Source organism: Cryptomeria japonica, chromosome 4 (assembly GCF_030272615.1).
Source record: "Cryptomeria japonica chromosome 4, Sugi_1.0, whole genome shotgun sequence".
Taxonomy (NCBI): Eukaryota; Viridiplantae; Streptophyta; class Pinopsida; order Cupressales; family Cupressaceae; genus Cryptomeria; species Cryptomeria japonica.
In genome coordinates, this window is record NC_081408.1 from 429,751,221 (window position 1) to 429,895,399 (window position 144,179).

General features: G+C 36.4%; 1 pseudogene; it reads right to left on the reverse strand.

Moving 5' to 3' along the window:
• Positions 1 to 12,170: 12,170 nt before the first annotated feature.
• Positions 12,171 to 101,769, reverse strand: LOC131030382 (glutathione S-transferase T1-like; annotated as a pseudogene).
• Positions 101,770 to 144,179: the final 42,410 nt, after the last annotated feature.

Here is a 144,179-nt window from a genome sequence, read left to right on the forward strand (position 1 = left end):
AACCTATTCTGGGTGAACCACGTTAAATCTCTGTGTTATCTGTGTCCTGTTTTATTTCTTTATCTTTTGTATTTAAATCTGCATATAATTGTTAGTTCATATTTTCTTCGGATTTGCTTGAAACCCTAACATGTAGGTGTATAATTTTTTCTTTTATCAACTCTCCAAAAATTAGGAAAATATTTTTTGAATTGAAGCCTCGAGAGTGAAATTTATAAAAACCCCAATTTTGTAATAACTAATTTAATTATGCTCTCATTTCCTTCAAACTTATATTGTAGTATCCTCAATGCGACCTTGAAAAAACCCTTTAAAATAAAGAAAATGTTTTAAAATCATAGAGATATGTGTTTCCCAAAATGACCTCTAAAATTGAAAAAAAAATGACTTGCCTTCATAGTCCCAAAATCATGCTCTGATACCATTTGTAATGAAACAAATGCACAATGGCATAATGTAATGGTAAATATTTTGAAGATACTTGATAATATGTCATTTTGCAGGGGCAAACTCCTAATCTACTTCAAGGGGGATATCTCTTCTAGTGCTTAATGAGAACACAATACTCAATATGATGATTCCACTAGCTCATATATATACCTAATTATCCATTAGTTGTCACCTAAACCAACTTAAATACTTAACTATAACCCCTATAATGACCTAAAATCTATATATGATTGTAATAATGGTTATATAAGCTATTTAAGAGTTAAGGTAGTCAAAAGTTGAGTACTCATAACCTGATACACACTATAGGGTTAGGGCATAGAAAATGCAATGACTAAGACAAGATGTTTTCACATACAATAATAAACCATACCATGAGCAAGAACTAGTTATGACAAGGAAAATAATTAGAGATCTAGTAAACAAGATGACCTAGAGAAATTAAACTAAATAGTCCCCACATAATGTGCACATATATCTCCCAATATTTTATCCATCTCTATACAATCACTTCCCACTATGCTAGCAAAACAACCAAACACCATAAAAATTTGACACAAGCATATATACATGACCATGCAACACAAATGTAATGACCAAGACAAGATACATCACATATAGAACAATCAATGATACCACAAGTAAAAAAATAGATATTACAAGGATGATAGTAAAGATAAATTAAACATGATAACACACTCGAAAGGGAAACACAATAGTCATCACAAAAGTATGTGAAGCCATCTCTCACAATGTTGATATCCTCCTTTAAATAACCCCTCACCACTAAGCTATCAAACAATCAAACATAAAAAAAAAATGATGCAAGCAAACATATGACCATGGAGCACAAATGCAATGACCAAGACAAGATGCATCACATACAAAACAATAAGTTATAAGACAAGTATGAACTACTTGTTACAAGGATGATAATAAAAAATAAAATAAACATGATATTACACTAGAAAGCAAACCAAACAAATCACCATGTAGCTATGGGTCACTTTTGTCTCTTATTGTTGTTATCAACCTTTGAACAACCACTTCTCACCAACCTATCAATTTAATCAAATATCACGACACTAATATTTATATGACCGTGCAATACAAACATAATGACCAAGACAAGTTGAATCACACAAAAAACAATTGTAACATAAGAAAGAGTTAGTTATGACAAGGATGATAATCAATGATAGAAATATGATAACACATTGGAAAGGGAAACGAAACAATCATCATAGACATATGTGCACATTCCTCCTCAATGTTGATTGTATCTTTAACAAACCCATTTCTACCAAGCTATAAAAAATATAAAAATATAAAAAATTAATGCAAGTATTTAAAGTCATGCAACACCAATGCAATGGCCAAGACAAGATGTATCCCATAAACAACAATTAGCTATATCATAGGCAAAAAACTAATTATGCCAAGGATAACAATGAAAAATAGAGTAAACACGATCAAACCCTATAAAGGGAAACAAAACAATCATCATGCAAGTATGTGCACATCTCTCCACCCATGTTGGCATTCACCTCTAAAGAATCCCTTCCCACCAAACCATCAAAACAATCAAACATCATAAAAATGACAATGCAATGACCAAGAAAAGATGCATCACATAAGCAACAATTTTGACAAAGATGCTAATCAAATATAGAGTAAACTTGATAACACTAGAAATGAAAACAAAGTAGGCATCATATAGGTGTGTGCACATCCCTCTCCAAATGTTAATATTATTCTACGAGCAACCCTCTCCTTGATAATGCCCTCACTTGGTTGCATGTGTTGGATACAAAGGCACACAGAGATGAATCATTACATAATTATGATCTTATCAATAAACATTATAATTATGTTAATTATATAACATTTGAATTGTTATCCATGTAATACATGTCAATATAAATAAAATAATTTATTTATTCATTTTTAAATGTTTGAAACAATATATGAAATGAGGGATATCACAAACCACAATGTAACAAACACAAGTGAATAGAGTAAGATAAAATAAGTATTGAGTATTGTAGTAATGTTAAAAAATGTACATGAATGAATGTTGACTCCCATTCCAAACGAAAAGGGTCTTATTAGATGGTAGCCAAGCTTTTTTTTTTTTGAGACAAATCAAGACCTCTATACTATATCGCAACGTACTATGCATACCCACATCCACTAGGGGCTACATGATTAAACAATTTCTTAATTAGAAGCACATAATTCAAGGGTCACATACACTATTTTGAGATATTATCCATGTGTTACTTACAAGGAATTCCTATATGAGACCAATTTTAATTTCATTTAGACCAACCAGCACAAGAAAATGTCCAATATGTAGTTTCAAACAATAAAGTTACAGATTTTCGTAATCAAATATTATGACATGTAAGTGTACATTTAAATATCAAGATGTTCACATTATTTCATAATTATATAAAATGATTTGATCATCAATTGCTATGTAGGGTTGGGAACATTTTCTTCTATGTAAATTTGAATTTTTGTTATATAAGTTCACAAAATCATAATGTGAGTCATTATGAAAGAGTATTAGGTGGGCAACATCATATTCTAGCATGCTTGTTTAAGGATGAAAATGATGTCTAGAAAAATTATTTTAAATGCATTTTTGTTTAAATATATCTTGTATGCAATATCCTTAATTTTGCATAGTTCTTTTAAATTTTATAAATTTTGATTAATTTGTATTAAGAAATGATTTTGTATTTACTAATTTGCATTTAATCATATAGATTATAATTAAATGACAAATTATTAAATCAAAATTGTACAATTAATAAAACTTTGATGAGGTTAAGTAAATACAATTTGTCTTATGTTATTTTTTTATAATTGTTATATAATAATCTTGTGCATCCACCATAAATCCTAACTTGTTTTATTTATTCATGAATTATATGGAGAATGTGCTTCCTTATGAGAAAGTGCAACAATCTTTAGCTACAACATTTTTGTGTTACCCTGATTTAGGAATGTAGTTGATTAAGTTTTTGATTAATTTAAAAACAAGTTTTTAAGGGACCCAAAACCCTGTACAAAGTAGGTTCAATACTGAGGACCTGAAACCCATATCTAAAAATATTCAGGATTATCCACTAAATGAAGCTGAACAAAGACGAGGCGACACAAAGCCAAGAAAGGGGATCAAAGAAGACGGACCGCTCCTGAAAGAAAAAATGTCTAACAAATAAGAACATATGCATGGAAAGTCTACAAGTAGTTCAAACAATAGGTACCCCCAACCTGGAGCAACCAACCAACATTAGGATTTCCCTTTGGATCCCTTCTTTTGGAATCTAAGGGTCATATCAAAAGAAGGCGACAACCTTTTAGAATATTTTATTTTAACCCAAATCCAACCTTCTTAAACCTTAGAAACTTCAACTTGCCAAACCAACGAATCCAACACATGGAAACCAAAATCCAAGGAGAGACCGACAGACCTCAAAAAGCCAGTAGGACCAGGCACATCCCTGGAAGATGAGACAGACAATGAGACATCTCCAGTAGAAGCATTAGAAGCAGAAGAAGGAAAAGGGGTAACACCTGCAGACGTACCCACAAGAATCCTATCACATCCATCAACAGTGGTAGATCCATCAGACAAATCAGAACCACCAGTTGGCTCAGAAGGAATCGAAGCAGGAACACCATTTGAAACATCAGCTGAAGGGACAACACTATCAATAGGAACCATGGGGAAGATCTAGGAGAATCTACCACAAGAACTTTAGAGTCATTAATGGGAAGATCTTGCTCAACCATATGAGAAGAGCTCTTGAATACTGTATAATGTTGAGAAGAGGCACCTTTCCACCATGAAGAGGGCTTCTTCACTTTAACTTTCTCTAAATCACATTTAGCTGTGACATGCCCAGTCTTGAAGCATCTTCTGCATCTGAAGGGGATCCCTTCATAATCCAAAGATTGAATCTAGAAACCCTTGGGGGTCAAAAGTTTGATCTCTGCTGGCAGCCCCTTAGAAGCATCAATATGTACCAAAATATGTGTGTAGGTGGAATGAAGGATATCAGAGGAATCCACATCCACCATAAGAAAATTTCCTAAAGCCTCACCCACTTCGTCAAAGAGTTGATCCACCCAAAAATGAAGCGGGAGGTTGGGGAGTCTAACCCAAATCAACATTTTATAGAAGGATTTAGATGAGGGGTTGAAATCCTCATGCTAGGGTTTTACCATCAATGGGAACCGATTCTCCCAAGTAAAAAAATGTTCACAAAGAATAATATTTCTATCCACTAGTTTTTCAAACTTAACAATAAAAAACCCTTTAGCCAAAGGGAAAATCTCAACCGAATCCATAATGAGGGGTTCCCAATGCTTAGAGACCCAGTCATGGAGTCCCAGAAGACTAGGCCCAAAACCTCTAAACTAACATATAACCACAAGAGAAGAAAGATAAAAGGCAATCTGATCAATCACATTAACCGTCTCATCTTCTAGATTAATACCAATAGACTGACAAACAAGAAAAGGTGTAGAGTCAGCATAAGAAGAACCCTTACCCCCTCCAAAAGCTAGGCGATCCACATAAGAACCCTTAGACGCCTCGAAAGTGGAGTGAGCCACTCCCCTGATCCCCAAAGCAGAACCACCATCCACAACTAAGGCGTCCAGCCACGTCACATCAAGAGTCCGTTCGCGAACCACAGGAGCATCAACCACAGAAGGACCATTGCCAAATGAGTGAGCAGAGGCATCTAGATGACCAGGGGAGCAACGACCAGGGGAGCAACGACCAGAGGCAAACAGGCAGGAGTTCTGAGCGAGAGCCATTTCAAACAAAAAATATGTAGTTGATTAAGTTTATTAATGATACTAATATTGGATTAAAGATGAAAGGTATTCATGGGAATCTTGTTCTTATTTTAAAAAAATATATATATATTTGTGAGGGATTCATGTTTTGGCTTTGTTTTGTTAAATAATTCTCACACACCCTTCTAAGAATGACTTTACTTTGTCATTTGTTCTTTATTTAGTGAATTTTGTCTTCTAGGAGAGTAGTTTATTCTTTCAATCAGATTATTTATTGCACCTAATTATAATATTAAGAATTATTTTAAAATGCCTTTTTGAATGCTAGTAAAACCTTGATTCATTTGTGAGAATGCTTTCAAATTGAAACCATATTATTCATCACAATATTTCTATCTCTTCTAATTCTTCTCAAATTTTATTTTAAATTTTAACCACATCAATCATATTATTCATCATACGACATCTAGCTTCTAATTCTTCTCAAATTTTATATTTGAATTTTAACCACATCAACTATATTATTCATCACACTACATCTAAATCTTCCAATTCTTCTCAAAATTTATATTTGAATATTAACTACATCAACTATATTATTCATCACACTATATCCAAATCTTCTAATTCTTCTCAAATTTTATATTTAAATTTTAACCATAATATTATAGAATAGACTTGTTTGCCACATACGGTTAAATGATTAAATGCAAAAAGTAAATGCACAGAGCATAATGGAAATATTTTAAAGAGCCAGTTTTTGTATTAATTCAACAGTCAATGTACATCAAGTGCTTATAACATTACACCCAGATACGACTATCATGATGCCACTATGAAGGGAAGGTATGCAATATATAATACCCGAAGGGGTGCGACCAACCATCGCATCCAACTGCCCTTCGGGACGATTAACTAACTACTGTAACTCATTATTACCGACGACAACATAAACATAATATGACAACATAACATAATGATTATTCCCAACAAAATCATCCCCCCCAAGAAAAGAAGTCATATTCGGATGACTTAATACAAAATAGAGATGACATTAAACAGAACCAAGGTAGAGAACTGCAGGAACTGCTGATGCCAGTCGAGCTCAGAACTTATACACTTGCTGCGTCCTCACCTAAAAACCTTGTTCTACTACCATCCGATGCTCAAGTGCGGATGTCACCATTATTGCTTCCGCAAGGAGTTTTTAATTTATTTATTGATATCACAGTCCTCTTGTGCCTAAACCAAACTTGTCTGCAAAACACGCTTTTTAGTCTCAACCTCCACCAATTGCTACTCAAATGATACTGTCTCCCTAGCCAATTTGTCCTCGATAGCCACCCGTGCTACCCTCTCGGCATCCAAGACCCGTGTACGCTGAGCTGAGTCTCCTGCTACTACTACCTCCAACTTGGTGGTTAGCTCCTCCCGAGCTCTTGTGCATCCACCAAGGCAACCTCATGTCTAGCTGAGACATACTCCGAGTTCCTCAAAGCGTACCATTCATGCCTGGAAGTGGCCACAACCTTCTGGCACAAAGGCTAGGAGATGCCTCAAATCCTCCATCACACTCCCCAAAGGCTGATAACTAAATTGAATAACTCTCTGGTGCGGTATGACTTTGCGTTCTTGCAATGCCTTCCCTCAAACTCTATTTGTTCACAACCTCCAAATCCGTCTCCCTCTAATTTTTCCAATGTCTTGGCTCCAAACTCCATCGAATGATTTTAAATCTGGTTGTCATTTTTTTTTTCACGTGCCATCACCACTATTTATCCCTGCCGTGCCGTGGTATTTTCCCTTTCACCCTTTTTTAAACCATCGCCGTCGTGCTCCTTCAGGCCTATGGATTGTAATGTCTCGAGCCCATACAGAGGTTACATGCCGAACGATGGAGTGAACCCGTATGGTGGCTGAGCCGTACGACGACTAGGGGTCACCTGAAAGCTTGGTGTCGTACAGTGGCTGGGAAGGTCGTACGGTGGATGAATACCTATCAGGTTCTGCCCTAGACCAATGACCTCCATCGCCGATGGTGCACCGCACAAGGCCTCACCGCACAGTGGTGCACTGTACGGGGTCCCATCGCATGGGACCTCACCGCACAGAGCCTCATCATATGGTGTCCCACCACAGGATGGTCAACCGTGGTGGTTCCACTGCACGGTGGACTCCCGTGGTGGTTCCACCATATGGTGGCCCCCCGATGGTGGTTCCATCGTACAATGGGCCTCGACGGTGGTTCCGCCGTGGCCACCAATTTTATTTTTTTTTTGTACTTTTCAAATTTTTTTATTTTTATTTTTTCAATTTCCTAATCTAATTGTCTAGAGAGTCTTCGGCTTGGGTCCCGTGTCTCTGGGATCATCCTTCATCTTTCTTAGTTTGCCTCACTTGAGAGTCTCCCGCTTTGGTCCTGTGCCTCTCAAGTCGCCTACCTAGCCTCTCGAGTCCCCTTCCATCCTCTCGAGTCCCCCTCTGGACTCTCGGGTGTCCTTTCGGCCTCTCGGGTCCCTGCGTGCTTCTCATGGTAGGGTTTCAATTTGGACCTGTTGATGGCAAGTCTATTTTCAATGGCCATCCGAAGACCTGGAACCATAAATTCTATAAGAACCACAGTCTCCTTCCCGTACAGAAGAAGAAGAAGAATAAATATTTTGAAGGCTACGACCTTCCACACAGGGTTCCAATCGTTGCCGACACAAATGATCTTGGGATTATCTATGTCACTAAGGTTTGGGGCATCTCCCTTCCAATATTCTTTGTATTCCGGTAGGTACACCTCCTTTGTTACTTGCTCTAGTTCCTCTACTTTGAGCCTGCAGCTCTGGAACATTTTGTAATCCTCCATCTGCCAGTGGAAGAGCCCGTTCAATGACTCCATCTCATCCTCAGAGCACTCTCCTAGTTTTAGAATCCCTTCATCGTTGGGCTCCTTGCAGCCTCGTCCTTCATCCCTTAGGTCATCTTCTCCTTCACCCTCTGATTTCGAAGATGATGCCAATTCCTCACTAACCAACTGCATCTCGAGGTCTATGATAAACTTCCTTCCTCCATTCTCCATAGACAAAGTGTTCTTCTTCTAGTTGTAGGTGGCCTTGGTTGCCACCAGCCACCCTCTCCCTAAGATCACATCATACCCTTTTTTCTTTAGTGGGATTATCATGAAGTCCAGTATGAAGGGTTGTGTCCCGATGGTAACTTGCTGGCCCATTAGTGTCTCGAAGAGTTTGATTCCATGATGATCTACTCCCAGCAGATTGAATGTAGATGGCCACAACGTCGACTTCCCTAGCTTCCGCCAGGGTTCTTCTGGAAGAAAAGTCACTCCTGGTCCACCATCGACGATGGTATCAGTTAGAATGGTGCCAAGGATACCCATCTCCACAATGGTCAGGTTCCTTCGAGTGTTAACTACCAGCAGCATGGGGTCTATTGCAGACCCCCCAGGAACATCTGTGTGGTGGTTGGTATTGGTGTGTGGTTGGGAGAGATTATTCAGCAACGCTGTTCATAATTGAGGCATCGTCTGGAGGAGGTTGTGTACCTTCACAGGCACCTCTAGTTTTAAAATTTGATTTAGTATAGCCTCCTCCACCTCTGGTCGGCTGGAAGTACCTGTCATACCCTTTGCCTTCGCCCTTTCTCATATCTCTTCCTCAATTTCTTCTCATGCTTCCCGTACCCTTCTCTTCTCCGTCTCTGGGTCCAGGAACGTTGCTTGTCTGACTTGGGCGTGGGTTACAACCAACACTTCCTCTTCTTTGGTTTCCTCGATATTGAGCAAGTTGATGCCAGATTTCGGGCAGGTGGCATCTTCGTGGTCTCCCGGTCCGCACCATTTGCACAAATATTGTGTGGCCTCTCCCTACAGACAGTCTCGAGTGAAGTGCCCCCACTGGCTGCATGCTCTGCATTGTATCATTGATTAGCCTTTGGAGTCGTATTGGATCTGGCTCCTTGTATTGTTATTGTTGTTTCATCCTCCCCATTGGTTATCTCGGTAGCCTCTCGATGTTGCATTGTTGTTCGCCTGGGAGGTGCCGGTACTGCCCGATGTAGTTGGTTGTTCCTGCGTAAGAAATACTTGTTGGTCTCGTGTTTTCATGTTTTAGGGGCATTCCCTGGTGGGATGCCCCATCAACTGGCATACATCACAATAGGCTTTCTTTGGGCAGGAGCCTTTCGTGTGGTCGTCTGTCTTACATTCCATGCACCAAAGCTCCCCTTCGTCGGTCTTGCTTGAACCTCCCTTCATAACCTTCAACTCTTTCATCATCCTCAACAAGTCCTTGTGTAGGGCTTGCACCTTTTTGCCGGACTCATCGTCACTGCTGCTTCCCTCGGAAGAGTCATCATCCTCAGACAAGCTATCCTTCTTCTTTTTCTTCTTGGATGTCTTGGTCTCACTCTCGAGATCCTTCTCTCTATTATATGCATCTTCGTACGAGGTTGGTGGAACAATTTTCATCTTCTTCCGGATGGAGTGTTTCAGTCCCTCCACGAACCATCTCTTTTTCAACCCATCTGTTGATTGACTCTCCATTTTCCCCAATAGTTTCTTGAGCTGCCGACTATAGGCTCATACAGTCTCGTTCTTGTTTTGCTTTGTGCCATAGATTTTGGCTACTATTTCATTGTCATCTCTAAGGAGGTGAAACTCTATCTCAAACTCCTTCTTCAGGTTGGGCCATGTGCCGACTTTGGTCTTATCCGTATCAGAGTACCAGTCAATGGCCACTCCCCTTAAGGTTGCTGGAAATTGTGTTACCCATTCGTCCTAGTCGGTAACACCGTTTGCTGACCATATGGTTTCGCAAGTGTAGCAATGACGGACGGGATCTTCCTTCCTGTCGCCGTTGAACTTCGGTAGCTTTTGCTTACTTTTCATCCCACCGCTGAGTCTCACTCCTCTGGTGCCTTGTGTGCTTGTACCTAGTGATCCTCTGCCTCTGCCTCCACCTCCTACACCTAACCCTCCACTCGTGGGTCCTCCGGAGATGGTTGTTGACCCCGAACCGAACAAATTGCCTCCCGTACGGTACCCTTGTGCTCCCTCAACACTGTCGGCCGTACCATCACCTTCGTTCGTCTGCCTCCGGTTGTCCTCCGAAATGGACAAGTTCTTTAGTAGGTCTTTGGAAGCATCGATCAGGTTTAGACTTCGTCTTGTTTGTTCCACCAACTCTTCGCGACTTCTTACCCTACGGTGGTATTCCGGTGAACTGTAGAGTTCTCCTTCGGCACCCTCCGTGACTCCTAGGTTCCCTTCGGGCAACCCTACGACAGTGTAGAGAGTGTAATTCTCTGTGTCTATCTCTGCCTCGGCAACCTCCGTGACACCTCCTGTGTTCCCTTTGAGCAACCCCTCAGCCAGTCATCCCTCGGTAAGCTGCCTTAGCCTATGCCTTCGTTCTATTTGTTGTTTGAGATTCAACGCTCTTTGTCCCACTTCCCATTCATCACTTCGTATCTTTTTACTTTTGTCCTTATTTAGTATATTGGGCATAAATCACTTCCGTACATAGCAAGCACATGCCATGTACACACAAAAAAAACTTTTATTATTTTCCCTTTCAGCCATAATTTATGTCAACATTGTGCCGGGATTATTACAAGGTTCAATTTCCCCTTCACCTCTTGCCATCATGCTCTGCGTCCCAATGATGATTGTTTTCTTCATACTATCGGAGGACCTGTTGGCGTCGCTCCTCATGGGCAATCTCCTCCAGGCAGGTTCGCTGTGCTAGTGATGCCTGTGCAAGCAACTGGGGGAGGTGGTTTATCAACCGATTCACTACGGGGCTAACTTCCAGTGCTGTCCACATAGTACTTGTTGGGACTTCAGCCTCCGTGGTCTCTCTTTGGATGTAGGTCTCGATGGCCGCTTGAAGCAGGATTGAGAATTCCCTCGTTGCAGTGTCCTCCCCATCGTAGAGTTCCATTTGTGCGTCGTCGGCCTCTCGGTTAATCTCACCGATGGTTAGGCCCATCGTGTCCATGTGCCATCCGCTCCTTCCTTTCCCGAGTATGTCTAGGCAACGACACCAAATATTTGCCACATACGGTTAAATGATAAAATGTAAAAAGTAAATGCATAGAACATAATGGAAATATTTTAAAGAGTCAATTTCTGTATTAATTCAATAGTCCATGTACATCAAGTGCTTATAACATTACACCTAGATACGACTATCATGATGCCACTATGAAGGGAAGGTATGCAATATATAATACCCGAAGGGGTGCAACCAACCGTCGCATCCAACTGCCCTTCGGGATGATTAACTAACTGTCGTAACTCATTATTACCGACGACAACATAAACATAATATGACAACATAACATAATGATTATTCCCGACAACAAGACTTACAATGTAGATTATGTGCTTTAATCTAAAGAATAAACAATCCCATTTACCAAAACATTGACTTCATCGATCATCCCACCTTGCTTATTAAATGACAAATTTTATGGTCCACTACCACGGTTATATAGCACAATCATATAATTGTACAGAAGATAAGTTTTATATTTCAAGTTGGGAATGAACGAGTTTTAATGATATCCACGAGATTATAAATCTATGTGAAGTAATGAAAGCATGTCTGGCTTTTATTTGTAACTGAAGAAGTTGAGAAATACAACTTTAGAGATCCCAAGAACACCTGCAAGCAAAATACCCATCACAAGAGAAGAATGGAGGCATAAAGGCAATAATAGCTCTGAAGAAAAAAAAAATTCAGAGAGGGAAGGAATAAAAAAGTACAATACAATCCTTATAAAAGGAGATTAGCAACCCTAAAGGGATAATGTGTATTTAATAATTAAATAAATAATAATTAGCTAATACATGATAACTCTAACAGTAACAATATAATGCATTTGTCCCACTATAATTTTGATGACAATGCTTTCCTTGATGCTTCAAGTGCAAGTGTCATGGATGCATGGGCTTCTTCAAAGTAAGGCTTTGTTTCTTTCTTCACATTTTCAATCCATTTTCTGACCTTCTCATGAGGACCTAGAAGCATATCGATATCATTCCTATCCAAAAGCTATAAAAACAAAAAACAAGTTAGTTAAAAATAATCCAATAACTTAATACTAGTTTTGTTATATAATGTTAAATGCCTGTTTTGAAACAATAAAACAAGAGGCAAACATTAATTGGTATACGAATCTGAGCCTGAAGCACAAAATAGTGAGAAATGTATCCGGTAGAAAACATGAAGTTTAAAATCATCCTATTTTATCAATGATTTTTTTGGCATGTTACTTTTTCGTATTGATGCAGGTATAAGATGCCTGCTAATTAAAACCCACAATCATAAAAATGCAACAAAAAATATACACTCAAAACTCACATTAATAAGAAGCAAGGTAACCAAATTTTCACTCTATAATTGCCCTTGTAGGGGAAGTCTGTATTGTTAGCAACAACAATGAAGAAAACTAAGGGCGGAGGGTGAATCAATTTTCATCGAATCTACAATCTTTACCACAAATTCAGATTTGATAAATTGCATCAATAACAAAGATAAGAAAATTGAAAGCACAACACACAACACCAAGATTTTGACGTAGAAAACCCGGTTAAGGGAAAAACCATGGTGGGAACCTACCCACAGTAAGATGATACTCTGCAGTAGTATGTGAAAATATTACAATGGGGAATGCAAATCCATTCAAGCACACTGCCTAGAGCTCACTTCTCAAATACAATGACTTAGAAGGCTACAACCTTCTGGGAAGTCTCATTGACATACAACAAGATTCATACTACAATCCAGAAGAAATGAACTGAAAGAATAAGATCTCCAAATGCTTGATTACAGCTCCGGTTAAGCACAAATGTTTGCTCTGCAACACCAATCTTTTCTCAATTAGAATGTCAAAGGATGAATCACTTGTTCATACATACACCACTCTATGATAATGCAGACACAACCTCAATACCCAGATTACATGAATATATCACCTATATATATATATAATTCATAAACCTTGACAACAAAGTTAGCTAAACCCTCAACTCACAATTACAAAATTACATCACCCGATACAAATATCGACCATCGAACCAATATAATGATTTACATGACATAACATGGACCTAATTCAAATTCCCAAACACTCAACTCCACTGGAAATCACGCCAAGATCAAGAGCAACATACTACACCAAAATACAGCATAACATAAAAATCATCACCGGTTCACGAAAACCACCAATAACTTGCACAACAATCAATGCGGATCAACAAAACAAAGAGGACACAATTAGGAAACACCAACAAGCATGTTAGAATCATCAGTAACAACTACACCAACACCACTTATCAAATCTTCATCGATCGACATCTGAGAACTCAAGAACACAACCAATCAACAACTGTCACGAAGAAAGATAACTTGTGGAGCACCAAATCGCGAACCATATGAAATGAAGATACACAAGACCATCCCAAACAATATCCCAAAAAACTCAACTCAACATCTGATCACACCGGAATATACCGGATGAAATACTGAACTCTACAAAGCGCCAACACAACAAAACAAAACTGCAAAACCAGATCATAAGATCTTCCCAATCTGCAATCACTAGAGAAAATCATAGGAATATGTTGACATCAATGATAAAAACATATCCTAGCAGCAACAATGTCCAACAATCTCCCCCTTTGGTATTGATGGCAACATATGAATGTGAAAAACAATCAATGCAAAGAAAGAAGATATCTCCAACAAACTCCCCCTAAGATCAAGACTAATAAAGCAGTTTTTCACATGATCTCTCTCCCCCTTTGATGGCAATGCCAAAGATACTCAAAACAAAAAACCAAACTCTCTCTCCCCAAAACAAAACATGAATCTCAAGAATCTCTCCCCCTAAAACACAAACTACTCCATCAGAGGAGCAACACCAACTCATCAATCCAGACAAAAGAATATGATTGTGAAGTCCACCGAATTGATGCAACTCAATGCATCTAGTTCTCATTAGGAGGGGTAGATACCCTTAACTTGTCTCTCAAATAGACAAATGTCTCTGTAGGCAAACGCTTAGTGAAAATATTAGCTATTTGTTCCTTTGTAGATATATACTCCAGCTTCACTTTCTCTTCATTGACTTGTTCTCTCAAGTAATGATATTTGATTGACACATGTTTAGTCTTTGAATGTTGCACACCAGATTCTTTGACATGTTAATAGCACTTGAATTATCATAGTATATGACAGTAGGCTCATCATAGATAACTCTGATATCTTTCAACATTTGCTTCATCCAAACTACCTGAGTGCAATTACTAGCAACAACAATGTACTCAACTTCAACAATAGATAAGGATACTGAATCTTGTTTCTTACTAGCACATGAAACCAGTTTCTTACCCAAAAAGAATGCTCCATTGGTAGTGCTCTTCTGGTCATCTACATCACCAACCCAATCGGCATCAGTGTAAGCACATAACATGGAATCATCATTTTTTAGATACCATAAACCATAGTACATAGTTCCCTTCAAGTATCTAAATTTTCTCTTCAAAGTAGTGACATGACTCTCTTTCAAATCAACTTGATATCTAGTAGCCATGCACACAACATACATAATGTCCGGTCTAGTCTGAGTAAGATATAGCAATCCACCAACCATAGATCTGTACAAACTTTGATTAGCTTTTAGAGATTCATCATTCTTAGACAATTTACAACCAGTCACCATAGGAGTACCAACAGGTTTGGAGTCATCTAACCCAAAATTATTTATTAATTCATTCACATATTTAGTTTGAGATATACAAATACCTTTTTCAATATGTGAAATCTGCAAACCTAAGAAAAATTTCATCTCTCCAATTATAGACATCTCAAATTCTTTCTGCATATCACTGACAAACTTCATGCTCAAATCATCATCTGATACCATCAACAAAGACTTCAACAATTAAGATGTTATCATTCTCAATCTTAAAGTACAAATTACTGTCAGCAACACCTTTATTAAATCCCAAATTCAACAAATATTTATCTAATCTAGCATACCAGGCTCTAGGGGCTTGTTTCAATCCATAAAGAGCTTTCTTCAGTTTGCATACCATGTCACCATTATGTGATAATGAATATCCATCAGGTTTCTCAATGTAGACTTCATCCTTAAGACCACCATTCAAAAAGGCAGATTTGACATTCATCTGGTACACCTTGAAATCTTTATAAGCAACATATGCAAGAAACAGTCTAACAACTTCAAGTCTAGCCACCGGAGCAAAAGTCTCCTCATAATCAATTCCTTCTTTCTGTGAATATCCTTTGCAAACTAGTCTAGCTTTGTTTCTAACAACTTCACCGACTTCATTCAAATTGTTCCCGAATACCCATTTGGTACTAATTACATTCTTATCCTTAGGTCTAGGCACAAGCTCCCATATGTTGTTCTTTTCAATCTAATCTAATTCTTCTTCCATAGCTCTCATCCAATTTTTATCTTTGCAAGCCTCAACAACATCTTTCGGTTTAACTTTAGAAATCAAACATACTTCTTCAACAACTAACCTTCTTCTAGACATCACACCTTTATTTTTATCACCAATAATCTGATTTTCTGAATAATTCAATCTTACATACCTTGGGGTCTTCTGATTGTTCTGATTTTCAGGTTCCTGTACCTCTTCACCAATAGCAACAACATATGGCTTAACTGTCTCTATCGGACCAGTTTGCTTCAGTTCTTCAATCTGAATAGGAGCTAGAACTTGTTGTCCATCATCATATCCACATGCTTTGATCTCTTTCCCAAGGTTCTCATCCACCTTCACATTTTCACTTTCCACTATCTTTCTCAGTCTTTTATTGTAGCATAGGTAGGATTTTCTCTTTGTTGAATATCCCAAGAAAATTCCTTCATCACTTTTAGCATCAAACTTTCCTATATCTTCATCTCTCTTTATATAACATTTTCTACCAAATACTCTGAAATATCTCACAGTAGGAACATGACCAAACCATAGCTCATAAGGGATCTTACCGGTATCACCTTTAATATGAACTTTGTTGAATGTGTAAATAGAAGTGCAAATAGCTTCTCTCCAGTAGATCCTTGAAACATTCCCTTCAATCAACATAGTCCTTGCAACATCCAAGACAAATATGTTCTTTCTTTCAACAACTCCATTTTGTTGAGGGGTTCTAGGAGTAGATAATTGTCTTCTAATCCCATGCTTCTCACATAATGAATTAAACTCACTGGAATAGAATTATCCCCCTTTGTCAGATCTTAGACACTTCACCTTCAATCCAGACTCAGTCTCAACCTTTGCTTTGAATATCTTGAATTTGTCCAATGCTTTTGATTTCTCCTTCAAAAAGACAACCCACATCATCCTAGAATAATCATCAATTAGCAACATAAAATATCTGTCACCTTACACACTTCTAATATTTGTAGGTCCACATAGGTCAGTATGCACAAGATCTAGCAATCCATCCGATGTATATTGCTTTCTCTTGAAATAAATTCTTATTTTCTTACCCAACTGACATTCTTTACATATCGGATTAGCAGGCTTAACAATCTTAGGCAGATCTCTAACAACTTGAATAGAACCGATCTTAATCATTGAATACAATTTAACATGACACATTCTCCTATGCCACAACCAACTTTCATCAATATGAGAAATCAAACAACTTTTCTCACTGGCATTCAAATGAAAAATGTTACCTTTACTTTTAGTTCCAAATGCAATCTCTATATCAGAGGCATTTAAGATCTTGCATTTTCCTTTCTTGAATTGTAGATCATAACCTTTATCAACCATCTATCCAACACTCAAAAGATTATGCTTCAAACCTTCAACATACAAAACATCATCAGTATTATGCTTACCATCAAAGGAAATAGAACCTCTACCATGGATCACACAGGCTTTGTCATCTCCAAACGTCACTACTCCACCATCATACCTTTGCATACTCACAAATTTTCTTTTATCACCGGTCATATGATGTGAACAACCGTTGTCAATCACCCATTCATCTTTTTCTTTAACTTTAGCAGCAAAGCTTTCTCCTCAATAACGCAGTTAGTGGAATCAACAGGTACCAGTCCATCTTCTTTAATGGTAAAAAACACAACTTCATCTCCTTCTGATTCTTAATTTGTGACACCTTCATCAACAACATAATAGCAATTCTTCTGATTCTTATACCTTCGATTAGACTTGTAAGGCTTATCATACTTCTTATGCTTCTCATATCTATCATTTCTGATGGTGCAAAAAGATCTCAATATTAGAACTAAAAATGAACTTTTGAGTGAAAATGTGCATAACCTTTACAATGTTTCAAAAACTAAAATAAAAAATGACTAAAGTGGCAAAAGGGGTTGCTTTATTACTTTGGTCAAAATGTTAGCTTTAAAATATAAAGCAAAGTGCACCAAGACCCCAAAATGAGTGCCCCGCTTAGTTAATATCAAAACATGAAAAAATGAATGGAGATTCAAAAGAGGGTGTTTTTTCATAAGTGACTATGTGAACATGAAAATATAACAAAAAGTGCACCAAGACCCAAAAGGGTATTGGGAGAGAGAAAGTCACTTAAAATGAATATGGAATTAGGCTAAAAAGCATGAGACCTCCAATACATGCTCAATCTCTTAATAGAAGAAAAAAACATAGGGACAAATTTTTAGAGGTCAAAAGTATGCATGTGAGGGGAGAGTTGACAAAATTTAAACTGAAATAGTGCATGTAAAGGTCAAAAAATGTTCTTTAATTACTTAAGCCACTTGAAAAACATCAAAAGTTGCTCTCATGATTCAAAAGAACACACCTAGGGAGAAAATAGACAAGTTTCAAACAAGAAAATCTATCCAATGGGCCTAAAATGTGTGCTTGGTATGAGGAAGTCCAACTTACAACTTAAAAACATAAAAATGGGTATACCAAAGCTTGGTGATTTTGCATGGAATATATGAAGTCTCACCTTAAAAACATGAAAGTATGCTATTGAAGATAGTTTCCAAGCATTTTGTTGATTGTTAGTAGTAGATTCCTTATTTTTTTATTTTAGTTTTTATAGGATGAACATTTGTTCATGGCGAGATTTCATAAGACCAAGTCCACAGATTTTGCGAAAGGTGGGAGGGAGGATTTGAAAAGTAAATACAAGAAGGCGTCATTTTCTTCTCTTTACTCAAGGCACTTCAAGATCATTTTGCAATTGCTATGACAAGGATCTATTGTTAGGGATCAGTATGTGAAAGACTTAAGATTACAAATTATCAAGGTTTCCAAGTTTATAGAGAGAACAAACAATGAAAGAGGTAAAATTAAAATCACCAAGATTGTCTAGTGACTAGTCAATTTTGATTTTCTTTAGAGGATTTGCTATGTTCAACACTAGGAAGTTGCATCAAAATCACTAGGAGCCAACCATTAGATCGGTTTTTATTTGTTATCTTTAGGGGACATCTATTCTTGGACGATCTTCGAGAAGCTCTACTCAAAAGTGTTTTATTTCAAAAATATACATTTTATATGTTGTATTTGGAGATGATATTATATTTAAGACTTGCTTTGTGTATGAGAAAACTACTCTTAACATAGGAACTATAGTTGTTTTTAATTTATTTATCATGCCATATCATTGTAAGTACTTACTAGCATACCTATATTTAGACAAATATATGTAAATTATGTCGAGAGATATCTTTGATTGTAACCTAAATGCTATTTAAATTTCGTTGTTGTTAAACACTTAACCTATTGTTAGTAACAACATACATGAATCAAGCCACCAAAACATAAAATTTTAAAAAATAATACATACTCTAATTTATGAGAATTTTTCAAAATAACTGATTATGGCCACCATATGTATTGGCATGCTAAACAATGGTAGATAATATCCATATTTCATGTCTTGGATAAGAAGTTGTGGGTCAAACTCTACCAATTCAATTATTCAAATTATTCTTCCTTCGGTATTATATAATGATACTTTCTCTCCCACAACTAATATGCATCCATTGTTATTAACTTCTATCCTATAAATTTTTGTAGGTAAATCAATGTGTAAAGGAGACCATATATTTCTTTCTTCTCCTTCTTTATCCACTTTATCTAACTTCCACATTTGATGATACTATTTGTCAACCAACACTATGTAACCATCACATCCAACTAATTCCTAGGATTTAGTAAACACTTCCTATGAATCATAACATCATAATGTTTTTCATTAACTTTTGTTTGTACTTTTGTGTAGGGGAAACCTACAGTTGAAGGGTAATTTGCAGTATGATCTGTTGGGGATGGATTTATCATCCAAGTCTTTTTAGCATAATCAAATTCAATAATCTCACCATTGTTTGTATATAAATTTTCAACCAATAAAGTCATCCTTTAGAGTGAAAACCTCTTCCCAAAGGAAAATAGGAATGTTCAATAAACAATTGATTCCACTGAATGTATTTTGAGTCATAAATCTCAACCATACTTCGACTATTTGTGTGCTAGTGGTACTATCCAAGAAAGATAATAAGTTGATTGATGGAAGAGATAAAAGTTGTTGCTATGAAATCAGTACATAAAGTGGTTGTGATAATTTGTCTTAGATGAGGAACTTTTGTCCAAGTTTGAGTACTTTCATTATAAATTTATTATATATGTAGAAATTCAAAGAACCATCTCTTACCCATTTTGAGCAACAACGAATATCATTGTAAACCACCTCTATTCACTTACAATAGTTTGGAAATTCTAGTGAAGGAAACCTATAAAAATATGCATCACCTTCAATGATTGTATCCCCTTAGACCCATATGGAGAGAAGTGCAATTAAAAAATACATCTCGAAGAAGAATGATCTGGAAAGATGGTTTTCAAAGAATCAAGTGAAGAAAGCATCTCTTTCCACCTCTTACAGACCAACCTCATTCTTGAAAAAGGTCTGCTAGACAATTTTTCTATACTCATCAACACCAATTGTTTTGGCAACTCTTGCCACACCTCTTTTGTTCTTTTCTTCCCCATCAAGTCTGCACCATATCAACATACTAGATTCTTGAGAAAAACTTTTTTACAACATTTTAATGTTACCAAAAGAAGTGGATACATCATAATACCTGCAAGGATTGGGTTCATTTAAAATTTAAATGAAAGTAAATTTAAAATATTTATATAACAAATACATATAAATCTAATAAAAATATTCATCAAGGATTAGTTTCTCTCATCAAATTTAGATAATATATAGTTGTAAATTTGAAATAAATTAGTTAAAATTAGTGCATCCAATTTCATGATATGAACATACATTCAACAAGGGACATAATGCATCAAGTTCTTGCCAATAATGTTGATAGAAGGGAGGGAGAGAGGGGGGGGGGGCGGGGGGGGGGGGGGGGGGGTGGGTGGGGGTTGATGTAAAGAAATAGAGATGGGGGAAAGGATCTACTAGTGGACATAGGACCAATAACCATCATCTTTTTATCAACCTCATCCCCCATTAGTAGACATAGTAGGAGCCAAAAAAATGGTAATGGAAGGTCCATTAATAAATATCACATGTACCAATAGTGGTGCATTTTTTAGCTTTTTTTTTTACCATAATTAGCTCACTACTGGGACATTTGTGCACCACTTTTGGGGCATTTGTCCACTACTACTGGGGCATTTGTCCACTAATACTGGCTATTTTGAGTTATCTACTATTGGCACAAAGGTGACCATGTATTGGACCACGCTTTGAAATGTGTACTTTTTGACCTTTGTGCATAGAACAAATTCCACAACATGCATCATTACTATGCATAAGCCAAAACAATAGCTTTAAGCAGTTAAGTCGCAGACGGAGAGAATAAAAAAAAATCATTAAAATTAGATGAATTGTTTAGGAGCTTAAGATGTGCGAAGTTAGCTATGGCGACTACTGGCTCCTTTCCCCTAAAAAGAGGGAGATAATGAGAGTGGAAGGTGGAGAGATAGAAAGGTAAAGATATAGGAGGTGATATATAGAGTAGAGATAAGTGGATATATACATACATAGAGAGAGAGAGAGAGAGAGAGAGAGAGAGAGAGAGAGAGAGAGAGAGAGAGAGAGAGAGAGAGAGAGAGAGAGAGAGAGAGAGAAAGAGAGAGAGAGAGAGAGAGAGAGAGAGGAATGGAGTGAATGAGACATAGAAAGAGAAGGATAGGAGAGATTTGAAAAAAAATATAGAGGGGGAAGAGTTAGAAATAAAGATAGACATAAAGAGATAGAGATAGGGAGGTAGAAACAAAGAGTTTGTGTGTGCGTATTATTAGTTATAAAATGATTTGAAATATATTTATTAGTTGTAGATGACATTCTAGATATTTGCATGAAATGAGCTACAAAGCTATAAACAAATATTAAAAAAGAGCTAAAGAGATACCTATATTTAATTAAAGAATATGAATAGATAATACAAATAGTATTTAATATTTTAAATAGTATTATATGTTAAAACTATAATATATTTTTATTTAAAAATGTATATTATTAAGCATGATATATAATAATAAATATAAATCTTATTTATATAAAACACAAATAAATAATAAAGATATCATATATCTAGCATAAATAAAATATAATATTAAATTAAAATAAATTTAATAGTTAAAATTATATCAAAATAGTATATAATACTAAATTTTATTTATATAGATTATTATATAATATGTAATAATAAAATATACCATTTTTAAATTATATATAATTTAAAAAATAAAGAATATTTTATCTCCTTTTTAATCATCATTTACAATTAAATATTTCAATCTTAAATCACTTAAATAATTTAAATTCTATTTAATCAGATTTATTATTCAAACAAGTGCCACGTAGTGGGAGTACTTGCCTTTATAGTATTGTAATAAAAAATATTTTTTGTATCTCTTAATTATTATAATTATAATTATTGTTATTTTAAAATTATATTATTTTAAATATATTTTTGTAATATTTACTATAACTCTCACTTCAATAAATAATATTAATAATTATAATATATGCATTATCGTGAAAATATACACTTTTTTTAAGAATATAATCCTAATTTAATTATAAAAAATATATAATTATAATAATAAAAAAAAATCTTAAACTTAGTTATTAGTTTAAGATTATATAATATTTAATTATATTTATGAAATATTAATGATAATTGATCTTAATAAAATAACTATTAATAATTAATAATGCTTTGGACCCAGAGCTATGAACCGGTGAGGCCACAACGGGGACCTCATCCCCACACTTCACTTGTTCAAATCCGCGAGCACAATGGCCGCTTCACCAACGAAGTGTTTATACCGCGACACTAGACAAAAAAATGTTATAAAATTATATTGTATTTATTAAAAAAATTAAATTTAAAATTAAATTTTCAAAAAGTACTGATAAAAAATAGAATGATTTAAAAAAATATATGCAAAATTATAATTATAAAAGTTACATACTTGCGTTTATTTTTTTAATAGAAATATATGTTGTGTAATGTAAGGAGATAGTTTAATTGTTTATTTAAATTTTTATTTTATTTTATTTAAATGGTGTTAATCAAATTCCTATATAATAGTTAATCATTTTTATTACAAAAAGTTATTTAAAATAGACATTTTTAAAATATAAAGAAATCTTTAAAAAAACCTATAAAATCTATCATTCTTATAAATTTACTCTTATGACTCTAATTTTTTTCATCCAATCAACATATTTAAACATTCATTAGGGAGAGGGTAACACTATAATGACACCTAAAAAAGCATTTGTAAGAAAAACAAAAAGCCATAAAAAATCAAGAAAACAAACGAAGTAGCTACATATCTATTTTTAATTCAATAAGAAATGAAAAAAAACAAAAAAACTACATAATAGTTGGTTATGCAGAGGCGTAACACTACAATGGCACCAAAAAAAGCATTTGCAAGAAAAACAAAAAGCCATAAAAAATCAAGAAAACAAACAAAGCAGTTCCCACCATAGTGGCACCCAAAAAAGCTAAAAATAAATAAATATGATGATGTGTTTAAATTATAGAAAAATGGAAGTTCTTTTTAGTATAAATTAACTTCTTTTTAGTATAGAAATTTATAGAAATTTGTCTATCAGGTCCCAAATTTTATTAAAAACATATCCTAATTGCCAATTATGGCTTTTTATTTCTTTGCGGGCATTCACAATGATCAATGAGTCTCCTCCAATATGGATGTTATGAGCTCCTATTCTTAATCCCAACTCTAAACCTATCAATACTGCGTTTGCTTCTGCCATGTTATTTGGTCCTGAAGGGAGATGAACTGATTTTAGCACCAAAATTATTCCATTTGATTCCCTAGGATTTCCTCTAGCCGCACTATCAAAATTTAGTTTTACATATCCTGCTTGCGGTTTGTACCATTTCATTTTTGTTCAGTCTATTCTTGGATTCAAGGGATTCAGAGAACTACCTGGGAAAGGTTTGCACATAAGCATTTATCACATCTGAAATTAACTTTTCTATTTTAGTGAGGTTGATTTCCAATGGTGAAGACACTTTCCTAAAGATCCTTAGATTCCTTTCCCACCATATGATCCATAATACCAGGGATGGAATTACTAGCCAAAGACAGGCAAAAAAATAAGTCTTATATAAAGTGGGCCAACTCTGGAAGAGATCCCATAATTTGTTTGGCAAGGGAAAGCATGTATTCAATTTGGACTGGAGAAATGTCCAGCAGCTATTCGCAAAGCTACATTGTAAGAATAAATGGTCTACATCTTCCAAAACCAACCCACATAGTACACAATTGAATAGATCCACAATATTTAATTTGGCAAGTCTATCACTGGTAAGAATACGCTTTTTAAGGGCAAGCCAGGCAAAGTTACGTGCCTTTGGTAGAGTTTTTTTCATTCCAACAAAACGCAAAAGCTCTACATGATGACAGCTGAGAATGTATGTTTGAAATCACCTTATATCCCTCTCTTACCGAGTAAGACCCATCACTTGCTGGTTCCCAAACAACTCTATCAGGTTTCCCTGAAAGAAGAATCGTTCTTTTCTATAATATGTCATAGAAGATCTGCAATTGGGATTTTGTCAGTGCTGATCCATTGTATCTTTTCCATCGCACTTTCCCTATGGTAGGATTTGTTGCCTGCACATAGTCAAGGAAACTCTCTCCCCATTCTACAGACAGTACTTCTTTGACTTCCTCTAATTTAGTCATAAAAGATTATATATAATACAAAGAAATAAATATTTTATAGATTTTAATAATTTTGTTATTATATTAATTTTTTTTTTTGTATTAAGCATCATATAAACAACAGTTACAAAATTCGAGAGTCTTGGTTGGATACCTTGCAGCCAACTAAAGAGTTAAAACATAAATTGCAGGAGCTATATCGGCGGGATCATGAGTCATGATATAAGATCATATACATTGGAGCTAAATTACAAAATTACACAAAATGAGAGACATATCAAAATGCATCATGGGGTATACAACTAACTAAACACAAATGAGGAATCAAGATCATTGTTGTCGCCCACGGGGAGGAGCCATGTAGTCCAACCTAGCTCTCCCTTGCACCAAACCAACACATTTCCTTCAACAAACTGATCTCTGAAGGGGTGGGAGGGTAGTCCTTCCAGCTCCAGCTCAATGAAGTCTTCTCTTTGTTGCCACGCCTCCATCTCTTGCATGAATCTCATCAGCCCCTGTTCAAAATGAGTCTTGTTGCTTCCCATGCGATCCCAAGTGAAACCATGTGAGAGCTCTCTAATGAAAACTAGGGTAGTTTCATTCTTTAGCCACCTATCAAATTTGTCTTCCTCCAATCTTAGTACCACTGTGACCTGTATAGCAACAAGGTAGCGGATGAGTCTCCTAAGAGACTCAGTGAGGTTCCTACTCTTTCCATTAAACACATCATCATTCCTAGATTTCCAAATGATAGAAACATACAAATTGGCTGATCGTCTAGCCAACTTGGGGTGTGATGCAGGGGAGATAGAGATTATTAATAGCCTGGATCCTTGTCAAGGATTTCTTCAAATAAATGAAATTTATATGCAAAAAAAGTCGATATAGAGGATAATCTGAGAATTAGAATTTGGATCGCAAGCATAGATTGAAACTAAACAGTAGCACATTCAAAGCATATATGCAAAACAAAAACTGGCTCAGCAAGGTTGGTAGATGTATGGGAAAAATTTGCAAAAAGAGAGAGAAGTGCCATATCTACAAAGAATGAGATTGTCAGCTGGGAGAAAGGACCCACTAGTTGAGCATCTACCAATTGTTGTGAGAGTTGTTGATACCTTTTGTTCCAAAAATTGAACAAATAAAACCTATTGTTTGAAACAAAAAATATTAATTTTTGTTAGGAAATGTACCAACAATTGTTAGGAAATGTACTAATAGTTGTTAAGAAATGTACTAATATTGTAAAAAGTAACCAATCAGGTGATGCCATATCAACTACACAATTATTGGGGTCTCTTTTGCACGCCTATTGGTCTCACTTTTTTTGGTCGCTGTTTTGGACACCTTGGCAAAAAGCATGCCGATGTGGCATCATATTTGATGATGTGGCCCTAAAACCTTAGTTATAAGCAGGGGACTTGCCAAGTAAGCTGCTGTAAAAAACTCAAAGTGATTTGAAAATTCCAAGTAAGACTTTAAAAAGCGCAAAGTTAGGATGCACAACTACTGAGTCCTTTCCCCTAATACTGTATGGTCTGGATACAAAAAGCATGGGGAGCAAAGTATGTATTCAAAGGCAAGCCTGAATGAATAAAAGAAAATTTGAATAGGGATTGGCGGTAATAAAGTATCCTCTTAACATGAAGAAGTCGAAAGGCGGTTAAATAATACTAGTAATAAGCAGGGTGCGGGTGTGGCAAGCTGATTGGATACGAGTGGACATGATCTGGAGTCATGGATTGGGAAAAATTGAAGCAGTAATGGACATGTTTTTGCTAACGTTTGTTTTTTTGCAGGTACAGGAGTGTATCATTAAAAATAAAAGGCACAATAAATGAGCATCTACTAATGAATCTTGAACCACGCTCGCACATGTGCAAGAGTGTTTGATATGTCAAGTTTTACTTGACATTTGGATGCTATCGCGGGAAGGATATGAATGTGGTCACATCAACCTACGGAGGCAAAGAAATGATTACAACAAATCCTTGTAATCCGGGAGGCAGCTCCTGCTATAATTGTTTGGCGGCGTCAGAAGGCGTGCTTAAGGTGGCAAGTGTGTGAAGATGGATTCGTCGATCATCCTTATCATTTCAATGATGAAGGTACTAGCAGAATGTTTAATCAGATGGCCACGACATTTATTATCAGTTCTCGAGGCTTCGATGCAAAGGAACAAATATATATCAGATAGTGCAGTCCGCTAATGCAGGGGTGTGTGATGTGAAGCGAAAGCTGGAGGAAAAATGGAAAAATATGTATGGAACTGCAGAGCATCTTTCGCTCCAAAACCTTGGGAGAAACTGTTTTCAATGTGCCTTGAAGATGAGCAGTTGCGGAGTGTTTTCAAAGACTGCTGTTGTGACACGACGATGAAATGTATCAAGACGGTGCTAGTAAAGGGAAAGGTCTTGTTGGAGGTCTGTTCAAGAAACAAGAGTGGGAACACCAAAGATTCAGAGAAATATATGAGGATTTTAAGTTTTCAATTCGGAAGAATTCGTCGGGGTTCCTGTATAATGCACTTGCCAAATATCATTTTGAAGTGGATGAGGAGTTGTCGACGAGAATAAGGAGAAAGTACGATGCAATTTCGTATCTGAGAGCTCATGAATGTTTGCAGAAGTGGTCAATGCGCGAGCGCCAGACAGGAAAAAGGCCACAAAATGTTCCAGATATAAATGTGGCAGCCATGGAAGATAAAGATGAGAACTCTGTGCAAGGCCCATGCAGAGTGGGAAAAGGAAATTATGTGCAAGGCCAGTGTGGTGAGGGTTGAATTATTGCTTATTTCAGTTGGGAAGCTTAGATTTTTCGGATTTGTATATAATTGTATAGTCAAAACAACTTGTGGGACGAGGTTAAATGATCATGTAGGTTTTTTGTTTTCGATAATGTATGAGAAATATAAGGAGTCTGTTTTGAATTAGAAATCTGCTCAGTTCAAAAGTATATAGGTTTGAAAGGAAATGGCGCTCCATTTGGTTTTGTTCATGGAGCAATTTTGTAAGGGATATATGAACTATACCAGTATCATATTTCTGGTTATGTATTGGCTATTTTTAAATATTAATATATTTATATGGCTCTAGCCATTTTGATAAAAAAAATAAAATTAATAATTAAAGAGAACAAGGATGTTTTTATATTTTAAATAGATTAAATAATTGTATATAATGTTTTTATATATAAAACACATTTTAATATATAATTCATTATATATTATATATTCTAAAGCTAACACAAAAACCAAAATAAACTCTAATATTAAATCATATTGAAACCTAACACTAACCCAAATAGAATGTTGATTACAAACCAAATTGAACCCTAACATTATAGAAAATTAAGCCCAAACCCTATACCAAATTGAACCCAAACCTCTTACAAAGTTGAACCCTAACCTTAACGCTAAACCAAAAGAAACTCTAACCCTAAATGATATGAACCCAAATCCTAAACCAAATCGAACCTTTTCCCTAAACCTAATTGATTTGTAACTCTAACCCTCGAAAAAATTAAGCCAAGTTGAACATTAACCCTATACCAAATTTAATGTTAACTATAAACCTAGTCAAACCTTAAATTGAAGTGAGCCCTAACCTTAGAGAAAATTCAAACCAAACCTACCACCAAATTGAACCCTAGCTCCACCAAATAAACTAAATTCAATCCTGACACTACAATAATTTTAGATCATTAAAAATTGAACAAAATCTAAATCATAAACCAAATCAAACTCTAACCTTAACACTAAACCAAAAGAAAAGTTCTAAATCTAAACCCGATGGAATATTAAACCAAATTGAACCCTAACCCTATAGTAAATTCAAACCAAGCCTACCACCAAATTGAACCCTAACCCTAACAATAAACTAAATTAAACCCTAAGACTTTAATATTATTTTGTTATTAGAAACTAAATTGAACCAAAATGAATCCTAATCCAAACCCTAAGTCGAATCAAACAATAAACCCAACACTAAACTAAATTTAGTATTAACCCTAACCCTAACCTTAATGCTAATTAAATCAATTCAAATTGAACTCTATTACAACAATTAAACTCTGAACTAAGTGAACATTAACCCTAAACCAAATTAAACTCTAAGCATAACACTAAACGAAAATAAACCCTAACTTTAAACCATAATAAACAAAAAAAAACATTAATTATAAATGTAATTGAATGATAAACCAAATTGAATTGTAACCCTAACATCAACTTAAGCCACAACAACAAACCCAATTGAAGCCCAAACTTAAATAAAATGAACACAAAATTTAAACAAAATCAAACTCTAACTATAAACCATATTGATTTGTAACCTTTACCTTTAATACAATTGAACCCTAACCCTAATCATTATTGAATTATAAACCAAATTAAACCCCAAACATAAATCTAAACTAGAATCTATTGTAAACTTGACACTAAACCAAATTAAACCCTAACCTTAAACTAAATTGAACGATAACTTGAACTCTAAACCAAATTGAACCCTAAAACTACAGTAACAAAATTAACTATAAACCTAATTAAATCATAAAGCAAATTGAATTATAACCCTAACACTGAACCAAATTGAACCCTAACACTAAACAAAGGTGAACCCTAACCCTAAACCATATTAAATCTAAATCATAAACCAAATGAAATCATAACACTAACACTAAACTAATTTGGACCTTAACTCTAAATGCAATTGAATCCTAACACTAAACCAAATTAAACCTTAATTGTAAATGAAATGGAACCCTAAGCCTAACACTAACCCTCAATACAATTGAACCCTAAACCTAATCTATACTAAATCTAAATCACAAACCATATAAAACCCTAAATACAATTGAACCTTAATACTAAACCTCTAAATAAAAAACCAAATAAAACCTACAGGGGTTTCACTGGCTAGGCAAGAAAAACTACAATATCTGACAAAAATAGGGGGGCTTTTAATTCGGGAAGAGGGGTGGCAAAAAAAGAGTTTGTGAAGCCCCTATGATAAAGCCATAAAGCTAACCTTAAACCAAACTAACCCTAAATATAATTGAATGGTAACCCTAAACTAAAATCAATCTAAACCATCAATCAAATGAAACCATAAAGCTAAACTTAAACCAAAATAACCTTAGATACAATTGAAACCTAACTCTAAACCAAACTAACCCTAAATATATTTGAACCCTAACCCTAAACCAAACTAAATTTAAATCATAACCAAATGAAACCATGATCCTAAAACTAAACCAAATTAAACCCTAATACTAAATACAATTGAAACCTAACATTAACCATAGCACTAAACCAAATTGAATACTAACCATAATTGAAATGGAACCCTTAGCCTAACTGTAAAAAATATTGCACCCCTAACACTTGACCAAATTAAAACCTAAAGCTAAAACTAATCACTAAACCAAATTGAACCCTAATCCTAAATACAATTTAATCCTAACACTTACTCTAACACTAAACCAAATTTAACCCTAACCCTACACAAAATTTAAACTTAATCTTACCTCAAATTGAGCCCAAACTCTAAATCAAGTCAAACCCTAACCCTAAATCAATTAGAACCTTAACCCTATACTAACTTAAACTTAACCAATTTGAGGCTTAACCCTAAAATAATTTGAACCTCAATCCTATACTAACTCAAACTCCATCCAAATTGAGGCTCAACCCTAACCAAATTGAAAAGTAGCCCTAAAACCTTGGATAGAATTGAACCCTAACACTAAACCAAATTGAACACTAACTATAAACATCATAGAGAACACAACATCAAAACTATTATGAAACCAACTCAAATTCTAATTGTAAACCTAATTAAACCCTAAGCTTTCAAAAATCTACTACCATGTTCAATGAATTTTCGTAGAGAACACACCATCAAAACTATTAAGAAACCAACTCAAATTCTAATTGTAAACCTAATTAAACCCTAAGCTTTCAAAAATCTACTACCATGTTCAATGAATTTTCGTAGAGAACACAACATCAAAACTATTATGAAACCAACTCAAATTCTAATTGTAAACCTAATTAAACCCTAAGCTTTCAAAAATCTACTACCATGTTCAATGAATTTTCGTAGAGAACACAACATCAAAACTATTATGAAACCAACTCAAATTCTAATTGTAAACCTAATTAAACCCTAAGCTTTCAAAAATCTACTACCATGTTCAATGAATTTTTATAGTGTTTGACATTATCATTTGTCTTGATGTGTGTGTATATTAAAAATCTTAATATTGAATAATGTAATAATAAATTAATCCTTTAATATTATAAACCTTAACACTACTTGAACACTAAATTTCAAAAGTATAATAATTTGATAATAATAATAAATTATGCATATTATACTATAAACCTTAAAACCACTTCAATAAAAATTCCAAAAATATACTACCATGGTTGATGAATTTTTAGAGTCACTACCATTACCATCTATCTTGATGAATATAAAAAATTATACAAAATTAAATCAAGTCCTAACATTAAATCAAATTGACCTCTAACCCTAAACGTCAAACTAATTGAACCCTAAAACTTATTAAATTACTATGAGGTGAAATAAATTAATGCTATCATAAATAGTGATCATGGTATAAACTCAATAATACTATAATACTAATATTAAGAAAAATAATATAAATTATATAATAATTATTTGAAGAGATATAAGAATGATAATTTCTTTATAACATTATAATGGTAGCTTAATGATATGATACCATAGTAATGCTAATAATATTCTTATAATATTAATATTAATAATAATAAAATACCCTAATTAATATGTTTATATTAATAAGTTAATCCTATAATATTATAGTAATGCTAATAATATTAATAATAATATCTTAATTAGCATGTGTATATTAACTTAAGATTAAAATGTATTAGCATATATATCTTTAATTTTAAGATATATAGATTACGCCTATATATCTTAAAATTAAAGATATATGTGCTCGTAATATCTATATCTATCTTGTAAAAGATGTTTTAACCTTAAATTTGGTTTATATGTATTCTTTATTATTTTTAAATCAAATTAAAGCAGAAAACAAGATCTTCAAATAATATTATTTGGATGTCACATAAGCCTTTACTAAAAAAGGGAAAATAAAAGATTTGAAATGTTCTTTGCAACAAATAATTAATAGAAAAGATAAATATATTATTTTACACAAAGAAAGTTGAATTTGTTTTTTTGGTAAAATTGAATTTTTTGCTTACTATAACTAATAAGAAAAATAGAAAAATGAAAATTTTAAAATTATTTAAAATAAGAATTAAACAAAGACTATAGAATTTGTTGAAATTTTTTAATTATATGCATTGATTGGACAAATTAATTAAAAAGTTGAATTGAATGGATCCAATAGTATCCTCATTAGAGGAACTAATAAATGTTAAAGTTGAATGAAAAAATTAAATGCCTATATATCATAAAATTAAGCCAAGTTGAACACTAACCCTATACCAAATTTAATGTAAATCTTAAAATGTAAGTGACTCATAGTAAAAATAATGTTTAAATCCATTTACAAAGATCAATTTATAACTGAAACAAAACCTTTAAATCAAGAAGATAAACAAGTTCCATTATCAATGGGCTCATGTTATGTTTGCAATTAATAGGGTGAGAGAGAGCAAGATATATAAATAGGGATATAAAGAGGGAGAGATAGAGGGATAAAAAGGAATATAAAGATAAAATGGAGATTGAGAGGAGAGAGATATGGAGAGATAAAAGAGAGATGAGAGAAGAATAAATAGAGATGGTAGAGAAAAATAAATAGAGGGAGAGAGGGAGAGAGAAAAATAAAGATAGAGATAGAAAATGATATGTAGAGAGAAGGAGAGATGTAGCCGTACAGAGAGATCTAGAGAGATAACTAAATAGATCTAAAAAGATAGATGAAAAAAGAAATATGGAAAGATAGATATAGAAGACTCTCTTTTGCAGACAATATTGGTCATCAATTGGCGGATTTTGAAGACTCTTTTGGAGAAAATTTGTGACCTCTTAAGTTCTTTTGGTGGTGGGTTTCTGGCCTTCTTGGCCTTATGTAGCTTGATTTTGGGTGACCCTATTGGACATGCTCTAGCAAGATGGCCATATTCAAGACAAATCCAGAATATGAACAAAATGTTTTCATAATCAAATGGTTGTGCATTCCATCTTGGACCCAAAATTATCCTATTTGGCAATGGTTAATCCAGATCTACACTAATTTCTAACACAAATATGAGAATAGCTGAGAACTCTTGGATTACAGTTCATCACAGAAGAAGTGATGCATACTTCAATTGTTAAGCGGTGAGCCAATTCTTTGCAAGACTAACTCTTGCCAATATTTGTTAAATAGCAGTGGGAGGAAAACCCATACTGAGATTTTGCTTAGACAACTAGAGACAACTTTCGATTCATCCAATGTGGACTTTATCTTAAGTGGATCCACCATTCTCAGTCACAAGCCAATTTGTTTTGTAGCAAAGAAATTTGGGCCGCATATTGATTGGTTTCTTTGCATCATATTGAAAGTAGCCTTTTAGATCAGAAAAGTTTAGCTTAGGTTGTTTGGAGGCAGTAAAATGTTTGAGCATGAATGAATTGGGATTTCTTCTTGTTTGAATAAAAAATTAGCAGACTTGTGACTAAAGATTCCACAAGGACTAGAAGTCAACTGTAAAAGGATTTGGTTTGAGAGCTCCAACAGAATGCATAATCTGATTTACACAAATGAGACTTTGCTGTTGTTATAGAAGACAAAAAAACACATTTCATGTGAAATATTATAACAGTTGCTTACTGACTACAAATTGGAGATTCATCTATCCAAACTGCAATACCAAACATTTGATTTTCAGCAAACAGTAGTTAATTGAAGACAAGTAAGCATACCTCTAGTTGCATCACTTCACAAGCAAGACTAAGATCTGCAATGGATGGCTCATAACTGCCAGTTAAAAATCTGTCATTTCCTGGAAGCCAAAATGTTTCAAGCATTGATAGGGATGATTTCAGGAAGATTTTCTGCTTCAGTTGCAACTTGTGGATTTAAGGGCAGTCCCAGTGCGGGAGCTAGTACGCGATTGAAAAAAGGGCCAGCTGCAAAAGAAAACCAAAATTATCAAGTTCCATTGCTAATCAGGGACCACCCCAGGCTGAAAAGAATGAATATAGCAGGACCTTGTGCCATCTGTCACTATCAACTAGATGATTTTTGTCACTGCAAATTTAATGCATAGGTTTGCTAGGAAATTGTTGTCATACCTAGATTTAATTTATAGATTCATCCATAATAGGAACCAAGAAAATGGCAACATCATCACTAAGGTATTCATAGAGACTAAATGAAAAGCACAGATAAGATAAGATAAGTAAAAGTTAATCTATCAGTCTATCACCTTTCTTTCTGAAGATTATTATTGCATCCAATTATGAAAGAAGTTTATAAAGTTAATGAATTTCCAGCTTCCCACAAGGACGCATAAGTTGTTGTCACTGACAAAATGAAAAATGTACAGAAATACCTATTTTATTAAAGATGAATGAAAATTAATTTATCAGTATAGCAATTTTCTTTCGGAAGAAGATTAATGCATCCAACTATGAATAAACTCTATTTATCAAATGATTTTTTTTAGCTTCACACAAGAATCTATATGCAAGCTTGAAAGTTACAAAATCTAGAAATACTCTCCAAAAAAAGAAAAGAGGAAGGAAGAAACACTATTACCATTCACACATGAAGAAGATAGGTCAATGGAATTCAAATGTAACAACTCGTTATAGCAAGGAGTTGCAAGTAGTGACCTACCTAGTTTACCACTAATTTTTTTGCAATTCTTTTACCAACACTCAGGTGAGATATTTTGTCAAATAGTTTGGCATAAGACTGAGAGTGTGGATTTTGGTTTACATTTTGGTTGAACATTTAAGATGATCATGCAGTTGCTTATTCATTTAGAGTGTAACTCATTCCAGAGAAAAATTTGATTTTCATTTACACATACAATGCCAAGAAATCAACCAATATAGAAAAAGGTGACTGAAATTTCATTACCAACTGCTGTTATTAAATGAGCAGGTAATTTCAACAGTAAGCAAGAGTCTCTGACCTTTACACAACCTTTTTAGTTTCAGCAAATAAGATGTAGTGTCCATCCTAGACTTACATTTTGATTCATGATTTGATAGACTTATCTAGACTTATGATGATATTTTGATAGTGATTATGGCTTTATTCCTATGCAATAGACATTTATGATGTTATATGGACATGTGCTATATTGATGACTTTTGATGATCTATGTGATGGATGATATGTTATGATTATTTGATGGATGGTATTTCTTGATGGACTTATATGTATTCAAGATTTTTATGTGATTTGTATAATTTCATGATATATGATGATACTAACCCTACTTCATGAGGATGATTTTATATGATGTGTTTGTATTGGGTGGCTGTCTTTGTGAAAGAGATGATGCCTTATCACTCACCGCGAGCATGATAAGGTGTTGCGATTCTCTTTCACTTGCCTATTACTATGATATTGTATATATGTTCTTTTGTGTTTATCGGTGGATGCAGGATTGCAGACTTGGTTTTCCCTCACCTACTATGGTCTAGTATGCTCACCTTGTCAGTCTTGTCGTGTGTAAGTGTTGTCCATTCTTGAGTCGGTATCTCGTTCTATCTATGCACGGTTGGTCATGTGCGTGTGTGTGATTTATTATTGATTGGATTAATTATCCTATGGTTGGACAATTGTTTATTTAATTAATTAATTAATGTTGAGTAATAGTTATTATTATTGAAGTTATTAATGTTTGATTTATTAATTAATTGGTTTTATTTTGGATTTAATTGATTTTTATTTATTTAATTGATTTATTGACTATTATTTTATTTAATTAATTTTATCCTTTTGATTTCATTTATTGTTGATTGATTTATTTAATTTATTTTAGATATAATTATAAAGTTGATTTTGATTATTAATAATTATAAAGGTATAAAGTCTATTTCTATTTCTACACTCCTAAAAAGTAATAATATTATTATATTGCTTTTACTATGCATGGGAGGTGTAAAAATAAAATTACGTTAATTTTACCTACCCTCCTAATTGATTGGGTGAATTTGGAATAATAGGTAAGAAATATAATAAAGTATTCTTACCTTGGAACTATAAACGGTAGGTAAGAAATATTGATTTTTGGATTATTTTGATTGGCTGGGATTTTTGCATAGTTTGTCGTGTATTTTCTATTTCTTTCAAATTTCTGGATGGTTGCCGAGTTACAAGTGGGCAGGATTTTGATTGAAATTTTTTGGATTTTGGCTTGGATTCTGGTTTGCATTTGGATTTTGGAAGCTTGGATTGTGGAACCTCTTCTTCAATTTTTTTATCCTTGGATTTGCGATCTCCGGGTTGGAGTTCTTCTTTCATTTTTAGTTTTTTTTTTGAATTCTTGTCTTCTCTGTGTCTTCCCATGAAATGATTTATTTGTGATTGTTGAATGGATGGGGAAAATAAATACATTATAGTTTAAATCCTTTAGAATCAAATGAATGAAAAGGGTGGAATTGCAGATTGCCTCCTCATGTTTGAGTGAGATTCTTGAGTTGATTTGTCTGTGTAGTGAATAGTGGATAAATGCATATATGTATATACATTTTCTATGTGTTTGTAGAATGTTCTTTTTGGTACTTAAATGTTTAGTTGGGTATTATACTTCTTGTGAACTCCTGGTTGTCATAGGGGTTGTTTTTATATGTTTTGAGTGTTTTTGTGACTATGTAAGAGCCCATGAAGCTCCATGTGACTATATATGACATGTTTCAATCTATTTTAATCATGTTTCAAGTGTGTTTGAGTGTATGGAGTTGCATTTGTTAAGTCTATTTGGCCTATGCAGAGTTAGAACAATCTCCCTCCCAAAATGTAGATTTAGCCATTAGGAATGTGCAATGAGTTGAAAACTCATTCATGTGAGTTGAAATTTGTGCATTATTCATTCCTATATTGTTTTTTATGTCCAACCAACCACCTATTCATTCCCTTGAGCTCATTTTTGTCTCCCCAGTCGATCTGGGCAGTTACCTTACCTTCAGGATCCTTCAAACTTTAGATATTGCACATTTTACCAGAAACACCACCAAAACTACCAGAAATGCCACCATACAAACCAGGAACACCACCATATCAACCAAGAATGCCACTATACATACCAAGAACGCCATAGTTTATACCCAGAGTGCTGACAAACTGACCAAGAGAGCTAACCTACAGACTGAGAAAGCCGACCGAAAAATCCAAAATGTTCACCAATGGACCATAATCGATGTGCAATCATCCCAGAATGCTATGGAATGTTTAAAAAATGATACCCTACATACCAGGGGCGCTAACCTGCATACCAGGAGAGCTGAACTCGTCCGGGAGGCCCATAAAGGTCAATTTTAGTGCTATAAAGTCCTGGTTTGGATTGTGTGATGTTCCCAGAGGCATGTAAATTATGTGTTCAGTAATTTTAACTGGTTCATGATGTTCTATGATATATCATGATGTCTTTTATGCTCCGATAAGTGGGATCATTCCCTACCGTTGAGGAGTTTCCTTATGAAAAAGTTTCTCCAGCATGAGGTTCTTGCCTTGTTGTTTGAGGATTGTTTCTAGGACTCCAATGGGATGTTTTGTACCTCGTTGTGACATATTTGCAATATTTTATGATGTGCTTATGTTTTCATGTTCTTGCATTGGTACTATGCCCATGAGGTGTTGGTGAAGGCCCTATACTTGTAATAGTTCATATGTATGCACTATGTGAAGTATGTTCTCAGTGATGTTATGTGTTTTGGAAAGTCTTTTGTGAGCATTATTTATGTGTTGTGATGTCATTTTATGTGTTACCATATGGTTTGGAATATGATTAGGGGGAGTGGGCTTCCTTGTGATGACCGGGGTCACGTGAGTTAGGTTGCTTGGCACCTAGACCACTAGGGCACAATGGGAGTTTTCCTTTTTGTAGTTCAGTGATAACATTTAATAATTGATTGGGCTTGGGTTTCACCTAATAAGATAGTTATATTTGGTTGGGCCATATGAGATGGCAATCTAATCTCCCTTATACTCACATAGGTTGAGATGGCTCCACATGTCTATTAAGGGATTGTTTTCACCCTTCTTTTGTGAGGGTATCTTGTGTGTCTATTATGAGTATGGATTGCTCTTCTTTGTGAGAATAGAATACATGTCTACTGTGGGTGCATATTTACCTTCTTTGTGAGACTAGCACATAGGAGCGTGACTAGTAAGGATGGCCATATTCCCTTCTATATGAGGATGGCATGTGATGGTACTCCATTCTTACATGTGACCATGTCCATATGCCATGATTTATTGTACGCCTCTGGAAGAGTTTATTGTTGATTTCATCCTTGTGTTGTCATGTGATTATTGTTATGTTGAGTTCATATGTGCTATGTTGAGTCCCATGGTTGTTAGGTGTTAACCTAGGTCTTGAGTGTGTGTTGGAACCCCATGTCATCTCCCAGCATGGGGGGTGGTTCCTATTTGGTTTCACATGGCTGGGTGGTTTGATGCCTTCTCCCATTGGGATATTATTCACTAGAGTTGTGTGCATGGATGTGGATTCTATTGTTCTTCATTATGTGAGAAGACTTGCAGCTGATTATATGTATTATATTACTCATATATTCATAATGGCATTGTATTAAGGAAAGGATCATGTACCTTGTAAAAGTAAATCTATGTAATGTGACATTGTAAGACTAGGAATTGTATGTAATAAAATGGCATTCTTGGAATATGACACGAGTTGTCTTATTGTATGTTTAAAGAAATTAATGTATGATTCTTAGATGGAAATATGTACCTTGATTAGATATCATGGATGTATGTTAAAGTAATCCTAATGACATGCATAAGATTCCTAGATCTAAGTTAGTCTTAATGGAAGTAATGATTGATTATGAAATTACTATCATGATGTTATGAAGGATATCTATTAGTTTTATGATGTTATAATGGACGTGTTATATGGAATTAGGAACACTTGTTATTGGTGCTTAAAATGAATCCAGTTTATAGGATGTTACTCTTAAGTAGTGATGTTGAGATACCCTAGGGGAAATATGATATGATATGTTATTTTGCTTGCGTAAATTATGTTATGCAACATAGTAATTAATATTATGATGTGATTATAATTGATACATTTAGTATATATTATATTTGATTTGCATTGAATGGGTGATATAGTTACATATGTTGTTTAAAGGCTGTGCATTTTAAGAAAAAAATTGTCTCCATTGTAGATAGATTAGGTATATTTCTCTAGGGTATTTTGGCAAGCATTACATGTGGTATCAGAGCCCATGTTCATACACTGGGTAATTTGGTTTCACATGAGCCCATTGTGCATATTTGCACGTAGCATGGGGTAGCCCAACGATTTATCCCTGCTTGTTATTTTATTTGCATTAGTTGCTTTTGCATTAGCTTATGGTCCTTTTTCATCTTGCTTAGACGAGATGCTTGCTAGAGGTAGAGGTTGTGGACATGGTCATGGTGGTCGCATGGGTACTCATAGGAACCCTCGTAGGAACCCTCGTCCCAAGGTATTCAAGGATTCACACCATGAGGAGTAGAAGCAACAGGAGCAACCTGGAGGTGATGTGATTCCGTAGTTGGTCACTGCATTGCAAAATCTTCTTGATCGATTAGGACTAGGTCAAGAAAGGAATCATCAAGAGGAGTCTCATCATTCTCATCATCATCATCGAGAGAGTATTCACATTCACCACTGAGGAGAGTGGAGATGGATCCAAATGCTAATGCAGCTAGCCGCATGAGAGATCTCTTGAGAGCTCATCCTCCTACCTTCGATGGTTCCAGCAGTGGCATGGAGGCAGAGACATGGTTGCTAGATTTGAACAGGTGTTTTTCTATGTACTCGTATAGAAGTAGCACCAAGGCGAGATGTGCAATCATGCATCTTCGTGATTTTGCATCGACATGGTGGTGGACCAAAGGAATGTAAGCTACGTATTGATATTGTGACTATTTCATGGGAGATATTTTTGGAGCATTTTCATGCTTTTTTTCTATTGGATCATTGGAGGTAGAGGAAGGCCGATGAGTTTCACGATTTGAGACAATAGGGTATGTCATGGAACAGTATGAGTGAAGGTTCTTTGAGCTTAAGTAGTATGTCAGGATAGATGATGATTAGTCGATGTTGATTCAACACTTTGTTAGAGGTTTCAGTGACCGCATCAGCGGTGAGGTTCGGATGCACGAGCCTAAGTCATTGGAGGTAGCTGTAGAGAAGGTACGGTTGGCAGAGGAGAACCTAACTTTAGCATCAGAACGTGCATCGAGTGTGCAGTCATTTAGTACTCCATTCCTAGTTGCGAGGAGTGCACTGCCGCAGTCATCGAGTGTCGCTAGGAGTCATCCCTCTTCTTTCCATAGTGATCCATGCTATCAAAAAAAGTATCCTGGGAATCAAAATTTTGCACGTGGTTCAAGATATGGGTAGGATAGAGATCATGGTAGGCAGCGTGATAGACGATCAACTCCTTCTTAGCTAGCTCGTAGTTTTCAACAGTCTAGTGCACCTCCGGAGACTCGGGGATTCACTAGAGGGAGTTGCTTCAAATGTGGGCAACTTGGTCATTATGCATCTCATTGCCCTCAGAGATCCACACAGATATTAGGACAGAGACCAAAAAATTTTGAGCCTACAGTAGGCGATGCAGGGAGATCTCATCATGTGTTTGTGGTGGTTGATAATCGTTAGGCTGAGCACCAGGCTACAGTTGTTGAGACTACAGGTGAGATAGGTGATATCTCTTGGTTTGTGCTTTTTGATTCAGGTGCTTTTGATTCTTTCATTTCTCCTTCAGTAGTAGAGCAATGCGGGCTTGTTGTGGTAAATCAAGGTGATAGGTGGCAAATTGAGCTTGCTATGGTGTCCAAGGTGGTAGTTGATTCTATGGTGCACGGTTGTGAGTTGGATTTGGGAGTTTGTACCACTTTAGTAATCTTCGTGTTCTTTCTTTGGGTTCCTATGGAGTTTTACTTGGTATGGATTGGCTTGAGTCTCATTAGGCTAGTATTGATTGTTGTGGCAAGAGAGTGCAGTGTTTGGATGATAGTGGGAAGAGTGGAGATAGTAGGTGTTCAGAGACCTATTTCCCTTCGCATAATTTACGCCATGCAGCTGGAGCATTATGCACGACGAGCATGTTAGTTATTTGTAGTTAGAGTGAATGAGTTGGATGAGGGAGGTAATCGTGATGATCTCCTTCATCAGCATCCCATTCTTTAGGAGTTTGCAGATGTCTTTCCTAGTGAGATTCCAGGTTTGCTGCCGAAGCGCGACATCAATTTTTGGATAGACTTGGTTCCAGGTGTAGAGCCCATATCGAAGGCTCCTTATCAGATGACCACTTAGGAGTTGAGTGAGTTGAGGTTGCATCTTGAGGATTTATTAGCTAAGGGATTCATTCACCCCAGTGTCTCACCATGGGGTGCACCAATATTGTTTGTGAAGAAGAAGGATTGATCTCTTAGGCTATGCATTGATTACATGCAGCTTAATAAGGTGATGGTGAGGAACCGATATCCCTTGCCCAGGATTGATGATTTGTTTGATCAGATTAACGATGCAAAGATCTTCTCCAAGATATACCTTAAGTTAGGGTATCACCAGCTGATGATTGATGAGGCGGATATTAATCGCACAACTTTTTGCACTAGATATGGTCACTATGAGTTTACAGCGGTGCCTTTTGGTCTCACTAATGGTCCATTAGTTTTTACAAGCTTGATGAATGGGGTTTTCAAGACATATCTCAATAGATTTGTGCTTGTATTATTGGATGACATATTGGTTTTCTCAAGGTCAGTAGAGGAGAATGAGCAACACATGAGACAAGTTTTACAGTGTTTGCGAGATAATTATTTATACACCAATGTGGCGAAGTATGAGTTATGCCAGTTGGAAATGGGATATCTCGGACATGTTATTTCAGGGGAGGGCATTGCAATGGATCTTTCTAAGATCCATGCTATTATGGATTGGCCAACACCCACTAATGTGGGAGAGGTCCATAGTTTCATGGGTCTAGCAAGATATTATCACAGATTTGTGCAGGTTTTTTTCGAGGATTGCTCATCCCATCACTTCCCTTCAGAGGAAAGGGGGGTATGTGCACAAAGATGGTGGTCAGAAAAGTGGACACCACCCAAAAAAAAAATGGAAAAACAAGCAGCACGTACGCGGTTATAAAATTTGAAATCATCGCGTACGCGCTCAGGTCCGTTGTTCCCGAGCCTAGAAAAGGTAGCGCGTACACGATGCTTATAGGAAAAGTAGTGCATATGTGCTAATTTTAGGAAAATGAGCCGTACGCGCTACTTATAGGAAAATGAGTGTGTACGCGCTAATAATCCCTAAAGGACCGCGTACGTGGTACCTGTCAAAAAAAGTTTTTAAAAACAAATATGGGTCTTATTTTCTCGTGACAGAAGCATTTTTACTACCTTTTTTCTTCATTTTATTTGCTCAACCGTGAATGGGGTGCTATATTTCTCCTCCAAATTGTGAATGGGGTGCCACATTTATCCTCCAGATACTATGAATGAAGGTTAGTTTTTGTTAATTTTTGTCTTTCTTTCCCATTTGTTCAATTTGTTTTATGTTTTGAATTTAATTTCATTAATTTTGATTAGGTTTTTTCTTTTTTTGTTTCAAAAACTAGATTATTTTAATCCACAACAAGAACAACAAAATGCACCTCCTAAAAACCCACAAGATACACCCCCAATTCCTCCTTTTGATCACACACCTGAAACATAGGGGCAATTAATTAATCAGTTAGGGCAAAATACGTCTAAAATCAATAGACTGATTGATAAATTGAAAACATCCAAACTTGAGCATCATAAATCCCTCGCCGCTAGCCTAGAAACATTAGCCTAGAAACTCTTTTTGGAAAAGGATAAAACAGGCTAGGGAAAGTTTCAAAAATCTAAGTTGGATGGTTATGGGGGATTTCAATACGACTTTAAAAGAGGAGGAAAAATTTGGAGGCAGCCCGCCTCAGTTGGAAAGTAGAATGGCTCTCATGGATTTCATTAATTCTCTAGCTCTTAATGATTTGGAGATACAGGGTTGTAATTTCACATGGATAAATAGAAGAAATGGTAATGACCTTATTCAAGTGCGCCTTGACCGAACTCTTATTTTTGATGATTGGTACAGTCAGTATTTCTGTTCTTTATCTACACATATTCAGGTTGGTTCCGATCACTTTCCAATTACTTTTAATGCTGATTTGATCAACAGAAGAAAAAACTATCCCTTTAGATTTGGAAAAATGTGGACTCTTCACCCTGATATTAAAAAGTATATTAAAAAATGGTGGAGTATCCAAGTTGAGGGAATGACAATGTTCAAAGTGGTTAAGAAGCTCAAAAGTGTGAAGGACAACATCCGAATCTGGAATAAGAACAACTTTGGGAATATATTTGAGGCTAAGAGTAAAATTCAAGAAAATCTAAAAGAGATACAGGATCAGATCCAGAAGGATGGTTTTAGTACTGTTTCTATTGCTGAGGAGAATGAGATTCTTAAGAAATACCATGATATTATAACTAAAGAGGAAATGTTCTGGAAGCAGAGATCGAGATGCAAATGGCTCAAAGGAAGGAGACAGGAATACAAGATTCTTCCATATGTCAACTATCAAACATAAAGCTGCCAACAGGATGAACAAATTAGTTGTGGACAGTGGGGAGTTGGTCAAGGAAGATGAAATAAGGAATGAAGCTAAGAGGTATTTCTTGGACCTCCTTTCAAGGGATCAAAGTCTGGATGCTGAAGCTTAGTCCTTTTTTCTTCAGAACATTCCTCGTCTCATTGATGCCCAAAATAATGTTTTTCTCACTTCCATTCCTTCCACCTTAGAAATTAAAAATGTTGTCTTCTCCTTTGATGGAAACAAAGCTCCTAGTCCTGACGGCTTCCCAATGCTCTTTTTTCAAGAATTCTGGGACATTATCGGGACTGATGTTGCTAATGGGGTTATGGAATTCTTTGGGGCTAGAAAACTCTTGAAGGAAATAAATGGTACTTTTATTGCTCTTATCCCCAAGATTCAAGGTGCTGATTCTCTGGACAAGTTCAGACCTATTAGCCTCTGCAATTCCTTTTACAAGATCATATCTAAGGTCCTGACCTCTAGACTCTTGTCTATTCTCCCGGCTTTTATTAAACACCAGCAGAATGGGTTTATTCCTGGAAGACAAATTCTCGATTCCATTATTACTATTCATGAGAATATTCACTCTCTTGTTAAAGAGAAGAAACAGAGTCTCATCCTTAAGCTAGATCTCTCCAAAGCCTATGATAGGGTGGACTGGTCTCTTCTACAGAGAGTCCTTACTGCTTTTGGGTTTGCCCCAAGAATTGTGGATCTTTTATCCCAACTTACCACTACTGCGTCCTTTGCTGTTCTTGTCAATGGTTCTCCTTCAACCTTTTTCAAAGCTTCGAGAGGTCTTAGGCAAGGAGATCCTATCTCCCCCATCCTATTCATTATTATGGGAAAATGCTTTGGACGGACCATGGGAAATTTGGTGCAGATAGGATCCTTTAAGGGTCTCCAACCTTCTTCTGCTGACCTTATTTGTTCACACCAGCAGTTTGTTGATGATACAATAATTATGGGGGATTCAAGCATCTCAGAAGCTAAAGTTATGAAGAATACCTTGTGTAAATATGCTTCTACAATGGGGCAGCTTATTAACTGGACCAAAAGTGATGTCTTTTTCATTAACACTCCAGAGAGAAGACAACAAAGGATTAGCAAAATTCTAGAGTGTAAGATTGCTGACCTTCCTGCTACCTACCTTGGTCTCCCCATGGGGATTGCCCCTCCTGACTCCTATTGGAGTTTGCTGGTTGATAAATTTCACAAAAAACTTGCAGGTTGGAAAGGGGCTCTCTTAAGTCAAGCTGGTAAGCTCCTTCTTCTTAAGGCTACTCTTCAAAGTATCCCCATTTATGCTCTTAGCTTATTCAGAATTCCAGTCAAGTATGCTGTAGCTATTGAGAAAATTCAAAGAAGATTCCTATGGTCTGGGGTGGAGGAAAAGCAAAGAATGTCCTTGGTGGCATGGGATCAGGTCTGCAAGCCAAAAAGCAAAGGTGGTTTGGGGCTTAGGAGGATTCGCACTTTAAATGAAGCTCTCTTGTCAAAACAAGTTTGGAGATGGTTTAACTCTAATTCTGAATGGTGCAAAATTTGGAGAAGTAAGTATTCTCTTCTGTCCTCTTCTCTATCTTCTTTTCTTAATTCGGATCTTAGTATAAATGGATCTCATATCTGGAACCATGTTTCTAAATGTAAAGAGGTGTTTGCTAAAGGTGTGACATGGAAACTTGGAAATGATAGAAAAGTGAGATTCTGGGAGGATCCCTGGCTTTTTGACAAACCCCTAATGGATTTCTATGAGTGGGCTTCCCATGCCCCCTCTTGTATTGGCTCTTTTGGTACCTCAGTGGCAGATTACTGGGATGGGAACAACTGGCAGAACATTGATAGTATTCATCCCAGTCTCTCCAAGCTCAAAACCCAACTGTCTGCTATCTAGCTGAATAAGGAAGAGGATTCCCTGATCTCGAGATATAACCCCAAAGGTACCTTTACTGTATCTTTGATGTATTGTATCCTCTCCCCCTCCCCTCCTATGAATCTTTTCTGGTCTAAAGCTTGGTTAAAAGGGCTAACTCCTAAAATCAATATGTTCTTCTGGACTATTCTCCAGAATAAGATCCTTACTGTTGACAACCTTAAATGCAGAGGTTTTGCCCTTCCAAATAGGTGTGTGCTGTGCTTTCAAGAGGAAGAGTCAGTGGACCATCTTGCCCTCCACTGTTCTTTCTCAACCTCTGTTTGGGAAAGCTTCCTCAAAAGCTTTAGTCTTGCTTGGGTGTTTCCTAGTAACATCAGAGATTTGTTCTCTTCCTGGCAAATTCATTGGACCAACTCCTTTCTGAGGTGTATGTGGCAGCTCTCTCCGCCTCACATTCTATGGGGTCTCTGGAAGGAAAGAAACAACCAAATTTTTAGGGATGTGTCCTTAAATCAAGACATTGTTTTTCAGAAAATTCAAAGGGCTATTCAGGAAAATATGGGAACTATGGAGGTCTCTTGTTACTCAAACAACTCTTTGGAGTCAAATATCTTAAGAGCCTGGAATATGAAGATCACTGATGGTCATAATATCAGCCATAATAAAAGGCTTGAAGTTAAATGGCAAACCCCTCCCCATGGATGGCTTAAAATCAATTTTGATGGAGCAGCCAAAGGAAATCCAGGTCCTTCAAGCTGTGGAGCTATTCTCAGAGACGACAGAGGCATTTGCAAAGGTATGGTTGTTGTCCCTATTGGCATTCAAACTAATCATATGGCAGAAGCTATGGCAGCCCTTCAAGGCGTTATTCTAGCCAAAAAATGGAACTGTACCCATCTCTGGATCGAAGGGGATTCCAACAATATAATTAAGTGTCTCAATGGGACCTCTCAGCCCTCTTGGTCGATCCACAATATAATTTTTTCTGCCATTGACATCATCAAAACCTTCAAAAAATGCCACATATCCCATATATATCGGGAGGCCAATTGTTCTGCTGATTGGGCTGCAAACATGGTAGTGAAGAATGATACAATAACCACATGGACAGGTGAGAGCGGTCTTCTCGGAGATGTAAGACAAATCATAATAAATGAAAGATATCGAAGTACCCCAAAGAATCTTGATTGACAAGGCAATTATGATATGTACTGAAGTAAGCACTTCGAGTTACTTCGATAATGAGGGAATTACTCATTATAACATCAAAATTAGCAGAATGTGCATTATAACTTGTCAAATCAATAATGCTATGGACGCTTTCTGGGCTTTTGTTTTAGCTTCGAAAAGCTTTCTGTTTCACCAGCTCTGTAACCTGAACTTGACTGTGAGAAACGACACCATGGGCGGAAATAGGAGAAGATATGAGCCAAGAAGTTGCAAGGAGTGGAAACAGAAAGAAGAGGTGTGGGAAATTTTGCAGAAGGGTGGTCTTTCGAGCTTCCTTGAGAGACTCCATGGCCGTGATGGAAAGATAACCAGCTTCTTCTACAAAAATTGGAAGAAGGGCAAGCTTAAAATGGGCGACCAATTGGTGGAAATTGACGAAGAGTTAATAGCTAAAGCTACGGGACTCAAAAGGGAGGGCTGCAATTTCTATAGAGACAGGAAGGTCAGTAGAGAAGCCATTGAAAGGTACCCGGTCACAGAGAAAGAGAAGAAAAGACTGGTAAAGTTGAGCAAAACCTATTACCCACCTAGGGCTTTTGCAAAGCCCTGGCGGGAAACTCTCTTTGTTTTAATGAGGTATATAACTCTAGATGGCAGGTTTACGAAAGTATATGGATATCACTTTGTCCTCTTAAGTCATTTTAGGCATAACAATAAGGTGAATTTCCCTTATTTCTTGCTCTATTCTATGAATGCATCCCTAAAAGCATATAAAAAAAATCCTCGGGGTGACACTGCAATGCACCAGGGACTTATGGTCCTCATTTATGATCATCTAAAGGCCAGTAAAATCAATCGAATGCAGCTCTCTGTGGATTCAGAAGAAGAAATGTCCGATTCTGATTTCTCGGAGGAGGAGGATTCAGATAATGATTCCTCAACTGAAAATGAGGAAAGCTCTGATGACTCAGAGTATGAGAGGAGCAAGAAGAGGAAATCAAGACCCTCTTCTTCTAAGAGTAAAAAACCCTTGATTAGTATTCCTTTGGAAGAAGAGGACTCTAATTTCCCTGAGGAGAAGAAGAACCCTAAGTGAGTGCTGAAGGAAAAAAGTAAAATCCAAGCCCAACCTAGGAAGAAGCAAAAGAAAACAGAGGAGACTGGCAAAGATTCGGAGGACACAGGCAAGGAACCGGAAGAGGACAAGAAAACAAGAACCCTGGAAGCTGAACAAAGCTTGGAGATAGAGATTATGGAGGAGACCCTCAGGGCCACAGACACTATTTCTGCCCTCCATATTGCTAAAGATGAACAGATAACCCCTGGTAAAGTTACTCCTTCTCCTGGTCCTCACCCCAAGGCCTTGAAGGGTTTTATGAAAACCATTGAATGGCTTATTGACGGGAATAAGAGTACTGTGGATGAATACAAAAAACTCTGCAACAGAGTCATGACCCTGGAGATCATTAACATTGGAGAGGGGAACACTATGGCCAATTATATTGAAGATTTGAAGAACACAATTGCCAAAGCGGAAGACATCAGAGATGCTTTTAATCCCCGGTTTGAGAAAATTGAAAAGGAGATACAGGATAGAAAAACCCTGGAGGAAACTAACGAAAAAACGCTCTCAGATACAGTTGCCAAAGTGGACAAGATAGAGGAGTGTCTCAAGAACATTGCGGAGTAGAGTCTCAGCATTCTGAAAATCTCAGCCAACAACACCCATACCCTCATCAACAAGCTCGATGAAGAAAAGGAAACCCTGGAAATTGACCTGGATGCAGAAGGAACCGGGGAAGCCCAAGGTCCCAGAACTCGCACCCGTGGAAAGAGGAGGGAAAAGAAAGTGAATAAGGACCTGGAGGAGCTAAAAGGAGTTGGGGTGACCTATGATGAGCTGGTGACTAAGGCAGAGGATCTGCTGAAGAAAATTACTATGTAGTGTCTCCTTGGGTTCTTTGCTATTTTTTGTTGTTTAGCTATTTTTTCTGTTCGCTGGTTTTTTGGACCAGTCGCTTTGTATGAGGACTCTGTTGTCTCAAATTTTTATTTTATCTATGTTGTAATGGTTTCAAGTCCGTAAAACCTGTTTTTCATTCAATCAGGACATTAGCTAGTGGTGCCATAGTTGTTTCCACACAAATTACCAAATGGGAAAACTTTAGGGATAGATGTCATCAATTCTATGCTAATGGGTTATCATAAGAGGGAGTGAAAAACACAAATATTAGTAAACAAGAAATATGTGCCCTTTTTGTTGATCATAAAACTGGTCAGTTGTTACCTCTTAATGCAAAGAGGTTTCCCATACATTGGTGTACCAATGTGCAGATGAAGAATCTTTTTTGGCAGAGATGGTGGATGGTCTTTGATGATCCACCTTGTAATAATTATGAGGTGCCATTTTATTTTTTGAGAAAAGTATACTGTGAGTTTGTGCTCAATGTGCGGCCAAACTATTTTGACATGAGAGAGTTCCATGGTGGAGGTGGTGGCTCTACCCAAGATAGACCTGGAGTAGGTGATTAGCCCTGGAGAGTCATCACCCCTAGCACCCAAACCCAAGGTGCATCAGGCTGTCCTAGTAGAGATGAAAGAGTCGATGGAGCTACAAACTCTTCAGGCAGCCACAACATTGACTGGTGCCATCATCCAGCATGGGACGTCGTTAGCACACCCTATTGTATTGGATGATGAGCCATTAGTTGCTCTAGGTGGCGACAGAGAGCCCATTCAGCATATGCGTGTCAGTTGCTTGGGGATAGATGATGCGCCTGGTGCAGATGAATCCACATCTCATCTGTGCATTATTTGCAGGAGTAGATGTTAGGCCCGCACGACTAAGGATTTCGTGCTGACAGATGAGTTGATGGACATGGTGTTTGCCCATCAGCGAAAGACACAAGTGTGTTGATTTGAATTCATAGCATTTTATTTATTAGTCACTTTAAATTTTTAATTACATAAATAAAATTTCATGTATACATCGATTTAAATTGAGACAAATAATATGCATTTCAGGATGCAGCAGTGGTATCCCATACTCCTCCCCCGGTTACTACAGCTGCAACTTCGATGCTTGAGGTATAAATTTTGTAACATGTTAAGATAGAATAGTACACTTTGAATTCAAAAAAATTACAAGATATACTAACTATCTTTAATGCTTGGTCCAATTTTTGGTTTGTAGGTGTTGACAGGGGACCAAATGTCCTAGATTGATGACATCACGCTCTCAGCGATCGATTTTGGCCTACAAGGCCATACAATATCATATTTTGTACAACCCTTTTTATGTATTGTTTTGATGGAATATGAAAGTCATTTCATTTTAGATTTTTAAAATTATGTTTAATATATTATGTGTACTAATATCTCATGTTAATTTTGTTTTTTTATGGTACCTCCTCCGCGTCTAGGCCTCGTCTTAAGAAAAAGAATTCCTCGAAGATGCCAAAACGTGGGAAGAAGGTAATTGAACACATTTTTAGTTGTACAATTGTTTGAAAATTTTGAAATCAAGTATTAGTTGGGGTTTGTAGATTGATTAGTGTTTTTTGTCTATTTTACATGTACAATAGTCATTGAGCTATGTGGATTTGTTGAATGCACCTAATTCGCCCGTGGATCAAGAGAGGGCAGAGGTATGCATCTCTACAATATTTTCTTGAATTCATGATTATATGCACGCATATATGTGAACTTGTGATATATTATAATCTTATAATTTTTTCATACAAGAAATATCCATAGTTGTTTCATCAATGGCGAGCCCTCCTCTGTGCACTAGAGAAGCATCTCAGGATCCGGTACACTTTTGTTTGATATATTACATTAATTGTTTTTAACCTACAATACTTATCATTATATTAATTGTATTTAATCTTTGATCATTTTTTGTATAGGTAATAGCGATAGTTTCTCCATCGATGGTGAGTCATCCTTAGTCTATTGGAGAAGCATCTTAGGCACAGGTACGTCATTGTTCTCTATATTATAGCTTTTAAGTGTTTTTGATATATTTATTTTAGTACATTGTATTAATTGTATATTTAATCTACAAAAGACCCCTTCACAGTACGACCATAACGTGGATCCTTTTAAGTATGTCTTCAAGAATACTCCTAAGAGTGACAAGGAGAGGAGAGTGAAGACATTAGCTCCTAGATCAACTGATGAGGTAATCTACATTTCAATTGCAAAGGAATTATAGTTAAATGCATAGTTATGTTGTTAATTGTGAATTATTTTCTACAAAAGAATTCTAACTTCGCTTTTGAATTATGGGTTTTCAGCCATCTACAGAGCCGCCTACTGCATTGAAGAGGCTTGATTTTGATGATCCACCACAAGTTTAGGATCATATACTGTTAGTTTTGGTCATAGAATGACCAATACATGTAGATATATTCTACATTTTTATTGTATATCGATTTGGACATGGCATATGCCACATTTTTGTAATACTTGTATTGACTTGGTAGACATGCCTTTTTTTGATATATATAAATGTTGATATTCGATCCAATAAATGTGTACTAAGTTTATTATTTTGTATTCGTTGTATTTCATGGCTGTCCTTTTATTAATTTAATTGATCATTTGCCTATGTAATCAACAATATGAATATAAACAACAAAAATATATGATATAAAACATTGCAATCATGGAATATGATTTGATAAAATTTCTAAAATGTTGAATTAACCCTACAAAAATCCTTGTATTCAGTTCATTATTGTGTATTCGTTGTATTTGGTGGCTGCCCTTTTATAAATTTAAATGAATATTTGCATATGTAATCAACAATATGAATATAAACAACAATGTGTTTGGTGCGAGAGCACCCTCACACTCGCAATGGTCAAATTTTGGTTGTCGTGTGCACAAACCGATGCCACGAGCATGTCCAGGTGGACAGTTTTATGCTAGGCATGCTCCTATCATGCATCCCAATGCGTCGGAATGTCAATAGTCATACCCTACCGACCCGATCTCTCAAGTGCCCTGAGTCCAAAAAATTGTCAAACTTTGATGGACTGTTTCTTCCAATCCAGGACACATATGATCGATCTATTTAAACTCGTGGGGTCGCATGAGGCTCCTCTACAATGGCCTATCTCATTTTTTGATGACTCAGAGCCATTTTCAATTGGTAGCATTTTTTTGCCTGCTGCAAAAACTGTCAGTTGCATGCAATGAAAAGTTGCAGGATTGGCTAGAATTGATTCGGTTCGTCATGTGCACAAACCAACGTCACGAGCACGTCTAGGTGGGCACGTTTATCCTAGGCATGCCCCTCTTGTGCATCCCAAAGCGCCGGAACGTCGAGAGTCATAACCTACCGGTGTGATCTCTCAAGTGCCCTGAGTCCAAAAAAATCTCAAACTTTGACGGACTATTTCTTCCAATCCAGAACACATAAGATTGATCTGTTTGAACCCGTTGGGTTGCGTGAGGCTCCTCTACAATGCCCTATCTCATTTTTTGATGACTCGAATCCATTTTCAATTGGTAGCATTTTTTCACCTGCTGTAAAAACCGTCAGTTGCATGCAATGCAAAGTTGCAAGATTGGCTAGAATTGATTCGGTTTGTCGTGTGCACAAACCAACATCACGAGTGCGTCTGGGTGGGCAATTTTACATTAGGCATTCCCCTCTTGTGCATCCCAAAGTGCTAAAACGTTGAGAGTCATACCCTACCGATGCGATCTCTCAAGTGCCCTGAGTCCAAAAAATTGTCAAACTTTGACGAACTCTTTCTTCCAATCCAGGACACATATGATCGATCTATTTCAACTTGTGGGGTCACGTGAGGCTCCTCTAAAATGGCCTATCTCAGTTTTTGATGACTCAGAGCCATTTTCAATTGGTAGGATTTTTTCGCTTGCTATAAAAACCGTCAGTTGCATGCAATGCAAAGTTGCAGGATTGGCTAGAATTGATTTTGTTCGTCGTGTGCACAAACTGACATCATGAGTGCATCTGGGTGGGCAAGTTTACGCTACGCATGCCCCTCTCGGGCATCCCAAAGCACCGAAACGTCATGAGTCATACCCTACCTACGCAATGTACAAGTTGCTTGACAACTTTTTTGACAATTTTTTGACAATAATGACAATTTTTGCTCAAATTGTATCTAGTCTCAATCTATGACCCCTATGACCCGATAATGACTCAAATAATTCTCCACGATTATACAAGAATCAAGAATTCTCATGATTGACCTTATCACATCACATATACTCAAAACATAGTCACAAAACATTGACACAAAAAATAGTCACAAAACATTGTCACATATTATTCAAAAATTTGCCTCTAAATATGGTCAAATCAACTCTTAGCTATTTGATTATACAAAAAAATGTCTTACAAATCATCTCATGGGATTTTATACAAAATTTGGCATTACAATATGTGCGATTCATCTCATCACCATTTTAATATACAAAATTTGGCATCTACATATGTACAAATCAACTCATTGCCATTTAAATATACAAAATTATGCCCCTAAACATGTAAAAATCAGCTCATGGGCATTTATATATACAAAAAACAAATATAGAAGAATTCGTCGATGATTTATACAAAATTCTCAAAACCATTCTACTCTGAACCGTAGAATCAATCAAGTGAGCCTTCGGGATTGACTCTAACCTGTATTGTGTCAAGTATTGCCTCGTGGTCAGATTCATGAACTTTCCATAAAATCTTGTAATGAGGTCTACCACGATACTTCATCAAATGAATATTTGTTGCAACAACAAGGTTAGAGAAATGAAGAATATGTATGTGTGTTTCAAAGTCCCCGAACAACCAAACATCAGAATTCTTGATAGGGTATCTCCTAAGCCATGTTCCTGTCATGACAACAAATCCCATTGGGTACTCAATACCCTCTCTGTCGATGATTGTGGTTGTCAATTTTCTTTTTGGCTCAACACAATGACACAAATAGTAATCTGTTCCTTCTTCATTGTTCTCTTCTGCAACAATTGTATACACATGACCTGCATTTTATAAAGTGTTAATTAATACCAAAAATAAAGTATGATGTACAACAAAATGAACCAAAAAGAATACTTGCAAAAAAATTAACTCAAAAAATCACCTGAATCCACTAGGTCAGATACATGGTCAAAATCCACTGATGTCTCCATCCGGCTCAATTATAGTGCTTTGGGAATTTGATATGTATCAATGGGAACCAATGGTCTACAAGACCATTTGTCAACCCACTCTTGTGATTCACATTCTTCCCATAAACAATACATGCATGAAGAGCAAAAACATACCATCTGTCTCATATAAATTACCAGTGAACTTGAATTTGAACTCATAAATGAGTGCATGTTACTCGATCCTGCAACTATACAATAATCTAGATAGTTTTCAATGTTAGATTTAGTGATCAACCAAAAATATCTATGAACCATTGACGTACCTGGATTACCTAGACCCATCGTAGACTTACACCATCGCACAATTGTTTCTGCATCTATCAACTCAGCACCACCTTCGTACTTCAATTCTTCTCTAGCTAGGGCTCTTCTTACACATGCTCTTGCACCATCGTGCTCTCCCTTACCATGTCCAGCCTCAGTGAAATTTCAAAAATGTTGTACACCACTTGTCATATGCATCCTTGTCAACCAATAAAACATCATTGCATTCTTGAATTGTGCGATGCAATTATTTGACCATATTAAGTGTCGGTTGTATCGTATGTTCCTTTCCCTTCAACTATCATAGAAAACTTCAAAGCATCCTTGTACAAACTTCGATGAATGAGTACGATCATCACTTATGTAGAAGTGATACTCTCTTACAACCTTTCTATCCTCCTCTGTGCTATCATCTACATGCATGAATGCTATGTGTACAAAAATAGAAACTTGTGTAGAATGATAATACATAGATTGCACTTTATTTTGAGGTTGTAGTGTATAATTTTTAGCAAAATCAATGATAGAGACAATGGTGCCAAGAGGAAATGTGTCCTTACATAACTTGAATTTCTCATCTAACCATCGAGCTCTATGTGTATGCATTATGTACTCATAAACTAGTTTCTCTTGAAATATTTTCATAAATTCAGCTACACATATATCATTTTTCACTAGCTCACATCTCTTCAAATTTTTTTCATCTTTAATTCCATATGTGTCTGTCTTGTATTTTTCGAAAGAAACTAGTTTCATACCAATTTCATGTGTGCTCTCCAAATGTACACATCTTGGTAAACACTGCAAACCACCACATATAGCACAAGAACCTTTTAAACAAGACATCTTATAATAAATGCAACCATCATGTCTATTACATAGCACACTTGAAACAAATTCTCTTACCGACTTAGGAGGTGCTTGTATATTGCATTCATGCAAAACATCGTTAGTGTGCGAAGTAGAACAAATATGACGAAAAATATCATAGTGCATGGAAAATTCAATATGCATCCTACAACAACACATGGTGCGTACATGATTAATCTTAATATAAAAAGGTTTTGTCATTTCAAAAAATCTTTGAGAAATTCTTATTTGAGGAAATTTTTGAAGGAACCTTTCATAAAATTTAGTTTGAGTCATATCCAAATAGTGTTTGGCATGTGACTCATGATTTGTAGACCCGATTCGCCTTCTAACATCTCTTTGGTTGGACGAAACTCTTGTGTTGTCATGCCAAATGTTTTTAATTAATGTTCTTAGTGCATCAACAACAACCTTGTCTTTGCGTGGTAGTCTACACGAGAATGCCCAAAGAGAATTATTGTTAGGTTCCTCTATTTTTTCCCACCTCTTTAATGCTTTACTTAATGTTGTTCTACTAACGTTTAATGACTTACTTGTTTTTCTTATCAAACGATCTTTTTTTTTTTCTTGCTCATTATGGTTGATGTAATGACACATCAAGTAGCATTAGAATATTTAGTACGTGATTTTGAAACAATAGCTTGATATGCATCAAAAAGATTTATCACAATAGTTCTTTCACTGTTACTTTCAGATGATCTTAGGCCTAGAATTTTCATCGTCTCTCTAAAATTCAAATTTTAATCATTTGAACAATTAATTGACATCTTGTGGTTTGATTTAAGTTTTCAAACTAGTTTTTCCATATTCTTTTAACCATTCTCCTACAAGTTCATTCATTCATTTTATCGAGCATTGGCTTCAATATATTCTCATCGATGTCAATTAGATACTTTGGTTTCCTACGAATCATTCTAGGAGGTGTTAACATCGGTGCATTATGTACATTCAATTCATCAAATAGAGAAGGTGTATGTTCATCATTTAATTGATTATTCAATGTGGTATCTTCTTCAATTGCATTAGGTTCATATGGTAAATCAAATGTCTCTTCTTCAATTGCATTAGGTGCATTATGTTCATTTGGTAAATCAAATTGAGATGTTGAGAATGACATACCTTCTTCTCCCATTGTTCTTATGTCACGTAATTCTTTCATATGTTGCCTTTGTCTTTCCTTTTCAGCCTCGCATTGTTCCATCATTCCTTGCTTGTTCTTTCCCATGGTTGATATCGGTTGTCTTAAATAGAATCATATTACATATATATGTAAACAAAAGTTCATAAACAAACAAATAACCATAAATATGCATCTTATCATTATTTTTTGAATCAAACTATTAAACAATCACAATAATATTGACAAAACTGATAAGAACAACAATTCAATCATTTGAAATCATGCAAAAACAAAAAATTCACTTACTTCTATGTATAAAACAGTGATAGAAGTGTAGACATAGTTGTGGTGGGGCCTTCAACGACCTCAAAAACTTCTTTTGAGGCCGTTGAGGCTCTTGGGCAACTAAAACTATGTCTAAGTACCCTGTACATGCTAAATTAATAACCGCGTGCACCTTGTTAGTCCATAAAATATTGGCAAGCCCAACGGTATTTTTTTCCATTCTATACTAATAAGTAACGCGTACGCGCTCCTAAACCTAAAAAAAGTTATGGCGGGTTAGCGAACTAATAGGCTCAGTACCCCGTATGTGCTTACAAGTAATAAGTATGACGTATGTGCTCCTACGCCTTAAAAATGTTATGGCAGGGCAGTGAACTAATAGGTTCAGTACCTCGTATGTGCTATTTGTAGTAGAAAAAATGTGAAGGAAAAGGGAGGGAGAGAGAGAGAGAGAGAGAGAGAGAGAGGGGGGGGAGAGTAGGGGGAGGGAGAGAGAAGGAGGGGCAGAAAGGAGGGAGGGAGAGGGAGAGAATAAGGAGGGGGGAGGGAGAGGAGAGAGAGAGAGAGAGAGAGAGAGAGAGAGAGAGAGAGAGAGAGAGAGAGAGAGAGAGAGAAGAAGGGAGAGGGAGAGAGGGAGGGGGAGGGAGGGAGAGAAGAAGGGGTATGGAGGAAGGGAGAAGGGGAGAAGGGGGAGAGAGAGGGAGAGGAAGAAGGAGGGGGAGGGAGAAGAAGAGAGATGGAGGGGGAAGGAGGGAAGGAGAGAGAGAGAGAGAGAGAGAGAGAGAGAGAGAGAGAGAGAGAGAGAGAGAGAGAGAGAGAGGAGGGGGGCGGAAGGGAGGGAGAGAAGAAGGAGGGGGAGGGAGAGGAAGAGAGAGAGAGAATGAGGGAGAGGGAGAGAGGGAGAGAGAGGGAGAGAGAAAGAGGGGGGAGGGAGGGAAGGAGGGAGAGGGAGAGAGGGAGAGAGAGAGAGGGAGAGAGAGAGAGGGAGGGGGAGGGAGGGAGAGAAGAAGGGGTATGGAGGAAGGGAGAAGGGGAGAGAGGGAGAGAGAGGTAGAGGGAGGGAGAGAGAGAGAGAGAGGGAGAGGAAGAGAGAGAGAGGGGGAAGGAGGGAGAGAGGGAGAGAATAAGGAGGGGGGAGGGAGAGGAAGAGAGAGACCATAATGGCACCATATTGAGTCCTAAGGGATCTAATGGTGTCCTAAGGGGTTGTTGGAGACCATATGACACTTTAGGACACCATATGACCCCTAACGACACCTTATGGTGTCCTAAGGGGTCATAGGACACCATAAGACACATAATGACACCATACGGTGTCGTAAGCGGTCATAGGACACTATATGAATCTTAGAACACAATATGACCCCTAACAACATCTAAGAGGTCATATGACACTATATGATCCCTTAGCACACCATAGGACCTATAATGACACCAAATAGTGTCCTAAGGGGTCATAGAATACCATATGACCCTTTAGAACACCATATGGTGTTGTTATGGGTCGTATGGTGTCTCGAGGGGTCATATGGAATCCTATGACCCCTTAGGACACCATATGGTGTTTTTATGGGTTGTATGGTGTCTTAAGGGATCATATGGTGTCCTAAGGGGTCACAAGACACCATATTACCTCTTAGGAAACAATATGACCTCTAATGACACCTAAGGGGTCATATGGTGGGTTAATAAAATGATATATTATTTAAAGTTATGAATAGAACATCATACAATAGAACATCAATAGTTTAGTTTTGATATAACTAAGTTAGACCATTGTCAGCATAAGAGAGACTCCAAGCGAACAAACAACAAGGCTTCACTAAAAAGAAAGTGTAAGAGCTTTACCTAACCCTAAGACTGCCTTTCTAAAACATAAGATGCTATTAAATTTGCAAGGTTATAGGACTGATCTCGATTGTGACTATAGGAATTACACACTTGATTTCTTTCATGGGTATGTACCCTTCCAATCCTTTTGACAAGTGATGATCATCATATACTACCACTGCCATGCTTACAAAAAACTTAATTTTTTTAGGTGACAGGTGTTGTGTAACAACATGGGAACTCTCGCATACCCACCATTATCATTCTCCAGGGCATCATCTATGTTACTCTCCCTCTTTCTCTTCCTACCGATTGTTTCCTTCTGAAAAATATATTGTAGGTACTCTGACTCATCATTTTTCTTTGTTGACACTATTTTCCACATCTTCTTTGCTCATTAAAAACACATTCGAGAAGAATATTGTTGTAAGTTTCCTTGTTTGTCACGGTAATGCACCTGTGGTTCAATTTCAGACCCTTCTTCTTCCTATTCAATATACACACACAAATCCACTAGTCAATTTTCTTAGGAGAGCATACATGATAAAAATCAAAGAGGAACTTGCAGACAAGAAATAAATTCACTTACTTCTATAGAAGTGCAGACATAGTTGCAGTGGGGTATGGAGGGAGGGAGGGAGAGAAGAAGAGAGAGAGGGATGGGTTATGGAGGAAGGGAGAAGGGGAGAGAGGAATGGGGTATGGAGGAAGAGAGAAGGAGAGAGAGAGAGAGAGAGAGAGAGAGAGAGAGAGAGAGAGAGAGAGAGAGAGAGAGAGAGACCTTGTACGTGCTTGAGAGGGGGAGACAATAAATTTATGTGTGTATATATATACTTAATATATTATATATTATTATATACATATATACATATATACATATATATATATATATTATATATTATATATTATATGTATATACACATTATATATACAATATCATATTATAGACACCCAAAATTTAAACAAACGTAGTGCGTACGCGCTATTTATAGTAAACATAGTGCGTATGCGTTGTTTATAGTAAACATAGCGCATACACGTTGTTTATAGTAAACGTAGCGCATATGCACTTATTACACCATAAGTACCCCATACGCGCTTTTGACTGTTTAGGCTTGGAAATAGGCCTGGATGACAAAGCTACGGTTTGGAAGTTTGATTTCCCTCCATTTCCCTAATTTTTGACATGTTTTATTTTATCAACTTGGTTTATCGACTTTGTCATCATTATGTTTACACTTCATCAAGTGGGTATTTCTAAAATTGCCACCATATTTTCACCCATCTTCTGAGCTTTCTAACCATATAATTTTTTAAAAATTTGAACAACAATAACATTATTATTGAATTTCTTTTACCAGTGTCTCCATAGTTCTCACAAACATAGGTGCGCCATTTTTTTAAACAACTTTTGATATACTTATCCAAATTTAAAAAAACTTTATATATTATTATAGTGCACTTTATTCTTTACAATTTAAAAAAAAAAATTGTATTTTCAATTTGTTTAGTGCAACTTATGCTTCACGCACGAATAGGTAACTAATTTTCAGTATGTGCTCGATTGGAAAAATCATAAAAACAAAAATACTCAACAAAAAATTACAAAAAAATACACATCTTCTAGTGCTCACTCTTAACTATCTTTATGCCAAAGGATTTGTCAAAATACTAAATCTAACTATGACTTTTTTGATGCGCACGTCAGACACTATGTTATGTTTTTCAGAAAAAAATCAGGGTCTGTTTTTCGTGCACGAAGGATTTTACCCCCTTAATCTTATCCAATTTTGAAAATTTTTAGTAGTTTGGAAACTAGATTCAGAGTACTACAATATTTGTTCTTTGATTATCTTCATATCTTGAGTGGATAACTTTCAAATTTTGTCTCCAAGTTCAGGTTCACCTGATTTCAGAAAAAAAATGTCCACTTATACCCCCCTTTTTTACCACCATCTTTGTGCACTTACCCAGGGAAGGAATTTGTATGGTCGAATCAGTGTGAGACAAATTTTAGGATCCTTAAGGATGTGGTGTGCATAGATGCATCCTTGGAGGGTCTTGGAGCTATCCTTATGCAAGATGATAGAGTGATAACATATGAGTCACACGAGCTTAAAGATCATGAGTTGAATTATCCTACTCACAATTTAGAGCTAGTGGCTATGGTTCATGCTTTGGTTTGTTGGAGGCACTTTCTCCTTGGGCATCGATTCGAGCTGCACAGTGATCACCCTAGCTTGCAGTACATTTTCACGCAGTTGAATTTGAATGCTAGGCAGCGGCGTTGGATGGAGTTCTTATGTGAGTATGATTTTGAGGTGAGATACATCTAGGGTAAGGAGAATGTGGTAGCAGATGCCTTGAGTTGCAGGAGGCACATGGTTTCAGTGGTGTCTCTCAGTGTTGATTTGAGGAGCAAGATTCTTAGTGCCCTTCCTTCAGACAGTTGGTATCATGAGGTCAGTGCAGATATTGCATCAGGGAGAGCTTTGGATGGCAGATATGCAGGTTATTCCTTGGAGTCCGATGGTCTTCTTTGACATTTGGGATGCATATATGGTCCACCTTCAGGTGGTCTTCGAGCCTTGATCTTATTTGACACCCAACATGCACCTTACTCGACACATCCAGGTGTCAAGAAGATGCACGTGGATTTGTGATAGTTGTATCATTGGGTAGGTATGAGGAGAGACATAGCTGATTATATGGCATGTTGCTTAGAGTGTCAGCGCATGAAGGAAAAGCACCAACATCCACTAGGTTTATTGCAGTCGAACCTGGTTCCATAGTGGACATGGGATATTATATCCATAGATTTCATTGTTGGTTTGCCTATGTCTTCGCGTTGGAATGAATCTATTATGGTCACTGTTGATAGGTTGACCAAGGTGGCACATTTCTTACTAATCAGATCATCCTATACAGAAATGTCAGTGTCTCGTATTTTCATGGAGCAGATTATGAGGTTGCATGGTATTCCTCGACAGATCATTTCAGATCATGATGCAGTGTTCACCTTAGCATTGTGGATGACTCTTCAACATGATTTGGGAGAACAACTGAACTTTAGTTCAACATATCATCCAGAGATAGATGGTCAGATAGATAGGGTGTATTAGGTGTTGGAGGATATGTTGAGGATGTACGTCATGGATCAACAGTCTAGATGGGAGGAGTATATTCATCTAGTGGAGTTTTCCTATAATAATGGGTATCATAGTTCGATTGGCATGTCTCCTTTCCAGGCATTATATGGTAGGCCTTGTTGTACACTCTTGAGTTGGGACAGATTGGAGGACAAAGTACTACTTGGTTCAGAGATGTTATAGGAAATGGAGCAACAAGTGATGCGTATCAAAGAGCATTTGGCAGCGACACAGGGTAGACAAAAGAAATATGCAGATGCTCATTGTGTGTGAATAGCCAATTTGTGGTTGGGGATAAGGTATTTTTGAGAGTGCGTATGTGAAAGAGTCCAATCTGTTATGGAAAAGGATCTAAGTTGGCACCTCGATTTGTAGGACCTTTTGAGATTTTGGAGCGGATTGGTCCTGTAGCATATTGCCTTGCCTTGCCGCCTAGCTTGTCTTGTATCCATGATGTATTTCATGTGTCTGCTTTGAGGCTTTATCATCTCGATATGTCGCATGTTTTGGATTGACATGCATTGCAGGTCAAGGACAAGCAACTTTCTCTGGAGCCCGTGCGCATTCTTTAGTGTGGAGGGCTGAGCCTCAGGGGTTGGTTCGTGGAGCAGGTAAGGGTCCAATGGGACCCAAGTGATGATTCTTCAGCAACATGGGAGGTTGCAATGCAGATGAGAGAGTTGTACCCCTATTTGTTCTCAGGCTTCCAGGAGTAAGCCTAGGCAAAGGGGGGGAGGATGTAGTGTCCCTCCTAGACTTACATTTTGATTCATGATTCAATAGACTTATCTAGACTTATGATGATATTTTGATGGTGATTATGACTTTATTCCTATGCAGTAGACATTTATAATGTTATATAGACATGTGCTATATTGATGACTTTTGATGATCTATGTGATGGATGATATGCTATGATTATTCGATGGATGGTATTTCTTGATGGACTTATATGTATTCAAGATTTTTATGTGATTTATATAATTTCATGATATATGATGATACTAACCCTACTTCATGAGGATGATTTTATAAAATGTGTTTGTATTGGGTGACTGTCTTCGTGAAAGTGGTGATACCTTATCACTCATCATGAGCATGATAAGGTGTTGTGACTCACTTTCACTTGCATGTTACTATGATATCGTATATATGTTCTTTTGTGTTTATCGATGGATGCAGGATTGCAGGTACCAGGCATCGACTCCACCTGTTCTCATATGTCTGAGCACATCCTAATCCCAATGGTAGTTGTTGGAGATGACTTGGCTTTTCTCACCTACTCATGGTCTAGTATGCTCACCTTGGTAGTCTTGTCGAGTGTAAGTGTTGTCCCGTCTTGAGTCGGTATCTCGTTCTATCTATGTGTGGTTGGTTATGTGTATGTATGATTTATTATTAATTGGATTAATTATCCTATGGTTGGATAATTGTTTATTTAATTAATTAATTAATGTTGAGTAATAGTTATTAAAGTTATAATTAATCAATCAATTAATGTATATTTGATTTATTATCATTGAATTTATTAATGTTTGATTTATTAATTAATTGGTTTTATTTTGGATTTAATTGATTTATTGACTATTATTTTATTTTATTAATTTTATCCTTTTGATTTCATTTATTGTTGATTGATTTATTTAATTTATTTTAGATATAATTATAAAGTTGGTTTTGATTATTAATAATTATAAATGTATAAAGCCTATTTCTATTTCTACACTCCTAAAAAGTAATAATATTATTGTATTGATCTTACTATGCATGGGAGGTGTAAAAATTAAATAAAGTTAATTTTACCTACCCTCCTAATTGATTGGGTGAATTTCGAATAATAGGTAAGAAATATAATAAAATATTCTTGCCTTGGAACTATACACGATAGGTAAGAAATATTGATTTTTGGATTATTTTGATTGACTGGGATTTTTGCATAGTTTGTTGTGCATTTTCTATTTATTTTAGTTTTCTGGATGGTTGTCAGCTTACCAGTGGGCAAGATTTTGACTGAAACTTTTGGGATTTTGGCTTGGATCCTAGTTTGCATTTGGATTTTGGAAGCTTGGATTGTGGAACCTCTTCTTCAATTTTTTTATCCTTGGATTTGTGATCTCCAGGTTGGACTTCTTCTTTCATTTTTAGTTTTTTTTTTGAAATTCTTGACACATGAAATGATTTATTTGTGATTGTAGAATGGATAGGGAAAAGAAACACATTAATGGTTTAAATCCTTTGGAATCAAATGAATGAAAATGAGGGAATTGCATATTGGCTCCTCATGTTTGAGTGAGATTCTTGAGTTGATTTGTTTGTGTAGTGAATAGTGGATAAATGCAAATATGTATATACATTTTCTGTGTGTTTGTAGAATGTTTGTTTTGGTATTTAAAAGTTTACTTGGGTATTATACTCCTTGTGAACTCCTGGTTGTCATAGGGGTTGTTTTTCTATGTTTTGAGTGTTTTTGTGACTATGTTAGAGCCCATGAAGCTCCTGTGACTGTCTATGACATGTTTCAATCTATTGTATTCATGTTTCAAGTGTTTTTGAGTGTATGGAGCTGCATTTGTTAAATCTATTTGGCCTATGCAGAGTTAGAACTATCTCCCATGCACTTAGACTCCCAAAATACAAATTTAGCCATTAGGACTGTGCAATGAGTTGCAAACTCATTTATGTGAGTTGCAATTTTTGCATTCCTTATTACTATATATTTTTTTTTTATGTCCAAACAACAACATATTCGTGCCCTTGAGGTCATTTTTGTCTCCTTGGTCGATCTGGGCAGTTACCTTACCTTTAGGATCCTTCAAACTTCAGATATTGCACACTTTACCAGAAACGCCACCAAAACTACCAGAAATGCCACCATACCAACCAAGAACGCTACCATATCAACCAGTAACACCACTATGCATACCAAGAATGTCCTAGTTCATTCTAAGAGTGCTGACAAATTGACTAAGAGAGCTAACCTACAGACTAAGAAAGTATACTTAGACACCCAAAACGTTGACTAATGGACCAAAAACATTGTGAAATCATCTCAGAATGCTATGAAATGTTCCAAAAATGCTACTGTACATACTAGGGGCGCTAACCTACATACTAAGAGAGCTGAACTGGTCCGAGAGGCCCATAAAGGTCAATTTTAGTGTTGTAAAGTCCTAGTTTGGATTGTGTGATGTTCCCATAGGCATGCGAAGTCCGTGTTAAGTAATTTTAAGTGGTTCATGATGTTACATGATGCCTCATGATGTATTTTGTGTTCCGGTAAGTGGGATCATGCCCTACCGTTGAGGAGTTGCCTTATGCAAAAGTTGCTCCAGCAAGAGGTTCTTGCCTTGTTGTTTGAGGATTGTTTCTAGGACTCCAGTGGGATGTTTTGTACCTCACTATGGAGGATTTGTAGTAGTTTTTGATGTGCTTATATTTCATGTTCTTTCATTAGTACTATTCCCATGAGGCATTGGTGAAGGCCCTATACTTGTAATGGTTCATATGTATGCACTATTTGCAGTATGTTCTCAGTGATGTTATGTGTTTTGGAAAGTCTTTTGTGAGCATTCTTTATGTGTTGTGATGTCATTTTATGTGTTACCCTATGGCTTGAAATAATATTATGGGGAATGGGCTTCCTTGTGATGATCGGGGTCACGTGAGTTAGGTTGCTTGGCACCTAGACCACCAGGGTATAATGAGAGTTTTCCTTTTTGTAATTTAGTGATAACATTTAGTAATTGATTGGGCTTGGGTTTCACCTAGTAAGATAATTCTATTTGGTTGGGCCATATGAGATGGAAAGCCAATCTCCCTTGTACTCACATAGGTTGAGATGGTTCCACATGTCTATTAAGGGATTGTTTTCACCCTTCTTTTGTGAGGGTAGCTTGTATGTCTATTAGGAGTATGAATTGCTCTTCTTTGTGAGGATAGCATACATGTCTACTATGGGTGCATATTTACCTTCTTTGTGAGGCTAGAACATAGGAGTGTGAATAGTAAGGATGGCCATATTCCCTTCTATATGAGGACAACATGTGATGACACTCCATTCCTACATGTGACCATTTCCATATGCCATGATTTATTGTATGCCTTTGGAAGAGTTTATTGTTGAGTTCAGCCTTGTGTTGTCATGTGATTACTGTTATGTTGAGCTCATATGTGCTATGTTGATTCCCATGGTCATTACATCTCAACCTAGGTCTTGAGTGTGTGTTGGAACCCCATTTCATCTCCTAGCATGGGAGGTGGTTCCTATTTGGTTCCACATGGTCGAGTGGTTTGATACCTTCTCCCATTGAAATATTCTTCATTGGAGTTGCATGCGTGGTTGTGGATTCTATTGTTCTTCATTATGTGAGAAGACTTGCAGTTGATTCTATGTATTGTATTAATCATGTATTCATAATGGCATTGTATTAAGGAAAGGATTGTGTACCTTGTAAAAGTAAATATATGTAATGTGACTTGGTAAGACTAGGAATTGTATGTAATAAAATGATATTCTTGGAATATGACATGAGCTGTCCTATTGTATGTTTAAAAAAATTAATGTATGATTCTTAGATGGAAATATGTACCTTGATTAGATATCATGGATGTATGTTAAAGTAATCCTAATGACATGAATAAGATTCCAGGACCTAAGTTAGTCTTAATGGAAGTAATGATTGATTATGAAATTAGTATCATGATGTTAGGAAGGATATGTGTTAGTTTTATGATGTTAGAATGGATGTGTTATATGGAATTAGGAGCACTTGTTATTGGTGCTTAAAATGAATCTAGTTTATAGGATGTTACTCTTAAGTAGTGACGTTGAGATACCCTAGGGGAAAGATGATATGATATGTTATTCCGCTTGTGTAAATTATGTTTTTGATTAAGGTAAAAACAGGTTTTGAAGGGGCCCCGAAACCCTTTACAAATGGAACTTAACATATATAGGAAAAAGAGACAAAAAGGAACAAACCAACAAAAAGCCAGCAAAAAACCATAGAGAACCAGCTAAAGCCCCACAAAGCCAACAAAACCAGCCAGACGCAAGAGAAGAAACTAATTGATTTTTTTCAAGGCATTAGCCAAGGTGTTGCTAATCCCATATAGTTCTTTGATATTTTCCCTAATATTAGGGATATCCTTAGCAGAAGCAGCCACAACTTTCTTGACACTTGCCCTAGTCCTCTTAGCAGCACCAGCTGGAGTAGCTTCACCACTGCCAATCTGGATAGTATATTCATCCATGTCAAGGTCCACCACCGGTTTAGGAGAACTGGAATTATCAAAGACCTTAGCAATATCCTCCAAGTTTTTAGTGACAGCTGATAGGATATTCGGGATAATGCCCAACAAATTTTTCATTGCCACACTCCCTTCTTCCAACGATTTAACCTTCTCCATATCCTGCTTCCATTTTATCTGATCCCTATCGTCATCCTTTCTCTTCTCATCCATCTGTTTCCCATTTTTTTCCAGGTTCTTCAAAAGTTCATAGGTCCATCTGTCTTAATCCAGTCTCGCCTCAGTGAGTTTTTAAAGGTTATCCAGGAATAACCCTTTACTCGCACTTTCCTTATCCTCACTTAAACTATCCTTAGTCATATCCTTCTCAGGATCCTTGTTCTCCTCCCTCTCAGAATTCACATCTTTTTCCTCATTATCCTTGTACTCCACATCCTCCATAGGGTGGTTGTTGTCCTTGCTAGGGCAATCACTATGGATAGGGCTTTCATTGTCGGACTCATTATCACCACCTTCTTCCTCAATACCCACCTCCTCATCTTTCCAACTATCTTCACCATCAGAATCATCCATATCCATTTCACTGCCTTCTTTTCCAATTTCCTCGGTTTTGATCTTTTCTTCATGGGTTTCCGTCCCAGAGGCACTCTTACTTTTTTTGTTAGAGGACGCCTTCTCCTTGCTGGAATCGCCTCCCTCCAGCTTTCTCTTCCCCTGAGAGGTGGACAACCTCTTGTTTTCTAGCATGGTGAGGGTTTAAAAGTGCTCATAAATGAGTAGCAAAAGCTCACAATGGAGAACCGGATTTGAGGGATTCTTATTGTGTTTATTGAGGGACCTTGAAAGGGACCTGAAAAGGTAGTAGGGTAGGGAGACCCTTTTGTCATGTTTGAAATGGTTTAAAAGAACAAAGTGGTAAGTGTGGGCCTTGGAAAATCGGCCCTCAATAGTGATATATTCCATTATGGCATTCAAAACCCAGCCCCAGATTTTCTTGATATTAGAAGCTTCATAGTAACCCCCTGTGGCTTTGCTAATTCTAGCCCTCTCTTTTTCCTTACGCGGGAACAAATTTACCGCATTATTGGAGACTTTAAGGTCTCTAAAAAAATCAAGCCTAGAATGGGGCATGCCAGTCATAGTAGCTATGAGTCTCGCGTCCAATTTGAACTTAACCCCACAGTGATAGTTCTGATACTAAATGTTAAGTACAGATGCCAAGCTGACAAGATAAGAGGGGGGGTGAATCATACAAACTTAATCTTCCATAAAATCAATAGATTCAACCTCGGTAGCATTAACAGATATAAGTAACCAAAACTGTAAAACATGCAAACTCATAAACAGAAAACATCACAACACATTTAACACTAGATTTAACGTGGAAACCCAAATAGGGAAAAACCACTATGGGATTTCGGACCCACTAAGAAATATACTCTTCTAGAGTATGCTCAGTTAAAAGCAAATCCAGTTAAAGATTACAAACACATTGCTAGATGTGACCCGGTTAAGGGATTTCCCTCAGATCTGTTAGGATCTTCACCTTGTTAGAGGTGACCTTGTTAAAGGGTTTCAGTCACTCAATCAGAATGTCACCTTGCTACAGGGTTTTACAAATAAGACTGTTAAGTCTACTCGGTTAAGAGATTTTCTATCACTTCACAAAATAACAGTAATAAAAATATATCTGCAACTTTGCATCTAAAATGCTAAAGCAGATTCTTATTTGCTCAATACAATCTAGTCATAGGACTTATCTTGTCCCTCTGCTAGGCTCTATACTCTGTTAATCAAACAGGTCTTCAAGCTTCTGTGCTTGGTAATCACTATGTAGCATCCTTGTGCTTACACTTGCCCACATACATTGTTTATCAACAGTTCCTTATTTATAAACAATTTGCTAACCGCTAAATCTCCTTGATAACATATCCCATGATCAATCATAGCCATCAAATCTTCAAACTTGACCAGGTTCAATGTATCCTTCGATCTGAAAATGTTTTACCTTGCCTTGGAATTTGCATACATTTCTTGGAACTTGTGCTAAGGTATTGCGGTTCAATCTGAGCTGTAGATTTTTCTGCCGATCTTCCATTGCCATAGATTCTGTAACAAACTTCATGCACGACATACCAATCATTTAATCAATTCCAGCTCATCAGCTTCCTTCATTAAATAACTCTCTTAATCATTTAATGCATTCTGTTACAGCTCGGTTGCAACTCGGTAAATACTAAACTTCACTCGGTAGACATTCCGCCTTCATTAACCAATAGCGATAACCTTAGGGTTTACCGACTAGGTTCTTTGCTCGGTAACATAGTATAGTATTAACCTTATAATCAACAACATATGTAGGATATCAAAACAATCTAAACATCATGATCTCATCATTGTCTAACTTGGTAATAGTTGCCCATTGAATAACTTATTTCTCCCCTTATTCATCACAATCTTTCTGTGTCTTTTACCGACATCTTTGTACTCATCAAATCATACTTCTTAAGATATGGCAACATCATACTGAATTAGAAAATCAATTTCTTGACATCAATGACAAAATAATAATATTAAGATAGTAAACATCCTTAATCAGTTATATCCATAATCATCAACAACCTTCTCAATATCCTTATTGAAATGCCAACAATCTCTCCTTGTCTGTTATAATTATTTTGTCATTGATGTCAAGAAATTGATTTTCTAATTCAGTATGATGTTGCCATATCTTGAGAAGAATAAGGTATTTAATGGGCAACTAGTACCGAGTCAGACAATGATGAGATCATGATGTTTTAGATTATTTTAACATCATACATATGTTGTAAAATGTAAAGGTTAATACTATACTATGTTATCAAGAAAAGAACCTAGTCAGTAAACCCTAAGGAGCCTAGTTGGTAAACCCTAAGGTTATCGCTATCGGTTAATGAAGACGGAATGTCTACCGAGTGAAGTTTAGTATTCACCGAGTTGTTACCGAGTTGTAACTGAGCTATAACAGAATGCATTAAATGTTTACATGCGATATTTAATGAAGGAAGCTGATGAGCTGGAACTGATCAATGATTGGTGAGCCATGAATGAAGTTTGTTAACGAATCTAAGGCAATGAAAAGTCGGTATGAAGATCTATAGCTCAGATTGAACCGCAATACCCTGGCACAAGTTCCAAGACTAATATGCAAGTTCCAAGGTGGGGTAAAACATTTTTAGATCGGAAGATGCATTGAACCTGGACAAGATTGAAGATTTGATGGCTATGACTGATCATGGGAAATGTGATCAAGGAGATTAAGCGGTTACCTAATTGTTTATAAATAGGAAACTCTTGATAGACAATGTATGTGGGCAAGTGTATGCATAGAGATGCTACATAGTGATTACCGAGCACAGAAGCTTGAAGACCTGTTAGAATAAAAGAGTATAGAAGCCCAATAGATAGACAAGATTAGTTCTATGTCTAGATTGTATTGAACAAATAGGAATCTTCTTTAGCATTTTAGATGTGAAATTGCAGATAGATTTTATTACTGTTATTTTGTGAAAGTGACATAAAATCTCTTAACCGAGTGGAATTAACACTCTTATTTGTAAAACCCTCTAGCAAGGTGACATTCTAATTGAATGTTTGAAATCCTTTAACAAGGTCACTTCTAACAAAGTGAATATCCTAACAGATCTGAGGGAAATCCCTTAACCGGGTCACATCTAGCAATGTGTTTGTAATCTTTAACAGGATTTGCTTTTAACCGAGCATACTCTAGAAGAGTATATTTCTTAGTGGGTCCGAAAACCCACAGTGGTTTTTCCCTATTTGGGTTTCCACGTTAAATCTAGTGTTATGAGGTTTATGATGTTCATATGCTTTTGAGTTTGCATGTTTGACAGTTTTGGTTATATTACTAATATACATGTTACCGAGGTTGAATTTGATGTTTTTAGGGATAATTAAGTTTGTATGATTCACCCCCCCCTCTCATCTTGTTGGCTATTGGATCTGTACTTATATTAAGTATCAAAACTATCAAATTTACAGTTGGTAGTCATAGGAGTACTTACTGGTTTTGAGTCCTCCATTCCAAATTTCTTCAAGATTTTCGTTATGTACTTGGATTGAGTAATGAAAATCTCATCTTTCATTTGCAGTATCTATAAACCTATAAAATACTTTATCTCACCGATTAATGACATCTCAAATTGTTTGCTCATTTCATTTCCAAAGTACTTGCATAAAGAGTCATTTCCACAAATGATAATATCATCAACAAATATGGCTGAGATCAGTATTCTATTTTCATCATTCTTCATGTACATATTGTTGTTTTCACTTGTTCTTATAAAACCAATCTTGATCAAATAAGAGTGCAATCTCTCATACCATGCTCTAGGTGCTTGTTTCAAACCATATAATGCTTTGTTCAATTTACATACCTGATCTTTATTCTTGTCTTCAACAAATCCTTCAGGTTGTTCAATATAAACTTCTTCTTCTAATATACCATTCAAAAATGCAGTTTTGACATCCATTTGATATACTTTGAAATTTTTGAAAGCAACATATGCCAACAATGTTCTTACTCCTTCAAGTCTTGCCACAGGTGCAAAAGTCTCACCATAATCAATTCCCTCTTCTTGAGCATATCCTTTGCAAACTAGTTTTGCTTTATTTGGAATGACCTCACCTTTTTCATTTAGCTTGTTTCTGAAAATCAACTTTGTACTGATCACATTTTTGTCCTTCGGTCTTGGGACCAGTGTCCATGTGTCATTCTTCTTGATTTTATCAATCTCTTCTGTCATGGCATTTATCCAATCTTCACTATTAAATGCCTCTTTCACTATCCGTGGTTTAAATTCAGATATCAGACATGTGTTCTATCTCAGTTTGTTTCTTGTCATCACTGGATCATCCTTATCTCCTATAATCTGACTTGATGCATGATTCCTTCTGACATACTTGGCTAACATAGGTTCGATAGGCTCTGTATGATCTTCTTCATCACTCGGTAACTGGACATTCTCTTCATTTCCTTCAGCAGTCTTCTCGGTAGGACTTATTGGTTGAACATATACAAATCCTTTATAATCTTCTAGTTCTTTAGAATTTCCTTCATCATTTCTTTCTACAAATTCATCAATTTTCACAGTTGCACTTTCTACTATTTTGTTAGAGGAATTGATCAGACATTTAAATGCTTTACTTCTAGAAGAATAACCAAGAAATGTTCCTTCTTCACTTTTCTGATCAAACTTTCCATTTCTATCATCTTTGTGTACATAGCATCTACTTCCAAAGATTTTGAAATAACTTACATTAGGTTTCTTGTCATACCAAATTTCATATGGTGTCTTCAAGGTTCCTTTCTTCAGTTGTACTCGGTTCAGGGTGTAAACTACTATGCTTATTGCTTCTCTCCAAAATGTTTGTGGCACTTTCATTTCAATCATCAGGGTTCTGGCACAATCCACAATAGACCTGTTTCTTCTCTCAACTGTCCCATTTTGTTGTGGAGTTCTCGGTGCAGAGACTTGTCTTTTTATACCATGATCATTGCAGAATAAGTTAAACTCATCAGAGGTAAACTCTCTTCCTCTATCTGATCTAAGACATTTTAGTTGTCTTCCTGTTTCATTTTCAACTCTTTCCTTGTACCATTTAAACATTTGAAAAGCTTCTAATTTTTCTTTTAAAAACATTACTGACATCATCCTTGAGTAATCATCCACAAATAATATGAAGTACCTATCACCATAATAACTTTGAACTTTCATAGGACCACAAAGATCAGTGTGCACAAGATCTAAAATTCCCTTAGAAGTGTAGGACTTACTTGTAAAGCTTTATCTTGTCATCTTACCCATCTGGCATCCTCGGCACATAGCATTCTCAGGTTTTTCCAAACTCAGTAGACCTCTTACTCGGTGCTTCTTACTTATTTTGATCAGATTATCAAAATTTACATGACAAAAACCTTTTATGCCATAACTAGGTATCATCTATCTTTGCATAAAGACAATTATTCCAAGTTGAGTCAAGGTGAAATGTGTTACCTTTTGTTTGAGTCCCGGTAGCAGCTAACTTTCCATGGTTGTCATGAACTTTGACAATTCCTTTCTGAAACTCTATTCAATATCCTGTATTGTTTAGTTGTGCTACACTCAACAAATTGTATTTCAAACCTTCAACCCAATAAACATCATTACATTTAACATTGTCAAGAATTGTTATGGATCCTTTACCTTTTACCGGACATGGTGCATCATTACCAAATCTTACATAACCTCCATCATAATCTTCTAACATAACAAACTTGTGTTTATCACCTGTCATGTGATGTGAGCATCCACTATCTATGATCCAAGAATCATTTTTATTTATGTGAGATATTAGGGCTTTTTCTTCATACCTTTCTTCATCTGATCCATCTTTGATAGCCACATAAACAACTTCCTCTGTATCAGTTTCATCTGATTTATCATCATTAGATTCCTCATCAGCTATTAGGCATGACTTTCTATCTCTTCTTCTGAAGTCTTGGTATCCTCTGTAATGATTATTTTTCTGTCTGTCATCTCGGTAATCTCTCTTTTCAGTAGAATTTTTGTCAAGACAGTTAGAAGCCATATGTCCTATCTTATCACAATTGAAACATTTCAAAGGCAACTTTCCTTTGTACTTACCTTTTCCTCTCGGTAGCCTTCTGGTTAATAGTGCTTCAAACTCTTCTTGCTTTCTGATTTCTTCATAAAGTTTGTGTACCTCCTCCATGTTTTTGCAAAATATTTCACTTGCTCCATTGTGATTCCCTTCAGAGTACTTATACTTTCTATCATTGTAATCATCAGATTCATCAAGTTGAAAAGAACTAAATGCAGACTCAATTTTATTTACCAAAGACCCACTATTATCAAAGTTAATTAACTCAAACGCATGTAGCTTACCAATAGTAGCATCCAAAGAAACTGGCATATTGGGTACAAACCTCAATTCATTGATTGTAGAGACTCGGATTGCATAAGCTGGTAGAAGGGATCTTAATAACTTACTTGTGACATCCTTCTCTTCAATGGTTCCTCCTGCTCCTTTGATTTGATTGACAATCTCCTTTAACCTTGTACTGTATTGGGTTATGTTCTCACCTTCATTCATTCTCATGGATTCAAGTTGTCCTCTTAGACTGTCCACTTTTTCTCTTTGAACATGTTCATCACCACCATACATAGATATGAGCTTGTCCCACATTGCCTTGGCATCATTGCAGCCTTCTAGATCATTAAACTCTGAGTCGGTCAATGCAGATGTTATTTCAATCATTGCTTGAATATGTTCTTGCTTTGCCTTTATCTCTTCCATTGTCAATGGATAGGTGCTCGGTGTACTGAAATCATTCTCCAGATAATATGTTGCATATTCTCCAACTCCTGAGAAGTGCAGCTTCATCCTTTTCTACCATTTAGAGAAGCTTGACTTGTTCAGTTTCGGTGCATCTCTCTTATACATCTTTGGATCTATTCCTCAAGTACCTTTAAACTTTTTTTTCTGGAGTCCAAAGCTCTGATACCAATTGATAGTTCTGATACTAAATGTTAAGTACAGATGCCAAGCTGACAAGATAAGAGGGGGGGTGAATCATACAAACTTAATCTTCCATAAAATCAATAGATTCAACCTCGGTAGCATTAACAGATATAAGTAACCAAAACTGTAAAACATGCAAACTCATAAACAGAAAACATCACAACACATTTAACACTAGATTTAATGTGGAAACCCAAATAGGGAAAAACCACTATGGGATTTCGGACCCACTAAGAAATATACTCTTCTAGAGTATGCTCGGTTAAAAGCAAATCCAGTTAAAGATTACAAACACATTGCTAGATGTGACCCGATTAAGGGATTTCCCTCAGATCTGTTAGGATCTTCACCTTATTAGAGGTGACCTTGTTAAAGGGTTTTAGTCACTCAATCAGAATGTCACCTTGCTACAGGGTTTTACAAATAAGACTGTTAAGTCTACTCGGTTAAGAGATTTTCTATCACTTCACAAAATAACAGTAATAAAAATATATCTGCAACTTTGCATCTAAAATGCTAAAGCAGATTCTTATTTGCTCAATACAATCTAGTCATAGGACTTATCTTGTCCCTCTGCTAGGCTCTATACTCTGTTAATCAAACAGGTCTTCAAGCTTCTGTGCTTGGTAATCACTATGTAGCATCCCTGTGCTTACACTTGCCCGCATACATTGTTTATCAACAGTTCCTTATTTATAAACAATTTGCTAACCGCTAAATCTCTTTGATCACATATCCCATGATCAATCATAGCAATCAAATCTTCAAACTTGACCAAGTTCAATGTATCCTTTGATCTGAAAATGTTTTACCTCGCCTTGGAACTTGTGCTAAGGTATTGCGGTTCAATCTAAGCTGTAGATCTTTCTGCCGATCTTCCATTGCCATAGATTCTTTAACAAACTTCATGCACCACATACCAATCATTTAATCAATTCCAGCTCATAAGCTTCCTTCATTAAATAATGCTCTTAATCATTTAATGCATTCTGTTACAACTCAGTTGCAACTCGGTAAATACTAAACTTCACTCAGTAGACATTCCGCCTTCATTAACTAATAGCGATAACCTTAGGGTTTACCGACTAGGTTCCTTAGGGTTTACTGACTAGGTTCTTTGCTTGGTAACATAGTATAGTATTAACCTTACAATCAACAACATATGTAGGATATCAAAACAATCTAAACATCATGATCTCATCATTGTCTAACTCAGTAATAGTTGCCCATTGAATAACTTATCTCTCCCCTTATTCATCACAATCTTTCTGTGTCTTTTACCGACATCTTTATACTCATCAAATCATACTTCTTAAGATATGGCAACATCATATTGAATTAGAAAATCAATTTCTTGACATCAATGACAAAGTAATAATATTAAGATAGTAAACATCCTTAATCAGTTATATCCATAATCATCAACAACCTTCTCAATATCCTTATTGAAATGCCAACAAACTCTCCTTGTTTGTTATAATGCCAACACATAGATTTTAAAGGACCCATTACACCAATTTTCAGAAATTTTGGAAACGGCAAAATTTACCCTACCTTTGTCATAATCCACGAGTTTCTCCATAAAGCTTGTGAGGGATCCTTTTTCCAGCTTCGCCCACACTTTCGGCATCACCTTCCATCTTGATGTATTATCTGGTTCCTCCCTCCTTAAATCTCCTCCCATATTCGAATTCAGATTCTCAGCTTTGTTCCTCTGCAAACTCAACACTTCTTTCCCGTAGTTACTCGGGATTTTGAAAAGGATGACCCACAAAGTGTGCGACGTAACATTAAAAATGGTTGGGGTTCTATTGCTTTGCCAGGTAATCATTCCCTTTCCATCAAAGCATAAATTATTCATATACCCTATCATGATTATGCGGTCCTTCCCTCCCCGTAAATCTGTCCTTTCTAAGGAGCTCTTTATTGTTCATATTAATATCTTCCCCATGCCAAATAATTTGAGAATCAGAATTAACTCCTAGGTTCACCAGACAGTCTGCCACCATATTTTTCTCTCTAAAGGCATGTTGAATAATTATTTCTTTAAAACTAGCGATGATGTCCCTAGCTTTTAGGATAATATTTTCAATTGACCATGATGGCTCCGACTCCCCCTTCAAAAACTTAATAATATTAAGTGAATCTCTCTCGAGCCATAATTTATCATGATTAATATTCTCAACTATAATTAGGGTATTCAGGGCAGCTGAGGCTTCGACAAAATGACTAGTTTGACTCCCCAAAGGACTAGCCACCGCCACTAAGCAACTTTCAGCAAAATTCCTGACAATGCCCCCATATCTAGCTTTACCTGGATTCCCCTTAGAGGCCCCATAAAAGTTAGCCTTAATCCACCCCTGAGGAGGAAAACACCAAACTAGACCTTCTCTTTCCTTCTCCTTACTAGTTGTAGTAGTAGAGAGGTTCCATCTGTCATTGAAATCTTCTTTAGCAGCTGGTCCATTAACAGTACCATAGATACATTCAAATATGCTCCTTTAAATTTTATCCACCACCACTTCAGGAATAGCACTTTTATCCCTAAAATTCCTATTGTTGCGCTCTTTCCATATATTCCAGATAACATTCGGGAAAGTAAGTTTCCAAGTCTCCACAATCTTTGGATTAGAACTAGGGCAGTGCCATTGCTGCCAAGATTCCCCTAGGGAATTCGGAAAAACCCAGCTCAAATTCCACCTGCTTAAGATGATTTTCCAAATTTCCTGACTAAAAGTACACTGATTAAGAATATGACAAGCAATCTCTTCTTCCCTTCAACAAAGAGAACACCTGTTAGGAAAAACAAAACCTCTCTTTTGAAGGTTGTCCAGAGTTAAAACCTTGTTTTGGATGAATATTCAAAAAAAGATATTAACCTTAGGAGCTAACTTCTTGTTCCAGACTTTAGCCCAAATAGGAATTTCTTTCACAGATTCATTATGGATAGCCACAACTAAGGACACGAAATATTTCCCATCTGGGGTTTCCCTCAATATCAATCTGTCATCTTTGTTGTCTCTAGGATCTTTAGCAAAGAGAGCAATCTAAAGGAACTTAAGCCCCAGACACTGCTGGCTAAAATCATTCCATTTCCCATTTCTCCAGTAGTCTCTGACCAGCTCTCCAAACTTGCTTTTGAACCGGTCTTTCCATTAATTAAGGATTGGAACTTCCTCCAGAGGTTTATCCAATATCCACCTATCTTCCCAAAATCTTATTCTCCTACCATCCCCAAGGTTCCAAATTCGACCAGCAGCAGCCCAACTTTTAGTTGATTGGACTGCATTCCATATAGTAGAACCTTCAACAATAAAAGAATCATCTAAAAATTCTTCCTCAGAAGCTTGCATATAAAGATATTTGTTTTTCCAGATTAAATTCCATTCTCTTTCCTCCCCTTTCATTCTCCAAATTTGTTTAGCTAATAAAGCCTTATTCATAGAACTAATATTCCTTAAACCCAACCCCCCTGAGGCCTTAGGAGAATAGATTTTATTCCAGGCAATAAGGGGAATTTTGTTTTTGACTTCCACCCCCGACCAAAGAAATTTTTTTTGGATTCTTTCAATTGCTTCTGCAAATTGAGAGCATAAACAGGCAAGTTTTGGAGAGTGGCTTTGAGTAGAGTAACTTTTCCCACTTGACTAAGGACTGCCCCTTTCCAACCAGCCAGTTTTGAGTTAAATCTATCTACCAACTTATTCCAGAAAAAATCCTCAGGCTTAATACACAGAGGAATCCCTAGATAAGAAGAGGGAAGCTCAGTAATTTTGCAGCCAAGAATTCTTTCAATCCTTAATTGCCTTTGAGCAGGGGTATTGATGAAGAACAAAGAACTCTTATCTCAATTAATTTTTTGACCAGAGGCAAATTCATAAATATTCAACACATTCTTCATATTTTTAGCTTTCGTAATGGTAGCTTCTCCCATAGTGATAGAATCATCAACAAACTATTCATGAGTACAAGTGAAATTGGATGAAGATGGTTTTAGACCTCTAAGATTGCCTTCTTCCACATTTTAAAAAATAAATCTACCCAGACTTTCAGCTAAAATAGTAAACAAGAGAGGGGATATGGTGTCCCCCTGTCTAAGACCTCTAGAGCTTTTGAAGAAACTTGATGGGGATCCATTGACAATAACAACTGAAGAGGAAGTTTCCATAAGTTGAGAGCAAAGCTGAATAACTTTTTCACCAAAACCAAATGCTCTCATAATCCTTAGGAGAAACTGCCAGTTCACTCTATCATAAGCTTTAGCTATATCTAACTTCAGAAAGAAACCTTGATTATTAGCCACTTTCAAGGAATGGATATTTTCATGAACAGATATAATGGAGTCCAGAATCTGTCTACCAGGGACAAAACCATTCTGTTGGACAGAGATATTTCTTGGAAGAATTTCTAGCAGCTTGGAAGTCAGAACCTTGGATAAAATCTTGTAAACAGAGTTACAGAGACTAATGGGTCTAAACTTATTGAGAAAATCAACTCCTAGGATCTTCAGGATTAGGACAATGAAGGTAGCATTCAGTTCTTTAAGAAGCCTTCTAGAGCCAAATAATTCTTTAACACCTTTGTAGATGTTAGTCTCCACAATATGCCAAAAACATTGGAAACCCGTCCGGTCCAAGAGATTTATCTCCTTGAAATGAAAACACCACCTTTTTGATTTCCCGATTAGAGGGAATATGGGATAAATAGTTATTGTCTTCCACAGTCAAGGTAGATGGAATATTGTTTTGATTACTGATATACAGGTTATCCACTTCTCCCAACAGGGTGCCAAGATACTCCAGAGCTTCCTTTCTAATATCATTATCCTCCATTAAAATCCCTTTATTACAGGATAATCTGGATATCTTGTTAGCCGCCCTATGCTTAAGAGCAGTTAGGTGAAAAAACTGGGTATTTTTATCACCTTCCTTCAAGAACAAGGCTCTAGATCTTTGTCTCCAGAACATCTCTTCATTAGAAATAATGGTGTGGTATTTAGACAATAGAACATTTTCCACTTCCCTCAGTTCATCAGACAACCCATTCTCTTGGATTCTATCCTGAACTTCTTTTATTTCAGTTTTAATTTGAATTTTACTCTTGAAGATGTCCCCAAAAATCTCTTTATTCTAGATTTTAATTTTAGCCTTTATAATATTGAGCTGTTTAGCTATTCTAAAGAGAGTCGTACCCTCAACCTCAGAATTCCACCAATTAGCAACACAAGCTTCCAAGGATGGATGGGATAACCACACTTTTTCAAATCTAAAAGGGAAGTTTCTCTTAGCCAAAAAAGAGTTGGCAGTAAAAGAGATAGGATAATGGTCTGACCCAATTTTGATAACAGAAGCAAGAGAGAAGCTATACTTGGCTAACCACTCAGGAGAAATTAAAGTTCTATCTAACTTCACTTGAATCAAGTCAGCTTCGGTTTTTCTATTAGTCCAAGTATAGTTAATCCCTTGAAGATCCACATCCATAAGAGCTTGATCATTAGTGAACTCCATAAGGTCTTGTTTCCCATCAAGCTGCAAGGGGAGACCTCCCATCTTCTCTTCCTCATGTGTAAATTGTGTTAAGATGTGTTATGCAACGTAGTAATTAAGATTATGATGTGACTATAACTGATTCATTTAGTAGATGTTATATTTGATTTGCATTGGATGGATGATATAGCTACATATGTTGTTTAAAGGATGTGCATTTTAAGGAAAAAATTGTCTCCATTGTAGATAGATTAGGTATATTTTTGTAGGGTATTTTGGTTGGCATTGCATAAGAACACAATAGCAGAGATGCATACAATGAGCCGGTTGATCATACACATGTAATAAGATCAAACCTCTAAATGGACTGCACTTAGAAAACCTCACTGTTGTAGCACCTTCTTCCAATATCCATGCCAACTCAAGGGCCTCATAAAATCAATAATTAGGATGATCTCTAGTAATTTTCTCAATTTTGTAATGAACACATGTACCCATTTGCAACTTCTTGGAGAAAGTTTGATTAATGGTTATCCAACAACAACCAAACATGATATGAGTTGATTCCTCTAGATGCCAATGATCTCCAAGCACCCCCAATATCTGCCCAGAATTGCATATTGAATCCCAAAAAGCAATTGTCACACTTCCTAGCAATGCTCAGATCAATCTTTATTGCATGGTCCCAGTTGTTGATGAAAATACAGTGCCCAAAAATAATTGCAAATAACTCTTGTCTTTAGTACCAAATCTGATTTGTCCTTTCTGAGTTTTGTATTATCAGTCTTTGGTCTTTTTATAATTTGTCTTTATTCCAGCTGCTCACTAAAAACCATGAATCACCATTTTTTATCTTTTTAATGAGTTCCAAAGGCTGCAATTTGTCTTTTTGCACTCTTATTTCCCTTTTTGCACAATGTCTCACCTTTTTAACAATGCCGTCTCACCTTTTTAACAATGCCACACCCGGTTTTGTCTTTTTCCCTATACCATATTTTTCGATGAAGGTTGTGACTGAATATTCCAAAGGGCCTTTCCTTTAATTAAAATCTTCATCCAATATTCCTTAAAGTGAGTCGGCCTAGCATACAAGTAGCTCACGACTATTTCTTTTTTTTAAACGCAAGGATAAGTTTGTCCTTATTCAACCTTGTCCCTAACGCCTAGCTTTTTTGACTCTTCTTACGCCATGTGAGCACAAGTCAGATTCACATATTTCTAAACACAGCCAATTCAATTCACTTCCAAAAATATGCCAATGTAATTCATTGCTTCAATACCGCTCGGAACAAATCCGGCAAGATAACTTAAAAAAAATCAGATATAAATCTTCTTAGAAAAAATATCAATGCGTAACAAGAAGATAAATGGGCACACACACTTATTAGAAAATATTTAATATTCCTCAATGAAGAACACAAACACACACCTCAAAACTTCCATAAAACAAAGTTGCAAACTTGATAACTCATAGATGTATCCAGAATGAGGGTTTTTGTTCTTACCCAACCTTTAGCACTTTGGCGATCCTTGTGTGGAACCGCTTTGATGAAGCATGAGGGTTTCCATTCTCATCTCCGGACCTTAGGGGTTTTTGTCCCGTCGACTTAATTGGCTTGAGAGAAATAACAAATCCTAAATCTTCTATCTTCTTTTGTATGTCTCCAAAAGAGACCCAGCTCCCTTTTATAACTTTTCTCGAAAATTTCAGGAATTAGAGAATTAAAATCACTTTTTAATCTAATTCATTCGTATTTCTCCAAGAAGTGACTTTATTTAAATATTTAATATCTTGCCTAATACACTTTTAAATAATTAATTAAAGTTGTCTTTTAATGTACTTTGTTTGACAACTTAAAATTAATTATTTTTACCAAAAACAGGGGACATCACATTGCAACTATAAAAGAAGTTTAGAACACAACTCCTAAGAAAGAGGGCAACTTGAGCAGTAGTATTAAAGCCCTCCTTCCCTATACCTATAAAAAAATAGTGTACAACAACAAAGAGAATCACACTATAAACATACATCCACATACACACATACCCACACACACATACACATGCACTCACATGCACACACACTCAAGTGAAAAATTCAATTTGGATATACCAATAAAGTGTCACTAAGTTAGGAGTAATTGTAGGTTTCCTTGGCTAAATGTACAGTAAAAACAACAACACGGTTGTAGTATAAATAGGAAATGTATGGACAAATTATTTATAAAAAAAATAGAGAGTTATATAGATATAAATAGTTGTAAGTTAAATTGTTGTTTCAATAATGATATGTCCTTTAGAAATCCTTTTCAACTTTGTCTTTTTCTTGGTTTCTTGGGAGCTGACTCTAAAAGAAGAAAGGAAAGTACAATTATGTTCAAGGGCCTTGCTAGTATAATCCTCCTCTTATTTAAAACCGTTGTCCTGATTCAATCAAGTGTTCCCTCTACCTGTATTTGTTTCCCAAGACAACTCCTTTTGGGAGATGAAGTAGTTATAGAAGTTTGAATGGGAGAAATATGACAAATGAATTAGAAGAGGGTTCTGAGGATGGGAAGGGGAGTTGTATGACATGAAAGGTGGTTTAGAATTTGATGCAAAAGGATTGTTCATAAGTAATGGAGGTGAAAGATGATGGGAAGGGATCCTAGTAAGAGACCCCAAAGGAGGGAAAGCAAGACAAGTGAGAATGAAAACTTGGGAAACAAAATAAGACAAATTTGTATTCAACTACATCAGTGTAGGAGATTCAATACTCTTATGACCAATTTTATCTTTACTATCCTCAGCATGAAATCAATCTCACATGTAGCTTTTGATTTCTTCCTTATTTCCTCTTCAACCCCTGCACTTCACCCAATAGTTCTTGTTGGAGTTGAGGAAAAATCAACTCTACAGCTCCCAAAGATCACCTACATGCAAACCTATCATAGAAGGAGAGAAACAAAAAAGCTATGGAGGCCAGAATTCAAGTATACAGAAAAGAGGAGTCATATTGATTGTGCAACAAGAATGCAATTCAATAAATACAGTTGTTATGAAAATACAAAGAGAGAATCCTTATAAAAGGATACTCAAAACCCTAAAGGAGAAAACCCTTAAGAATTATAAGATTCCTAAGTTTAGCTTAAGTATGGAGTATAATAGACTAATAACTAAATAAATAATTATTAGTTAGTAAAAGATAACTCCAACACCCCCCCTTAAGATGAACTTAGGGAGTAGCTAAAAAACAATTAAGGACTAAAAAAAACATGTAAAAAATGTAGGAAAGCAACAATGGGTCCCGACAACTAGGCCTGATGAGGTACCCAAGTACAATAAAATCTCTGTAAAGTGGAGAAAAAGGAGAAAACCCTGTGGGAACAAAACTCCTCTCCAAGAAGAGATGAAAGCTCAAGCGAAGGACTAAGAAGCCTCCAAACAAGAGTGTTCTAGAAGATAGGAACAAAAAGAAGAGAATGAAGAACACCACTGAAGCATGAAATAGTTGCAAACACTGTCGAAGAGTAACTATTGATCTGAAGAACCTCCACTGAAATAGAACATGACCAGGTAGAGAAAACTATAATCTGCATGAGTGCCCTCAAATGACACTACTCGAATGAAATGGCAAACAAAGGAAAACAACTTAACTCGAAGATACAATGGCATGAAACACCAAATCTTGAAGAGTTGATCAATCAAACCAAGGAAGCATTAGAACCAACAGGACAAACCTCCCCATAATGCTGAAAAGGGAGAGGGGCAGATACACTGAAAATAATGGGCAACAAGAATTGCATGACGAAGAACCAGGAACATCGAAGGTGCAGAGAAAGTACATAGTGTCATGGAAGGAACGCTCACTTGACACACAACATGAGGCTAATGTCATGGAAGGAACACTCACATGACAAAGGTAGATGACAAACAAAGGCAAACATCAACCCCCCCATGACATTTTATAAGTAGTGCATGTACAATAAGGCACAAAATGTGCAAGATCCCAAGTATACAATGCATGATGGCACTTTATCTCAGTGTTTGCATAAATAAAATGTTGCAATGATCAGAAGAGACAGAAGACTGGAAACAAAAAGAACAACCAAAGACGAGACATCCTACTCAAAGAAAGAGATCCTAGGACCTGAAACATCCAAGATATTCACCAGAGTGCTGAAAAGGAAAAAACTAAATAAAATATACCTGGAGCAGAATCTAGAAAGAAAAATCATATGAATGGAAAGAACACAGAACAAGCTTTCCAACAATATAAAGTTTTTGAAAAATGGAGGTCAGATGCTCAAGTTATGTCTCCCAGAGTGGAAAAAGGAACCTCTGGCTTTGATAGCGAAAAACACCATCAAAAAAACAAAATCAAAAGTTCAAACCTCCAGATCTAGATAGAGCTTTCCAACGATATAAGGTTTTTGAAAAAGTGCTTACGTATGACCAAGTTACGACCAAAAGAAAAAAACCCCTCTTTTAGGGCATAAAAAGGGTAAAAAAAAATTTTAACGAATTTTTTTTGACGCATTTGCAGGTACAGCTGTACGGATATTTCATGCCTTGAAAAATGTGTCAATAAAAAATCATGCCCCAGATGCCCTTGTCACTAAAAATAGTTGTATTATGTATCAAAATTCATCCAACCAACCTCCTGAATCCAACCGTGAGGTCCTTTTGGCACCAAAATGTACCAAAAAATCAGCTACCCCCAGAAATGGCAAAAAGCAACTGCACAAACCCCCGAATACTCAGATCTGAAGAACAAGGCCCAAAAACTCTCATGAAGAGAACATGGGCATGCAGATTTGGAGCTCTAATACCATGTTGGAGTTGAGGAAAAATCAACTCTATAGCTCCCAAAGATCACCTACATGCAAACCTGTCACAAAAGGAGAGAAGCAAAAAAACTATGGAGGCCAGAATTTAGAGATCCATAAAAGAGGAGTCATATTGATTGTGCAACAAGAATGCAATTCAATAATTACATTTGTTATGAAAATACAAAGAGAGAATCCTTATAAAAGGATACTCGAATCCCTAAAGGAGAAAACCCTAAAGAATTATAAGATTCCTAAGTTTAGCTTAAGAACGGAGTATAATAGACTAATAATTAAATAAATAATTATTCGCTAATAAAAGATAACTCAAACAATTCCAAATTTTGATACTGTCCAAGATGTAGAAATCTTGAGCATCATTTCTTTCTGACTTGGCTTCATTGTTCCTAAAGAAATTTGAATTATCCCTTTGAATGTCCCCAAAATCCATTTTGATAGTCTTCTTTCGAGGTGGTTAATACTTCAGCTAAAATTATTTTTGTCTTTTCTTGAGTGAATTTGTTCTCCTTGATAAACCAATTAGCCAATGACAAAGGTTGTTGATCCAATTGCACTTCTATGAATCTCAAAGAGATCAACGTTGCTTCCACATCGAAAAACTATTCAATCAATTGCTTTGTAGTGATAGGCCAACTAAGTGCCATGCAGTTGTTCTCTCACTTCTTAACCTCAAACTCAAGAACACAATTAGCCCAATAATGTTCTACCTTTTTAGTGTGAGAGTTCCTACTTCCCAATCTTTCCCACATGAGGCCTTTCGTATTATAGACACCTTTTTTATAGAAAAAATTAAACTTGAACTTGAAAATCTCTCTACCATATATTTGGCATGTATGGCCATGTGGCATATATAAATACCCATCTAATTAGGAAACCAAACACATAATCTATGCTTTCATCTCAAAAGGAAATGCACCTCAGACAACTACTAACAATATTTCATCAAGACCAATAGATCACTTAAGTATTTTCAAAGAATCTAGGGGTAAGATGAGAAAACACACACACACACACACTAATATAGAGGAAGGTGGGAAACTAAAAGTACCAATCCACCCATTTTGAGATTTCTGCCCTCTCTCTAAAATCATGAGATACATTTGATTGTGCAAGTTCCTCATAATATAAATTAGGAAATCATTAGTAAGCCTTCAATAATTGTTTATCAACTCACTTAACACCAACTTTGGATGATGCTTATAAATTCAAACCATAAGATGTTATACCAAAGACATGTAGTTCTCACACCCTGCTAAACGAGGTAGGAGTCATATGGAACTTGTATATTTTGCTCAAAATTCTACAACTACCTATGAATGCATTCGCTAATTTTTCTCCAAACAAAATAAGTTTTACTTTCAAACGTTGTGCTTATGATGTATAACATCCAAGTTTTTAATAGTTTGGGCCTCTTCTTGTCCAATTACATGAGATCGCAACATGATCATGATTGAAAGGTCTTCCTTGAACTCATTTATCCTCGTGACATAGGGTGGACAATTAAATCTTTTGGGTTCTTCCAACCAATGCTTACTTATTGGTTTCTGACATTCCAATGAGTTTCCATTCCTTGCACTATCTCATTCATTCAATCATATCTCTTGCACCTCTTCATATAGCATTAAACTTCCCAATGATATCATTACAAGTAGTGCAAACTTCCCTCTTCACAAGATCATAATGTTTTTCATAAGAAATGACCAACTCTTGGCTTTGGGTAGAAATAAGGAATTTTGCATCTCTCACATGACCACTATCCTAGAGTCTTTGAGCAACTGTGTTCTCATTTTGGTTTCCTCATCCAAGTTCAATTCTTGCACATCTACATGTCCTAATTCTATATCCTTTTTCATAGGATAACCGCATCCGAACATTAAAGGTGACTATATCATTTGAAAGTTATAAGTAATTGTAATATAAGTTCTATGTGTAGGAGATACAAACTCCAAGATCACTTGCAAAAACAAATATGCCTTCCACAAGAGAGTATGCAAGTAATGAGCTTGCTTGAATATTGAGAAATGAGATATGTTACAAATGTATAGTCACCTTGTTTATATAGACAAGGTGAGATGTAGTATGATCAACTAGCATGACACCACTATTAAATAACCTAGGACTAGAAGTAAATAGAAGATATAAAGATAAGATATGGATAAGATCTTAACTAGACAACTAAGACTTATAGAAATAACACCTAGGAACTAAGTTAACATGTGAATAAGTCCTCACTATGAAGTAACTAGGTACAAGACATTATTCAATCTAACACCCCCTTAAGTGAAAATTAGAGAAAAGGAATTATTATGCAAATGATGCAAGATTTAAGATGGGTCTCGGCTACAAGGCCATTTTAGGTACCCATGCACAAATGATCTCCCACAAATGGAGAAAAGGAGAAAACCCACCTGGGAAAAAATCCTCTCCAAAAGAGAGAATGCAATGAAGATCATGTACAAATGATAGAATGAGTGATGTATGGAGGTCTCATAAATACCCCCCCCCCTCTACCCCAAGCTACATTCATCATGAAGACACAATACAAAAGCCCCTCCATAGGAAAGAAAGATGGAGACTACATAGTCCCCCCATAATAAAGCATCTCCATAGCCACTAAATTATATCTGAAGACAAATGAGAATCCAATGCCTACAAATGAGTCTAACCTTAGTAAGAAAGAAGTCCATTGGTGGATGCTGAAGAAACTCCAACTCCATGAAGAAGCAAAAGGGAAGAAGACTCCAAAAATGAAACTCTAAAAAACTGATCAAGCTCCTCCAAGTATGTCTCAACAAAATCAGGTGTTACCCCAATAAACGAAGAAGACAAAGGATGTGGAAACTTAAGAGAAATCTCTAAAGAAGATGAGTCATCAAAGAGGAGACAAACCCTTCAGACAAGTCCTCCACATCTATGGAAGAGGGATGAAAAAACAAATCTTCTATATGTTGTGTTGTAAAGACACACGCCCCATTGCAAATGGGGATCTCTTTTTTGCTTGTTAGGCTAGTGGTCTTGGCTTAGTTTTGCTTATCTTGGTAGTAGTTTTAGTCTCCTAGCAATTAGGGAAGGCAGTAAGTTGGGGAAAGTAGTAGTGTCTTATCAGTCTTGGAGAGAATATTAATCAATCTATGAATGAGTGAAAGTCCAAGGGTTTGTCATTCAAAGTATGATCAAGTCATGGATAGGGTGAAGATTGAATGATTCCAAGGAAGTCTTAGGTTGGAAAACCAATAAAAGAGGCAGTGAATTGCCTTGAATGAGGAAAGAAATCATAAGAAAATCAAGGTCAAAATCCAACCTAATGAATGAAGGAAATTCCAAGGTTTGAGAATGAAATTCCAAAAATGGAAGGAGGATTTTATCCATGACAAAAAAGTGAAATTTGGAAACCTGAAGGAAAAATAAGGAAAATTTCCAATGTTTAACTGACAAAAGCATGGAATTTTGTTGAAAATCCTTCCCCAAGTTCAATTTCACTTGGAATTTTAGTAAAAATACATGAACAAGCCTCAAGTTCTCAAGAATAAAATCCATAAATTTGGTGAATCCTTGACTTCCTCTTAAAAACAACTTGGAATTTGATGAAAAGAAATCCATGTCTACCATGGATTTCCCCAATAAGTAAGAGTCCCACCACAAAGTCCTTGTTCAACCTTGAATTTTTGTTCACAAAGTCCTTTTCACCCTTCAAATTGGGCCTTCAAGTCCTTCAGTATCCTTAAAACGTGCCCTTGAGTCCTTGGACAACCTTGAATCACACCCATGAGTCCATGGTTAGCCTCAAAATGCGCCCTCAAGTCCTTGAACACCTTCAAGATGCGCTCATTTGTTCTTGCACACATGGAATTTGTACCCAAGAGTCCTCCACCTTCAATTTGCGACCACTTGTCCTTGTCAAATTGAAAACCCAGCCAAGAAATGCATATCAACATGAAAAAACATAATGGAAAATTCACCTCTAAGGCAAAATTCGCAAGGAATGAATGCATGTCTAAAGCAGAAATCCACTTGGAAATACTGAGCACAAGTTAAGTTTTTGTGAGCACGCCATCTTACACCTATCACATTCAAAACAAGATCATGTGAGTGTCAAAAGAGGGGCCGACTTGAATGGGAAAACAATTAAATTCCCTCCAAAAATTAATTTTTTTTACAATGCAAAAGCCTAGATGAGATGGCTGACTTGGATAAATTTGTAATGCAGTTTATAAACAAGGAAATCTATGACTAGTCCAACCTCCTTTCTCAATTGAATTTTTTGTGGTGTATGTAATAACCCCTATCCTTTCTGCACTTATATTTTTAGTTTTGTGTGGTTTGTAATTTTGTCAAACACTTGGTATGAATTCATCTTTAGGACTGATTTTTTGAGTTTTCTTTTTTGTTTCAGAAGTTTAGAGCTTGTGTTTGATATTTGTTCTTAATGCCAAATCATAGATAAACACATATAAATGATAAATAATAACATGGGAAACAAATGATGAAGGAACACACCATAAATTTATGATTTCTCCTTGAACAACAATGGAAAATACAATGATATCAAATTTGATACGGGTCTGATATTACTACAACAACGAATGACTTACTTCAGATATGAGGGTTATAATTAATCAAAAAGATTTAGTACATACTCGAATGCATAAATAGAAGCCCATTATCAAGTGGAAAGCACAACTACCTCAAATGGTGACCAAATATGAAGTAGCTGGCTGATATAGGCAACAAATGACCCTTCAACTTTTGATATATAAAGCTGACATCCAAACCCTAGCTAAACAAAGCCAAACTCCAAAATATTCCAAATCCTTCTTCAAAAATATCCTCCAAACCCTATGCACAACTTAGCAATGAAATACTAACAAAACCTTTCTCAAACAAATCAAAACCTACTACTAACACTGTTCACATCACTGTAGCAACACTGTTCACATTCCTGTTCATGCATTGCTTACGACATTGTTCACCGTACTATTCATGACATTGTTCACACACTGTTCATGACATTGTTCATGTCACTACAAATAATCCCTAGCTATAAATTCATACAACCTCCAATATGCACTTAGCTCCATCATTGGATCCAAAACCCTATGAATAAGCTCAGTAGTGAATTTTGAATGAATCCACCTCTCAAGTAGAGTTGGGTTTTCGTCCAACCTATGAATTCCCAAGGGTTTTCATCCTAGGGCACAAAAAACTGAAAGCCAAAAGCTCCCAAATTCTCCAAGAGAAAATAATAAACCAAGCATGTTGAAAAATGAACTCTTAAGAGTCTTTTATAATTTCTTTGGGAGATCACACACTTTTCTAGCCAATGTGGGATAAATAGATATACTTTTCTTTTTAATATTCCTGTCTCCAAGTACTTTTAGTGAAAGGGAACTTTTAATTTTTAAATAACTTTTCCCTTTACTTAAGTTCCCACATTAATAAAGTTAAATATTTGATTTAACTTTATAACTTAACTTTATTGTTAAAGAAATTAATAATTGCAAGAGATTATTAAAAATATCCAATCAAAATCAACACTATCATCAATAGGATATTATTCATGAGTTCTCTATTCATCCAAACCTGGCCTAGCTAACTTACTATAAATAGTAAGCATCACAAAAACACACCAAAACACCTCAGAATCACCTACAACTGAAACTGTCTAGGCTAGACAACCTCAAGATCCCTTAAATGTCCGGGTTAGCCTACGGGACCATGGAGAAATAGTCTAATGACAACCTCATACAACATGTTCTAGAAAGGGGACATTACATCTGTATTATTACATCTTGTATTTAATTTATCAGATATAGCAGTAAACAGCCACTCCAAAATGGTGCCACTCTTAACTCTTTTTTCTCATTCCTTCCAAGAATACTTTCCCTAGCTCTCTACCACTTCTAAAATGTGCATGGTGGAGCTTATATCTCACTTTGCCACTTAGGAATAGCGTCATTTTCACAAGTTCTCCCTTGGCATAGTTTGTGACTGACTTTGCCATTTTTTATGCTTGTTGGGTGAAATTTGCATTCGACACTATCATCCCAATATGGTACCACTATCTAAGTTATCCTTCTCACTTCAATTGCTTGACACACTTTTACCATGCCTCTACAACCTTTCAAAACCAAATGGAAATCTCTTTGCCATGGTTTCAGGTTTGTTGATCTAGATTTCGAGCCTTGGCTATATCCACCATTGATCAAGAACTTCATCTTTTTCTAATTCTTGCATATTCTTCTTTGAAGGTTATTATTTGTTTGGTAAAAAATATAGATCATAATGGTACTTTGCCCCTACAAAACTGTTGGAAGAAAATACCGAGACAAGACAAATATTCGTAGGCTGACTAGGAAGACTTTAGTTATCTTGAAATTAACATCTAAATTGAGGATTACTTGACAAGAATCAAACAAAAAGAGGTTACAAGATTGATTCACATAAGGGTTCTAACCATAGTTACAAGACTCAGACTCACCTCAGACCCAACGAGATGATTTTTTACTCGGACTTGAACTCAAACGCACCACCCAAACTTGGAAAATACTCAACAAATTGAAAAATCAAAAAACCATGAAATATAGAGACTTTTAAGGATTTAAAACTTGTTTCATGCACCCTTTAATAAATAAACTTTAAAGATACAATAAAATAAGCAAATAGAAGCTACTTTGACCATATACACAAGTACTAATCGATCACATGAGTATAAAAATGGATTTTAATTTTTAGCTTGAGGAAACAACATTATTAGATATGGAAATTTATAATTATAAATATTGTCAAATGTATATAAGTTTCATGGAAATGAAATCCATATCATCAAAACAAATATCAAAACTAAAAATATAAGTCTATGACTCAAGGGAGCCTACATCACAACAAGTCTTGTGTTGGTGTCTAAGATAGGTCTTGGATGATGATGCAGCAATAATATATGCCTATGTCTCAACGACGTCAACATCCAAGGGGTCTCCTCATGCTCTATCCTTCTCCTCTACCATAGCTATTGCCTCTACCTCTCAATCCACTTGATCAACCCATTCAAGGTCCCCATCGTTGAAGACAGAATTGTCAACCTTAATCATCCAATTTGATTATTTTCTCTCCAATGGCATATAGTTTTTTCTCAAAAACTAATTTTTCACTCATGTTTCAAAACCATATGAATAGTGTCTTTAGGGTGTAAGAGATTATTTTAAGTGTTTTTTTTAACATTATGTTTTTTTATTATCTTTTTACTTCTTCTATCCCCATTTGTAGTCAAGTCTAGCTTGCGAGAATCACCGAGCACTATGTCTTGAGTCCTCAAGACTTGTTTAGGGTCACTTGTCTCGAGACTCACCAAGTCTGGGTGATTCCAAGTGAGTCTTGTAATACTAGTGCTAACACATGGATACCCCAAGCCTCCTCATGTTAACCTCCAAGATCTTAACTATTTTATCAAGGTTTCACATAGATTGGGTGATGTAAGCAACTGCATCTTCCAATTTGCAAAATATCTCTTTACCATTGGAATATTTCTTGTCTTCTTCTCCAAACACATGCTTCCAAGTTGTCATTTCCACTTCCTTTTTCTTATCTCTTGTTGTAAAGGAACCGGTATATTCTCCTACAATATTAGTTGATCTAGTAATGAGATATGAATTGCAAAACAAAAACTACCAACACACAACATAAATACACATCAAATAGAATAAGAAAAACTAGGTCTGGTACAAATCCAATTTGTAATCAGGGTGGACTCCACTCCTTGAATGATAAATAGGAATCTTAAGTGATGCAGTCAATAAAAGTCTAATAAAGTTATTGTTGTAAGAAATAAACTTGCATATAATAGTCTCAAAAGAGCTAGTAGTGAAGTTGTCTCATAAAAACAACATTAAAAAAGCTACTAAAATGGTAAGATTAAGAAAGGAAAAATCACATGATAATGGAAAATAAACACAAAATTTACCTGGAGAAACCCAATCTGGGACAAAAATTCAGAAGAGTAAAATCAAATCCCTTAGGCTTCTATCTCCAAATGGTAATTACAAGGTTTATTGTCTTCTTGAATCCTTGACAGACATCTTACAATAAAATTTGATATTGAAATACCTAGAACAACATAAAGCCACTACACTCTAATATATCAACTGCACTAGAATTCATACACATTCAAAGGTTTCCCTCAAATGCATAGTGACAGCCCCATGACATGAAAGGAACCTTTTCTAAAGTCACAATAAGATTTTTCTAGCTTCCCCTTCTATTTCAGAATAACTTTGAATAATTTAAATGTCCACCAAATTTCCAATAATGTCTACTCCTTTGTTCTATCTACAGAAACTAACTGTAGACAATGGGCTTGATAATAGTCAGACACATTACCTATAGGTTTCTTAGTTGCTAACAGATTTGACTATGGTCAAACCTAACGGTAAGGAAAGTTCTCAGCTGTTGGAAAGTCTCCCTAGGTGTTAAGATCACCCAGCTTGTTTCCTTTCAATGATCATCTTTGTGTCTTCCTGTATACCTAGTTTTTGTTTTGTCCTCTCAAAATGAGCATTGTCTTCATGTTTCATGCACTAGGAATGAGTTCACACTTAATTTAATGAGATTGTTGGTCAACTGAGTGTTTAACCAGTATAAGTAATCAGATTCAGATTACTAGATCGCAATCCTCACCCAAACTGAGTAATTCCCAATTCCCTACCAACCTCAAATTGACTTTGACAATCGCAAGTCCTTATTAATTGGTGTCTTAGGCATTTGCACTTGTAAACTTATGTATAGGTTCTTCCTCAAATTTCACATCACCTGGGAAATACTTGAAAATTATGGAGCTTATTGAGAGTGTGCAAAGTTATATTCTCAAGGTGGTGACAAGTAAACCTAATTTCATCCTTCGTGAGTCCTCCAAAATAAAGTTTAGGATCTATTCATGGGCAGTCCAATTAAAATCTCTCATAGCCTTCTATCTACCTATGTGGAAGACCTCTCTTAATGTTGATTCAACTTCTGTAATGTCCCCATTTTCATGAGGATCAGTTCATAGAGGGGTTTGGCCTATTACTTGACCCTCATAGGTCAAGGAGTTGATAAGAGGGGTGCTTGGGAAGTTGCTTGTGGCTTCACATTTTATTTTTATATGATTTTTTATGAGATAACGTATTCTAACGTATGATGTCGCGTATGAAGTCAATTGCACTTTATATTATAATGATATTTTAATATTATCTAAAGTGTAATCACATATTATTTAATTAAAAGAGAATCTTCTAGAAGGGGACTGATCCTTTGGAGAAAAAGAATAAATAGAGGAGGTGGGTTCATGGTTGGGCATCGAATGTTTTGAGACCTTCTTTGTTTGATAGCTTGTGGAGCCAATGGTTTCTGCAGTTTATCTTCAGCCATTGAGAACAAAAAAATTCAATTGGTAATGCAATTTTGAGGTTATGAAATAGCTTCTGAATTATTGTTGGTTGTGGGATCTACCTCAGGAGTTCAACTTGGAGCTTAATTGGTGGCCAAGGGCCAGGTTTTGATAGGGTTGATTTGGAGATTGTTGGAGACCTTTTCGGTGTTGGGACTCTCCATCGATTTGGCAACATAAGAGTTGATTACATCTTCAGAATTTTGAGTTATTATTCACAGTCTTTTTCAGTCAATGCCATAGCTGGGAACACACCACAATTTTGCAAATAGAGCTCCATTGAAGCCCCGACTTCATTTTTTGACTGGAGCTCTCACTTCCTATGATGGCACCAATGCATTTTAGTACTTGAAAGAGGACTTAGCAGCTCTGGATTATTTTCTGCAGTTTGATGCAAACTAGAACAAGGGTGGCTAGGAAAGGAGCTTGATTTGGGTCTTGGAAGGGAATATTTCCTTGGTTATTGCTTGCTTCTTCATCTTCAGATGTGTGCAATCTATTTACCAGGTTCATACTTTGATTTTTCATAGTTTACATTGCCTGCATAGTTTGTTTGTGTGGTTGACATAGGTGATTATTCATATTTCTGAGTGTAGAAGGGAAAGTCATATATTTTGCAAGCCTAAAGCTTGATGGATGTAAGTGGGTGTTAGGATTTAGGAATGAATTAGAAGAGAAGAAAAATAGAATAATGAATTCACAACAAAGACAAATAAGACACAAATTTATTGTGGTTCGGCAAACTGCCTACGTCCACACTTAAAGTAGGGGAATCAATTATATTGATGGCCAATTTGGTTTCTTCATACAGAGCTGCAAGCAGCTCCAGAATACACAACAAAATGATATTCAAGCAACTCTTAAAGATCTTCATAAACAAAAGTTGAAGAGCCAAGAGTTTTGGTGGTAAAGGGAAGGAGTCCATTGGACTTCACTTCCAACAATCTCCCACTCAAGGCCAACGAACTGTTGCAACAAGTAGATTCCCCCACTCAGTCCTACTATCAGATATTGGAAAGGTCGAGAGAAGTTTGGCAGAAATTGAACTTCTCCCACTTAACAACTTTAGTGAGCACATCAGCTAGATTCTTTTCATTATGAATTTTATCTACATGAAACTTGCCTTCTTCGACTATATGACGCACATAATGACTACGAACATCAACATGTTTTGATCGAGGCTGGGATGTCTGATATTTAGTCATAAATATGGCACTACTATTATCACAAAACAAAGAAAAATCTAATTGCTTCAAACCCAACTCACTGAACAAGAGTTGAAACCATACCATCTCCTTTGCTCCCTCAGAAAGAGCTATGTATTCAACCTTCGCAGTTGATTGAGCAACTATATGTTGTAATTTAGAAGCCCAACTAATTGCTTCCCCAGCAAATGTGAAAGAATAACCTGAAGTAGACTTTATTTTGTCTAAATCTTCAGTAAAACCAGAATCAGTAAACCCTTGCAAAATTTCCTTGCCCTTCCCAAACCATAAGAAAAAATCTAAAGTACCCTTGAGATATCGCAAAATATACTTGTCTACCTCCCAATGTGATTTGCTTAGATTAGCCATAAATCTGCTCACCACTCCCACAATATGAGCGATATCCGAATGAGTAGACACCATAGCGTACATAAGACTTCCAACTGCAGATTGGTATGGAATTTTGTCCATAAACTCCTTATCTTCTTGTGTTTTTGGACACTATTGAGAAGACAACTGAAAATGAGAGGCTAAGGGTATGCAAACAGACTTAGCATCTGCCATACCAAATTTGTCCAATACCTTTTTAATATAGTCTTGCTGAGATAGTTTGAGTTCTCTCTTTTTCCTATCTCAAAAAATATTCATCCCAAGAATTTTCTTTTTTGCCCCTAAATATTTCATGGCAAATTCATTTTCTAAGTGAGTTTTAAGCTCACTAACACTCTTCATGCTTGTGTCGGCCACTAGCATATCATCCACATAAAGAAGAAGTATGACAAATTCACCATTGGGAATTCTTTTAAAATAGATACAAGGATCAGACTCGCTGTGAGTAAACTTGTGATAAATCATGAATTTGTCAAATTTAAGATACCACTAGCGGGGGGCTTGCTTAAGCCCATATAAACTTCATTTCAATCTGCAATAGAGATGTTCCTGACCCTTTTTAATAAATCCTTTAGGCTGACACATAAATAATTCCTCATCAAGATCGCCATGGAGAAATGTCATCTTCACATCCAGTTGTTCAAGCTCAAGATCCCAGGCTACAACTAATCCCAATACTGCTCAGATGGTCGTCATTTTGACTACTGGTGAGAAAATTTCTTTGAAATTGAGGTCTTGCTGCAGAGCATATCCCTTGACAACTAGTCTTGCTCAAAATCTTTTGTGACCACCAGCTTCATCTTTCAATTTATACACCCACTTATTTTGTAATGCCTTTCTGTAAGGTGAAAGTGGCACCAAATCCTATGTTTGATTTCACAATAGTGTGTCCATTTCTTCGCACATTGCAGCGTGCAAGTTATCACAATCTGCAATTTTACAAGCTTCTTTGTATGTTGCAAGCTCTATTTGATCAGAAATTAACAAGGTAGGCTCAGCTTCTTCACAAAACAATAAGTCATAGTCAGAGAACTTTGCAGGAGGTCACCTCTGTCTGGTATATTTTCTCAATTGACTCTCTGGCGGAGTAGTGGAAACATTCAATTTATGTGTTCTCTGCAAATCAATATTGCTTCCATTTAATGAGTGATGCCCACTGTGGATTTCCCTATCTACAGGGCGATCAATGACATATGGATTCTTATCCACATTGTGTGAAGGCAGGTCGTGGGAGTAAGGATCCGCGGAAGAATCTTCCATGGCCAAAGTGTGTCGAGGGTGTTCGGAGTTAGGACCACACGAGGCATCCTCCACGGTCTGCACGGGAGGATGACACCTCTGTTGTTTGCCTATGGAGGAGGACCCTCCTACAGGTAGCCCACGTCCAGAGCATGAAGACTGCAACAATGGCTGAGGTGAGTGCCCAACATGCGATGGTGAAAGCCCAGTGAGTGATGGAGAATGCCTAGCGAGTGGTGGGGAGTGTGGGTCATGGCATGCAGCATGCGGTGGAGATGCAGACCACCGTGAGGAGTGCCCAACGAGATGGTGAGAATGTGAGCCAATGTTCTCACCGTATGGATGTTCCTCCACCTGTGTAGATAGCATTATATGTGGTGTGAGGACATCTTCTGCAATATGAGTGCTAGCTCATGGAGGATGTGCTCTGTTCTGTAGACCCCCAGTTTCAGAATTAAATGGAGAGCAGCCATTGTAAGAACTTTCTTTATCATTCTCAGTCTGAGAATTATATTCAACTATGGTAGATGACATAGGGGCTCCCACTTGATGAGAGATTTGAGGGAGAGCATTGGTAGCATAATTTTGAAATAGAGACATAGGAACATACTCTTTTTCTGGTTTATTGGATCTTTGTAGTGCAGGGAAGGAAGTCTCATGAAAAATTACATCCCTGTTGCAAACAATTTTTCTGTGAATGGGATCCCACAACCTGAAACCAAATTGCTCTTCACCATACCCAACGAAAATACATTTCTGCGACTTGGGATCCAGTTTGGTACGTTTCTCCTTCGGTATATGTGAGAAGGCTTCACATCCAAACACATGAAGATGTGAGTATGAAATACTCTTCCCTTGCTATTCCTCTTCCAAAATACCAAAGTCTAATTTGGATGAGGGACTTCGGTTGATCAAATATACCGCCGTGTTACAAGCTTTCGCCCAAAATTCCTTGCCTAAACCTGCATTTGATAACATACATCATGCCTTTTCAAGAATTGTCCTATTCATCCTCTCGGCTGAACCATTTTCTTGAGGAGTGAAAGGAACAACCTTAATTCTTCTAATCCCATTATCAACACAAAAATCATCAAATTGATGTGAACAAAATTATCCACCATTATCTGTTTGTAGACACTTAATCTTATGTCCAATCTGATTTTCAACTAAAGCCTTGAAAATTTAAATTTTGAAAAAACTTCAGATTTCTTAGAGAGCATATAAATCCATACTTTTCTTGTACAATCATCAAGAAAGGTGACAAAATAGTTATCTCCTCCAATGGAGGTTACCTTGGTAGGCCCAAAAACATCCGAGTATACAAGCTCTAGCGGTGTTGTCTTCGTGTCATGCCCACCTTTCAAAAAACTGACTCTCTTTTGTTTGCCATAAAGACAATGTTCACAAAAGGCTAAGTCGACAAGTTTGATGCCCGAAAGCTGATTTCTTGTGTGCATAACATGGAGCCCTTTCTTGCTAATATGCCCAAGTCTTTGATGCCAAAGATCCGCTTTGTTGTCCTCAATCACCATTGCAGCTCCCACTTCACCATGAGTCTTAAATATATATAGACTACCCAATTTATTGCCATTTGAATTCAGCATGGTACCATGAGTTACCTTCCATGTATCTGGTAGAAAATTTACATTAAGATCTTGATCAAAGATTTGTCCAACGGATATCAAATTTCACTTCAATTTTGGGACATGCCAAAAATCTTTGAGCAGCCATGTTTTACCACCTTCTAATGGCAGCAACAAATCACCCTTGCCTGTAATTTCACAAGCTTTGTTATCTCCTAAGAAAACATTTCCAAAATGACCTTCATTGTAGTTAATGAACGCTTCAAGACATGAGGTAGCATGATGGGAGGCACCGGAATCAAGTACCCATGAATCCAGAGTAGTGTAAGTTGTTGAAAGGATTAGTACACTATCATCTTTATCATAGACTGTATTTTCTTCGTTGTCCCGTGCCCTCTCTTGTGCCATTTTGTAGTTTCTACAATCCTTCTTTACATGAGCCACTTTTCCACAAAACCAACAATCTCCATTTCTGTTTCTAGACTTCTATCTCCTTGCTGACTTCTAACGTCTATGATAATTATTTCTGCCTCTATTATGGCTTCTACCTTTATTTTTGGTACTTACCACCGTTAAGGATTCACCGAATGAAGGTTCATCATTTTTTCTTCTCAAATCCTTGCTAAGAAGAGTAGCTACTACATCATTAAAAACTAACTTATTTCTACTGGATATTGATGTGCTAACTGCTATTATGCCGCCATCCCAGTTGCTTGGCAAAGAGCATAATAAAATAACAGCCTTGCTCTCATCATCTTGTGTCATCCTCATCGAAGTTGCTTGACTAATCAATGTATTAAATCCATTGATGTGATTTTCCATAGCACAAGCTTCCTTCATCTTAAGCTTGTACAACCGCTTCATGATAAATACTTTATTGGCAGCCAACACCATTTCATACATGGTTGTGAGTTTATCCCATACATCTTTTGTTGTTGCTTCACCCATGACTTTGAAGAGAACATTGTTGGACAACGAGAGAAAAATTGTCGCTATTGCCTTCTTATCTAATTTTTCCCATTCTTCATCAACCATCATAGTTGGCTTCTTTGCTTTCCCTTCAAGCATAAGTGAAAGGTCTTGCTTTATCAGCAAAGACTCCATCTACACCTTCCATAACCCGAAGTTCTGACCGAAGAACTTCTCTATCTTTGCTTCTTCCATGATTTTGGAATTTCAACCACCAAAATCTTAACAACAATCTAACCTCGCTCTAATACCAATTGTTAGGATTTAGGAATGAATTAGAAGAGCAGAAAAATAGAATAATGAATTCACAACAAAGACAAATAAGACACACAAATTTATCGTGGTTCGGCAAATTGCCTACGTCCACACTTAAAGCATGGGAATCAATTATATTGATGACCAATTTGGTTTGTTCATACAGAGCTGTAAGCAGCTCCAGAATACACTTAACAAAATGATATCCAAGCAGCTCTTAAAGAGCTTCATAAACAAAATTTGAAGAGCCAAGAATTTTGGCGGTAAAGGGAAGGAGTCTGTTGGACTTCACTTCCAACATTGGGATCACATTCAAATAATAGGATCAATTTATGAGCTTTATAGAAGATATAATAAGTCTTGTTTCCAATCTGAGGATGCATGCCATATGCTTGACAAAATGATAATTAGTTGTATGTGATAAATTATATGGGTTCTTTATTGTCTTCATTAGCAAATATGTTTTTCAGTTCATTGCATTGCATCTATATGTTCAAACAAACAAACATAAACTGCATGAGCATCAAAACAACCACAGGAAAAGCAATTAGAACTTTGTAACAACAGATAGAAGGTTTGAAGACAACTATTCACCAATAGTCCTTGTACATTTAGAGTCATATAACAACAAGAGATATTACAACTTCAAAGCATTCTTGAACTTCAAGGACCCCTTATTTTATTGAGATGGTGAGCCTTCATTTGGGCTCCTTAATATCATAATCCAAAGAGATAAAAGAGGTTAAATCCATATTCAAAAAAGGTCATCGTTTATAGGTCTGTATACACTTCTTTTTCTGGATGTGTTTTTTAATTTGGACGAAGTACAGAAAAACTTGTCCACTTCCTCTGACAATTTGTTGTATGTTGAACATTTCTTCCATTTCAGGATAGCATCATTTGTAACAGGTAAAAATATGTTTAGATTTGTTGAACAATAATGGAAATATGGTATGGTCACACACAATAGATGTTGTCATCCTGATTGTGTTCACTATAAAAATAAAAGATTCAATAAAGCAATACTACACTGAATTTCATCCTTTAAATTTTTATCTGATATCAGATTTTAGAATAGAGAGATTTTGAATCCCAACAAGCAAAGAAATTGGTAGAGAAATCTATGATAATTATTTGAAGAATTTATATTTTTCTCTAGATCTCCAAGTCTTCCATGTGGATAACGTCAGTCAACATGCTATGAAGCATGAAGTTGAACTACCTTCAAAGCGTAAATGATACTTAACATATTTGATATCATGATGTTTAAGAAATGCATTTCCAAAAGATTATATAACACACCAACTACTTTTAAGGAGATAATTGCAGAAAACCAGGACATAAATTGTAATCTCTAACCACTATCTTCCCTGTTCTCTATATGGGGGTGGGGCCTGTCCATGATATGATGTTTAATAGGAATTCAAATTTGGATATTTGTTGATAGTGATGATAGATGGGTAATTGATATTCAATTATAATTTCCTAAAATTTGTGTTTCATATTTATGATCAAGGTAGTATTTCAAACGAAAAAGGTATAGGAAACAAATCAATAGTTATTCATAAAAGTACAAAGAGAGACACTGAGATACACAAGTACCTGAACCACGACACAAATTTGAATGATGCCAATCCAAGATAGAATCAATTCTTTCTCTTTGTGCAATATCAAAAGGATACCTACAAGAAAGGTTCTATGCAGATGTAAGTTTTGTTTGAGTTCTACAATTATTTCTTTGCAAGATATTTTCCTTGGAGACTCTACAGACATCTAAATAAGACATATCTTTACTTTTAATCTTGCACACCAAAAGGAAAAAAACCAATCCAATGCTAATTATCATGATTTTAGGTACAAATTTAAATTTCTGACTAGTGCCACTTACTAGTGATCTTGAACACAAGGTATGTACAACATATGCACCTCAAGATTGCATGGTTGCAAGGCATGCAACAATGAACAATAAGAAGCACGATCACTAGAATATTGATAGAATAATTAAATGCACTAGACTTGGATGAATAGAAAAATAAATGCAAAACATAAAAGAAAACACATGCATATTATCCTTTACACAATTATTCAAAATGATTTTATAGGCGTTTTCTACTTCAGGAGTTGGAAAACTTTTACATGAAAGGTCAGAAAGAAACAAAGAGACAGTATACTAAAAAATTATAATACAAAGAGTCATGTCAAGGAGAACCCCTCTAGACAATGTCACCAAAAATAAAAAATGTTAAACATGATGGAAAAACTTTTGAGTTGATTTGCCAAGTTAAAAACTAGACCACTCGTTTCTACCCAAATTTTGGCAAGTCCACCACATTTGTGAGTCAATCTTCCAAGTGAAAAAATAGAACACTCACTCACACCAAAATTTTTGTAATCTTATATAAAAAACCCACCAAATACTTGTGAGTCAATTTTCCAAGTGAAAAAATTTACCTCTCACTCTTGCCCATTTTTTTGCAAGTCCACATTCCAAACTTGTCGTGAGTGCTTGGAGAGTCTAGTTTATTGATAATCCTAGTTATGACCAATTTGTCTATTGGTGAAAAATCTAATAGGACCTTTAGAGCCATGCCCTTTGTGATTCTAAGTTTGGCCTAGAAAGCTTTAGATGAACGAGGGAAGATGGGTAATTGTTGCATGTCAATGCTAGGGCCTTACCAATCTTTAAAATGCGGGGAATTTTAAGACAAATAAAAGGGACCTCAATCCCTTTGCTATGAGGACCGAGACCCTTGTTCCCTATGAACCCTTCTTTTTTGTTAGGTTTGGATCTAGCACATATGCTTCTTGGAGGCTGGTCTTTCCCTTTTGGGGGGTCTTCAAAGATGACTCAAGATATTTAATAACTGCAAATGAGTGCAACACAGTCCTCATCAAATATGCCTTCTTCATAGTTCTCAACATCATAAAATCCTAGATATGGTAATTTTCATCACTTTTCCCAAAAAATCTTCATCGAGTGGCTGCTTTCAACTCTAAACCACCAATAACCATGAATCTTGTCTTCAAACCATTTTAGTTTCACCAACAAGTTGCTTCATCTATCATTGATTTGAGGAGAGTTGGATTCATTGGGCCAAAGCCACACACCTTGGGGCAAAAAGTAAACCATTTCAAGGGCTCCCAAAGAACTCTTGTGTCACCTTCACAAGGTGATGTATTACTTTAGAATTACCCTAGGTACCATTCAATTTATTGAATTATTCAATCTCTAGCTAGGCAATGCAGACAAATTGTAGTTGAGCCAATACAATGTTAGCAAGCAAAATTCTTTAAAACTGTTAGACATTCCTTAAATTCTCTAGTCATAAAGGATTAATGAATATTGGTTGCTTCTATCAATAGGTGTATATTCTTCTTATCAAACTTAATCTCTTTGCCACCTTTAACCATATTGAGGGTGCTCACTAGCTGGGCGATGAAGATTCTATATCAATTAATGTTTTTGCGATAGTCATTTTATCCTACAAGTTTGGATTAGATGGGAATAGGATAATGATTTATGTCTTTAGATCATGTCTTGTGTTGAATGTATAAGTAAGTTGCAATAACCAAGGTGTCATGATTATTGTCATTATCACTAAATATATCTTTTTTGATAGTAGCATTCCCTAGCAGAATTAATTCAATATCTGATGGTGTTATGAGACAAAGTATTCCATATTCTCACTATGTGAATCGGTCCTACTTACCATATGAATAATTATATCAAACTCCTAAAAGCCTATTCCAATAAGGAACTTTTATTATATTTGCATCGAATAATAATATGGGCTTACTATAACTTTTAGTGGAACATACTTGTCTTAAAAAATATGGCTTTCACTAACTATAACCAATTAAACTTTGTTGAATATTAGTCTAGGTTTCTTTGATAATATGAATCTCCTCTAAACTTCAACACTACATGATAAACTTATATCAATACTCCATCCACTATTAGGTGCCCTTTAAATTCATTATGTTCAAGTTGTCATCCTTTAACGTCGATAATAATACCTATGCTTAGTCTTTGTATATAATGGATATACTTGTTTATATAATTAAGGAATGCCACTATATGTGGAATGGTCTTCTAAACTTATATCAGCAAATATCTATCATGTCTACAATTCTCTATTGTTGCCTAATGAATTCTAAGCTATCCTTAAAGATAATATGATGAGCTTTCTCAATGTATCAATGAGACTATTTTATCTTTGTAATGATTTATTCATAATAATACAAGGAGCTTTCTGTAATGTCCCCTTCTCAGTAGTGATCAATTTAGTTGCACATTAGCATATTCTAGAGGCTCGTAGGCTAGTCGGGAGTAGTAATTAGGGTTTCCTATTTTATAGGAGGATGTTTTGGCAATTTTGGTGGCTTGCGTGTTGGAGTTTTACAGTTCTGATTCCAGATTCTTTCTGGGTTTTCAGAGAGCTTCGCGATGGTGACATGTAAATGAATCAAAGGACTTTTCTAAACTTACTATTTTTAGTAAGCTATGAGGGCTCTTCAAAATATGGTTAAAATCACTTTGGAGACACTATTTTTACCAGTATGCTATTTATAGTAAGTATTGTTTTTTGTCGGGTTTCAGTGATCCGGTTCAGAGGCTATTTCTGGCAGTGCAGTTCTTAGTACTTTTGGCCTTCAACTCACTATGGCAGTTGTTCATATTGAGATTGTTGGACATTGCTGCTACTAGGATATTTTGTTGTCATTGATGTCAACATATTCCCAGTCCTAAGGATAAGGGTCTGGTTGGTGAGGACACCTCCATGAAGGAAGCTAAGAGTGCAGATTTGAAGGAGGTGGGTCTGGAGGTGAATTTGGATCCAGCGAGAGACAAGGCCCAGGATGGCTCCCATCTAGATATTGACCCTTGCATCAAAAATGCCACAGATTGCTTCAACAGGGTTTTCCTTTGGGTTCAGAAGGAAATAAAAAGCATAAAAGCCAAGCAAACCCAAGAAGGCAGCAAAATTGAGACTTTAGAGGCTATTGGCACTAGTAAATTTAGCTCCCTCCCTGATTGTTTAAGTGAACTTACCAAAGCAATCAGTAATGTTGAGGAGATCATTAATGCACAACGTAATAGCTTCCAAATCCTGGAGAATAGAGTTGCGGCTACTAAAAAAAGGCTGGAAGGGGTTGAGAATACGCTCAAGAAAATTGGGGAGAGGAGTCATAAGATCTTAAAGGTTGCCTCTGCAAGCATGAAGGTTCTTATCAGCAAGCTTGATAGTGATCAAGGGGAAAAGGCCACTGGAGACATCACTGAGGTGAAGGAAGACACCTCTGAAGATAAGGAGACCAGTCATGGTAGAAGAATTTGCACAGGCACCAGAAAAAAACAAAGCCAAAGCAGGGAGATTGAGGAAATTAAGTAGACTGCTGAGAACATGGAGCAACTGGAGCTGGAAGCTACTGAGCTACTTAAGAACTTTACCTAGCCTTGGCTTTTTCTTTGTTGAACCTGTTTGTTGTTTGTTGTCTTTATGTTGTTGGCCTTTTGTTTGCTAGTCAGTTGTCTTTTCTATGTTTGTTGTCTCTTTCTTTTGGTAGTGCTTTAATGGCTATCTTTTGATCTCATGTTGTAATCAGTTTTAGGGGCCCATCAAAATCTGCTTTCCTATAATAAAAAACATATTCCTGGTTCGGTGATTGCAGATTGGTTTATTGGGTTCATGGTTTGGTGTATGGAGCATTTCTAGTATCACTATAATCTTCTATACCGGTGTTGGTGATTCGGGAAGCTTAATTAATCATATCATATGATCGGGTTTTGCAGTTTGTTTATCTGATCAGTGCTTTGTAGAGTTTAGTATCTCCTCTTGTATATTCTAGTGTGATCAGATCTTGATCTGAGATTAAGGGATATTGTTTGGGATGGTATTGTGTATCTTCATTTTAGATGGTTCGTGATTTGGTTCTCTGCAAGTTACCTTTTCTTCATGATAGTTGTTGTTCTTTGAGTGCTCTTGAGTTTTAGATGTTGACAGATGAAGATTTGATAACTGGTGTTGGTGCATCTATGACTGATGATTCTCACGTGCTTGCTAGTATTTCCTAATTGTGTCCTATTTTTCTTGATGATCCATATTGATCGTTGTGCAAGTTTCTGGTGATTTTGCTGAACTGGTGGTATTCTTCATGTTATGCAATTTTTATGGTGGTATAGCATGTTGCGCTTGATCTTCGCATCATTTTTAGTGGTGTTTCATGTTTGAGCATGTGATTTAGATCCATGTTATGTCATGTATATCATTATTTTGGTCTGGTGGTCGATCTTTGTATCGTGTGATGTAATTTTGTAATTGTGAGTTGAGGGTTTAGCCGACCTTGTTGTCAAGGATGATGAATTGTATATATAGGTGATATTGTCATGTAATTTAGGTATCAAGGTTGTGTCTAGATTGGCAGAAAGTGGTGTATGTGTGATCAAGGATTCATCTTCCAGTGTTGTGTATTGAGTAGAGATTGGTGTTGCAAAGCAGATAATTGTTCTTAACCAGAACTGTAATCAGGCATTTGGAGATGCTATTCTTTCAGTTTATTTCTTCCAGATTGTAATCCAAATCTTTTTGTGAGTGAGACTTCCCTGAGGGTTGTATCCTTTCGAGTCATTATCTTATGAGCAGTGAGCACTAGGTAGTGTGCTTGAATGCATGTGCATTCCCCATTGTAATATTTTCACATACTACTATAGAGTATCATCTTATTGTGGGTAGGTTACCATCGTGGTTTTTTCCTTAACCGGGTTTTCCACGTCAAAATCTTGGTGTTGTGTGTTGTGTTATCAATTTTCTTATCTTTGTTCTTGCTGCAGTTTATCTGGTTAAGTTTGTACATCCGATGAAAACTGGTTCACCCCCCCCCCTCTCAGTTTTCCCTCCATTGTTGATGCTAACAATTGGTATCAGAGTTAGATCCTCCAAAAGAAGCATAACCGCTTGAGGAGATCCGGGATGGCAACTAGAAGTGGAAGTGTTATCTTTAAGAAGGAGAGTTTGAGATTTGATGGTAGTAACTATGCTATATGGAAGAACCGAATGGAAGTTCACTTGAGATGTCTTGGAGAAGATTATTGGAAGGTTACAAAGAATACCTATTCTACTCCTCTGAATGGACCGGTTACTCTTGATGAGATCAACGAAGTTGAACATAACATTAGAGAAAAGGAAGCATTGTTGAGTGCCCTGACTGATTCAGAGATGAAAAATGTAATGGGACTTAAGACCACACATGAGATCTAGGAGAATCTTGAGACCCTGTATGAAGGAGATAAACAAGTGAAAGTTGCTAAATTGTAGAGCTTGAAAGGGAAATATGAGATGTTGAAAATGGGAGAAGATGATAACATAAATACCTTTATGACCAAGGTGAATGATCTTTTCCTAGCTATCAGATGTACCAATGGAACCCTTGAAGAAGATGAAATCATTGCTAAGGTGTTGAGATCTTTGCCTCCTGCTTACAAATACAAGGTAGTGATTATTGATGAGATCCGAAGTGTGACTTTAGTGACAAGAGATATATTGGTTGGAAAGATTGTTGCATTTGAACTGAGCAAATTTGGTGAATCACATGGAAAGTCTGAGACAACATTTAGAGCATTTGTATTTGGTAAACAGAAGTATGATCCTTAAGAATGTAAAATATCCATATTGAAACAAAAAGGAGAGAGATGGAAGAGCAAGAAACAGAACTGGATGAGCTTGAAGAATTGATTGCTTGGAGATTGCCTAAAGGAGCCAATAAGTATGATGGAAAATTTTCCTTTAAATTTTTCTCTTGCAATAAGGTAGGACATTTTTCTTCTAGGTGCCTGGAGAGAATGGCTAAGTATGATAGGCATGATAAACTTGATAAGCATGACAGAAATGATAGATATGAGAAGCATGAGAAGTATGATAAGCCTTACAAGTCTAACTGGAAGAATAGGAATCAGAAGAACTGCTATTATGTTGTTGATGAAGGTGTTACAGATGAAGAATCAGAAGGAGATGAAGTTGTGTTTCTTTCCATTAAGGAAGATGGAGCGGTACATGTTGATCCCACTACCTGGACTATTGAGGAGAAAGCTTTAGCTGCTAAAATTGAAGAAAAGGATAAATGGGTAATTGACAGTGGTTGTTCGCATCATATGACCAGTTATAAAAACAAATCTGTGAGTATGGAAAGGTATGATGGTGGAATAGTGAGATTTGGAAATGACAAAGCCTGTATGATCTCTAGTAGAGGTTATATTTATTTTGATGGTAAGCATAATAGTGATGATGTTTTGTATGTTGAAGGTTTGAAGCATAATCTTTTGAGTGTTGGACAGATGGTTGACAAAGGTTATGATTTACAATTCAAGAATGGTAAATTAAAAATCTTAAATTCCTCTTGTATAGAGATTGCATATGGAACTAAGACTGAAGGTAATATTTTTCATTTGAACGCTAGTGAGAAAAGTTGTTTGATTGCTTAGATTGATGAAATTTGGTTGTGGCATAGGAGAATGTGTCATATTAATTTTGATTGAATGATCAAGATCATTTCTATTCAATCTATTAGAGATCTACCTAAGATTGTTAAGCCCGCCAATCCAATATGTAAGGAATGTCAATTGGGGAAGCAAACAAGAATTTCTTTCAAGAGTGAACAATATACATCTGATTAATTGCTTGATCTTGTGCATATTTACGTATGTGGACCTAAAAATGTAAGAAGTGTGCAAGGAGATAGATATTTTATGTTGCTAATTGATGATTATTCTAGGATGATGTGGGTTGTCTTTTTGAAATAAAAATTTGAAGCATTAGACAAGTTCAAGATATTCAAAGCAAAGGTTGAGACTGAGTCTAGATTGAAGGTGAAATGTCTAAGATCTGACAGAGGTTGAGAATTTTGTTCAGGTGAATTTGATTCATTATATGAGAAGCATGGAATTAGAAGACAATTATCTGCTCCTAGAACCCCTCAACAAAATGGATTTGTTGAAAGGAAGAACAGGATTGGTTTGGATGCTGCAAGGACTATGTTGATTGAAGGAAATGTTTCGAAGATCTATTGGAGAGAAGATATCAACACTTTTGTTTAGACATTTAACTAAGCTCATATCAAAGGTGATACCGGTAAGACTCCTTATGAGATATGGTTTGGTCATGTTCCTACTGTGAGATACTTTAGAGTAATTGGTAGCAAATTTTATATCAAGAGAGATGAGGACATAGGAGAGTTTGATGCAAGAGGTGATGAAGGGTTTTTCTTGGGATATTCAACAAAGAGCAAAGCCTACCAGTGCTACAATAAGAGACTGAGAAAGATAGTGGAAAGTGCAAATGTGAAGGTGGATGAACCTTGGGAAAGAGATCGGTGAAGGAACACAAATGGACCACTCACAAGGGTGAGGTGAATCAATGGTATCTCAAAACTTGCACTTTCTAAAAGATTATAATAACAACAATCAAGAAACTATGAGAAAGGATATCAAACTAAACTTCACACACACATAGAAATCAAACCCACAACACAAGATATATGAGGAAAACCCAATGTGGGAAAAACCTCAGTGAGAAATGTTGTTGGAGTCTACTGTTGTAATCCAGCCTCACAAGCAAATCTGATTACAATTTTTATGGGCACCAACCCAAAGGAGCCCCAACCCCTAATTTTTATGGGCACCAACTCAAAGGAGCACCAATCCCTGATTTTTTATGGGTACCAACCCAAAGAATCACCAACCCCTTATCTGAGCACCCACTCAGATGATTAAAATATTTGATAACAACAACAGATTGAATACCTCATTACAAATGATGTTTTGTAACACATCATGTTTTCCACACTTGAAACTGAATCTACTATTTTCATCTTCCAGGCTTTGTCTTCAACTCTCAGATCTTTGCAATAGATTTATGTTCTTTGCTTGTCTCTTACTCTGGTCCACATGATGTAAAATACACTGTATTTCTTACACTCTATTTTCTTACTGTTGTTTCATCTACAACAATATGCTCATGTTCGCCTTCAACAACACACACTCTGCACATGGCCATTTCTTCAACAACTTACTGTCGATTAATCACAATCCTTTTACTTAGAATTTTCCCTTCAAAATGGATTTTCCCTCGAAAACAAATTTTCCCTTCAAAGGAAAATTCAAAAAACAATTCTCGAAAACAAGAAAAAGATCTCCCTTGATTTTAGCTTTCTGGTTTTCTACCTTTCGTATCACATTCATTCTAATCTCATTCAGTTAACTCAATATTCTAGAATGATTTTTGCATGCAACATTAATTCTCATAAATGAAACTCCTAGTTGTCATTTCCTCAGCAACCATATCTTGTTAGCCATCTCTAATTGGTCATGTACATGCCACGCCCTGCATATCTCTATTTATATCGTCGGGTCAAACTTGGTCAAACACCTATGCATCACTTCTATGTCGGCAATGGATGAAATACCCATCATTTTCTCAACAACGCAAACCAACCTGCGGGATGGAGGGACTGGGTGCCTTCTTTCATTTGATTATCCTACATGTTCATTTTCATCACCCTTCAAGGTCACAAGTTAGCGGGACACCTTGTTTCCACGTTATAAATGTTATGTCGTAATGCCTTTTATGTTATATATGTTATGCCGCAATGCCTTTTTTGTCTAGTCTATCTGATCATGGGATAGCGAGGACCTATGGTGATAAACACATTGGGTTTGCCACAACATTTTTCTGAAGCTTTATTGACAAGACTCAATTGATCTCAAAAGCAGCCAAGGCATCTTGCAGAAATGAAAACTCTCATCAATAAACTCAGGCACCCTGTTGCATGTAGATAAGACAGTGGGATTTCTTCACTGCAACAATATATTTTCTGGGCCAATCTAATTTGCCTAGTGCCTTCATAGTTCTATTGCCTTTGTCCCTTTATCCAATTGTAGTTCCAAATAGCTTACCTCATTGTCTTCTTTACTTTTTTTAGTGGCTTTTAACTACATGCACATTCCATACTTATTCAACTTGCTTGTATACAATAATTTATGCTCAACTCTAACATGAATTAATCTACTCTTAATTAGAATTACTCTACTCTTCATCAACACCACAACAACACTCCTTCAGATAACGTGATCTTCCTTTGAGATATGCATCACCCAACATCTATGTCCAATCTTATCTCCACGTGCTTGAGCACTCACAATTGCTCAACTCTACCAATCTGAGACCACGCCATCTTAACCAAACCTGATCTTCATCTGGGGCTTTCATCATGTTGAATCTTAGTGGATGTCTCAACATCTTCTCAACTATTGGCATCAATGACAATCTAATGCCAACAATCTCTCCCTTTGGAATTGATGTCAACCATGCTCAAGCTCTCCCCCTTTTACAACAATGGCAAAGGGTTGGGCAGCCAACTGCCAACCTTGCTCAATCGTGCATCTTCTCCTCCTTTGAACTTATTCTCTCAGCTGATGACACTACCCCTATGACAATTTACATTGTACATATGGTTGTAATCACATCGGTTTTATCACATGTACTTTTGTTCTACCTATGCATCTACAACACCTACCATCATTTTGTTGATCCTCTTTCTGAGAAATAGTTTCCCCCTAAGAATCACATAGATAAATTGTGGATTCAGACTTCCTTTCCTTCTCTTTGGAGTGTTGAAGACTGCCATGTTTATCATGCAGAGACCACTTATATGTTTTCTTCTATTCACTGCACATTTGCAGCACCAATTAATGTTTTGAAACCTCTATTGACTCCTTCTGAAGAATATAATCTTTATGTTCCACTTGTCCTAGAGCGTTCAAACTAGTTCAAGGATATATAGTTTGAGGTGATGATATCCCCCTGAACCAACTACTCTTCATTCTCCCTTTATCTAAATACCCTTACTTGTCACATACTTTATTTTCATTTGCTTCTCTGTGTCTCTATTATCTTGCTCGATTTCCTTCATTTTCGTTGCTGCAAAAATCCTGATCAAATTTATTTGTTTATTCCACATCCGCTGCAAATCTTCTTCCATAGCCTTAATCCATTCAACACTCTTGATACTCTGTGCTCTATCATCTGTTCTCAGCATTACACATTGTTTTTTACACACTCTTAGCTCCTATTTTCCAATCTGCATCTTTCTATTTTTTTCTCTGGATTGTCTCTTTTCTACCCAACACTATCTCTTCACTTAATCAATCTGTGTGTGAACTTCCTTTGTGTCCATACACTCACTAGTTGCATCGGTCTACACATTTTAACTCTATGAATTTTGCACTTTAGTCTTCTGCACCTTTTTCGCACATCATTTCATTTCTTCAAATTTACACATGCACACTTCATTGTATGTAGTCTAGCTTTCCTACTTCACAATTTTCCTTCTGAATTTTTTCTTGTCTTTAATGTCTTATTGCAACAAAAACAAACTACTTGTAGACCCAACTCTTGTAGGAAAACAACACAGTACAAATAGATCCATGCAAAAACCATCGCTTCCATGCACATTGTCTTTTTAGCTTCAGCATACATTATGTTTTCTTCTTTTTCTCTTTTAGTATTATCCAATCCATCCTAGTACATACAACTCCCCCTATGTTGTTGTTGCAATTTTTATTTGCCTCATACTATTACATCAGTCATTTCACTTTTATGTTGCACCATACTTATCATTCAATCAGTCTAATGGTTTGTATCCTGCCCTGTTGAATACACTATATTGTAGATTGTCTATAATTTGTTTTCACCACTTGCAGCTGTACATAGCCTTATATATGCAAACACACAACTACAACCAAATGCCTTTTCACAGTGACTTATATGCCAACAATGTCAAACCTTGATATACGTCCAAGGCATAAACTTCAGCAACTCAAAAACAACTACAACAAATTTAGAAACATTTTAAACTATCTCAATCATCAACTATAAGATTTACCATCTCATCTTCTTCCTCCATGTCTTCTTGTTAGAGTTGATTTTCCTCATATTTGCAGCATCCCATCCTTACACTAATCTTTTTCATAATTTTGGGGTTGGAAGATGTGATCAATATGTTGCTCTCGCTAACGTCCTGCATCTCCTTAAGCTTGAGGATATGTCACTTGTACATGAAATATCTACTCATGAATACATTTTTACCTTTCTCATCTCCTTGGCTACACTTTCTCCTCCAGATTTGTTCTGATTAATATGAAAAATAGGTTTTAAGGACCCGATACCTTTAAAAAAGGAGCATTAAATAGTTCATCAAAAAGCATCCAGACCTTCTAGAAACAACTTACAAAATGACTGGCAAAAAGGCCAGTTAACCGAATGGAAAACAAAAGAAAGGAATAGCAAAGCGGAACAACCAGAGAAAACACAACACAACTATAAAGACTTAAGGAGATCTGTCACCTTATTGACCAGTTGGTCATAGTTTGTCGTAGGAGCTTTGAGTTCTTCCATATCCTTATTTGGCTTCTTCTCCTTCTTTTTACCTCTGGTCCTTGTTCTAGGTCCTTGCACTTCTCCCATACCTTCAATGTTTGGTTCTATCTCCATGGAGTCCTTCTCATCCTCTAGTTTGCTGATGAGGATTTTGGTATTGTCGGTTGAGGCCTTCAGAATGTTAAAGCTTTGTTCAACAATACTTTTGAGGCAGTTTTCAATTTTGTTGAATTTGTTATCAGTTTCCACCATTTTTTGATCCATAACATTATCATTAGCTTTTATCTCTATCATGTCCTTCTCAATTTGCTCGAACCTAGGATTGAAGGAATCTCTAATCTCTTCGACTCTGGCAACAACTTTAGTCAAATCCTCAACATATTTTGCCATAGATTTGCCTCCACCAATACTAATTGTTTCCAGATTTTGGACCCTACGGTTAAGCTTCTCATTATCCTCCACAACTTTCTTGTAACTGGTAATTAACCAATCAATGGTGTCCACAAAACCTTTCAAACCCTCAGGAGGAGGATTTGAGGAGAGAGTTTTCTCGCCAGAATTATCCTATTCCTTTTTGGGGAGGTTGCCACCAGTGATTTTATCAACTTTTCCATGAATCCTCTGATCAAAACCTTCCCCTGTGGTCTCCTCCTCCAAATTTTGGTCAACTTCAGGATCCTTTCTCTGCACTTGTTGCTCTAGCTCCATAACATTATCTTCTTGCCTCTTCTATTTGTTCCTTGTCTGAATAGAAATTTTGGTTTTCTTTTTCCGAGGAGACTGGGGTTCATCCTTCTCAGAATCCTCAGAGACCTCTTCCTTCGAGGAGGAGCGAATTTGGAAGACTTTTTCTTTAGATTTTTTGTTACACTTTGAGGAGGAAGGCCTGGTGCTCACTTGTTTTCTTTTCTTACCAGTTTCAGCTTCAGAGTCATCTAGACTCTCCTCTGACTCACTCATTGAATCACTTTCAGACTCCTCACCCATAGAAAAATAGAATCCGACCCTTCCTCCTCAGACTCAGAGATAGAAGGCTGAGGGTGGGCAATTTGGTTAGATTTTAGGTGGTCATAAATTAATACCATAAGACCTCTCCTCTAGATTTGTTTGATCTCCCTTTGTCTCTCACTTGCAACATTTGGAGCAGTATTCATCATCTTCCTTTGCTTGACTACCCTTGATCTACAAAACTTTGCAATGTGGCCAGAGTTGTTGTAGTTGTAGCATATTGTGTTCATCCCAAACAAAGGAGTAGAAGAGTTTCTATTGAATTGATTTGTTCTCTTTCTCCAAAACATATTGTTGTGACCAGCTGATGGAACAAATGAACTTCTTGACAAATCAGGGACCCTTCTATTTTTGTTCCATGCATATCCACGTTTCTCATCCATAGTTGTTGTATCTTATATTTTTGGTTAAAGAATATGTATAGGGGTTCCATATGACTGATATGTTTTTCTTCTACATTCATGACTCTTATGACCAACTTCATTGCAAATATAACAAATTATATTCATATTTCTTGACATAGCAAATAGACTCTTTATATCATAGATGGGAGTAGATCTATACATGTATCTACAACTTGACATACTATGTCCATATGCATTACATCTATTACACACTACATTTCTTTTCTCAGAAGAAGTAACTTGACTTTTTCTATAACTCTTTCTATATTCATTAGGTCTATGCCCATAACCTTTGCATGAAAAGAAATAACCAAAGAAGGAGGTGTTGTAACTTACAAATTTATTTTGCCAATTGGGTGGAGACCTTGTGGACATGTTTGCACTATATCTTCTTTCTTTGTTTTTTATCTTGAGATGTTCATTTGCAGCAATCATATATTCTGAATTTTTCTTGTTCACAGTCTTGTAAGCAGCAATATAGTTTGATCTTCTATATATCCTTCTTAGTTTCTTATCTTTGATGAAGCTATCTTCATTCAGTTTGCCTTTTCCTTTTGAATCAACATCATTCTTCCTTGTTGCAGAAACTATGAAAGTATTTCCATTACCATCCCGACTTGAGGATACGAATCTTATTTCTCTTTTAGATGTCTCAGCACTCGTAGAACTTTTACCAATCTCAAAACCTATACCAGTTGAATCTTAGTTTTTATTCTACTTATTCAGCATATTGTTTAATGCATTTGTCCCACCCTCATATTTTAGCCTCAACTTGTGTATGGGCTACTCTATTCCAATTTTTTTCCAAAAACAATTTGTTGTGGAATTTTGTCAAGTAGTTGACTGATGCAAAATTAAGGTCTGATACTTTTTTAGTTGATACTTGGTGCATTTTTGGGGTTTCATATTGTTTACCAATACACAATTTCAACAAATACCATGACCATAAAACACTTAGGTAATACACAATGCATGAACAACATTGAGGGAAATAGACATTACTATTTATACAATACCATCATGAACCAATTAACTCCAATGGACCCTACAATTTAATCCATTTAGTAGTGAAAATAACTCCCAACCCAATCATTTTATGCAGTAGTGCAGATTACATTTCCATTTTTTCATCAAAGTAAATACATCAAAAACTAGTATAAGTTTCCAGTTAGAACCTATTTTTTAATTTCTTGTAGATTTCATAGTCCTTGCGTTGACGTCAAGAAGATGCTACAGCCAAAACCAACTGTATTGATCATTGCCCCTCACTCTTCATGCTTGGATTGTTATAGAGTTCGTACGCTGCACAGAGGAGACCTTTCTTCAGTCAATTCATCAACACTGCAAATACGTTCACCCAGGTCGCTAAAGGAATATGCCCAATAGTATGTCAAATTTTGTTTAAAAAGATTGTGATGTATACAGGAGATAATTTTGCAATCATCCCTCCTTGGCTTCCTCACTGTTTGGACGACATCTCTTCAAGTGGTAGAAGTACATGGTTTCCTAGTTTTCAAAGGTGTTGCTAATTACGTGGAGTATGCAGACTTCTGGAAGGTGACTTCCTTCAGTTCAAATATAAATATAAAGCTTCTTCAAATCGTGTCTATACCTCTATTCAACTCCTATAGCTGATTCTACACCAAATACTGAGACAACGATTTATAGATTACATGTTGTTTACTGTGTATGCACTCAGCTATCTATAGCAGATTTATCCATGGCTCTCCATCAAAGTGTAAATCTACCTGTTAATTTCTCCAAAATCTCCCAAACCTAATCTTTCTCAAGCATGGGAAATGTCACATCTGATGGATTTCGTCCCCAAATGCCAAGAAAATTTCCATATTTTCTCCAGAAACACAAATCCCAACATTCACAAATTCCAAGACACTTGAAACTTCATTAAATGCACTTATTTATTATTTCTTTTGGACACACATTCCAAAGCACCATCAATGTGGGATAATGGAAAAGTAGGATAAAATATTATTACCCCCTTATGTCTCCAAAAGAAGGGGTACATTTAATATTTCCTTTTTAAACATTAGCTTCAACAAATAACCCCTTAAGTTAAATATTTAAATTTAACTTTAGAAACTTTTGATTTTTGCATGAATAACTAATTCCTTCATAAATAATGCAATCCGAGCAATTGAATTAATGCACCAAGAAAGAAGTTGATCAAAATCACACCAAAACTCACCCGACATTGTGCCCAAAATGACTAACTTTAAATAGTAAGGTCCTGGAAACCCTATCAAATCAACCCCATTTGGCCTGAAACTGAAAACACCTAGGGCAAATTCCTCATTAGTCCCTAAAATGTCATGGTTAGCCCTTAGGACCATGGAAAAATGGGCTAAATACAAATTGTCAGACGACTGCTAAAAAGGGGACATTATAGTCCACCCCCCTAGAAATTGATTGTCCTCAAGAAATCTCATCTCTGGATGCTGTAAGATCTGCTCACTCTCCCAAGTAGCATCCTCCATCGAAAAATTCCTCCACTCCACCAAATATTCCCTAATGACTCGTCTCGATAATGTGCACTCTCTAGTCTCCAAAATGGCCTCAGGAACCAAAATAAGTTTCCCTTCATCATTGAGAGGAGGCAACTCTGTTGAAGGTAAAATATTATAGTCCAACGCCTTCTTGAGGTGTGATACATAAAAAACATTGTGTACCTTACTATCTATCGGTAACTCAAGCTCATAAGCCACTTCTCCAACCCTCTTGACAACTCTAAATGGGTCGTAATAGTGTGGCTTCAACTTTTTTTCACCACTCCTTTTAAGAGTGGACTAACGGTAAGGTTGCAGCATGAGGTAAATCATGTCACCCACCTTAAAAGAACTCTTTGTTCTATGTTGATCTGCATATTGTTTTTGCTGATTTTGAGCCTTCTGAATATTTTCCTTCAGTGATCTCCTGATATCCTGAATCTCCTACAAGAGACCCTTATCCTTCGGTACTCGATTGTCCCAAAAAACTAAATCCAAGAAGCACAGAGCCTCATAACCGTATAGAGCCATGAAAGGTGACATCTGAATGGACATATGATAAATGGTGTTGTAATATTATTCTCCTACATACAACCACTTAACCCATGCCTTCTGCTGCCCTGCGATGTAATTGCGGAGGTATCCTTCCACCCACTTATTCACAATCTTTCTATGTATGTCTGTTTGCGGGTGATAGTCGGTGCTCAGAGTGAGCTCTATTCCACACAAACTGAAGAGCTCCTGCTAAAAATTACTCATAAACCTGTTGTCCCGATCACTCACAATACTTTGTGGCAACCCGTGCAACCTAAATACCTCTCTAAAAAACAATTTTGTTGTCTGCATTGTTGTATAGCTGAATGAAATAGCAAAAATATAAGCAAACTTCGTCAACCGATCCACCACCACATATATGCAATCCCTACCTTGGACCCTAGGTAGGCTCGTAATGAAATCCATTGACACACTATCCCTTTTCCTCTTAGGAATAGGTAGGGGCTGCAATAAACCACCAGGGAAGGAGTGCCCATGCTTATTTTGTTGACACACTGGGCACACCCTCGCATACTGTAAGACTTCTATCTTGAGTCCTTTCCAAGTAAAATGCTCTCTCACATGCCTGTAAGTTTTAAAGAAACCTGGATGACCTACTAATGGTGATTCATGGAAGGCTCTCAAAATATTCTGCTTCATAGTAGAACTTGGCACTAAATAAATTCTCTCCATATATATGATCAAATCATTTTCCACTGTATATCTATCATCCTAAATAGTGTCATCAATGATACCAGTAGCCCACTTGTCTTTCATGTACTATGCTAAAATCAATTCCTTCTAATCATCCTCCAACACTCCCAAAGCACACAAATGTGGTCTCCTGGATAAGGCGTTAGCAACTATGTTTCTCTTGCCTTTGACTAATACTATATCAAAGTCATAAGCCTACAGTTTGCTGACCCATTTCTATAGCCTATCATTCAAATCTTTATGCCCAAGGAAATGTCTCAAACTGTTATGATCTGTCTTGACGGTAAACTTACTACCCACTAGGTACTGTTTGAATTTTGCTAGCATTTCCTTGTTATAAATGTTGTAACTCTTCTCAAGTCCCCTCAATTATTTTCTCTCATAAGTGATGGGGTGTCTATCCTACATCAATACCGCACCAAGGCCCTCACCCGAAGCATCACAACGCAACTCAAAAGGCTTGTTGAAATATGGAATAGCCAACACTAGACATGTGCTCATCAACTCCTTAAATCTATCAAAACATTTTTGAGCGTTATCGGTCCACTCAAATCTATCTTTCGTAGTCAAATATGTAAGGGGTGCAGCAGTCTGAGAAAATCCACTCACAAAGCAGCAGTAAAATCCACACAACCCAAGGAATCCCTTCAGTTGAGAAACATTCTTCGATGGCGGCCAATCCATAATAGCCCTAATCTTATCTGGATCCACATGAAAACCCTCAACACTAATGATGTACCCCAAGTACAATAGCTCTATCATTCCAAAAGAACATTTAGGCATCTTCACATAAAGGGACTCACGCTCCAACATGCTCAACACAATACCTATGTGTTTTAGATGCTCCTCCCAAGCCTTACTGTAAATCAATATGTCATTAAAGAATATCAACAAGAACCTCCTCAATTGTTCCCTAAATGTCTTGTTCATACAAGACTGGAAGGTAGTTGGCGCATTAGTCAAGCCAAATGGCATGACCAAGAACTCAAATTGTCCATAGTAACACCTGAAATTTGTCTTCTCTACGTCATCCTCCCTAACCCAAATTTGATGATAACTGGATCTCAAGTCTATTTTGGAGAAGTAACAAGCACTGTGCAGCTCATCTATAAGTTCATCAATACGGGGAATCGGATATCTATTTTTTATCATTCTCTTATTTAATTCCCTGTAATCAATGCACATCCTGAAAGTACTATCATTTTTAATCAACACCACTAAAGAAGAAAACAAAATCTTACTAGGTTTGATGTGCCCCATCTCGAGAATCTCTTAGATAGCCTTCTTGATCTCATCCTCATACCTTTTTTTATCCCTGTAGGGTTAAGTGATAATAGGTTTCGCACCCTCCTCTAACTCTATAACATGCTCAATGCCTCTGTCAGGAGGTCTCCCTAGAGGTATATCACCAAACACTTTAGAGTGCTTGGTTAACAATGACTGAACTTGTGGTGGATAATACTGCTTCTGTTGACTTGTTCCCTCTGGCATCACTAGAATCTCAGCTTCCTACTACACCTGGTCATGATGAACCAATTTCTCCATTTGTCTAAGTGATACTGTCTTGAGACCACCATGTGACAAACCATGAAGTATCACGTTCCAGCCCTGATGCTCAAATCTCATTTCAACCTTCTCCAAATAAAATGTAAACTCAACCAGAGAAGTCATCCAATGTAATATCCCCATTAAAAAAATAAAAATTAAAAAGATTACACACACAACCACACCTGTTGGGGTTAGAATAATAAATCTAAAACCAGCAAGAAGGAACACTACACCTTTTGGTCACCGAGAGCCCAAACAGAGAGGGTGAGAGCATACGGTAGAAGGGGATCATTAGTTGCAAACTCCTAAAGTACTAATTACAATAATGGGTGGCAAGTCAGCCCCTTCTGCTTATCTAGTGAGTAAACAAAGAAACTTGGCGGTAAACCAGCCAACTGAACAAACACTCCAAAACACAAATCACTCTACCGCAATATTTCAAGGGGAGGACTGAACACACATAAAAAATCTCAACTCAACCACTTGTGTAGTGGGAGGATCATTATAACAAATATCACTCAACCGCTTATGCATCAGGAGGACTGAATTTCAAATATCAAATGTAGGCGGCAAGCCAGCCTCTTCCACTTTTCAGTGGGGTATACTTTACAATCCAGAATTGGTTGATAGTACTACTATTCAACCTTACAAAATAAAGAAGAGATATTAGAATAGAATAACAATGTTGATCACAACTGAAAATTATTATCAAACCAGCTCAACCATAAACAACTATTGTTGTCCTTAATTCTGAAGATGCATAACACGCAGTCCAGCCACTATTGGAAACACCAAAATGCTCATAACTAGTTCAAATCTACTTGAAATCACACCAAATCAAAAGAAAATGAACTAAATGCCATAAGAGAACATTTTAGAACCTCAAACTTGCAACTTCAATCCCAAATAACATCAGCATGCATCCCAAGGCAGCAATGAAAAAAGATGTCCTAGCTAAAAAGTTTGATTTGCAACATTAAATTCAAATCAGTGAACTTGTGGCTGAAAATTAGTGGACCTCATCGCCATAGTGGTAGAAAACATCAAAGCCAATACCCAGAATGAAATAATCAACAAGCATGGAGGTATATTTGAAACATTGCTTCAACTACTTCACAACTAGCAACACACCAAAACACCTCTTCACTCATAAAACTGAAAACACCACAGCAAAATCCATTACAACGAAGCTCATTTTATTCCTCAAGATGAGAAATAGGCTCTCCCATAGTTAGGTACTATCTCACAAGCACAAAACAGGCACAAGCTAGAAAGCACTCAACTTCGAAGCAATAGTCTGGCACAAATTCGACAGCACTTCGTTATAAAATGTTGAAGATACCAAATGAGAGACCAATCTCTCATATTTATAGATTTTTGAGACCCCAAATTCACCTCCAAATGGGGTCCAAATTACAACTTCTTCATTTCATTTCATTTCCTACTCCCTCATGTGTTTGGTGTCCCCTCCTAGGCAAAAAGTTTGAACTTTTTCCTTGGTGAATAACTTGCAACTTGAAACATAATAAACATTTGAAATATGCCTCCTTTTCTCACGCCACTGACTTAGGGAAAATATAATATTTTTAGGTGCAAAGTATTTTTCCATAAGTTGTCCAAAGCACATTAAATATAAAATTTAGCATAAAGTAATAATATTTAATAAATCACTCAAAATCAAATACTGATTATGCCAAATTGAACTGATGGATTGAAGTGTTGAAAACCATCAAACTGAGTTGGGTCAGAACTCACAACTGAACTGCTAAAAATAGAACTGCCTGAAATGACACTTACTAACAATAGAAAGTCCTAAAAATAACTCCAAAAAGATTGTTCTTCGAACCTTGTAGCTCAACTCGAGAAACCCAGAAAAACCCAGTAATCATGACAACTGACCACAACTTACTAAAAATAGCAAGTTCTATAAACTTGCCTAAATTGATTGCATGTTATACCATTGTCGAGCTTACAAAAAACTCAAAAGGAAACTTTGATTCATTCTACAAACTCCAACTGCTTCCCACTCAAAATCCTCCTAGAAGATGGAAACCCTAATTTTGCCAAAAAAGTGCCTACGGGCCTCCTAAATAGGTTATTCATCACCAGGAGTGATCACTAGCTGGAAGGGGACATTATAGTCCACCCTCCCCAAGAATGATTTCCCTCAAGAATTCGCAAGCCTAGAAGCTACAGAAGCTCCTCATTCTCCCAAGTGGCATCCTCAACTGGTAAGTTCTTTTATTTGATCAACTACTCCTTGATCACCCTTTTTCTCAAAGAACACTCTCTAAAGTCAATGATAGCTTTAGGAGTCAAAACCAACCCACCCTCTTCATCATGTGGAGGAAACTCTTTTAAAGATACAACATTATTCCTAAGAGCCTTCTTAAGGCAAGACACATGAAAGACATTATGAATTCTATTGCTCACTGGAAGTTCCAACTCATACGCCACTTCCCCAACTCTCCAGATGACTCTGAAAGGTCCGTAGAAACGTGGCCTCAATTTCTTAGCTCCACTCTTCTTGAGATAAGATTGTATGTAAGGTTGGACCCTGAAGTAAACCATGTCGCCCACCTCAAAGGTGCACTCAATCCATTGTTGATCAACATACAACTTCTGTTTATTCTGTGCATGCTGAATATTATCTCTCAAAGACCTCAAAATGTCCTGACTTTGTTGCATCATATCCTTTGCCTGAGGGGTTCTGTTGTTACCAAATGTCAAATCAACGAAGCTGGGAGCTTCATAATCATATAATTCCATGAATTGTGATATTCTGATGGACATGTGATATGAAGAATTGTAACAATACTCTCCTAGGTGAAGCCATTTCACCCATGCATTCTGCTGCTTTGAAACATAGTTTCTGAGATAGCCTTCCAACCACTTATTCACTATCTCAGTCTATCCATTAGTCTGGGGGTGATAACTTGTGCTTGGAATGACCGCAATACCACATAATCTGAAGACTTCCTGCCAAAAAGTGTTGAGGAACTTGCTGTCTCTATCACTTACAATGTTGTTTGGCAATCCATGTAACCTGAAAACCTCCCAAAAGAACACATCAACAACTTGTGCTGATGTAAATGAGCTAGTGATGGTGAAAAAATGAGAAAACTTAGTCAATATGTCCACCACAACATATACACAATCCTTCTCCTGAGCCCATGGAAACCCAGTGATGAAGTCCATGGATATACTTTCCCATTTCTGACTGGGAATGGGCAAAGGTTGTAAAAACCAACTAGTAGATTGTTCTCATCTTTGTTCTTTTGACATGTACAACACTCCCTAATGTATCTCAAGACATCAATTTTCAACCCCTTCCAAGAAAATATTTCTCGGATCTACCTGTAAGTCTTGAAATAACCTTGATGACCATCCAGGGGAATGTCATGGAAGGTCTGCAAAATCTTCTCCTTAAGCTTAGATTCAGCCACAATGAAGATCCTTCCATTGTATAAGATCAGCCCCCCAACCAATTTGTACCTTTCATCATGAAAAGTACCCTCAAGAATGCTGGTTGTAAAATGATTTTTGGCATAATCAGCAAGCAACAACTCTCTCCAATCTACAGTTAGCTCACACAAAGAGCTCAAGTGGGGTCTTCTAGATAGAGCATCAACAACAATATTATTCATCCCTCTGATGCATAAAGTTCTTAAGACTATTGCGATCAGTCTTAATGACAAACTTACTCCCCACAAGGTACAGTCTAAACTTTGCAAGAGCATGCATTATGGCAAGCATCTCTTTATCATGTATGGAATATAATTTTTCAGCTCCTCCCAATTTTCTACTTTCAAAAGCAATAGGATGCTTGTCTTGCATTAGGACCACACCAACACCCTCTCCCGATGCATCACACTATAGTTTGAAGGGCTTTGTGAAATCTGGTAAGGCCAAAATAGGCAATGAACTCATAATCTCCTTGAACCAATCAAACATTGTTTGTGCCTTTTGTGACCACTCAAAAGCTCCTTTCTTGGTGAGATTTGTGAGGGGGGAATCCAACTAAGAATATCCCTTCATAAACCTTTTGTTAAAAACACATAGACCCAAGAATCCCTTCAAGTGTGTTATGTTCTTAGGTAGTGGCCAATCAATGATAACTCTAATCTTTTTAGGATCCACCTTCACACCTTCTGCACTTATGATGTGACCAAGATAGAGAAACTCTCTCATTCCAAATTCACATTTGGACTCCTTAGAAAATAGGGATTCAGACTCCAGTATGTTGAGCACTTCATCCAAGTGCTGCAAGTGCTCCTTCCAAGACTTTCTGAAAATGAGGATGTCATCAAAGAATATGAGCACAAACTTCCTCAACATCTTCTAAAATATCTTATTCATGCAAGAATGGAATGTGGCAGAAGCATTAGTCAAGCCAAAAGGCATGACTAGAAAGTCAAAAAGCTCAAAGTGGAATCTAAAAAGAGTCTTCTCAATATCAGATGCCCTCATTCTAATTTGATGGTAGCCTGATCTAAGATCTATCTTTTAGAAGTGCATAGCTCATTGATGAGCTCATCAATCCTCAAAATAGGGTACCAATTCTTGATGGTTTTTTGATTTAGTGCTCGGTAATTCATGCACATACGCATGGTCTCATCCTTATTTTTCACCAATACAACAACCGAGCAAAAGGGATCTTGCTTGGCCTAATGTAACCCATGTCTAGCAACTCCTTAATGGCTTTCTCAATCTCGTCCTTCTGCTTCTTTGGGTATCGATAAGGAATAGTCATAATAGGTTTGGTTCCTTCTTCCAACTCAATGATGTATTCAGTACCATGCTCAGGCGGTCTACCAGGAGGTGGATTCTCAAACACCTTACTTCTTTTTGTAAGAAAAGCTTTAATGTCATCAGGATAACTTCTTTTCTCTTTGAGTGAATTAGATGCCATGATCATACACTCAGGAGATCTACCAAGAGGTGGTTTCCCAAATACCTTACTCTTATTTGTGATTAGAGCTTGAATGTATATAGAGTAGCTTCCCTTGTCTTCAAGTGGACTTGATGGCATTATCAAACACTCTGCTGCCCACTCCACTTGATTATGGCAGATCAGCCTCTCCATCCTCTTCAATGAAACCAACTCTAAGACCACCATTGGACATTCCTCTCAATACCACCTTCTTCCCATCAGACATGAATTTTAGCTCCATGGTTTGCAGATTTAATGTGATCTCTCCAAGAGATCTCAGCCTTTGAATCTCATGGACTGCATCATCAGTCCCTCTAATGCTAACCACAAAGAATTCATCTCTAATTTCATGATTTCCCAGCTTCAGAGACATGTTGGAAATCATTCGGTTACATGATATAGTGGAGCCATTAGCTACCATTACTTTGAAGCCTTCTACTTCCTCAGCCACTAGCCCCCTCTTCGCAACAATTCTCTCATCAATGATATTGTGAGTCGCTCCTGTGTCAGTCAGAGAAATGAAATGATGTTCTTCTATCACTCCCCGAACTCTAAAAGAATCATTTTTGTGAATGCTCGAGAGTTGAGAAACCACTCCTCTATCTTCTAGTTCACTATCAGGCCCTTCTGGAGCCTCTTCATACTCATTGTCCTCAATTTCAGTCTGTTGTTCTAAAATTTCATAATTTGAACCATCAGCTGAATAGGACTCCATTTGGTGTAAATTTATCTTCCCATGACATTTATGTCCTGGGGCCCAAGGTTCTCTGCAAGAGTAGAAAAGATTCTTCCTCAGAAGCTCTTGATGAAGCTCATCATCTATCTGAGAAGGGAACTTCTTGGTCTGATTTGAAAACTTCTTCTTATCCTTCTAGAAAGGAAAAGGCTTGGACTGATATTTACTCTTTGGGGTAGCCAACTCCATACTCCTAGATTTCTTGATTGCCTCCACCAAGTTAGGTGAATCGAAAGCTTTTACCCATCCTTTCAAGGGCTCTTCAAGACCTTCTATAAAAAAGAACAACTAGCCTCTTCTCTGAGATGTTGTTGACAATAACTGAGAGGTTTTGAAACTCAGTTATGTAATTATCCAAGGAGCCTTGTAATTATCAATCAGCTTGTTGGTGAATTTGGCATAGGAGGTTATCAAGTTTTGTCCAAGGGTAACCAACCCATGATACCACCATTCATGAGAAACTCCATCCAAGTGCAAGGTGGAAAACTTCATGGCTTCTTCTTTGAGCATAGGCCTCAAGGACAAATAATTGTTCAACTTATGCACCCATGCTCTAGCTATACTCTTACTACTTCCATCAAAATGCATCAGAGTCACCTTCCCAAGAGCTTGTTGATAATATCTTAGAGCGGAGTATCGATTATCATATCTTCCTTCCCTCCTCTTCTTCTGATTTATGTATTGGTCAGAGACAAGACATTTCAGATCTCTTGGGGAAGTGATGCATACTCCACAAAACAAGCCCGGATCTCATCAGCCACAAGGACTTCGACTTTAGGAGGTGGTGTTTCCCTTGGAAGGAAAATTGGTTGCAAAGGCCTTGTCACTGATCCAACAAGCATTCTACCATTGTTGCTACTATTTTTTCTGCCATGCCCATTAGTACCAGAGTTGTTGGAAGTGATGGCATTATGTCCATTGGTATTTTGATTTTGGTCTTGACTATGACCTCCTCTAGCATTTTGTCTAAAAGTGGCTATCATCTGGGATATCATGTCCATCATAGTATCAAAAAATTTCTCCATTTTCTCCACAGCCACAATTGCATCATTTTGTCCAAGTATTCTCTCTCCCATTGAATCCACAAAGTCTACTGAATCAACCTCCTTATCTTGGTTTCTCAAAACCTCTGAAAATGTCTCCTCTACTAGCACTGATAGTATTTGATATTGATGCCTTCTTTGTTCCTGATTGTAGTATCTAATATCTTTGTCACTCATTGAACCCTTCTGTCACATGGGCTGGTAGGAAAAGGGGCTCTGATACCACTGTAATATCCCCATAAATTTTTATTTTTTATTTTTAACAATATTGCACACAACCACATCCGTTAGGGTTAGAATAAGAAATCTAAAACCAGTAAGAAGGAACACTACACCTTTTGGTCACCGAGAGCCCAAACTAGGAGGGTGAGAGCATATAGTAGCAGGGGATCGTTAGTTGCAAACTACTGAAGTACTAATTACAATAACGGGTGGAAATCCAGCCCCTTCCGCTTATCCAGTGTGTAAACAAAGAAACTTGGTAGTAAACTAGCCAAGTGAACAAACACTCCAAAGCACGAATCACTCGACCACAATATTTCAGCGAGAGGAGTGAACACACATAACAAAGCTCAACTCAACCACTTGTGCAGTGGGAGTATCATTATAACAAATATCACTCAACCGCTTATGCATCGGGAGGACTGAATTTCAAATATCAAATGTAGGCGGCAAGCCAGCCTCTTCCACTTTTCAGTGGGGTATACTTTACAATCCAGAATTGGTTGATAGTACTACTATTCAACCTTACAAAATAAAGAAGAGATATTAGAATAGAATAACAATGTTGATCACAACTGAAAATTATTATCAAACCAACTCAAGCATAAACAACTATTGTTGTCCTTAATTCTGAAAATGCATAACATGCAGTCCAGCCACTGTCGAAAACACCAAAATACTCATAACTATTCAAATCTACTCAGAATCACACCAAATCAAAAGAAAATGAACTAAATGACTTAAGAAAACATTTTAGAACCTCAAACCTACAACTTTAATCCCAAATAACAACAACATGCATCCCAAGGTAGTAATGAGAAAAGATGTCCTAGCTGAAATTTTCAATTTGCAACATTAAATTCAAATCAGTGAACTTGCGGCTGCAAATTGGTGGACCTCATCACCATAGTGGCTAGAAAACTTCAAAGCCAATACCCAAAATGAAATAATCAACAGGAAAGGAGGTATATTCAAAACATTGCTTCAGCCACTTCACAACCAGCAACACACCGAAACACCTCTTCACTTAGAAATTTGAAAACACGATAGAAAAATCCATCATAGTGAAGCTCATTCTATTCCTCAAGATGAGAAATAGGCTCTCCCACAGTTGGGTACTATCTCACAAGCACAAAACTGGCAAAAGCTAGGAAGCACTCAACTTCGAAGCAATAGTCTAGCACAAATTCGGTAACACTTCATTATAAAATGTTTAAGATAACAAATGAGAGACCAAGCTCTCATATTTATAGATTCTGAGACCCCAAATTCACCTCCAAATGGCATCCAAATTACAACTTATTTATTTTCATTTCATTTCCCACTCCCTCACGTATTTGGCGTCCCCTCCTAGGCAAAAAGTTTGTACTTTTTCCTTGGTGAATAACTTGCAACTTGAAACATAATAAACACATGAAATATGCCTCCTTTTCTCACGCCACTGACTTAGGGAAAATATAATATTTTTAGGTGCAAAGTATTTTTCCATAAGTCATCCAAAACACATTAAATATTAAATTTAGCATAAAGTAATAATATTTAATAAATCACTCAAAATCAAATACTAATTATGCCAAATTGAACCAATGGATTGAAGTGTTAAAAACTGTCAAACTGAGTTGGGTTAGAACTCACAATTGAACTGCTAAAAATAGAACTGCCTAAAATGACACTTACTAAAAATATTAAGTCCTGAAAATAAATCCAAAAAGATTGTTCTTCAAACCCTGTAGCTCAGCTTGAGAAACCCAAAAAAACCTAGTTATCATGACAACTGACCACAACTTACTAAAAATAGCAATTTCTACAAACTCGCCTGAACTGATTGCATGTTATACCACTACTGAGCTTATAGAAAACCCAGAAGGAAACTTTGATTCATTCTTCTAAACTCCAACTACTTCCCACTCAAAATCTTCTTGGAAGATGGAAACCCTAATTTTGCCAAAAATAGCCTGCGGACCTCCTAAATAGGCTATTCATCACCAGGAGTGATCATTGGTTGGAAGGGGACATTACATCCAAGTCATGCCTAGTATGACATCATAGTCTCCCATGTCTATAACAAAGAAATCATCAACCAAATCGTAGTCACCAATTCTCATGTGCACACTAAGAAATTTATGCGTACATAGGATCTTATGTCCACTAGCCACAACCACTTTGAACCCATCATGCTCCTCTGTCTATAACCCCTATTTCCCCATGACTTGGGCATCAATAAAATTATGAGTATCACTAGTATCGATCAAAGATATAACTCATTGCCCCTGAATTACACCTCGCACCTTGAAGGTAATTGATTTTTGATTTCTAGACAAGTGTGCAATCACCCTATCATCACTTCTATTCCCACCAGAAGCTGATTTATTATCGTTGTCCCTTGTAGATGATGAACTATCTGAACTCTCAAAGGTTGTCTCCTTGAAAAAAAATCAATCTTCTTAGCCTTAGCCTCAAGGGGACATTTGTGTGAAGGATCCCAAGGCTCCCTACAATGGAAACATAATTTCTTCCTTTTGAGCTCATTCAACTGATCATTATCAAGTTTCTTATTACCTTCATGTGGCTGATGTGAATCCTTATGATATGTTTTCTTATATTTGGATTTTTAGTAGTGGGAGTCCTTAGTTTTTAATTTTCTCTTGTAAGAAGAAGGTGCTAAATTTTTTGCCTTTTTGATGGCCTCTTGTAATGTCAAAGGATTTTGTCCCTTGACCCAACCCCGTAAAGGATCTGATAATCCATCCATAAATAAGACAAGTCTCCTTTCTAAAAGGTATGTCAGTAGCACTACTAACCGCTGAAATTCTAAAATGTAAACATGGACTAATCCCCACTGTCTAAGTTGTGCTAATTCTTTAAAGTACAACTCAAGATCCTTTGTGTCAAACCTCTCAATCAACCACTCTATAGAATCTACATTAGAAGTAATCTTCACATGTTCCATAGTAACCATACCATGATGCTACCACTGATGAGAAACTCCGTCAAGGTGTATAGCAGCATATTTAATGGCTTCCTCCTTAGTCATAAGATTCAGTTGTAGATAAGTGTCCACCTTTTGGACCCAAGCTTATGCTATAGTATTACCGAAAGCATCAAAATAAGGTAAAGACAACTTCCCCACTTTCTTCCTTAATTTATAATTTTGGTTCTTGTCACATGCACAAGGTATGTGTCTCATCCTCACATCAATATAGTCCCGAAGAGTTATAGTTGCTTGAACATCTAGACTAGCACTCTCCCAATCTCTCTGAAACTGATCATGTAAGTCTACAATATGTGGTTCAACTATTGGCTAGGCTAGAACTCTAGGTGTAAAGGAGTGTAAAAGAGGTCTAGAACTTGTTGTCCTAATGGGCTGCGCTACATGTCCAAAATTATCTGTCATTTGTCCTCCTCTGTTTCCATTACCCCCACCATTATTTCCATTATTTCCTCCTTGTTGATTGTCTACTCCTCCCTATTGGTTATTTACTCCACCTTGCTGATTACTACCAGCATTACCACCACCAAGGTTATTTACATTTAAAACCATATGTCTAGCTATCATTTGTGTTAATAAATCCAACAGTCGGTTCTGTTGTTGTGCCCTTTGTTCTGCCAATTGATGTCCATGTACCAATGTGTCCAAGAGCTGTAAGAACCTCTCTTCACCTAGATCTCTTCTATTGCTCATATTTTCAGCTGGTTGTTCACTTGTATTATCGTGATCCAATGGATAAACCAAAAAATTTGGACCTCCTTGTTCTGATATACCTATATTCAAAGTGGCTCTTCTCCTAGTGTTGTAATGATGTGTGTAAGGTTGGTGCCAAGGCCCTGACATGTCACTGATCTATCATGTTTTTTCAAAAGAACCCCTTCGGGATGGCATGATTCTAAAGCTCTGATACCATTGTAATGGGCTACCCTGTTCCATTTTTTTTTCAAAACTAATTTGTTGTGTAATTTTGTCAAATAGTTGACTGACGCTCAATTAAGGTCTGATACTTGTTTAGTTGATACTTGGTGCATTTTGGGGGTTTCATATTGTTTGCCAATACACAATTTCAACAAATACCATGATCGTAAAACACTCAGGTGATACACAATCCATGAACAACATTGAGGGAAATAGACATTACTATTTATACAATACCAACATGAACCAATTAAATCCAATGGACCCTATGATTTAAGCCATTTAGCAATGAAAATAACTCCCAACCCAATGATTTTATGGAGTAGTGCATATTACATTTCAATTTTTTCATCAAAGTAAATACATCAGAAACTAGTATGAGTTTCCAGGTAGAACCTATTTTTTAGTTTCCTGCAGATTTAATACTCCTTGAGTTGACATCAAACAAATGCTACAACCATGCCAAACTCCACCTACATGCCCAACTGTATTGATTGTTTCCCCTCACTCTTCGTGCTTGGATTGTTATAGAGTTTGTACGCTACATAGAGGAGACCTCTCTTCAGTCAATTTATCAATGCTGCAAATACGTTCACCCAGGTCGCTAAAGGAATATGCCCAATAGTATGTCAAATTATGTTTAAAAATATTGCGATGTATATAGGAGATAATTCCACAGTCATCCCTCCTTGGCGTTCTCACTGTTTAGACAACATTACTTCAAGTAGCCGCAGTATGTGGTTTCCTAGTTTTCAAAGGTGTTGCTAATTTCAACGGGGAGTATGCATACTTCTGGAAGGCGACTTCCTTCAGTTCAAATATAAATGTATAGCTTCTTCAAATCGTGGCTATACCTCTGTTGAACTCCCCTAGTAGATACTACACCAAATATTGAGGCAACAATTTCTAGATTACCTGTTGTTTACTGTGTATGCACTCAGCTATCTATAGCGGATTTATCCATGGCTCTCCATCAAAGTATAAATCTACCTATTAATTTCTCCAAAATATCCCAAACCTAATCTTTCACAAGCATGGGATATGTCACATCTAAGGGATTTCGTCCCCAAATGCCAAGAAAATTTCCAAATTTTCTCGAGAAATACAAATCCAACATTCACAAATTCCAAGACACTTGAAACTTCATTAAATGCACTTATTTATTATTTCTTTTGGGCACACATTCCAAATCACCATCAATGTGGGATAATGGAAAAGTAGGATAAAATATTATTATCCCCTTATGTCTCCAAAAGAAGGGGTACATTTAATATTTCCTTTTTAAACATTAGCTTTAACATTAAATAACCCCTTAAGTTAATTATTTAAATTTAACTTTAGAAATTTTGATTTTTGCTTGAATAATTAATTCCTTCATAAATAATGCAATCGAGGCGATTTAATTAATGCACCAAGAAAGAAGATCAAAATTGCTCCAAAACTCACCCCAAACTGACTTACTATAAATAGTAAGTTCCTAGAAACCCTATCAAATCAACTCTGTTTGGCCCGAAACTGAAAACACCTAGGCCAAATTCCTCATTAGTCCCCAAAATATCCTGGTTAGCCCTTGAGACCATGAAAAAATGGGCTAACGACAAAACGTCAGACAACTACTAAAAAGGGGACATGACAACTTGAATTCCTTATTTCTACCTATGGACTATCATTTTCCCGAACCTAATTTGCAGATTATTGGTTTTGCAGGTACTTATTTCGTTGTGAAAGACTAGAGTCATAAACTATTTCACCATCAAAGAATGCAATATAAACTACTAACTTTGTTTGCACTCGCAGGATTTGCACTTATTTTTGTTAAATTAGGCACATAGACTAATTACAATGGAAATGAACAAACATGCCTTATGTGTTTTGATGATAGGCAAGTATGCTCTCACTTTCTTAGGTGATCAGAAATCCAGACTCGCTTTTTGCTTTCAATAGTGCATATCTTTGGCAGGCCTGCCCTCCCGAGGAGCCTATAAGGCAAAAGCCATTAAGGTCGATGAGAGGAGAACAACCCAAGTGGGAATGGCCAACGACAAGTACTCCAACCCACTATAAAATAAACGTGGTTTGATGAAAATCAAGTCAATAGAAGTGCTCAAGAATAGCTCTCCTTCATACCTTTGGGTAAATCAAACCTTGGTTTTCAAGGCTGGGAGACCTCTTAATTGAGTTTATACTCCGACGTGCCTAATGGATCCCTTACTAGTTCCAATTAAAATTAAAAGCTACCTGGTTTACCTCCGCATATTATTAAATTCTTAGTGCATGGAGGGGGAAGAATATCTCCTTAAGATACTCACAATATGTCCCTCTTGAGCGTATGTGAGAACTTCCCTTTTGAAACCTTATTGCTAGGCTCATAATGGGACTCCACTAGCTCTCGCAAAGGCAAAAACACAGGTGCCCTTTAGGGGGTGACAAGGTTGTGTGAGCTAACAGGATACCAAGTTGTGGGCTAAGAACTAATAATGAAGCCAATCTCCTTAGGATAGACTGATTGATGTGTTTTCAATTTTTCAAAACCCGTGAAAACTTGGGCTTTCTTTAAAGCTTCTTGAACATACACTTTATGTGTCCTTTGGGACAAAAATACAATCTGATTTATGTGTTTGTAAGTCAAGTCAAGATATCATCCATTGAAATACAACAAACATTGCAAACTCAAACTTCAAATTGTCAAATTCACAAGTTTGATAGGTGATTAGCTCTTTCAGTCCAAACATTAGCTCTAATGGTCCAAACAGTCGCACCTATGGTCCAAACAGTCACATTCACAGTCCAAACAGTTGCATTTACAATCCAAACAGTAGCTCTTTCAGTCCAAATAGTTGCACTTACAGTCCAAACAGTCGCACTTTCAGTCCAAACATCAGCTCTCTTGGTATGAATGTTAGCTTTCTCATATTTCAACATTAACTCTCCAAGGTTGAGCACGTCAGAGTTTCTGGTCTAAACAGTAGAGTTCCTAGTCTAAACAATAGAATTCTTATTCTAAACAGTAGCTCTCTTGGTCTAAAGGTTAGCTCCCTCTGTCTAATCAACAACTCTTTTGAGTTGAATGTCAAATTGCTCATGTTACAATATTAGATCTCCTAGTTGGTACTTGATAGGTCTAAATATCAGTTCTCTGAGTCTGAAAATCACAAAGTTGGGTCAAAATTGCAATCTCCTAAGTTCAGACACTTGATTTGCTAAGTATACACATCATTATTTTGAACTTTAGAGTCACTGCATTGGAGAATAGTGTTTTTGGTCTGTTTGTCAGCGTTTCTAGTAAGTTTGTCAGCGTTTCTGGTCAGTATAGTAGTGTTTCTGGTAAGTTTGTCAGCGTTTCTGGTCAATATAGTAGAGTTCCTGGTCATTTTGTCAGCGTTTCTGGTAAACAAGACCAAAATCAGAAAACAAAAACAACCCATTTCTCAGATAGTCAAACATAGAGACTAGGTCATCTTCTTGGGTCATTCAATCAGGTTATTTTCTATCAAAAAATATTCAAGACTAGGCACACTAAAGGTTTTCAAGTATTCACCTCAAACAAGTTCAAGATCTAACACCTTAAAGTGCCACATCACATTTTATTTGATAAACTGATCATTCAAACATAGTTTCTCATCAGGATCTATCATCCTTTATCATGAAACTGCAACGCTTGATTAGAATAACCTCGTTCTTTATCATAGGATATATCATTCCTATTGAACTTGGTCATATCAAAAATCACAAAGTTTGCACTCCAAAACTAAGATTGAAAAACTTGCAAACAAATAAATACTTTAAAAGATCATTTTCTCAACAATTTATTACTTATTGTGACACATTATTCAAGATTTAAATCTCGCAAAACATTCAAAACATGTGTATGCCCATTTTAACCAGGGCTCAGAGATGAAAGATTGCAGAAACAAAAATAGAAACATTTGAAATAACTGAAGATTATAGAAAAATGGAACACGAAGATGAAATACAAGTTGAAGAGGAAATAATAGAACAACATGTCAGAGACATCAAAAAATATCCTCAATTCGATAAATTTATGAAGAAAATATTGGAGGGAGAAAAAGAAAAATATTTCCTAATGTTAGCAAAATTTGGTGCTACACTCCCCCAAGATTTTAATGTGAACAAATTGACACAAAAGAGAAGTGACCCCCCCTTAATATTGAACAATATGAGGATATTCTTGGTCTCAAAATTAATGACACGTCAATTCCTAGTAACACTAGAACCAATGAGGAAACTTACATTCCTAAAAGGGATGATGTAGAAATTCTAAATAACGTTCAATCCAATGAGGATAAAAGAAGGGTTAGAGATGATACAAGAAGAGATCAAGATCCTCCTAGAATGAAAAATCATGGTTATACAAGAACAAATCATGTTGATAATCTATCACAACTCTCACACAACAAATACAAACACTGCAAACACAAATTCAAGATATGCAAAGAGGAAATGTTAGAAGATACTCACTTCAAGAAATATGTCCTTATCCATTCGACATAAATCTAAACATGATACCATTTCCTATAGGTTTTGAATCTCCTAGATACGAGAAATATGAGGGAATCACTGATCCTCAAGATCATATACGAGAATTTTTCACAATGAGTATGGAGTTTGCACATGAGGATACCTACTTGATGAGATTATTTCCAAAAAGCTTTACTGAACTAGCTATGGAATGGTTCTCCAAAATTCCACCTGGAATCAGATCATTCTCAGAATTGGTGGATAAGTTTGTTTCACAATACTCTTACAACATACAACATGAAGTAACAATGCTAGACCTATGTAATTCCAAACAAAAGAGTGGAGAACCTTTCATGATATTTTTACAGAGATGGAGATGGTTAGCTTCACGATATCCTCGTACAGTGCCAGAGTATGAAAAAATGGATATATTCATCGACAACCTAAATGATCAAATGAGTTATCATCTAAAAATGAAAGGACATCAAATTTTTGTAAAGATGATTGATAATGGAATTAGAATGGAGGAAGCCATGATAAAGAAGGGTGAGTTGAAAATATACAAAGAAGGAGTTCACCCTCCTAACAACACTAACAACAACAACAATTATAAGCCAAAGTTTTGGAATAGAAATCTTAATGTCGTCAACGATGGGATAGTGGATAAAAACAATGTGAAACCAAAACAACTAGTTTTTAATTTATCCAATCACTCAGCAGCGGCTCAGCAAAACAACAATCACCAAAAAGCAACTATCAAAAATTTCTTTCGAAGGCAATTTACAAACATTGGTGAACCCCTTGGATCCCCATTAAAAACACTTCTCACAAAAAAATTGATTACTTTATGAGAAGAAAGAAACTTTAAACCCAAGGCAAAACCTGCTTGGTGGAGTGACAACCATTATTGTGATTTCCATCGAAACAAAGGACACCAAACAGAGGCTTGTCAATGATTAAAACATGTCATCCAAGATTTGATTGATAATGGAGTGATAACTGTGGATGGGCATGCAACAAACAAATCTCACACAACTTTCAAAACTCCACTTCCTAACTATGAGAAGGGTGAATCATCAACAGGGCAGAATGGTAACGGTAAAGAAAAGGTAAACTATGCTCATGCATATGACAATGTGGTAAATGTGATCGTGGTTAAAGAGCAACAACATCAAGAACCCACTTATGTTATCACACGAAGAAAAGCCAAATTGGTATTGTTGGGTCCTACAACAAACACGTCATCCACTACCAAATAATATAGTCTAGTGGATCAATTACAAAAAACACCCGCACAAATATCCATCTTAGAACTTTTAAATATTTCACCTGCACACAAAGGCATTCTAGAAAGAGCATTAGTTGATACAACAGCGTCCAAAGATCTTGATATAGATCAATTCCAAACCATGGTGGGACACCTCACAACCCCTCACTGCTTATCATTTACCGACGAAGACGACATGTCCTTGCAACATCCCCATAATGCTCCCTTGCATATTGAAGTCCTCATTCACAAGACACGTGTTAAACGTGTCCTAATAGATGGTGGAGCTAGCTTAAATGTTTTTTCATTGAGTCTTGTCTATGCTCTAGGTTATTCAGAAGATGTAGTTGATCCTCAGAAAAAGATCACCATCAAAGCATATGATGAAGAAGAGTGTTCCTCTAAAGGAATTGTGATATTACCCATCAAAGTGGGACCTTTGCAGAAAGACACAGCATGCCAAGTTCTAGATTTGAACTTATCATACAACATACTCCTGGGAAGACCCTGGATACATGATATACAAGTTGTTCCATCAACATATCATTAGTGCCTAAAATTTCCCTACAATGGACAAGAAATCATGATCTCTGAAGACTCAAATCCATTTCAGTATTATAGTAATCTCAAACCAACTCAAGAATTCATTGTTCCTCATAATAGGGAGGCATCATCTTCAAACACACAAACTAAAGAAAAATCATTTGCCTCAATTTTGTCAAGTATGGAAAAACAAATGCAGCTAAGAGATTAAGGGAATGGAGAATATTCAATATCCCAATTACCACTTTCTCCTAAATCCTATGGAAAACCATCAAACTCTAAACAACAACCAATTGTGAAACATCTTCCAATATTTGATGGAGAATTTGTTAGTGTTGGAACCTTACCAGAGGAAACATATGACAAAGATGTGCTACAGTGGCTATACAAAGATGAAGAAGTCAAACAAAAGATCAACAATGTCATAATACCCACTGAAAAGTATGGAAAAGGTTTTAACATTCTTCAAAAAATGGGATACAATGGAACAAGTCCTATAGGAAAAAGAAAAGAAGGTATCTGAAAATCTATCCAACCTCATACTCAGTAGGCTACAGAAAAAGCAGGCTTAGGGTATGGACAAGTTACTCTACTAGAAGACACATCATCTAACCAACAACAAGAAGAATATGAAAACATACAAGAACAACTTGCAATTGAAAGGGAAGAAGCATCTACCAAGCAACAAGCACAAACAAACATGAAATGGCAAAAGAAGCAATCTCCTAATCAACAAGAGAAACAAACCAATGATACCTCCCAAGTAGCCTTAAATCTCAATCAAAACAAGCACAAACCTAGTACTAATCAAGGAGAGCTCATAGAAAAGTTGACAGAACTCAATCTCATCCCAGAAGAAGTTGAATATGAAAGAAGAAAAGATATAGAAAGAAAAACAGAAGAAACACATCAAAAGCTATATGAACAAATTTGTAGATTGCAAGCTGCAAGTGAGACAAATTCTTATGAATGGGAATGGGATTCCTATCATTCTGAGGAATCAACTGAAGAAAATTTCTTTGAAGAAGATGTAGGAGTCGATGTAGTTCACACGTATATAGGGCAAACGTTAGGAACTAGCCCACTTGAATTAGAATCACATTCGGCTGACTTGGACTTAATCAAGGACAATCAGGAGCTCCTTGTATGAGGTAATTCTAATGAGGGTACCGTTCTTGACATTGACATACATATCGAAAACCTTGGCATATCTATCATGACCCTTGAAACATCTCAACCTAGGGACCCCTTACCTCTAATCCACCTTGAACTTATTTTTTGGGAAAATGAAGGACATACTACCATTGATACCTTTCCGAATGACCATGCCATATCCGTATATCTTAATACAATGGAACCCGCAACAACTTTCACTAGGAATTTAAGCAACGCATCTTCTAGTCAAGTGGGTGCCAAATCTCACAGCCGCAAAAAGGAAAATAAAGAAAATAATATCAGGTCTAATGCTGAAAACCATTTCTTGGCAACATTAGATTAGGAAAAAGTAAAAAGAAAGGACATATCTAACGGTGAAAACCTCCTCGAGGCGTCGGAAGATGGGAAATTTGACACTTTACCTAAATACTATCAAGAAAGGTCATCAATTTTGATCGAACCAACAGAGGCAGTTAACATTGGCACAACAGAGCAACCAAAGATCCTACATCCAGTGACTTCTCTGTCAAAAGAAGAAATGCAATAATATATAGAATTCTTCAAACGACGGCAAATCAATTTTGCCTAGTCATATGCAGACATGACAGGATTGGATCCAAAGCTTATTATGCATCACTTAAATGTCAGTCCTGGAGCCAAATCAGTTAAACAAAAATTAAGGAAGATGCATCCACATATTGCTCTCCTGGTCAAAGCAGAAGTAAAGAAATTACTGGATGTAGGATTCATTAGACCTATAGCATATCCTCAATGGGTATCAAACATCGTTCCTATTTCAAAACTAGACAAAAGTATCAGAGTATGCATAGACTTCAGAGATCTTAATAATGCATGTCCAAAGGATGACTTTCCTTTGCCTAACATTGACATCATTGTAGATTTAACGGCTAGACACTCCATGTTTTCTCTAATGGATGGTTTCTTGAGATACAATCATATTAAAATAGCACTTGAAGATCAAGAAAGGACAACTTTCACATGTCCATGGGGTACTTTCTGTTGGAACATCATGCCTTTTGGACTAAAGAACATAGGTGCCACATATCAGAGAGATATGACAACGATATTCCATGACATGATGCATACATTCATGGAAGACTATGTGGATGACATCTTGGCAAAATCATACAACAGAGAAGAACATATAGAGATACTAGAAAAGATCTTTGACCGGTTAGAATAGTACAAGCTACGACTAAATCCTAAGAAATGTGCCTTTGGTGTAACTTCAGGCAAGTTATTGGGATACATTGTTTCAGCTAGAGGTATCGAAGTAGATCTATCTAAGGTCAAAGCAATCATGGAAATGGCATCTCCCAAGAATATCAGTCAACTCAGATCACTCCAATGAAGACTTCAGTCAATCAGAAGATTTAATGCTCAACTAGCAGATAAATGTCAACCATTTACTCATCTATTGCACAAAAATGTTTATTTAAAGTGGGACCATAAATGTGAGGATGCATTCAACAAGATCAAGGCCTATCTCATGCAACCACCCGTCCTAATGTTTCTGATTATAGGAAAGCCATTGTTACTCTATGTATCAACCACTGAAGTATCATTAGGAGTTATGCTCGCATAACAAGATAATGAAGGAAAAGAATGGGCCATCTACTACATCAGCAGAACACTAGTGGGATACAAGATCAACTATTCCCCAACATAAAAAGCATGCTTGGTGGTAGTTTTTGCTTCTCAAAAATTAAGACACTATCTACTATCTCACTCCATCAAGTTGATAGCTAAAATCGATCCATTGAAGTATTTGCTCAGCAAGGCAACATTGACATGACGATTAGCAAAATGGATCATGATCCTGAGTGAGTTTGATATTGAGTATGTGCACAAAAAATCTATCAAGGGGCAAGTCATTGCAGACCAACTAGCCAAGGCACCGCTTCAAGATGATCATCCTTTACACATTGAGTTTCCTGATGCTGATATCCTAACAGTCATCACAAAAACATGGCAATTATACTTTGATGGTTCATATACACAGCACGGATCAGGAGCAGGTATTCTATTCATCACACCACAAGGTCATACAATTCCGAAAGCATACAAATTAAGCTTTCCATGCACCAACAACACAACAGAATATGAAGCTTTGGTTATAGGTATCAAAATGACTATAGAATGGAACATTAAACAACTCCAAATCTTTGGAGACTCTCACCTCATCATCAATCAAATTAATGATGATTACCAAATAAAGGATGACAAACTCATGCATTACAAAAATATGGTAGATGATTTCAAGAAATATTTTGTAGAAATAAATTTTGAGAAAATTCCAAAGAATGACAATAAAGCAGCAGATGTCATGGCAACACTTGCTTCTCTACTTCAGACACAGGAAAATCAAGAGTGTTATGAATTCCTAGTGGAAGAGTTGTTTTACCCTGCTCATAATTGTCCCGATTCCCAAACTATTTGCCACCTTGTTGGACATGATTCCTCCCACTATGGCCAAACTTATACATACCTAAAAGATAACACCCTACCTCTTGATTTGTCAAAAAATCAATAGAGAAACTTTATTCGCCAATCCTCCCATTATACTCTTGTCGCAGATACCCTGTTTAAACGAAGTCTAGACGATACTCTTTTAAGATATCTTGAACAAGAAGAATCTGAGAAGGCCTTACATGAAGTCCATAATGGCATTTGTGGCACTCATTCAAGTGCTCTTACCCTTTCGAAAAAACTCATACACTTGGGCTATTATTGGCCAACTATGGAACAGGATTCTTTTTCAAATAGCAAGAACATGCAAAAAATGTCACATCCATGGGAATTTGATTCATGCTCCAGCACAAAAACTTCATGCTTTGGCAACATCTTGGCCTTTCTACCAATAGGGTCTTGATCTAGTAGGAAAGATAAATCCTTCTTCATCCAATGGTCACAAATTCATCCTTGTAGCTACAGAATATTTCACAAAATGGATTGAGGCAGTACCTCTCACAAATATCACATGAAAAAAAATTGTTGCATTTATCTTGAACTACATCATCTGTCACTATGGAATACCCATGACCATTATCACTAATAATGGACGACCGTTCAAGAATCGGGATGTACAAGAACTATGTGAGAAATTCAAGATCCAACACAGATCTTCTATACCCTACTATCCACAAGGGAATGGGCAAGAAGAAGCATCAAACAAAACTATTTTGAAAATCCTCAAAAAGACAGTGAATGATGCTAGCAGAGATTAGCATATTCAATTGAACCCTGCTCTATGGGCCTATCGTACTAGTATCCGCACACCAATTGGTGCCACACCTTTCTCTCTTGTTTATGGATCAGAAGCAATACTACCAATAGAAGTAGAGATACCTTCTCTACGAGTATCATTAAAAGGTCTTATCCCAAATGAAGAACATCGAGTATCTAGATTGCAGGAGTTAGAATTGATCCATGAATGAAGACAAAATGCCTTTGATCATTTAAAGGTATATCAGCAAAGAATGTGTCGAAGTTATAATCACAAGGTCAAACCATGAGTCTTTCAACTTGGGGAGCTAGTACTAAAGGAAAATCTATGAAACCAGTCAGATCGAGAAAAGAAAGGAAAGTTTGAACCAAACTGGTTAGGTCTGTTTATGGTCACAACAGTATTTGGGTCAGGAGCATATCAACTATCAACACAAGATGGGGATCAGGTCGAGGAACCCATCAATAGCATGCATCTGAAGAATTTTTATATCTGAAAAAGCAGAAAAATCCAAAAATAGTGAAAAAGAAGAAAAATCCAAAAACAGTGAGAAAGCAGAAAAATCCAAAAATAGTGAAAAAGCAGAAAAATCCAAAAATAGTGAAAAAGCAGAAAATACAAAAATAGTGGAAACAATAAATAAATACAAAAAAATTAAATATGAGAAAAAGTGCAATAAAAACAGATGGTGAAAACTTGGCAAACAGGCGCTATTTGTTAGCTAGCTCTTCCATCTATTGGTTCATGCATCCTTCCACTTGCATTCCTTTCCATTAGCGTTGTTCATATCCATAATAAAGCCTTTGTACATATGCAGGCATCCCAGGTGATTTCTCGTCATGGTTTGGATCGTTGTATATATCATAATAAGGTTTGTTTCTAAGCTGGGGGCAAAATCGTGAACCTGACTGGGGGCAAAAAATTTCATCGTTTTGAGCTTAATCAAACAAGTAGAACAACAGTTAGGCAACACTTGTCAAGCAAAAAACTGAGACACCTCCAATGTTGAACATAAGATCACATTGTCAACCATTAACTATCACATATTGGTCTAAACATGAAAAACACATATCAATGGATGATATATCTTGACGCATGATTTCAACACTTTGACAATAATGGTTCAACTATTTTATCTTGATTTTCGCTATCATGATTTTTGAGTGACTCTGGGATGTCTTTGACTAGAGGAACAAGGAAGGAACATGATATTTTTCTTGTCTATTATCTGTAAATTAATTGTTAATATGTACAAAGTTGTCTCAGGACATGATCATCAGAGCATCACGGAAGAAATTTTGGACTTGCATATAGAAATGGTTAATACTGTATGTTTTACGCAAGCAACACTCAGGTCATATTGGTTCAATTATACCTCGATGCTTGTGCTAACTTGCAATATCAAAACCTAGGAAAGTAGTGCTCAGGTCATCATGGTTCAATTATATCATTGATGTTTGCACTCAGTTCCCACATTTTAAAGGTTCAATGATGAAACAAAGCAATGACTCCATGACCGATTCGATCACCGCATTGCATTTCATTTGCATTTACATTTTTAAAGTAGATTTGCATTTGCATTTTTAAAGTAAATTGACATTTCATTTTTCATGGGATCACCACACTCATCTTTTCCAAGGCCAAAGACTAACATGGTGTTATCTCTCTTATTACGTGATTGAGTACATTGGACAATAACAAAAATAATCAATTCATTCATCCTGCATGATAGGTTAGTTCATCTCATGTAACCATTGCATACGAAGACATCATTCATATCCAATCATTCATTCATTTAGTTAGATTATTTCATTGCATCCATTTTATCTCAAATCATATAAAGTAGCATCATTGCATTGCATTGCATCCATTTTATCTCAAATCATATAAAGTTGCATCATTGCATTGCATTGCATTGCATCCATCTCATATTAACATGCATGAGAAAATCATAAAAATATCATAAACATAGTGTATATGTTGAAAATAGATAACAATAATAACGATATTGAAAGGCTAAATGAATTCAACCACAAAACCCTAGCCTAACAACAACAAAGATCCACCATAACATATGAAGATTACCTAAGACAATGCAAATCAAATGAAATCACAAAGATTATACCATCACATGTCCAATAGGGTTTGGATCTCCATTCTTCCTATCTGCATTGATCTTGTTTGATGTATTTGCTCTCAGATTTTATGTGCACAAGAGCTCAACAAAGAACGGAATGTGGTTGCAAGTAGGATCGCATATGCCAAGTAGTCAATTGATCAAGTAGTTAGAATGATTGATTAGAAATGATTGATTAGGGTTTGATAATGAAGGAAGCATCTCCTTATATAGAAGACACTATATGAAATGGAGGGATAAGATTGAGAGGTGTAAAAGGAGGTCGGCTATGATTAGAGGGTAGGTAAAAGAAATAATAAAATAATGAAAGGGGTAGGTAGTGTAGGAATTAAGAGATGAATGACATGTGTCATGGGTAGAAAAGGTTAATGAATTAATTAAATAAATAAAGATTTATTTAATTAATAGAAGAAGTGGGATCAATTAAATAAATAAGATATTTATTTAATTTAAGAAAAGGATAATTTAAATAAATAAATGTATTTATTTAAAAAAGAAATAAGGCTAGAAGAGGATAAATGAATTAATTAAATAAATAAAGATTTATTTAATTAATAGAAGAATTAAGCTTAGATAATTAAATAAATAAAATATTTAATTAATTAGACTGGACAATTTTAGGTGTCTACATTTTGCCCCTTTTTGAGACAATGCGGCTTGTCGCGTTGTTTCAAAGAAGATAATATGAACTGATACAAAGTTGCCCCAAGATGGGAATGATATGCCCCCTCGAGAGATTGGATGAAAATGTCTGAAAAGATTGCAGACAATCTCTCAATAAGAAAGACGGGATAGAATGGACTGACCAAATAAAGTGACAGAGTCACGGGATTATGAAGACTGACTCGGGAAACGAGGGCTAGGGCAGTCTATAAGATAGACCACGAGGGAAATACATCTTCATTGTCATCCACACATCCAAGAGATCAGAGTGCAGAGTGAGAATAGAGCAGCAGCAGTCAGCAGCGATGGCTTTGGTTCACAGATTCGACCGTGTTCACCGATTCCAGAGGCCAGCAGAGGCAGGAGAGCCGGTAAGTACCGCAAAACCTCCTGGTACTTTGATG